At 43.4% G+C, this 126319-nt stretch overlaps 5 protein-coding genes and 2 long non-coding RNA genes across 7 annotated transcripts; 6 read left to right on the forward strand and 1 right to left on the reverse strand.

The window, feature by feature from the left end:
* Positions 1-24706: 24706 nt before the first annotated feature.
* LOC136993252 (uncharacterized) lies at positions 24707-26498 on the forward strand. Its single transcript, XR_010885488.1, has 3 exons — positions 24707-24789; positions 25726-25858; positions 26387-26498. It is a non-coding gene; the product is annotated as an uncharacterized lncRNA (long non-coding RNA).
* Positions 26499-30334: 3836 nt separating this feature from the next.
* On the forward strand, positions 30335-44519 carry ADGRG4 (adhesion G protein-coupled receptor G4). Its single transcript, XM_067304416.1, has 11 exons — positions 30335-30466; positions 31607-31729; positions 33406-33451; positions 34316-34419; positions 35816-35937; positions 36738-37006; positions 38246-38339; positions 39479-39768; positions 40321-40422; positions 42019-42180; positions 42867-44519. The coding sequence occupies exons 1-11, from the start codon at positions 30335-30337 to the stop codon at positions 42992-42994; spliced, it is 1572 nt and encodes a 523-aa protein (XP_067160517.1). The 3' UTR covers positions 42995-44519.
* Positions 44520-53101: 8582 nt separating this feature from the next.
* BRS3 (bombesin receptor subtype 3) lies at positions 53102-57607 on the forward strand. Its single transcript, XM_013943025.2, has 3 exons — positions 53102-53532; positions 56220-56571; positions 57200-57607. The coding sequence occupies exons 1-3, from the start codon at positions 53102-53104 to the stop codon at positions 57605-57607; spliced, it is 1191 nt and encodes a 396-aa protein (XP_013798479.2).
* A 1633-nt stretch (positions 57608-59240) lies between these two features.
* LOC136993262 (uncharacterized) lies at positions 59241-64358 on the reverse strand. Its single transcript, XR_010885507.1, has 3 exons — positions 63907-64358; positions 61623-61802; positions 59241-59818 (listed from the first exon to the last, which is right to left on the reverse strand). It is a non-coding gene; the product is annotated as an uncharacterized lncRNA (long non-coding RNA).
* A 386-nt stretch (positions 64359-64744) lies between these two features.
* Positions 64745-80661, forward strand: HTATSF1 (HIV-1 Tat specific factor 1). Its single transcript, XM_067304073.1, has 9 exons — positions 64745-64970; positions 69195-69399; positions 69728-69775; positions 71060-71214; positions 72605-72768; positions 74422-74521; positions 75047-75136; positions 75653-75790; positions 76149-80661. The coding sequence occupies exons 1-9, from the start codon at positions 64803-64805 to the stop codon at positions 76431-76433; spliced, it is 1353 nt and encodes a 450-aa protein (XP_067160174.1). The 5' UTR covers positions 64745-64802; the 3' UTR covers positions 76434-80661.
* Positions 80662-82484: 1823 nt separating this feature from the next.
* VGLL1 (vestigial like family member 1) lies at positions 82485-92250 on the forward strand. The gene is made up of 6 exons (XM_013943042.2): positions 82485-82629; positions 85240-85303; positions 86077-86306; positions 86932-87348; positions 89444-89503; positions 90356-92250. Exons 3-6 carry the CDS (start codon positions 86096-86098, stop codon positions 90394-90396), a joined length of 729 nt encoding a protein of 242 aa, XP_013798496.1. The 5' UTR covers positions 82485-82629; positions 85240-85303; positions 86077-86095; the 3' UTR covers positions 90397-92250.
* Positions 92251-120044: 27794 nt separating this feature from the next.
* On the forward strand, positions 120045-125792 carry CD40LG (CD40 ligand). The gene is made up of 6 exons (XM_067304028.1): positions 120045-120252; positions 121988-122125; positions 122997-123042; positions 123201-123248; positions 123479-123541; positions 125407-125792. The coding sequence occupies exons 1-6, from the start codon at positions 120097-120099 to the stop codon at positions 125772-125774; spliced, it is 819 nt and encodes a 272-aa protein (XP_067160129.1). The 5' UTR covers positions 120045-120096; the 3' UTR covers positions 125775-125792.
* The last annotated feature ends 527 nt before the right edge of the window (positions 125793-126319 follow it).

Below are 126319 nucleotides of genomic sequence, written 5' to 3' on the forward strand. Positions count from 1 at the left end.
TAGCCAAAAAGATTTTTTCATAGTATTGAAATGAAAAAAAAAGAAAAAAAACAGTTTTGTGGTAAAAGCAATTTGTAACCTAAACGTTTGTACAGAGTAGGTGTTAACTGTCTCCAAAAAATGCTTGCAATATTTACATCCTTCAGGGTTTTTGAAAGAGAAGATTAACAAACTGCTGATCTTTTCCTGCCCCCACCCCACACTTTATTTAGTGAACTAATGCGATCTTTTACAACAGAAGTTGAAGGATTATGGTTTATGATCAAGTATGTGATTTACAGCCCGTATTTCTGCAGCTGTCAAACACTTTGAAGGTCAGCGTTCAGAGGTCAGTTCCAATCAGCCCGCTGCTCTGTGCCCAGGCCCCGATCAAGCAAGGTGCTGAGCCGCTTCTTCAAACGCACAAGCAGTCCCGTCGCCCTGAGGAGAGAGATCTTTGGTCTGGGAACGAACGCTGCCTGCAGCTGAACTGTTTCAGTCCTGGGGGTTATCGATCACCCCTGCTGGAAGACACAAGTTTCCTGCAAAATGAGTATTGCATAGCTCTTGGAGTCAGGGTTTCCGACCTGTGGGAATGCCCGGAGTGGAGGAAGTCTGGGTTCAGAGCGACTGTTGACTCTGCATATATGTAAGTTGTGGGAGGAACTTGAGCTCTGACTCATCTGAGCTGGGCCCTTCTCATTTTGTTAGGCATTGACTGGAGCAGCTCATCAGCGAAGGATCTGAACTGGTATCGGAAGTGAGCAAAACACCTGGCGTGCAAGGAGTCTTCTGAGCCGGAGGTGGAGGGTGAGTGAGAGTACGGGGTCACGGAGCTCTCTAGGTCCTTGTATGTGCCCATACAAGCTCTTCTGATGCTTCTCCTCTGAAGAAAAACAGTATTAACAACAACTGTTGAAACTTCACACCAAATCCCCTTTCTGTTAATATTCTCTTGTGTTTATTTGAATGACAATGGTCTGAATGTTTCTGATTTAAGGGATATATATTTTCTGCTTTAACTTTTGTTTAATGACACATTTTCTCAGGGGAACGGTGTATAACTGCGTAGGTCAGTTGACTAGACAATATAGAATATTTGCACAGCCTCTGTGCTTTCAGCATTCAATCAGTGACAATTGAAGTAAATAACAAAAGAGGAGGAAATGTGAAAATACCTCTCCTGTCATTATGCACATTTTAGTTTAGGAATCAAATGTAAATGTTCAGTGGTATAAAGAAAACTCAGTCCAATTGGGAGCTAAACATCCTCTGAATAACCGTAGCTGATGCATAATGCAGAATCAAGGTGTTCTGAAAGGGGAACCTTTTAGTTAAAAATCATTTAAGAAGGTCTTGGGAAGGTGACAGCCAATGAGGCCAGGAGGTCTAATAGGAACTGTAAGCAGCTGTTAAGGGCACAAGCATATGATTTTTTTTATTTTTTGTTTTAATAAAAATGGCTGGCTGAAAAACATCCTGAAGAGTTAGCCACCCACATTCTTCATCCAAAGAATCAAAGATTCCCAGCTCACAGACTTTAAGATGTAATTACAGTACACAGAGGTTTGGAAGAACTGAAAAGTCACCATAGCAACCTCCTGGCAAAAATCTTTGCACATCCAAAGAAAAGCAAAATTCCTTTTTATCTGAGCAGCCCCAGTGAGTCTGAACGTGTTTGTGCTCATGGCCATTTTCTCTTCATTTCACTGTATGCTTTAATTACCAAGCTTTTTTCTCCCCTGAGTCTTAAGTGTCCTCTTCTACAACTTCCATGAAATTTTCAGCCAGAAAGCTTAAGGTTTTGCCTGTGACTTAACATTAAAAGAGGGTGCCCTCACTTGGCATTCAAGGCCCTCTGCAACAATCTCTAGCAAAGTCAATAAACCACTCAGGCAGGATATTTTAAAAAGCTAAACTAAACTAGAGACAGGAAAACAGAGTAAGACAGAGGAAGCAGAGAAAGGGAACAGCTAGGTATTCTCAAAAATTGCTCTGGTGTTGCAGTAAAAGCTCCTTCCATATCATGATGCCATAGTACTAGTTCGACAGGTACAAAAAATAGATGACTTCTAAAACACCCACACTTGCAAAGTCCAGTTCAGTCCCATGCTTGAAGAAAGCCAGAAACAGACTCTCCACGGAAGAAGGTATGGGAATTACTTGAAACTGTGCAGTGTGGATTTGAAGAAACAAACTGTGCATTCCTAGAAATTGCAGTGAAAATGCTCTGCCCAAGCTGGAACAGGGCAAAGCCTCCTGGCTGAGGCGGGTGGATGGGTGCTGAGGTGCGCAGCAGAAGAGGAGAGCGCTGGGCAGTGGCTGCTGGGCTGCAAATGGGTCTGTGCTGGTGCTGGTGCACAGGGAGAAGTGTGGAGTTTGGGGGTGTTTATACAGGGGTAGCCAAGAGGAGGGGACAGATGAGTCAGGAAAAAGGTGAAGACGGATGACTAGATTGTTTGGGAGAGGGGAAGAGAGAGACATTTCATTCCTGTTTAGAAACTAGTGTGTCTGTTTTGATGAACAGGATGTCTGCAGTGTTAGGCAGCCTTGTGAGGTTCAAGCTCTCTCCAGTTTCTCTTGTGTCCCTAACCAGATTCAATTAAGGAGCTGAACTGCTGGGAGCTGCTGCCAAAACATTCAGGGTTGCACAGACTCCTGCAGCAGACAGGAGCAAGCCCTCCAGGGCTCTGCACAAACCATTTCCTTCCTCCAGAACCAACTTGCAAAATTCCGGACTTAACCTCCAGATAGCCAAAGTGACAGTCACCCAGGACCATGCTTTCACGGTGCTTCTCACTCTTTGGTCTCAATACACTAAGTCTTTCTCAGCAGCTGGCAGTATTTAGTATTTTTAGAACTAGGCAATGATTAATGTAGTTGCAGGAGGGAAGAAAGATACAGGATGATCTCTCCATTACACAATTATCCACTACAAACAGAGTCTAGAGAGCTGTTGTGGGAAAATTAAAACTAATGTTCATTACTGCAGTCACTTCTGAAACAGGAACAAGGAGAGCAGTTCAGTTGTTTCTAATTTATGTTTTATAATGCTAAATGTTCTGGACTTTGCTCTGGACAAAACTTAATACAGCCCCATGACGTACCACAGGCTGCAAACATAATGATTTGTTTCTTAAATGTTATTGCAAAAGTCAACAAATCATTGCAGGAGTAATAAAGGAGAAGGTTGGGAGGAGAGATTTGTTGTCACAGCAGGTTTTCCAATAGCTGAGGAGTGAGACCTCAGAATGGAAATTCCCTGCTCTTCATTATCTGACCCACGGAAAACATTGCAACACCCCACCTGATTTTCTCTTCATCCCCGGGATGTGTTTTGCCATCTGATGGAAGGAACAGTGTGGAGCACATAGTAAAAATTTACCTCGACTTCTGTGCTACCAGGGAGGTGAGTTTTTGAGCAGCACCTTTTAGTGACTATAGTATTTTTAGAAGTAGGTATGAATCACCTGACATATATAAGAATTCCTGTTTAGGTAAGACAGCAAATGGAAATTGGATGAAGTTTCCTAAGTTTTTAATAAATTTTGTAAAGTGCAGTTTTAAAAGGAAATGGAGAAAGTCTCTATTAGCTCTTATTTTTATACTTTTGCAATGTTTATTTTGTATGTCTGGACGCAAAGGGACAATTTCCATCTTGCCATTGATCAGACTGTAGTAACCCTCAGTGGAGAGTCCCAGGCAAAGGCTGTGTTAGATGTGAAGCTGGTGGCCACCTTAGACAATATGAGGATCTAGTCTATCCCTTGCAGTCGTTCTAAATACATCGTTATTAATTGAAGACTTAATCCAGTGTGGTCGTAGGCCCAGATATGCCCATGCATTTGATTCCCAATCAAGTGAGTAGTGAAAGCCACCTCAGGGGAGTGTGCAGGACTGGAATGTATGTTTATACCCCAGAACTATCTGTTCTCCACTTAAGTGCATGGACCCAGGACTTAATTAAACTGATGAAAGTTTGTATGTAGACAAAGCCCAACAGTGAGAAAAAATGTTTTGTTTGACTGTGTTGTCTGTGAGCTGTGGGACTGAGGCAGCCCTGCTTCTCCATATGCCTCTTGCCCTGTCTGCTGCCCTGCCGTCTTCCATCCCGTAGAGTGTCTGTGGCATAAAACAGTGGGTGAGCACATTAGGCTTTATCTCCTCAGCAGGGTTTTCTCTTTCTGGCTACTTGTTTTCCCACATTTGTAGGAACTTCACTGATTCAGACATTGACTCCTTTGTCAAAGTTGGTTGAAATTTGCTGACAGGTTTGAAGTTTGGTGACAGACAAACATGCCCAGTGTCATCACATAAGCCTCATCTCTTTCAGAGACAACACCAAAAACCCCTCAAAAAGATTGTTTATTTTTTACCTTTGTAGAGACTGGTGATCTAGTGACTCAGCTCAGAGAGCGAGGACTCCTGGGTTCCTGTGCTGTGAATGCTGTTTCAGTAATCTCTGCCTCATTTTTTCCAAAGTGAATGGAAGGCATCCATTCCTCCCCCAGCAAAAACTCAGTTTAAATTTTTCAGCTGAGTGTGTGGTAAATGGGTGACTGTCATCATGTCTCTCTCTTTCCCTCTCTCTCTCTCTTTTATTTTTTAGAACATGCCTAGAGAATGAAGAGGTCCATGTGGGGCCCAGAACAGCACTCTCCTGACAAGGCTCTTTGCATCTTGATGGCTGCTGCTGGCCTTTTCCTCCTTGCAGGTACAGTAGTTCCCCTCAGGAATAACCACAGGGATGGTGCTGTCAGGTGCCCCTGGCTGCCAGTGGGCTCTGGGCATACCCTGCAGCCCAGAGGATAGCTGCTGGTTTCCTGGTTTGTGCATGCATAGCACATCTAGGAGCCCATTCTCCTCCTGCTCTGCCACAGTGTGGATATTCCTCTTGCTCTGGACCTTGTCCTTCTCGCTGTAACTGATGCTGGGCTCCTTGTGTATCACCCTTGAGTGTATGTTGGCCTGCAGTCCTACAGGTCTGGGCACAGTGTAGACCCTTTTCTGGGATGCTGGTTAAGTCTGGTATGCAGATGGGTGAGCACAAATGAGAAAACACGGCAAGGAGTAAAATGTCAGGTTTCTGTTGCATCACAGCTGTTGTCCAGGTTTGGAGATAAAAAGCCTCTGGGTTTTGTCATTACTCATTTTTTTCCTTCTGGGTGTCTCTCTGCACTTCTGTATAATTTTTTTTTCTATTTTTTTTTTGTTCACTGTAAAACACTGCATTTACTTGCTTCATGGTGTTCTGGGAAAAACACTAAGCTACTGGAAGAAACAAATTCCCCAGTAATAACTGAGGTGCTGAATCAACTGCAATAGACTGTGTTATGTGAACACACTCGGCACCCTTTCCCTCCACCCTAGATGCTGGCAGAACAATAATTAGTGCTATGTTTTTTAATCGTATTTCCTTCTTTTGACTTCTCCTAGACCAATTCAGGGCACAGGAATAATCCACGTTTCTAAAATGCATCCAATTGCACTGGGGTCACTTCCAGCATACAATACTGTAGAAGAAGAAATGATCTTCTCTTTCCAAGTAAAACCATAATAAAAAGACTGCATTCATGTCTAGGTCTTGCCAGATTTACCCACTATCTCTCAGGTTTGATCAGGGGTTTCTGATGTACCTGTTACAAGTCACTGGAAGGCCTGACCCCTGAAATGGTGTTTTGTCAGCTTGTCTTTGCCAGAGAGCAATTATCATCTGGTTGTTTGTGGGATGGTGCCAGTTCTGCTAGTCATACATCCCCTGGGGATTCCCCTCTCTTGGAAAAAACCCTGGAAACTGCTTCTTAGCCCTTCTGAGCCCTGGATGCCCTGGAAAGCATGGTTTAAGACGGCTGCTGCATTTTATTGTGTTGTAATGAATTACTCACTACTTGAGCTGGAAATGAGTGCCTACACCCACCTCTCTGTGTCCCCTAAAACTCCACCACAGATCCCTTCCTATAGCCCTGGCAAAATGCCTTGTGACTTCATTTGCAAAGGTTTGTTCCCACCAGGGCAGAAGCTGGTGTGGTGGTGGAGGGGGGTTAAACGCCCATCCCATCCAAAGGCTTCCACTGAATGGATGTTATATCCTGCTGTTCTGATTCCCACACACTCCCACTCAAGGTGAAAATAATTACCTTGGGTGCAAACCAAGTGGCCAAGCACTGGTCTCAGTGGATTTGGAGTGGCAGAAGTGAGACCAGTATGTGGGTGCCTGCTCCATGACATACTCTTGTGATCAGTGGAGCTGACTTTGGAGCTCACAGACGGACATGAAAGCTGAATGTTATTATGTGTAATAGAAATATTCTGTTTATGCTGTGAGTGCACAAAGTTACACTAGGACAACAATATACCACTTTTAATCACCAATAGAGAATTAGACTCTGTAGATGGATTATTTCCTACTTGCCACTGATTTGAAGTATACGAAGCAGCTGGGAAAAGTGTCTGATACTTTTGCAGTCCATGACATGCATAACCTTTATTAGAAGTGTAAGTAGTCACTGGAGACTTATAGGTCAGGTTGGACTTGAGGGATTCATAATATCTGAATTGCATGGCTAGCAATCAGGTTTTGAAATAACTTGCTTCATTTGAGGAAAATGCTGTAAAAACATCCCCAAGATATGGTTATAAAGGACTCAACATAATGGCAGTTCTTATCTAGAAGAAATACATCCTGAATTAGAGAAGCACATGCAAACATGTGACCTCAATGGAAAGTTTAAAAATGCAAATCTCCTGTACAAGAGCAGCCCGGGTTACGCTTTGAGTCCGACTAAATCTCACCATTCTGATGGTGTGTGTGGGGCCATCCCAACCCAGAGAGAAACATTTTGCGGGGGGGCGGATGGAGTGAGCGGAAAGCTTGACTCCTGCCTTCTCTTGGGAGAGATGAGACAGAAAATAGCGGCTGTGCTGCTGTCAGAACATGTTGCCTATGGACTGGTTCTGTGGTGTGGATTTGTGCAGATTCACAGAGGTTCATGCCTGGTGAAAGGACTTTGTTGTGGCTGCCTGTGACTGCAGTGGGACTCTCTGGGCACGTCACCATGGTGAATTCAGAGGGCCAGAATGGAGATATGTGTCTTAGCAGTATACGAGGCTGCGTCCTGGCCGTATGTACAGCAGACACTTAATGTGGCAGGCCATACCCAGAGAAGCAGAGTGAAAGACCCTGCACCAAGCTCCCTGGTGCGTCCTCCAGCCTGCTTCAGGGATGGAGGTTAGCTGGTTTATAGCCATAGCAGCTACTGCTCTGCTACTCTGCAGTCAGAACTGCATTGCTTAAGCTGCAGCGTGGCCACACGTGGGCAAGTTACTCACTGCGAATGCAGGTCTGTGGTTAGTATTACTCAGCGAGGTTCTGGCCTCTGTCAGCAAAACCTGTGTGAGTAAAGATAAAATGAGATTATTAAAAATAATGAAGAAAAAAAGATGCCTAAAAAAGCTCTCCAGAGCACTGAGAAAGGGACAGTCCTTATAATATTTATTATCAGCAGAAACCTTGACTTATACACTGAAGGCAAGGGTGGGGGTGATATGTCACCCAGGAGCCAAACCGGCAAACAGCTCTTGTCTCTGAGTGGGCTGAACCAAGACCTTTGCAGTGATCACCCATAGTGATATTGAGCCATGTGGACTCCAGACCTGAGTTCTGTAAGGTTTCCCATTTGGCAGGTCTTCAGGCCTTCAAGTTTTCCTTTGCACAATGAAACTTATCTGGTCTTTAATGGTAGTGTAGGAGGTCTCAGCACTAAACTTTGAAGGCAGCGGAAGCCAGAAATAGAAGAAACTTTTAATTTTTTTAATCCTCTTGTGATATTATTGAAAAGAATGATCTGAAAAATAAGCTACTCTCTCACGATAGGTATATTTTAGTTATTCACAGCAATTACTGTGATACAAAAGTACCTGAATGAGGTCATATTGCAGCTATCTCTTTGAAAAGTGACACTTTATTTCCCTTCTTCACTCCCTTTCCTAATACTTTTTTCTTACAGAAACACATTATCTGCAGGGAGAAAGACTGGATTTACTGGGAAGGAATGATAAGTATGTGTCTCTGGCCAACTGCAGCATCCCTCAGCTATGTCAGTTCACTGTATGCATTGATCTAAACCGGACCGCCAACATAAGTTCTTGGGCAGCATTTTCCTATGACACTAACACCACCTCCACTGACATAAATGACATAGAGCTTGGACTCTCTGGAGAAAACAAGCAGCTGAGACTGTATCTTTTTGGGACCAGAAGAGACATTGAGATTGATTTAGCCGTTTTTGTCTGGTATAGTGTGTGCTGCCTTTGGGACACCAGAACACAACTGCTGCAGGTCTACTGTAATGGCAACCTACTGCATAACGAAACCATTGACCGTGCTGAGTGCCTGAAACCCAATGGAAGCCTGGTGCTGGGGCATCTGCATAAAAATCAGGATGGCCTTATAGTGCGGGTAAGCAACAGCTTCATTGGCAGCTTGTACTATTTTCAAATGTGGGACCACACCATGGATCAGGAAGAGTTACTGGAGTGTGCCATGGGCAATACTGTTAGCTGGAAGGAAGAGTACTGGGACTTTAGCAGCATAATTCCAGTCGCTGACCGTCACCTGCGCTGTGGTGAGTCTCTGCAATGTTTTCTCTCCTTGGGGCTTCTGTGTCTCTGGGAATTGCATGTCCACAGAATGGGGAATCCTCTGCTACTCAAGCAGGGAGTGTCTAATAGGCTCAGAGTCCCCACTACTGTGTGTGGAAACCAGGAATGTGCAGAGCTGTAGCCACACACCCGGCATTGCCTGCTCACTCTGTACGGGCTCTCGTTGAAGCAGACGTAGAGGCTGTGGATGGGGGAAAGCTGGCAGAGCCAGGCTCTGGCAATTCCTGTTGCCACCAAAGCCCTTGGAGGCTGCTGGCCTCCTAGATAAGCCTTCCTCCGAGGATTTGGATAAACCTTCTACTGGCTGCAAACCCTGCTGGGGAACTAACCTGCTGCTTGGCTGGCCTGGCACTGAGGGAGGTAAAATGGACTCAGAAACTCCTTTTCCAACGTGTTTAACAACATTTAACTACTGCCATTAGTTAAATGAGAGTAATCACTTTTCCATAGGACTCCTGTCTATTCTGTGCCCTGGATGGACTACGCTTCATTGAAAAGCACTGTTAGCAGTGTTTTGTGTTATCTCATCATTCAAGCCTCAGCCTATACATACTACATGGTATTCAAACTCTGCTGTGAGGACTGAGATTATAATTTACTTAAAGCTAATGACACACTGCGATATTTAGGGGCTTCATAACAATAGGGAATGAACCTTTACCAGTCCTCTGTAAGATGATGGTGTGTTTCTGCTCCCATTTTTCACAGCAAAGCAGAGGCATAGTCAGAAGTAATTGCACATTTTTGGTGTCCAGTTTGAGAATCCAAGGAGCTTTCATCAGACAGCACTTCTCTGTCAAGAAGTGCCTGCTGTCAGGGGCAGCACCTGCTGACTTCAGCTCAGTCTGTAGTGCACTTTCATATCTCCTGCTCTGGGTTTCATCAAACTGGGGCCCAAGGGAACGAGAAGAGCAACAGGAAATAAACGGCTGCTTCCGAAACATTTGGTCCGAGGGATTTCCCCCGCCTCTCTCATTACACTCCCCCTCGCTCTGCAACAAAGACAACAGGGACTAATAACAAATGCTGTATATCACAACCTTCCCGTCTGTCTCTTGGCTCCTTGCCCCATTGCATTTATCCAGGCAGTCCTGCTTCTGCACTGCCTGCTGCCTGAGCTATTTCCCCTCTCATGTCACGGACCGGGAAGGGTGGTCGTGATCTGATGAGGATGGAGGGGGAAGGCTCAGTCCATTTCCCTTTTCCAATGAACACTGTTGCTTCCTCTGCCCTTGTGCCCGTTCACACTGTGGGAAAGGTGTGTGCTTGTTTTGGCAAGGAGTTGTGAGAAGCTCAGTCACGTTCACTGATGGAAGCTTCGGGGAGTTTAGCACCTAAAATCTAAACCTCCACTCAGCGTTCTTGAACTTTGATTTTTCAACAATGATAACTTGGATGAATTCGAGAAGATTTTTAGTGAGACAAATCAAATCATTGAGTCCAAGGTACCTGTTCAGAAGTATGCAAAAGCTAGATCTGTCAAAAAAAAAAAGGCATACCAGAGAGGCTTTCAGTGTGGACAAAGTATTTTTTTTTCCTTTAAAATGGTCCCTGGGAACAGGTGATTTGCTCTAGTAACAATTCTCCAATACAGCCTGAATTGGACATTCAGTCTGGAAAATGTTGGCCCAAATATTCAAAGGTTATCAGCAAGGGGAAATAGCAGCTTGTCTCAGAAGTGATGGGCTGCATTAACAGGCAGTGAGGCTAGTCTGGCCCATGGGGCTAGGAACCTCTGGCTGGGTTGTTCCACGCTGGGGCAAGGGTTGTGGAATCTGACTTTCCCAAGAGCCGTTAGCAGGATGACTGTTGTGAAGTCCTAGTTACAGGCATGTTCATAAAATTTAATCACGTTTGAGAACCTGTCACGTGTCATATCTTGGCAAGACCTTTCCTTCCACTATAAATCTCCTGCCTACTTTAATTAACTGAAATTTATGAGCTAGCTGGAGATACAGACGAGAAACTAAATGTAGATAGGAGTGCGTGGTATAAATATCTGTGAGTGGCATAAACATACTGAGATTTCTGTTCTATTTGTCAGAAAAGGGAGGCTGTACTTGGCACTCATTTATATTCATTGTGCATATGTGGTCATAGACACTCGGTGAAAATGTCTGAAGCATATGTATAAAAATAATTGTGCAGAAGTGTTGCTACATAAAGAAATGTCATGTTGCAGTGCCATTTTAATGCTAATGACATAACTGAAATTGTCACTTATGCCCCATGACAATTACTGGCTTCAAATTTGTTTTTTTTTCCTGTTTATATATGTTGTTTACATACCTGGGCATTGCTTCAGTTCGCAGTGCTTGCTTCACCCTAACAGTAGAGAGTTTAGGCAACTGTGCAGGGAAGCTGTGCAGCATTTTCTGTTTTGGAAATCTATGTTAATTTTGAAAAGCCAGCGTTCATTTATGTATAGTGAGTGAAATTTTTCATATGAATATAGCAGGAAGCAGCTTTAAAAAGGCGTGTTGACTTTTTATGAGTCATTATGATAGCAATTGCACTGACTGTGCTTGATAGGACAAGTAAAGTTATTGTTTTGCTTTTTCCTCACAGTTCTTGAAGGTGATCCCTTACTTTTCCAATTTAACTGGGCCTTTGCTAAAAGTGTAAAAGTAGAAGTGTGTGTTCTTATCCTCTCAGTGAGTCACAGTTTCATCTTCTCCTCCCTTCATCTTGCCCACACACTGATTTCTGATTTTCTTCTTAATTTTAAATAATCTGGGAGAGGGAATGTAAAGTATCTGGAGATGACTATTAAAAACATAAAATGTATTTATTACAATTCTATTATTAGTTGGTCATTTCTCTTGTTCTTCTGTTGGAAATCATGCATATTTGCAGAATGCCAAATAAACCATCTATTAAATTATCATATCAAAACCCATTGCCAGGCCTTTTAGAATGTCAGTGGTACACTATTTTTCTAGCTTCAGATCTCATCTGTCATCACTCTTTAGCCCACATTTCTTGAATGGAATTACATGCATGTTAATTAAAGCAAATGAAGTTACAGGATGCAGGTGGCTAGGCCTACACCTGCTTGCTGGTAATGATCCTTGACATGTGAGAATAAACAGAATTTTTTTTTTTCCTTCAGGTGATAATGAGAAAGAGAGAAAGAAAGAGATTAGAATCTGTGAAGCTGTAATTATGCTTGATTTGTCAAGAGATAAAAACTGCATTGTGAGTTACATTCCTAATTAGAATAGGGTTGGTTTTTGTTTGTCCACTTCTGTTTTTTTTCCCCTAGCAGATTTTTCTGATTCATCCTGCTTGACACTGGGTGATATCATACATCACCCCCAAGGCAATGCTTTTTGAAACATTGCACTGTTAACAATGAGAACAGAACAGAGCCCGTAATCACCCAGCTATATGCAGACTCCTCCTGTTTGGAGAAAATCTGCAGCACTGACAATCAAGAGAACAAGTTAAACCCTCGATTTACAAATGGTTTGGCTTATGACTTGATAAATCTTAGCCTAAAATCATGTCTGTATTTCTAAAAGGAAAGAAAAAAATATTCTAATAGTAGGGCATGTCGGCACAGCGCTTGCCCTTCTGTGTTCTCTTCACGCTTCCTGTACGACAGTAACCGCCGGAGGTGGCTTAAGGTAAATGAAGGCTTGCGCTCCCTAATATGAAGGAATTGTGCATTTCCTGATCTCTCTTGGTTGTGTCCTTCAAAGAGATATGTCCTTCCTGCCCCAACGCTGCCTGCTGTTGCCCATCTCCTGTTTGACCTTGCGTCCTTAGATGTGTGTGGGAAACTTGTATTGATGCAGTGAGCTGAAGAGACCAGTGACAGCTTGTTATGAAATAAGTGCTAGGTTCTTGGATCAGCCCATTGCTGTTTAGAGAAGGGTCTTTCTTACACCGAAAAATCACTAGTGAACTTTAAAAATATTGGTTATTTTGGAGACCAAAAAACAGCTCCTGTGGGAGGGTCAGTTACCACTGCCTGTGGTTACCCTTACAGACTCAGGGTAAAATTCCACAGTAAATTATGCTGCCATTCTTAACTTGAAATCATCCAGTGATTTCAATTTTGACATTATTATTAGTGAAACCAGTGGAATTACTTTGGATTTACACAACTGAAGATAACAGCAGAATTTGGCTTATCCCCATGAGGTTTTATAGGCCAGTGGACTCCAGAAGAAACTTACAATGAGACGTTCACTTTCTTCCATGGTTTTTGTCAGTCTGAAACCAGGGAATAATTATTTGTGTTATCAGTTGGTGATAATACTGGAAAATATGTGGGTTCCCCCTAGAACATTAGCCTGGGGTGTTTAAAAAAAGTCACTAGGGAGGCTGAAATGTCTGGTTCTCCCCAGCACTGGGGGAGAGATTCTGTGTGTGTGTGTGTGTGTGTGTGTGTGTGTGTGTGTGTGTGTGTGAGAGAGAGAGAGAGAGAGAGAGAGGAAGGAGAGGGTTTGGTCTGCATGGGTGCTGGAGGAAGAAGCACAGCCCAATAGCTTCATCTATTTGTGTTGTTTAGTGGAACTGTTTTCCTCTATCTCTAGGGTTTTGTTTTTAATTTGGTGGGCATTTCTGGCTTCCTGGCTTCTGCATATTATATCCATGTGTATGTCAAACAGTGTTAGTGGCTATCAGTGGGAGGTTTGTATACTGAATGTCTGGGTCTGTCTTGCAGCTAGATGATTCAAGCTTGCGGCTCGTTTCCAAATAAAGAATCAGCAAATAACCATTATGTCTGGTCATGTTTCTGACCTATTGCAGGCAACTGATTTGAAACGGCAATGTGACATTGCCTGGAGTTGCTACATTTTAGTGGAAGAGAAGAGTGAGGCAGAGTAAATTAGTCCTCTTATTTGCAACAGTTCAGTGCTACCTCAGAAGCAAAAGGCCTGAGTAAAGAGAAGAACTACCCAAACTATCCAACCTATCCTACTACCCAAACCTAAGATTCATCAAGCATCATGGGAAAAAATGGCTTGCTATTTTTACAGCTTTGTGGACAGCCTGGGAGAAAGAGGGACTGTGCTACAAGAACACTGCTCTACAAAAGCACAGCAGATCCCTCTGATATCTCACAGGCACAGGGACAAGAGCGTCAACTTACTAGCAGACTATGCTGGACAGTTTGGTCTTTGGAACAGCCTGTACATCTTTCCCACTTCTCTTCCCACTGTCCGACTGTCCTCTGGTGGGCAGGGATGTCCTGGCTCAGCTCGCTGCCAGTTCTGAACGTGTTGCCTGTGCTGCTGATAGTACTGGTGCTGAAACTGTGCTGTTCCCCAGATCATACAATGACAGCAAAACAGACTGGCACCTCTGAGGAGCATATGGAGGCTTAGGAAGTAGACTGAAAGGTCTGAGCTTAGTCTGCAATAGCCAACCTTGGAGACACAGCTTGGGACTGGAGTTCAGATAGCTTTCTTGTTCACTTACTTGTTCATGAAGTGAGAACTTGGAAATTGCTCCAGTTCAACTTTATGCTGAGTGCACAACCTGTGACTTAATGCAGTTGGTAAAATTGCCTGTTCATCCAGGAAGCAGAAAGATTATGTATCATAATGTGCCTGTTCAGAAGGGTCTTTTGACTTCAGGTGTCCTTTCTGCCTCACAAAGTAATTTGAAGCTATTTAGGATAAAAATAGGAGACTATTGCTTCAAATTGTTAACAGATCCTGTTTCTGTTCTTGTCCATAGATGTGCTGCCATTGATTTGAATGGGTCAGAGATGGGCCATTATATTTTCAGCAAGGGTGATTCCTCTTACCTTGAACTACAGTAGAGAAAACCAGGTTTTATGAAGTATGGCAATACCCTACTTCTGACCACACTCCTTATTCACAGACATTTGGCTTTGTATGTGGAAAATGCATTTTTCATGTGTTAAATTTATTTCTCTTAGGCAGAGCTAGATTGTCAAGTCTCTGACATTCATGTGAGTGAAGAGAAACACAAATTACCAGCATAGCAAGAAAACTGCACCTCAAGAGCAAAATGTTGTGATCGTGCTCTTCTTTCATCACTGAGGCCTGTAATGTTATACAGTGATTCGGTTCATTGCAATTTTCTGTAGTACATGTGAGCAAGCATCACCCATTTTGTCCCTGTCTGCCTGACGATGTGGCAGATTGCATGTGAAATGCAAAAATCATATCTGGCTTGACAAGGTGATTCATTTCAAGGAAAATTAGCTAAGAACTAATTCTCAGAATTCTTTACTTGGAAGATGACAGGAAGGATGGCTGGACGTTTATAATGGGAATCCTTATGCCAGGTTATCATTAAACCAAAGACCATGAATATCAATGTGTATTTCACAACCATTACTGCCTGTTAACCCGTTAGCATTATGTGTCTGACAAATGCCTTTTCCTGAAAACTGGCACAGATTACACAAGCAAGAAGATAACAGCTCTTTACCATAAGCAACATGAAAGATAATGTTGCATAGACTCTGATCTTCACTGTGATCTAAACTCTGCAAATCCTGTTTTCTTGCTTGTTAGACTCCAGTTGCCCCTGGAGAAATCCATAAAACCCATGCACAGATCTGTTCCCCTCCTTTGCCTTCACTCTGCAGAAGTCCTTGGAACAAGAACTGTTCTTTGTTACAATGACCTTTGCTGAAGGACTGTCTCGCTCATATGAACTATGTTCTTGCTAACATTTTTTGCCACTGTCAATTTTTAGGCCTTTTAATATTCTTTTCAGCAGGCTCAAATGAAGCATTGTCAACAGCCGCTCCTACACTGCCTCCATTATCTCCGACGAGTGATACCAACATTACCACTCCATGTAAGTGCCTTTCTAGAGGAGACTGTTTTAAATGCTGACATGATCATCACTGACACTGATTGATGCCATACCCATGAAAGTTTAAGGCTCAGTCACATGCCTAAGCTATTACTGCTTAGCAAACTATTGTATGTCAGCAGGTCCTCCTGTCTGTCCCTATGCATTCTTAGCACACAGTAAAAGCAAAGTCAGTGCACCCACAACTATTAACCATAGTTCAGCTGATACACCTTTGCTTGTTAAGCTGTGATAACTTGACCATGTGTTTGGGCCATTAGACTCTTTAAATTTCCATATATTTTAGTTTTATTTTAAAAGCCTTACAGTCCTAGATATGACAAAAAGGAAAAATAGAAACATTGACGCTGTGTGTGTACAGTGCTACAAAATTAGAGTAATATGGTGGTCTTTTGGGTTGTTTGCCTTGAACCAGTAGGTGTTACAGATGGTTACAAGACTGCCAGGTAACTTTTTGCCTTCAAATGAATCTTCTGTATCCTTGAATGGAAGGTGACAAGAGTGTATTCCACAAGTCCTAGGAAAATTCTCAAAGTATATGCTGAAAGACCCTGCCAAAAATACTGAGCCAGACTCAGTTGTTCCCATTTTGTTGCGTCCATCACCCTTAGAGCATGTGAATCTCATTCGGCATGGATTATTCCAACATTATACCATTATAATTTCTTTTAAAGCAGTTGAATTATACAGAGGGAGGACTGGACTGATGCAGTCCCAGAAGAGCAAGTAGATCAGAATTAGTATATCAGATTAGAGAAGTATTAATAAGATACTCAACACAACAACTGTATTGATTTTGGCCAAATGGGGTGAACAGTACACTGGTAGACATGTGGTACAGATAACAGCAATGGTTTCCTGTGATTCTTGAAAAGCAGGCCTTAAGCACTCAATATTCTTCAGGAGACCAAATGTTAGTCAGGATTAGTTTGTCCTGTTAAGATTTGTTAGTTACTGAGGCCTGTTCCTGCAAGCAGTAACTACTCTCTGGAGCTGACTGCAGTGTGTCAAGGTGCTCAGTTCCAAGTAGGATGAAAAGGCAGAGCTCCTTCTGACAGCTGAGCTATAGCTGCATTTGAACATTGCTAGAACTGGAGCAAGGTGTATTTCAACATGTTGAGTTTTGACAATTTGCACTGAAGACTGAATTACTGGAGAAAAGGCCTTGCTTCTCCCTAGGTCCTCTATGGATGTGACAGCATCTGATTTCTTTGAGATGATGGCTGGACAGTCTGAGCACAAGGCACACTAGCCAGCCCGGGGACACAGCACAGCCCTGTTCTCCCCCTGCTCTCTGCCATGTGCCAGACAGAGCTAGTTGCACAAACTTGGTGCGTGAGGCTGCAGAGTAAGAGAGTTCACACAACTACACAGTGACTGTGTGAACCACAAGCCTCCTGCCAAGCAGGAGAAGGGTAATGTGTGAAGCTGATGTTCAGTGTGAACCTTGCCCTGACTGAGGCAGAAGAGTGATAAGTCCTCTCCCAAATACTCCTATCCTGAGGAGTTTAAGGCTCCTTTCCCACAGAGCTGGCAGCCCTTGGTGCTTGCACGAAGCCCAGGTGTTGTCATGTGCGACACTCAGAGGTCTCCAGGAGAACAGGTGATAGTTTTCCTCGGTAGTAATCTAGAGTTAAACACTTCAAGTGCGGGGTTGCCCGAAGAGCCCCAGTGGCTATGGGAATGGGAAGCACAACTGTGGCTAACCTGGGGGGGTGATAAGAAGGCAAGGGGTGCAAGTAGCCTTCTGTGCAAACTACAGGATGCGTCTCCCTTTTGTTCTCTTACTACAGTTGGCTTCTATAACGTCGACATGAACTTTTCTCTTTTCTACGAAACTAAGAGAACTCCTGATTACTATGATGCAAGGAGGCTTGTTAAAAGCTGGGTGAGTTTCTTTTCTCATCCTTATTTATTTTTGAAAAGTATGAGATGATGAAGACAGCTGGTATAAAATGCAAGCTTATAGGACAACACAGAAATAGGTGACCATGTAATAATACCATGGCATTTCATAGTTATGTTATCCAGCACATTTTTAATAAGATGAAATTAAATTCATAAGGAAGGGGAAAGTGTAGACTTTTGCAAATATTTCTAGCCTTTTTCAGTGAGATTTAGAATTTTGATGACAATTTCAGATTTACAAGCAGCTCTAGTTAACATATCAATACACCAAGTTAATAAAAATGTTACTGTTTTCCTTCCAGTTTAATATCATATTTTCTGGAGATGAATTTGTCGTGACAAATTTTAAAGTCAGGTAAGCCTCTGGCTGTATTGTGATATTACCTGAACACTGTCCTTTGAGAGGAATTGCAGTCAGGTTCCATATCCTCGTTTGGCAAATGACCAGTCCGGTGACAAGGTGCAAACCAAACCCCCAGATCTATACAAATGTGATCAGTTGGAACATCTATTGGGTTCATTTCACTTGAAAATATGTAACCTCCCTAATACGAGGCAAGTACCTGCTGCCAAGCTGTGAACTCATCTCTGCCCACAGAATTTGGTTTATACAGAAAAGTTCAGGATGATGAGGATGAAAACCTTTGCCACTTCTGTGGATGTGTGAGCAAGGAGTCACGTGGGCTGATGTATTCTGATATGCCATCCTGGCAATTCAGAAAGTGCATCACTTGTCATTTGCAGGAGAGGAAAAGTAGAGCAGAGCAATGGTACCTGCAGCATTCACGTTAATACTGCTGAACGCCTATTTCAACCATTGAACGTGAATGTAGAGGAAGTTAGGGGTCACGTGCTCACAGAGTGAAGGTCATAGATCCCTGTGGGCTGTCTAGTTTGTCTAAGTAAGTAAACATTGGCTCTTATCATGACAGTATCTAAGGAAAGAATATTATAGTCCCAAATCCCTTTTCAGAAGCAATGGTATTTTGCACAAAACTCCCATGTTGTACCTTTCAGCCCAACCCACCTATATATGTATCTGATCTGAGAGGGATATTTAGCAATTGTTGGACTGATAAAAGTGCCACTTGTACAGACTTTGAGAGACAGTTGTATCATTTTTTGCATATTTTGACTTCCTACTCTGACTTCCCAAGTTACTGCTTGCTTTACAAATGACAACAATACAATAAAATATTGTACTATTTACATGAAGTGAATCAGATTCTGAAAACTTTAAGAGAAGGAGTAGAATGGGAAATAAAGATTGGCTCAAAATGATTCACTCTTGAATCTTCACAGAATCACAGAATCACAGAATTGCTGAGGTTGGAAGGGACCTCTGGAGATCATCTAGTCCAACCCCCCTGCTCAAGCAGGGTCACCTAGAGCACATTGCACAGGATTGCATCCAGGCGCGTTTTGAATATCTCCAGAGAAGGAGACTCCACCACCTCTCTGGGCAACCTGTTCCAGTGCTCTGTCACCCTCACAGTGAAAAAGTTTTTCCTCATGTTCAGATGGAAGTGTCTGTGTTTCAGTTTGTGCCCGTTGCCTCGCGTCCTGTCGCTCGGCACCGCTGAAAAGAGTCTGGTCCCATCCTCTCGACACCCTCCCTTCAGATACTTGTACACGTTGATAAGATCTCCTCTCAGCCTTCTCTTCTCCAAGCTAAACAGGCCAAGCTCTCTCAGCCTTTCCTCATAAGAGAGATGCTCCAGTCCCCTAATCATCTTTGTGGCCCTTCACTGGACTTGCTCCAGTAGTGCCACATCCCTCTTGTACTGGGGAGCCCAGAACTGGACGCAGTACTCCAGATGTGGCCTCACCAGGGCTGAGTAGAGGGGGAGGATCACCTCCCTCGACCTGCTGGCAACACTCTTCCTGATGCACCCCAGCATACCATTGGCCTTCTTGGCCACAAGGGCACATTGCTGCCTCATGCTTAACTTGGTGTCCACCAGCACTCCCAGGTCCTTCTCCGCAGAGCTGCTTTCCAGCAGGTCAACCCCCAACCTGTACTGGTGCATGGGGTTATTCCTCCCCAGGTGCAGGACCCTGCCCTTCCCTTTGTTGAACTTCATGAGGTTCCTCTCTGCCCACCTCTCCAGCCTGTCCAGGTCCCTCTGACTGGCAGCACAGCCCTCTGGCGTATCAGCCACTCCTCCCAGTTTTGTATCATCAGCAAACTTGCTGAGGGTGCACTCTGTGCCTTCATCCAGGTCATTGATGAAGAAGTTGAACAAGACTGGACCCAGGACTGACCCCTGGGGGACACCGCTAGCTACAGGCCTCCAACTAGACTCTGCACCACTGATCACAACTCTCTGAGCTCTGCCATTCAGCCAGTTCTCAATCCACCTCACTGTCCACTCATCTAACCCACACTTCCTGAGCTTGTCTATGAGGATGCTATGGGAGACAGTGTCAAAAGCCTTGCTGAAGTCTAGGTAGACAACATCCACTGCTCTCCCCTCATCTACCCAGCCAGTCATTCCATCATAGAAGGCTATCAGATTGGTTAGGCATGATTTCCCCTTGGTGAAGCCATGCTGACTACTCCTGATCACCTTCTTTTCCTCCACATGCATGGAGATGGCTTCCAGGATGAGCTGCTCCATCACCTTTCCAGGGATGGAGGTGAGGCTGACTGGCCTGTAGTTCCCTGGGTCCTCCTTCTTGCCCTTTTTGAAGACTGGGGTGACATTGGCTTTCTTCCAGTCCTCGGGCACCTCTCCTGTCCTCCATGACCTTTCAAAGATGATGGAGAGTGGCTTAGCAATAATGTCCGCCAGCTCCCTCAGCACTCATGGGTGCATCCCATCAGGGCCCATGGATTTGTGGGTGTCAAGTTTGCTTAAATGATCTCTAACCCACTCCTCCTCCACCAAGGGAAAGTCTTCCTCTCTCCAGACTTTCTCTCTTGCCTCCAGGATCTGGGGTTCCTGAGGGCTGGCCTGAGCAGTAAAGACTGAAGCAAAGAAGGCATTCAGTAACTCTGCCTTCTCTGCATCCTTCGTCACCAGGGCACCCACCCCATTCAGCAAAGGGCCCACATTTTCCCTAGTCTTCCTCTTACTGCTGATGTATTTGAAGAAGCCCTTCTTGCTGTCCTTGACATCTCTAGCCAGATTTAATTCCAAACGGGCCTTAGCCTTCCTCGGCCCATCCCTGCATACTCGGACGACATTCCTATATTCCTCCCAAGCGGCCTGTCCCCCCTGTCCACTTTCTGTATACTTCCTTCTTCTGGTTGAGTTTTGCCAGGAGCTCCTTGCTCATCCATGCAGGTCTCCTGCCTCCTTTGCTTGACTTCCTACTCATAGGGATGCACCGCTCTTGAGCCTGGAGGAAGTGATGTTTGAATATTAACCAGCTCTCTTGAACACTCCTTACTTCTAGGGCCCTCACCCATGGGATTCCTCCAAGTAGGTCCCTGAAGAGGCCAAAGTTTGCTCTCCTGAAGTCCAGGGTTGCGATCCTACTTGGTGCCCTGCTGCCTCCTCGCAGGATCCTGAACTCCACCATCTCATGGTCACTGCAGCCAAGGCAGCCCCCAACCTTCACATCTTCCACCAGTCCTTCTTTGTTTGTTAGTACGAGGTCCAGCAGCACACCTCTCCTTGTTGGCTCCTCCACCACCTGTGTCAAGACGTTGTCACCAATGCTCTGCAGGAACCTCCAGGACTGTTTGTGCCTAGCTGTGTTGTCTTTCCAGCAGATATCGGGGTGGTTGAAGTCCCCCATGAGAACCAGGGCCTGGGATCGTGAGGCTACTTCCAGCTGTCTGTAGAAGGCCTCATCGACTTCCTCATCCTGATCAGGTGGCCTGTAGTAAACACCCACAACAGTGTCACCCATGCTACCCTGCCCTTTGATCCTTATCCATAAGCTCTCGACTCGCTCTTCATCCACCCCTAGGCACAGCTCAATACATTCCAGTTGCTCTCTCACATAAAGAGCAACTCCACCACCTCGCTTTCCTGGCCTGTCTTTCCTAAAAAGCACGTAGCCATCCATGACAGCACTCCAGTCATGCAAGCTATCCCACCATGTCTCTGTAATGGCAATGAGATCATGGCCCTGCGACCGCACACATATCTCTAGTTCTTCCTGTTTGTTCCCCAAGCTGCGTGCATTGGTGTACAGGCCCCATATAAAAATTATAATACTTAAGTATATCCAAGCAGTTAACAGATGAAGCATTTTTAAAGTGTGAGGAAGTGTAGCTCACCTGAAGAATAGGAAACATCATACAGACAATTCATACACTGATACAATCTTTTATTGTTGAGTAATTGATCTTTTAATGTAAGATGTCGTAGGGAGATGGAGTATGCTTAGAATGTGCTTTCAAAGCTACTTTGCATCCCTCCTGCCTCTGCTGGGCAGGTTCGGACTGGCTGGACTGTGTCAGAGATACCATGGTCCTGTGGCAAGGGGAGCAGGATGGGAGTTGTAACTAACTCCACTGTCATGGATCCACAGATCTGTTACAGCACTTGTTCTTGGAGATTTATGTAAATATATGTGCTGTATTCAAGATGACTTCTCTGTTGCAAGGTCCGCCCCATTATGATCTATTCTGTTTTTCTTGCAGGGGTAATTCTCCACAAAGGACTGTCCATAAGAGGGCTTGTGTATGTAATTTATTATTTTCCGATTTTAAAACTTACTTTTTCTTATCTTTGCATGGAGGATATAGTAGTTGCATGCTGCAAGACAGGAACTCTGAGATGGTGTAGTTTTGAGTCATTTTATGATCAAGGAATGAAACCAAGTTTTACTGTAGCCAACTCAACTGGCTGGTCTGGTAATTTGTGGAGCAAGGCTGATTCTCATACCAAATTAACTCATAAATGGATTCAAAGTGTCTGGAGAGAGCCTTTTGGATCTCATGCTCATGGCTTTTGGTTTTCATTTGAAAATAAAGGCTCTGTGTGCTTACAGAGGAGTTGATGGGGGGGGCTGGAGAAATTAGGTCTGTAGCCAGGTTCTCCAGATACATTCTTTGGAGGCACAGGCAGAAGACCAGAGAACAGAGCAGTTTAGCTGTCCAGCATTGCTGAATTATTTGCCTGCCAAAGAACAGGGCTGACAGAGGCCCATCAGCTGCAAATGCTTCACAAACAAAGCTGTGCAAGTTACTGATTTTTCACTTTGGTATCTGAATTGGAAAGCACATGCCCACACAAGGAAAGACGTCCCTCCACACAACAATCCCCCAGCTGACCTTTGGTGTCTATCAGATCGAATGATGATATTCCGAGGTAGTAGTGGGAGGGTTTCTCCTTAAAATAGAAAAACAAAAACTATTTTTCATTAGATGTGCCATATTCTACTTGACTGAACAGTGATTTTTTTTTTAAGATACTCAAGTAAAGCAAAGGAAAAGAAGGAAGAGATTTGTAAAACTGCTGCAGTAGAATACTGCTTTTAGCTGGTATTTTTTGGTTGGAGCACTCAGCTATGTGGGAGACTGGAGTTTAGTTCTTCTCTCTGCCTGGATGTACTTCCATCCCTTAATCTGCTCAATGCCATGAGGTGGTCTAAATGCTGATGTTACTGTGTTCTGTAGAAATTATTAAATATTGACCTTCAATCTGGTGGGTCAACCCCCATGTAAGTAATTGGGCTAGAGAGTCACTGTGTCTCAATAGATACTGAAATGTTCTGTGTAAGACAGAGGAATGCCAGATGTGCCAGGCACTATTTGTAAAAAGTCTACTTTGAAATAACATGCTGGTGAACATACTCACGGAGCAACGTTAGGTCTACTCTGCTCTCTGCATGATTCAGCATCAATGTGCTGTTTTATCTTGACTTAATTTACCTCTGGAAGTACTGTGAAACAAAGGCTACTCTAGGTAGTCAAGTCCTAATACCATTTAAAGCAATAAGCTGTATTTTAATGAGCATATTGAGCTTCTGTTGTTGCTTTCCTTAAAATCCAATTATCTTTGAGACATTTGATTCTAACCAGCTTCTAACTTTTTGTGTCCTGTTACATGAACTGAAGATGAAGAAAAAGCAGCAGTCACAAAGGTGGGACCCATGGTTATGAACTGGGTTTTCATAGTTCATACTGATTTCATCAAAAAATCCTGCTCCCTGCTAGCAGCCTGCTCATAAATCAGCTGAAGGGGGATTATCTCTCTCCTTGATTGGTTTTGTTTTGGGGTAATTACGGGGTCTTTAGTTGTCTAAAACAGAAAAAGCACATGTGGAATCAGACCTACAGAAATGACTCACTCAAGGGAACTTATTTGAGTATCTGAGGTTTCCCATTTGCACCCCATCTCTCAGGAGCCGCAAAGTGTTTCCATGACAAGCCATGAGGCTTTGTGCTGTCCCGTAAGAGCTGGCTGTGAGGAATGTCCTTCACTGGGGCCAGAACAGGGAGTGGGAGACTGTGTTGCTGGACAGTGACCAAGCAGTCTGCCAGGACGAATCCTGCACCTCTTCTTCAGAAAATCCTGATAGACTTCTGACTGTGCAATCCTCTGAGCCAGAAAAGAAAGGGGAGCTGGGTTCCCATCACCTTCAAAGGGATGTTAATGCTTTACCCCAAAAGCCATACTGAGTGGGGAACAACTATGTAAAAACATGAGGGAGCTGGAACTACTTGAAACATTCCAGTCCTAAGAAAGTCTCCTACATCAGCCCTCAGTTAAATTAGAGGTCCATTAAGGTGATCCACCCACAACTGAGAGGGGGTTTCTTGCTTGTTCTGTCTACCATGTCTGAAGCTACTCAAAGAGAGATAAAGCCTTTCCAAACCTCCTTAAATCAATAAACATAGCTGTCCAGGAGATTAGCTCTTTTGAGGAGAAAAATCTGGAAGCCAGTGGAGACACTGAAAGGCAGTTAGTTAAATCTCTGTTTTCCAGAGAGCCTTGGAGTCTGCCACCTCTCTTTGGACACAGAGGTACTCTAAGTACCTCATCATTTTATGAATAGCTCACTCCAAAATTTAAAACGGGGTTGAAAAGAGGCTTACTTGTGACAAAGGTATTCCTTTGCCAAGACAACATGATTAGGAAACCTTTTGAAGCATTTACCATGAAACTGTAAATAGACTCTTGTACTTGTATTCCCAATAAATTGTACTTCATTAAGCATTTCCAGTGGTAAGGTACTAGTGCATGTAAGAAGTGACATCTGCCATAGGATCATGCTTATGGTGAAAAAAATATATACTTAAATTATGCCTTAATTTTCTAGTCACACTTGAAGTGTTACTAATACTGTGGTCTTGTTTATGTGTATATTACACTTGTAGCTATGTCTGTAAGGCCATTATAAAGGCCACATCACTTGAAACACAAGAACAGCAGAGTCTCAAGATAAAACAGCTGTTGAACGGCACTTATGAAGAAGGACCGTTATCATTATATGTGAAACCTGAAAATGTGGCTGTCAAGCCAATAGGTAATACTTGATTAAAACCTCATTGGAAATTACATGCTTTGTAACTCTGGCTGCAAGTGTTTTATCACATTCAAACTTTGTAGAGAGATTAGGGCTAGAAAACATCCCTACAAGTATCTAGGCTGACCTCATCTGGTGCACAAGCTATAGAATGTCATACAACAACATCAAGGTCAAAAACTTGAGTTCTAGACAAATGGTGGTAGGCTTAAACTTGAATCCAGTACAGAGGCAGGTCTGAGCACCTTTGCAATGCCAGGAAGGTCAGGCTGATACAGCTGCAAGTTCATGAGCCCCTGCTCATTGCCAGTGCCCCAGATCCTGGCTATTGAGAGAGACCTGAGCCAAACACTCCATTCAAACCCGTTGCAGGCATTCTCTTAACTGGATCAAGCCTCAGATTGTAAATAATCTCCTTGTTGGTTTGGATACAATCCTTATTACTCCTTAAAATACAGAAGTAAGCCAGAGATAAGAGAGGACAGACTGCACCTGAAATTCAAAAGCACACTTGATGCCAAAGACTTACAGAAGATCAGCTACAGAGAACAAAGCTACAAGCCTGGGGGAAAAGACATTGACTGGATAATGAAGGGCAGTCTGAGAGCATGTTCAGATAGATTAGAGAAGCCAACCAGATCTACAGTCATTAAATACAGTTTGTGTTGCTGGGAAAACAGCACTTTTCCTGAAAGCTGACCTTGTCAAACAAAAGGGAAACAGGTCTTAGAATAGCAGGCAAAATATTTAGGCAAAATATTTTCTTCCAGCCAGTAAGCTTGTGAGATACTCCTATCCAGCCTGCAAAAGAGGTACAGATTACAGCTCAGTCTCAGCTGGAAGAGACATTCGGAACATAGCTGGGTCCCTGGATGTCAAGAAAGTCTCCTTTTTGCCTAATAAATCTTTAAAAGGTTTTGTGTATCTTGTCCTCAGCTCTGATGGATTGCCCAGAAAGCTTTTCACAAACAGTGTACAAGGGGAATTATTCTTGGCCACTGACAAATCCAGCTACCAAAGCTGAGGTCAGCTGCAGCAAAAACCCTCTGCAGTCTGCTGTAAGGAGTTGGTGAGTTAAGAGATCATCTCCTTTTGGTCCCTGTATGGGAAACAGTAGGGAGTGCAAGGTTTTGTGTGATGGAAATCCAAATGGTAAAATCTGCATTGGCACACAACAGTGCCATGCCAAGAAAGATGAAAAATATATAGGGCCAAACCACCATGGTCTGCAGGAAAAGGGAGTATTGCATCATTTCCATCACCTGCGACAAGTGCAAGCCAGGTTACTAGGAAGTTGGCTTTCTGCTCGGGAAGAGAGGGGAAGCAAATACACTGTAGCATGTTGTGCCATCCATCTATGGCTCTGCCCTGTGATGGCAGAATGTCACTGCTTTTAGATGTATCTCCAATTGCCCTGGTATCTCTGCTCTGCTCCCACTTTGCTAAATGGGTGCTACATCAGATCTGACTTTCAAGTCAGTTTTCAAAATTGGGCTAATTAATTACAATTTTAGCTACTTAAATGGGAAATACAGGGAACAACAATTAATAGATACTTTTTAATGTACCAATGCACACACTGCTTTCATTTTTTCAGTGCAATTGATATAGAGCTTGAACAAGCTTTTTGGAAAAAACCAAATCTGACTGAATGTAAATTACTGGAAGAACTTCCAAATAATATTTTAGATCTTCAGGATGTCATCATAACAGACGGTAAGGTACCAGAAACTTCAGTAACGCAGTAAATATGAATCAAAGTAAAATTAGTTACGCTCAGATAATGTACATGTTAGACATCTGAAGAACTGAAGTGATGAGGTTGTGTTTGTGCATCCTACTCACTTGGTCATCTTAAATGGTTTTAATATAAGTGAATTTTACAATTGCTTCAGAATTCTCTAACTATCATTTTGAAGACTTAGTGTTTCAAATCCTACACTTAGATTTAGAACTAAGTAAATAACTGATGAATAATGCGACAATTTTTGCCTGTCCATACTCTGTGGTTTGTCTGTTACCACATCAAAATAATTCTTGGTCTGTAGATCTTGTACAAAGCAGCACAAATTAGTATATGTAATTTAAAAGTTCATGATCTGATTCATGTAACTTATGACAGTTATTACCTTATTATATCTTTTTTTAAAACTATGCTGAATAGTGCAAGTTGTTTGAATGGTAAATAAAAACCATATTGCTCTTTATCTACCTACTCAGCAATGGCATTAATTATAGATCATTAAAAGATATCTGCTCTTACATACAGTCTCTTTGACTCCCAGGGTGTAAAACTCTGCTTTTATGAAGAATTTTTAAAAAGATCATGAGATGATGAATGGCAAATACCAAATTTTTGAACTATAACATTCATAATTTGCTTTTGCTGATATACCAGTTAAGCAGCATTTGGGGAGAAAGGGGGCTTGTGTAATTGTGAACACTGAGATACTCATACAAGTGCCTGTGAAAATGATCAAAGTTAAAATTGAGTAAGGATTCACAGATAATCTTTAGAATACAAAGGCAGGTGTTAATAGTCTTATGAAAACTTCATTGTTTTCTTCCTTTAAAATACAAATGGAGATATCCAAATTTTGCTGTGAAGTTTTTGCGATTTACATTGTCTTGTTGAGGGCTTACTGATTCTTTTTTAAGGTAATAATTTTGTAATAGATCAAAAGCATTATGACCATATGGAAAGAGAAGAGAAGCAAACTCCGATTTACTGCTCTAACAGAGACATGTAGCTATATATAGCTAGACATGTAGCTATGCCACCTAAATCATGTGTTTTTTTTTTTCAGAGAATGCAGAAGATGTTGTACAGCATATTTTATATCTTTTGCCAGATGCAAAACTTGATATGGAAGAAACAGAAATCATTGCAAATAAAATTTCTGATACAGCAAGGATTGCAGACATAAGTGTGACACTTGCAGAGGCTATATTAAATGTACTCAACTATATTTTGCTGCAAGAAACAGACAATCAGAGCTTTAGAAAAATGACCAATAGGTAAGTGCAGAAGTGGCTTCCTAATCTAAAATGGCACCATGGAGTAATTCATGCTTTTTGGCTGTTACACAGACATTGCAAGAGTTAGTAATTTTCCTACTTGTATCTTAAACATTTTTTTTGTGTTCTTAGAAATAGAAATTGGTTACTGTGTTGTTAAAGGTGCTTTCACCAGAATCAATTCTGTAGAGGTTGCCTTCACAAAGGTTGTTCTCTATGGTGATCTCAGCCTGGAGGCAGATCAGGGAGACTGAGCTAGCTACCATCTCATGTTAGAGGTGTTCTTTCCAGCTCAGCAATGAGGTCTGTTGGCAGGTCAGCCTGGAGGCACACATCTGTTCTACCAGCACACCTGATTGGAGTGCTGTACCTGTGCTGATAAACTCCAAATGTCAGACTCCAAAGTCCCATGTTAGACTCCAAAGTCTGCATTTAGGATACTAAGGCCATTATGTGTTTCTCATACATACTAAAATCAAGGTTACTGGGCACCTTTAAAAAACCTCTCTCTCATTTGAGATCTTAAAGGTGACACAACTTCAGCTACCTGCTTTTGAGAAGTCTGGCTTCTGTTGATGAGCAGAGCACTGCTCAGAAAACTAGTTTCAACCTTTACAAAGGCAAATGCATGTAAACAGAGTTTACCCATTTCTAATTTGGGCAAGGCAGCTTACCCACTTCTCACTGCACAGCTTTAAACTCCAAATAGGGGAGATTACCCTCCTTTGCACTGGCCAACCCAACACTTTCCCACAGGATTAGAGATGCTGTGTTCATCATTTTAAAAAGTCTTTCAACACCTTCTGCTCTCTCTAATTTTAAAGACTGTGCCTATCTGCAGTTTGCTCAGTTTCAGTTAACATAAAACAATATTTTAATAAAAATATTAAAAGCAAGAAAAATGAACTTTCCACTCAGTTCTAGGTGGGGGATTGAATATGCAACAACCCAGCTATTTGTACTGGACAAGTATGCATTATGTTTTCAAACCTGGGAGCCTGCAAGGAAGAGAAGCCAAAAATAGCTCATAAAATCTGCCAGAGAAAAAGCATTGAGTAGCATCGTGATCCTTTTGGCTGTATTCTCTCTCTTCAAAGTCTACCGCACTGCAGTGTGTGGAGTGGGGGCTGTGATGGATGCCAGCACTCAACACCTCTGCCTTCTCAAGCAGGCTATAGGTTGTTTTTTTCTTTTTAAGTGAAATACCCATCTGGGATGAGGATGATATTCCAATTGCAAATATAGACTCTGGATTCCTGATCCTTAATGGAGATGCAGTTGCTACCTACAAATTGTAATAAAAATGACTTTAAAATTTTTATGAACAGGAGGATCATGGGCATTTTAATTTTTCCACAAACCAGACTTTATTAAAAAAAATCCAACAGCATGAGCAAGTACTGTGATGATACCTGACACGTGTTAGCATGATACCCTGACAACAGCTATGACCCTGCTTCTCTCAGGCCTCAGTAGAAATTTTAGATTCCCAGATAATTTGGGGAAGTTGGACTTGAGACTTGCAGCTCTAGGGCAATTGTGGCTGAAAGGATCCTAGGGGAGTCCCCATCCATCTGGGACTGACAATGCAGGAAGCTAACACCATAAGTTAACACTAGACCAAAGAAGGACAAGAAGGTTTTTCTTTAGACTGTCAGGACCAGCTGTCTCTTACACATTTTCCACAGAGTATTTTCCCTTCTTACATAGCACTGAATAGCCTTGAGGGCTGTCAAACAAGAAGTGAATCTGTCTCTTAGTCTTAATACCCATGAGGATTAAACAACCCTAATTTGCTGTTTCCTTTGGATTCCAGCCTCTGCTCTCTACTTAGGAAAAAACTACTGACAGAAGTGCCCAGAAAGGCTGTGAAATCTCTGTCCTTGGAGATATTCAGAGCTTGATGGGACAAGGACCTGAGCAACCTGACCTATCTTTAAAGTATGCCCTCCCGGGAGGAGTGTGTGGGGTGGCAGAGCTGGACTACAGCTCTCCAGAGGAGGTCTTTTCCAGTCTAAATTACTCTATGACTCTGATGTTTTATCAGAGGGTACAATTAGATGATTGCAAATAATCAAATTAGCATGTTCTACAAGTTACTTCCTTTCAGATGGAATGTGGTGTTTGCATGTGAATTTTGACTCAAGTCTTCCTAGAACTACCTCATGTTGCCCCCAAAATGCTCCAGAGATGATTCAGTCTAGCCTGTTTTACTTTGACTTGCAATGGACCAGGACTGGCTCTCAACCAGACGGAGGGTATCTTCCACCTGACAGAGTTTTAACTTACTGAGACATGTTAACTCAATCACTTGTGATCATTTAACCCTATGCCAAACAGAAAGCTATCTAGCCCAAATTGGGCCCATTCTGCTCTAGTGAATGCTCTTTGTGATCATAAATTAGAGCAGAAAATTTTAGCTGATTGCACATTATGAAGCTAGGAGAACATTTCAAGAGATTTATCTTTTTCTTGCTGTTACTCTTGGTAAAGTATCCTGAAGACAACTGAGGAGACAGGCTATAAGATGACTTACACAGAAAGAAATGCATCAGTTGTAACCACTTCCCTGGCTTTGGTGGTGATGCGTCCAGATCCCAGTGTATTTGAAGGATTGGCTTTTGGTGTTACCTCATATGAGAGGGGCCTGAATCTCAAGGTGAGAGCAAAGTATTACCTCAGGTACCATTGACTAAAACAGACAATGCCTGCAGCAGTTGTGTACTGCTGTGTATTTAACCTTAGGAAGACAGTTCTGAGCATGTCATCTCTTTCCTGCAGATCAATATTCAAGAAAACCCTTTCAAAACAGCCTTGGCCTCTGTGTTTTTGCCAAAATCACTGAAGAAATTCTTAGGGATCGAGCACTCTGACCCAGAAAAGCATTCAAAGATCCAGTTTAATTTTTTTGGCACAACTTCACTCTTTGCGGTAACTATGATTCTTAACAAATGCTAACGTAGTAGCAATTGGTTCAGCTGTTCTTCTTAATGTGTACATAAGAAAGATCCCAATAGCCTAATCTATTCTGGGCACATTTAACATCAGACTGATGGAGCACTAAGAAATCTGCAGGGAAAATGTACTCAAGCAGCGAAACCTTCTCTGTAGTAGTGATGCTCTGAGAGGTGTCTATAGACCTAAGACTTGTTTTCATTTTCTGTAGCTGGTGTTATTCCACTACTTCTGTTCTGTAGGAAAATAGCACACCCTAATCTTCCTCTGTTAGAAAGCTCTTGCTTCAGGAACATGCATTGTACATGTCAAATATCATGAAACAAATTGCAAGACTAACTGCTCCATTAAAATACTAGCAACACTGATATGCAGCATTTAGGTCTATTCCAGGATTTGCTAGGGCCTCTTACTGTGGCGTGGGTTAATGTAATTTAAAAAGGGAGACATTTCTTCTTCTCCGTGGTCGGATGAACATATAGTATGTTGAGCAACGCTTTTTCACACAGAAGATGTGTTCACAATTGCATCTACTGTCTTATGAGCTAAATGAGATACAACTGCATGTTTGATGTACTGAAATGGTTATATAGCTTTCACAATCCAGCTGATGCACCTGCAAGTGAGTTCTGCTTTAGCTGATGTGAAGACTGTCCATGAATTTGCTGCTAACTACACTTTCTAATGAAGTAGCAAATAGCTAAATTACACTAGACATCCCATGGTGTTTAGCTGATCTCCATTTCCAAGAAATACAATTTAAAAAATGAAACAGCAAAGAGCTGGATTGCTGGTAACTTAAATGTCTTGGAATATTTTGCATGTGTGTATTTTTCCATTACAGGATGATAGTTTAAAGATGAAGAGGTTGAATACTTATGTTGTGAGTGCCAGTATTGAAAATGCATCTATTCAGAACCTCAGTGAGCCTGTGAATATTATTCTTCAGCACATAGACCAAAATACGGTAGGATATGTTCATTTAATCAGGGACTTGTTGTCACTTAGCCTTAAAATAAACTGGCAACAGGACAGATAAGCTTAAGACATTTTACTGACTGACCTCTCCAACATATACGAACCAAAAGATTGACAGGCCACTCAGATCTTTGTGGTCTGTTTAATTCCTGCAAGTTCGTAAAGTTTGTGTCTAAAGCCATGTTTAGAAAACAGGGGACATTTTCATTGTTTCCTTGATGATCTGGGCAGTTTTTTCTAGGAATAGTTTATTTGCTGAAAATGGCAGTTTGAGTTTGACTGAAATGATTTACAATTGCTCTAACAGGAGTAAATTTCAGAAAAATTCAAAACATTGCATAAGTGTTTTCAAAATTATATTTGTTTTGTTTTGTTTCAAAACAGTGTTTCAGGACTAAAATCTATCTCAAATTATTTTTAAATGGGCATGGGCCCAACTTGTTGACTGGGTTCTGCCTTAACATTTTTGTGTGGCAAATGTTTATGATGCAGTCTCCACACAAATACATTGCAAACGTAGGGCAGAACAAAATTATTTAATAAGGTGAATTTGATTAGATCTCAAGTTAATGAGAGCTTGAAAATTCTGCTTTTATAGCAATATGCTCTTTCCACTCCATGCTAGCAAATGATACATGCCCTGAAATTTTGTCTAGATAGTCCTCTCTCTTCCGTCATTCTTACTCCACCAGACCATCTGGCACTTCTCAGATTTATTCCTCAACCTTTTAAAACATCCTAATTAAATATTTAATGAGATATCTTCCTAACCTGCATCTTCGGCTTTCTGCCTAATTATATTCGCCAGTCTACAGATCACAGGTCTTAACAGCGTATCTGTTATGGTCATTTCCTGTAAACTCTGCCTTCTCAGACTTCATTAAATAATAAAAGAAAATGAATCTGCGCCTTGGGAAAGTTTGCTGTAGCAATATGAGTAATAAACTAGAACATCCCCAATAGCAAACATTGCAAAGAATACCCCCTAAATCTATTCTGTTGTTTGAAACATACAGGCAAGCTTTATCTTCTACATTTCTTCCCTGCTTGGTTTCAGAATGGTAGTTAGCAGAAATACTGAAATTCTGAAATAAAGGTTGAGGTTTTTTTTTTAATTGTGTAAAATCTCAGGTTGTTGCTCTAAGTCCTAGTGATAATTTTTGAATTACACAATAATTAGGTATGACATCTCAGGTACCACATGAAGCCAATGAGATCAGATACAGGAATCAATCTAGGCTGGACAACTTGTCAGGTCTTCTGCATTAACAGATAATAAATGAAGTATAGAAATACTGGTAAAAATGGAAAAATCACTGGCCCCCAGGATATCCCTTGGGAAGGGGTAGGCAAAAATTGGGACCCTCTGCAAATTTTCAGAGCTGTGGATGAGATTGCTGGTATTCGAGTAGGTTCTCAAAGACCAAGTGTCCAACTGCCTCTACACTGCTCCATCTTCAGTAACCTACAGACCCTCTGCAGCACCACCAAGCAAACAGTCGCAGAGGTCAGGCTCCCCTGGTTCCTTGGTGGGCTGTCTTGTCAAGCAATGCAGAGGAAGTTAACTCCAACTGCCTTTGTTATAAATCCTGATTAGATTTGAAGTGCAGACAGTGTACAGCCATACTGAATAAATGTCACAGTCTCCTTTTTCTTTGCTTTCAGGGTAACAGAGCAGTGTACTGCGTCTTTTGGGACTTTCTGAAGAACAGTAAGTGTTATTTACAGAGCTGCCATACTTGCTCTGTCATCAGCTTCACAGAGCCTTTGGCTCCTTGACATATAGTTTGAAACTCTGAGTCTCTCCTGTTCAGACTGGGCTGTTCTGTCTTGCTGATTTCTGTTGATATCAGTACTCAGTAATCAGTATTATTACAAGGAGATGCTTGTCTGGCATTATGTATAATGCTGCATCAACATGAATACAGAAGATTCAGTCTAAGAAAAAAGCAATGAAACATCAGATGACTTCTCACAGTTACTTCAGAGAAGCCAGTGAGGACTTTTGCTGTCATAAAGCCTTGAATAGGGCCCAGATAGTGAAGAGATACACGAAGACAACTGTGTATTAGGTTAACTTGGCTCATGTGGGAAAGGTTTTCTCTGCAATTATCAGTGTTAGAAAGTTATTTTAAAAAAACAGTTTAGCTTCTGAATATGCCATTCAGGCCACGTAAATAGGGTCATAAATTTAATCTCACTAGGGAAGATCTGGATTCTTCCATGTTGGATTCTGCCTGTCCTATGTGCTGTAAACATTTCTTGTCCTCTGTGCAGTTTCTACATCCTGCAGTGTAATCAAGCATACTTCTGCTTACCTTCTTGCTTTCTGTGTGCAGGCATGTAAACCACTTTAAATATTTCTTCATTCCCCCAAAGGCTTTCATCCAAGTTTTGAGGTTCTCAGGCAACTAAGAAAGATGTGTTCCTATGTGAAATCTCACTTGTGTGCTGCTAAATGACCCTGCAATCTGTACTAACTTGAGCTCGTATTCACACTTTCTGCATGCTGCAGAACTATAAATGACTGAGCATGACTAACTCTGCTTAAAAACCCTTTTTCTATATTACACAGATGGACTGGGTGGTTGGAATACATCAGGGTGTGAAATGAAATATACAGATATGAATTACACAATCTGTTTTTGTAACCATCTTACCCATTTTGGAGTCCTACTGGTAAGTACTCCATGAATCATCTTCAAAAAAGTCCCTCGGCACTAGACAAAGTCATCACTAATTTTGGGGAGAGATGGGAGATTCATATCCATGCTGTTAGATATCTGTGATTTTGTTAAAAACAGTAACAACAAGCAAAGCAATTATAATAATTTTAAAGGTATAAAGTCCTCTAAATGTCACTGGCTTTAATGCAAATTCATTTTACAGATATAGTTTGTACCTCTTTGCAATATAACTTAATCAACATTAACATGTTATTTGCTGTATTGGAAATACTCTGATACATTTAATTACCTGCCAGTACCAACTACTGATATTACATCTCTCTGAAAGTTTTATCAACACTCCATCAGAAATGGACTTTTAAAAGAAAAGCAGCAAGTATTTTAATACACAGAAACCTGACTCTAAAAGTTTATGTCAAAAAAAGAGAGTGCAGAGAACTGCTTGGAACTGCTTGGGAATGGGTTGCAACAAAAGCAAAGTGACAGGTAAATTCAAAGTAAACTGAGGAGCAGATAGTTGAAAATTGCCTAATCCCAGTAGTATACAATGTATATGGGGGATAAGGCAGTCCCTTTGCCTTGAGACATATGCCCAGCTTCCCCTAGAGGTCAGCATTACTCTGCTCAAACAGAGGCACAAAAGCCTTCTCTGGTAGTAAAAATGTGACTTCTACAGGAAAGAATTGAGATGTTACAGGTTTTAAACAACTTACTAAATTTTCAATTCAAGCAAATAGAATTCGGTCTGAGCTTAAGATCACATTTCTTTTATACCATCGCTTCAGTAATAAGCATATTTACAAATATTAAACAGCACAATGTCTACTGTATAACAAAGAGGAAGGCTTCTAGTTTGAGGTTCAAAGTCTCACAAAATAGGAGAGAAACTGTGTCAGGAAACAAAAAAATTGTATCAATAACATTCTTGGGAACAACTGTGGAGAAGCAGGGCCCAGCCTATCTGATGGTTTTTGCAGGGTGACACTTTCTGGATTTCTGACTTGGAGAATCTTCCCACGCTCCAAGACATTTAAAAAGTTTGTGCAGTCCTCAAGCTTGGCAACTGCCATTGAAACAAACTCCTGCAAAGCAAATTCCCATTTGAATAATTTTGGTTAGATACTGGAATCCTGAGTTTGTGATTTCTGGAGTGCAGCTTTTCTAACTTCACAACTAAGTACTGGGTATTTTAAATACTGCATATTTTTACTAGTTTGGATATTCTATAGGACTATATAGTAAGAAGCATATGAAAATATTAACAGAAACCCTCCAAAACTAACCATAAGCAGAACGGAAATTGATTTGTTTGCCAATGTGAAAATATGGAAAACAATTTTCTTCATCTGTTATGGCTAAAAATTGTGATTCTTTATTTCGTAACCTAGGACTTGTCCCGGACAGAGATAGATACCACGAATGATTATGTATTAACTCTGATAAGCTATGCAGGATGTGGTGCTTCTTCTCTTTTTTTGGGTATCACACTGGTGACGTATCTAGCCCTTGAGTAAGTCTGATACTCTTTCTTGTATTGTTTTTAATGTTTTAGCGGTAATGAATTTGCAGTACCTATCAGAATGTTCAGTAATACTTGGTGCTGTGATATATAGAAAGTAATAGTGATATGTGAAAGTAAAAATGTTGCTTTATTTTTACCTGTGACTATAGGAAAATAAGAGAGAGTCATATCCTCACGCTTTAAGACATGCACTGGTCAGAACTGTTCAGCAATTTCTATGTTCCTAAATTTCTGTCATTTCGTAAACTTACCTGTGGATATGGGATATGGGTAAGATATCATGTCAGGAGTCTGGAATATTCCCTGTAGGCAGGATGAAATGAACAGTAAAATAAGGATACTTTTATTCCTGTTCTGTTGCTCTTGGTCTTTCTTGTGTTTCATCCTTTTGGATAGGTTTTGTTCCATACTGTATGTACCAATAGTTCCAGGCACAACGGGGCCCTAGTCTTAGGTAACTGTAGGTGTTTGCATAATACAATAATATTGCAATAACAAATAATATTTAAAGGAGTAGTGAAAAGACGACGCTAAGTCTGTCTCCTCCGCCAAGCGTGAAAAACCTAGCAGTTCTTCCAGGTCATATGCAAGGTCCGCTTTTTCAGGACAGAAGATTTGCTTCAAAAACACACTAGTGATTTGATCTAAAACACTAATGTAGACACAGCTTACACTACAGGAAGCACATTTAAAATGTGCTGAGTACACATTCATCTTGTCTTGTGTGAGGGAATGTACCCAGTACAACTTATTCAATGACAACCTTGTTGCTTTCCATGTTTTTTTAGAAAGCTGCGGAGAGACAACCCTTCAAAAATTCTGCTAAATCTTTGTGCTGCATTGCTGATGGTGAACTTGGTCTTCCTGGTCAATTCCTGGCTGTCTTCATTCAACAAGCCTGGTCTCTGTATCACCATGGCTGTGCTCCTTCACTACTTCCTGCTTGCAGCTTTCACATGGATGTGCCTGGAGTCTGTTCACATGTACTTGGCTCTTGTCAAAGTTTTCAATGTTTACATCCCAAAGTACATCCTAAAATTCTGCATTGCTGGGTGGGGTAAGTAAGTGGATTTTCTTCTTGACTTCTGTGCTCATCACCTTCTCTAAAATAGGGTCATATCAGCAAAAGTGAGCTAGGACACTGAGCCTGCGGAAACATAGTGCATACTGCAAGCCTTAAGGATGGATTCTTCCCTCAAGCAGGTCCAGCTTAAGCTTCTTCTGCCTAGGGAGACATTAGCAGAAAGTGCATGCTGCTCCCTGGAGAGTTATGTGCAAGGAAAAGTGGGTTAAGGAACAGTTTTCTCTACCTGTCCTGGGCTTCACAGGAACAATTTATCATGGTAGTTTTCATGAACAGGTGAGCATGAGAGAGCACGAAGCTCTGACCACAGCCTTTACCCGTATATTGCTGATGCTCAGAGGGAATTCTGATCTCCCTCTCCAGGCTCAATGTCCTTAGCTGCCATACTATGCATAATTTCACTGCAGGGGGGAATTTGGCTTTCATTCATAGCTTGTCTAGGGACTTCACTGGCAGCAGACCCCATTCACCTTTCCTCTGAGCACTGGGCATCAGAGACTTATTAGGGGGAAACATAGCAAAAAGGACCCAGTATGCCGGCTCAGCTGTTAGAAAAGGTGTTATCAGAGGCAGTGACCCAGAGCAGAATTTGGCCTGTATTGTTTTGGTAGCCATTAGGTGTTTTAAAATTTTTGTTTGCTTGTTTTCAAATAGTGTACAGCAAATGATCTCTCTTCTTAGATTTAATGTTGCACATAATTGCTTTCAGGTGCAGCCATCTGCAACGGCATTGTTGGTGGCAGTCATTCTAAACAGAAAAGCCAAAACTGAAAGATATATGGCAAACAGGAACTGAGTGGAAGGGGAGGCTAATCAAACACTGGCTGGAAAATGTCTGTCTCTATCAGATCTTAATGGAAAATGCTTAATGCTGCAATCTGCTTATCTTTTGCCACCCTGCTTTTCCTAATAATCAGTTGGGTTTATTTTACCAGATTGGAGCCCTTCTGGAGATGTTTGAACACTCACAGACGTTTTGCAAACACAGATATTTTTATGCCTACTCATCTGTAATTTACATAAATAAGGAGATTAATCCTGCTATGCCACACATTTAATTACATTCATTTCAGAGGAAGCTTTAAGGGTAGAGTTTGATCCCCAAATGTATGTGACTGCTGTAATTATTTATTAGAGATCTGACAGCATTTCATATTCTCCATTTTATCTTTTTAATCTAAATATCTCCCTTTCTCATCCCTTCCATGTTAGGAATACCAGCTATTGTAATTACTGTTGTACTCATTATAAATAAAGACTTCTATGGCAATGGATCACTTTCTAAGAACAATCCATTCAGCTCTTTGTAAGTATAATATTTTAAGCTTTTTGATGGTCACTGTAGTATCTTAAAGATAGAAGAAATAACTAGAATTAATAACTTCTCTCTTGCTTTTGTCTTTTTTCCCCCATCTTAACTCTCTCCTTTCAGTGCTTCAATGGATCTTTTTGGACTATATGTCTACCACTTGGAAAAACTCTCACTTCAGAGACTGGATTTGAGGACAGAAAGGGGTTCTTCCAGTGTTATGTCCCTACATACTTTGCCACTGAGTGTGCCAACTCCACTTTTCCTTTCTGGAAAATCCCTCTTGCTTTACATGACATTAACTCAATATGATGCAACATTTGTGTATACTTCTTTATGTTCTAGATTTCCAGTAGAACCTAAAGGCAGAATAATTGTTCTAGTATTCTGCATATTTGCTTCTGTTTTTTTTTTTACCTCAATCCACATCCCTCTGTCTCTTTAATCATTAAGAAGTCTCTCATCATTTTAAATTCTTCATTTTAATCATCTCAACCTCCTCTCTTTTCCAGTGGGAAAACAATGAGTTCTTTCATCCTTTTCTTAAAGTGCTTTATAGCACAGAATGCTTCCATTTACTTTTTTTTCCTCTGCTCTTTAGCACAATATGATCCCTTGTCAATAAAGACTACCTGGAATATTTGAATTCTATACCATCAGATGGGCAACACATAGCCATGACACCTCAGAAGGAAAATTGTTATCCCTCTCTAGCAAAAAGGCAGCAAAACTCACTAATTGCTGTCTGAGGAAAAACTAACCAGTGCCTGTCTTTGTGATCTATTATTAATTAGGCTCTTAATTAGGTCATATTTAACTTGGTTTTCCTAAGGCAGTGTGTCTTTGTGTGTGTGTGTGTGTGTGTGTTATTAATTTGTGAAACAATGACCAATTTCATCTGAATTCAGCAGAAATACTGAAGTCTTGAAGATATTAAATTTCTATAACATGCATGAAAAAGGCAACCAAGTGGAGAGACTCTGAATCTCCTTATTGAGGGAAAGTAATGGGCATTAAGGGAATGTCCCTTACTAGGTATCACTGAACGATATACAAGAGTTATTTTGCAAACCAGGCTTCAACAGTTTCAGTGCTCACAGAGCTCCTTATTAAATGCAAACTTCCCTTTCTTGCAGTTGTTGGATTCAAGAGAACATGGTGTTTTACATCTCCGTTGTGGCCTATTTCTTCTTAATGTTTTTGACAAATACAGTCATGTTCATCACTGTTCTTCTCCAAATCCACTCCATGAAATCAAAGACACAAAAGACATCCAGATTCTGGAAACGGGGTTTTCTCCATGACCTCAAAAGTGCTTTCAGCTTGATGTTCCTTCTGGGATTAACTTGGGGCTTTGTGTTTTTTGCCTGGGGAGCAGTGAGGATATTTTTCTTGTATCTCTTCAGCATTTTTAACACCTTGCAAGGTAATTTCTGAATAGAGTACTGCTATAAATACAACAGCCTAGGACTGTGGAATAGAAATACATTTGTAATGCCATGTAATTAAGCATTAGGGAAGAGGAGAGCTCATACAACTTTTGCATTATACTGTTTAGCTATTTTAGTAGGAAAGCTCCATTGAAGTGGGATGACAGTGGTGTTAATTAGCATTGCTGTGATAGATATTACCATTAAAGACATGAATTCATGCCTTTGAAACATGGGTCCCAATAAACGCATCTTTCCAGGAGCTGGGACAATTATTTTCATTTGGGCATAAAAATGATTGCTGAGAATCTACAGTGATTTGCAGATTATTCTTACACCAAATCTGGAAAAAGCTCTTTCCATTACCTTTTCATATGCACAAATAACTCTCAGTGCAATTCTGGGCCAACATGATACTGGCTCAGGGACCATTTCTCTGCCCCTACATAACGTACTGGTGACTGAGTGGCATACAAGGAATTTAGAAAAGGGGCAACAGTTTGGAGAATCAATCTCAAAACATGTGAATTTCTCTTCTTACTTCTTAGGGTTCTTTATCTTTGTGTTTCACTGCCTAATGAAGGAAGATGTAGTGAAGCAGTGCCGATTACACTTTTGCTGGGGGAGATTTCGTCTGAATAATTATTCTGGTAAGCATTACAGGGTTTTGTTTAGCTTTACTCATAAGTCCTGGCCTGCTACTGATGTTGCTTTCTTTCTACATGGAAAGGTACGGGGCTCCCCTCAATATTTTTCTACTGTTTCTACCGTGCGCTGGAAAAATGTTAAGCCTTTATACTCTTCCATTAACTGCCTATATGATATGAAGGGATGACCGTGCACACTAAAAAAAATGTAGATTTCTCAAAGAGATTTCAGTCTGCTCTCTAAATCTGTATATGCTATTCAGTGTTCCCTTATGTGAGTTACGCTTTTGGTGGTCTTCCAGTCTTAATAGACATACATAAAGCTGAGATTTAGAAACTTGTGCCTGCTCTCTGACATGATTTTAGCTGTTTCTTCTGTGTGAGGGAGCTGGGTTTGCTCAGCCTGGGGAAGAGAAGGCTAAGAGGGATTTAACTGTTGTCTTCAGCTACCTACAGGATGGTTATAGAGAAGAGACAGACTCTTCTCAGAGGTGCACAGCAAGAAGACAAGAGGCAGCGGACATAAGTTGCAGCTAGGGAAATTCCCATTACATACAAGGAAAAAAATGTTCAAATGACGGTAGTTAAATACTGTGACAGGGACCCAGAGAGGCTGTGGAGAGAGCCTTTCTCCTTAGAGAGAGTCAAAACTCAGCTGGACAAGTGCCTGAGCAACCTGATCAAACTCTGAGCTGGAGGCTGGACCAGAGACTTCCAAAGGACCCTTCCAACCTAAATTATTCTAAGATTCTCCTATCTACTGGCTGAGCAAGAAGCAACATGTGCTGTGGCTCATTCTGGGCTATCCCTGTGATGACTGGCCAATGCCAGGGAAAATGAAAGGTATAATTGGTAAGCTCATACTGAAGCCTTCCACAAGAGCAAGTCCATATTTGAGTCTCTCCTGTAATCAAATGTTGATTTTTTACAGAAATGTGGAAAAACTGAATGAATTCAGGACCTTTATGCCTCTATCAAGATTAGTCGAAATAAAAAGTGGGTCTCACAAAGGAGAAGCTAGCCCAGTTGGCTGAGTCTTCAGGAAACCAGACTAAAAATTCTGCATTAACACATATGTGCTATACATAGCAATCCTGTGCATTGTGTGCTGCTGAGAAATACATAGTTTTCCATTTGCACTAGGAGAATTCAACAAGAGTGATCTAAGTAGCACACAGAGTATTCTCCCCTGGGCATTAGCCAGCTCTATGCCATATGATGCAAAAAGGGAAAGGCTGAGATTCCTCTCCCTTCTGTACCTCCTGTCTTCTTTGGTGTGACCTTATAGAAAACAATATTACTGGACTTGGTCCCTAAGGGCAAAGAGAGGACAGAATTGCTAGTAATCCAGCCCACCTGCACAAGTGTGACAGAGCTAGTGTAAAAATTAACAGCAGGAATTGTGCTAAGGTTCACCTGGGCAGTATGCTGTGCAGAGACCCACTGCTTCAGGGCAGGTACAATGATGGCACAAGAAGCAAGCGCAAAACTTTCTCCTCCCTGGTCTCTACTAGATTGAAATGTGAATTCTTCCTGACACACCAAGAAGAATTTCCTGTACAGAGTTCTGTTTCTAAGCCTCCCACTCTCTGATTTCAGATTGGAGTGCATCAGGTGCAACAGTTAGATCTACACCAAGGCATTTAGACCGTAGATTACCATCCCAGCCTTTGAAGTACCTAAATTCTAATGGAACAAGCTCAACTTCCAATGGTTCAGACTTCCTCCCCGGGACTTCTCTGGACAGGAATTTTAGAATGGGTAAGAAAAATAGTGTGCACTGGATAGAGTAAAATGCAATAGGTTCCATATGGTGACTGTCAAATTCCAAACAATAGAAATAAGTTGGAAACCTTTTACCACTTTTTCCATGCCAGGCTTCAGCTGGGGGTTAATGTCCGTGTTACAGATGGTTTTTGCTGTACTGAAGAAAATAAGAAAGCCCTTAAGATACCAGTATGGCTTTTTCCAGAAGGAAGGGAAATCTCTGCTTAACTTTTATATTAGGCATCTAAGAGATACCCCACCCTGTGCCAGCTGGCTGTCACTCTCACAGGACCTACTTCCAACTAGGGAGCACTACAGTGCATTCTCTCTCCTGCATTCCCAAAAGAGCAAAGATATTGGTGGTTATAAAAAACTGAATGGGACCAGCTGTGAGCGTATTTATTCCAGAATAATTCCAGCAGGAAATTTTGCCTTCCAAGATGGAAAAACTGTTGCAGGCCCATATTCTGAAAAAGGGATTCCTTTGTAGGAATTCTGACCTGAGCATCCAAAGTTCCTAGTTGTTTTTGGAAACATGCTGATTTTTATTATTTCTGCAAGGAAGATAAAGCATAGCTGTATTCACTGAGATGGTCTGAGTTGTGCAAAGACAGGTTTCTTTCCAAGTAAGTAAAACCAAATTATAATCACTGAAAACTTTCCCTAATTATTTTCCTTAGCTGAAGTTCATTACAACCCGAGTCCTGTAACTCCAGCAGATGATGAGGCCAAACATCCTCGTTCACGAAGAACACTACCCATGGATACAGAGCTGCACTATCCACAGAAAGCTGGATTTTTCCATTGATATCAAATTTGTTAACCTCTGCTTATCTAATGGTGGTTCTCTTTTGTGGCATGTAGAAATAAACATTCATCTAAATAATTACTTTTAATGTACAATTATCACTCTGAAGACAATTACAGTGTTCAAGCCTCCTGTGATTCAACTCTAGGCCTCAGTGGAGTGGCACTACTCACCACATAAGAACTTACTTGGTCCCCTGTAAGGGTTTCCAAGATCAGCCCTCCTGTTAAGCAGAAGGAAACATGCTCTTCTTCATCATTAGTCCTTTTTGTAGTGTATCCTCTTTTTTTTTCTTTCTTTTTACCCTTCTGCCATCCTTCTGCTTCATTTTTCCTCTGATACTTATATTCAGAACCCCTTTTCCCTTTTTAAAATGTGCGACAAAGTTTCAAGTTATAATTTTGAGCCCGTTAGCTGACCATACAGGCATGGGTGTCTAGATTTCTCAGTCAGTATCTTTATTTCTTTAAGATGGACTTTGATCAACTTATGTATTAAGAAATTGGTCTCAGCTTTTCAGGAAATTCCTTTTAGTTGTATGCTTTTATTTTCAGATGTGCTGGTGCTTCTGACCTGGTTTTAGAATTCTAAAGAGAGATGTAGATGCCTATTCAAATGTTTGAAACTGTTGCTCAGTACCTTCAAATGGAATGTGGAATCAAGAAAAGTGGAAATTCCCATCTCTAATGGGTATCCATGTGGACAGTAAAGGTTTTAGATTACCTCTCCTTCAAAAACCCAGAACAAACCCACCAAACCAAGTCCCACCATCTGTGGAAGGGGCAATTAAAAAATTTGCCCTTTAGCAGCACTTTGCTGTGAACACAGCACTAGGTAAACTCCATTTCGTAAGATCACAAATCTACAGCACTACAGGTTGGAATAGTACTGCTTGGCATATGCTGGCTGGTGTATTAAACCTCTTCCTCGTTTTGTTTGTGACCTGATCACAGCTCACAGGCAATATCAGCAGGAGTCTTTTGAGTCACAACAGTGCGAGTTGGATAAGTTTCATAGTTGTGAAGGATGGATTTTGATCACAGTCAAAAGAAACGCACCATCCTGAGGAATGGGAGACTTAACTTTCCTCTCTTACTGAAGAGGGACTTTTTTTCAACAAATGTGTTTGAATCAGTAACTTGCCTGCTCAACGAATCCTAGTTTCACTTTTGAATGCCTTTCTCTGTATCGTTCAAGTAAAGATTTTTGATTATTGCTAATATAGTAAAATACTAACCCGTACCAATGACAGAGAAGTAAAAAAATATAATGGAACAATGTTTTAGGGCTGGTTTGTACAATAAAAGGTTCTTTCATTCTGTGAATGACTCCCACACAATAATTAGTAGAAGATGAATATTTCTGTATTTCTGTACTGTAGCTACAGCCAGCCTACCTGAAATTAGACAGATAGCCTTCAGGTCCTTGGCTTTATGGGAGAAATATTAGCATTAAAAACAGGCAAATGAGTTTCACCTAGTATGCACTGGTTTGTAACTTGAAATTGCTTTTAATAAAGAAAAAAATTTAGTATGAAATGTGGTTCAACGTGTCAGATTCTTGACCTATCATCCTCTGCTTGAGTATTTTATTTTCAGTAGCACTGAGAACACTGATCCTTTGCTCCACAGTCTGCTACTGAGTACAAGTTTTTGCTGCTTTGACATAAGAAGCAGGACATGCTGTGTCATGGTGCCGGAGTGCCCATGCCCGTGTGAGAGGCTCAGCAGCACAGTGCTGCCACATAGTACTGTGTGCTAAAGCTTCACCTGACTCCCCTTGCATGTCTAACCTGGCTGCTACACATCCCGGTGGTGTGCTGTGAGGGTAAGGAAGAGGGCTACACTGGGAGGCCTTTGGAAGAACTGGTTCCTTTTACATCAGTTTGTCTCTGATACGATGTCATAAGCCTCTGTGGACTGACAGTCTCACGCAGTTTCTTTCTGTACTTTCCTGGTTTGACCCTCACTGCTTTCCTCCTTTGTGCAGTTGGACAAAAGGTAATATGCTTAAACTGTGCAAATGAGATTTGTATTAGACATTAGGCAACAACTTCTAATTTTAAGGACAAATAACACTGGAATAAGTGGTCTAGGGAGCACATGGAATTGCCATCAAGGCAGGTCCTAAAGAACACTTTGGCAAATATCTGCCAGAATTGGTTTAGGTAGAGTTGATTTTGCCTTTGGGCAAAGGATGGACTGGAAGACCCGCTGAAGGTCCTTCCAACTCTATTTTCTAAGACTCTAATTTAAAATAAAATGACAGCAAAGTAGAATCAATATGAGAACAACATGAGACTGGCCTAGTCGACTGCATACTGTAACTGTTTTATTTCACTCCCGATAAAACATAAAGTATACTTTGGTTTTCTAAAGTTTTTGCTAAACACCTTCATAACATGCCTAAATGATTCGGAGGAACAAAGATTTGGACAAAATCTGGACAAGGAGGAAGAAAGGTGCCGGAATATTTATGACATGTCAGGCTTCTGAGAAATGATTGGAGGTGCTGGAAGATCAGTCAGTCCGTTTCCCATCTTGGAGATATAACAGTGAGAAGAAGAGCAAGCTGCATGGCATGTAGATATGTCAATTTTCAATTGTTGCTATTGATTTTTTTTCTATTTGAAAAGCAGAATCTGGAAGTAAATTTTTAAAAACCTGTCAACTTGCTTATGCAAAACGCAAAGCACTATTTGTTCCAGGAAGGCAGTTAGCTCACTTCCACTATCCATCATATGTCTAATGGCTTTTCCAGCTAAACAGTGTATCATTTATGTTTCAACCATGGCATTGTTTAGGTTGTCAGCCGGAATGAAGATGTGTAATTTTCTTTGGGCTGAAATAATATCTCCTGCGCTGGCACCATTACATTTGCTCTCCTCCAACATATCTATGCTGACATTCTGTCACAGAATTGTGCATTGATGTTTTTCACAGGGTGAGGACATTCACAAAGACAAATCTAATAAAAAATTGCTCTGCACTTGTGATTCACATCCTAACAATTTTAAGTGACAGGAGTAGCTTCACTGTTCTGGCTTAGAACTTGACCTGAAGGCTTGTGGTGTTTTACCAATACAATTGAAACCTCTTTACTGTGTTTTTGGTTGTATCAGTTGACTTTTGTTCGCTCTCTGAGAAACAGCAATCTAAAAGCTCCTTTGATTTCTAGGTCATTCTCAGTTACTCCTAAATTGCTTATTTATAGCAATACATATACCAGAAAACACTTGCTCTATTTTGAACTGATGAAAGAAGAATTTCTGAAAATGTATATATCTATGAAGACAATTATTTGATGTCAAATCTCAGTGGGTTGTTAACAATAGCTTAGACAATGCTTACAGGCAAAAGAAATAAAAGATGATAGTAAAATTGCATCACTGCAGCAGCTGTGGCGAATCAAGAGGGACAGAGCCCTCCCCACTCCTGTCTTGTTATTTAGACCAGCACAAAACTCTACTACCCTTTGTGGCAGGTAAGTCAGTGCATGCAGATCCAAGGTCGAGGCAGCTCACACAAGGGTCTAGAGAGGCTTCTTACTCCATGCACAGACAAATGGCCTAGAGCTGCATTCTAGCTCAGTATTTACAGCACTTTAATAACCATGTGATAGATAAATATTGCATTGGATGACAGTTAAAGATCAGTAAAGCTTGTTTAAATTTTCTTCTCAGAGTTTATGAATATACAGTAATGGTTACCCATACAGGTAGATAGTTATGCCCAAGATGTAAAATTCTTTCTAAATTTAGAAGGTTATTATTGAGACACTGAAAGAAATGTCATTCTGGGAAACTATTTGAGATTAAAAATCAAAATACTGGGGAAGATAATTACGTATTGCGTAAGATGATTGTTAAGTCTTAATGCATAATACTCTGTGCTTTTAAGTATCAGAAAGTATTTAGCATATAACGGCAATCTAATGGTTCTAAATTAAATGTATCATTGAGAGTTTCAAGGATGCCCAGAAGAATTATTCTTGCTCTATTATTTCATTCCCTTATCATTCCTATAACAGGAGAAATTCAAGGATAAGTTTTAATACTCATTTTTCTCTCTTTTCTGAGAAATGACACCAGTATTTCATTCACCATTCTCATACTGAAACTGGCACAAGAAACTCTTGGAAAAGGAGGCTGGAATGGGATGCAAGAATGGAGAAACAGGATAAAAGGTATTTGCAGCCAGTGATTAGTGAACACATTTGAGGTCCTGTCACATATTGCACTAAGTAATACTAACTCCTTTGAATAATCTGGATTTAGACTTGTAACAAAATCGGAGGTTTTTTCTCAGGCTTTAACCAACAAGATAGCAGCCTTGTTGCTGCATCACTAATTGCTGCATCTGACAGCTCATCAGAACTGGCCTTCTTCCATCTCATCTTCATAACACTGAAGGAGTAGAATAGCATTATTTTTGCTCCTAGACATGCTGGTGAGTCTTGTGGTATTTGAAAGTGTAGCTGGATAACTCATCTTCAGGTCCAAATACAGGGATGCAGTTCTAATCAAACATTACTGCAGGATATTATATCCTCAGTCTCAGGGTCTGTACAGTTTCATCTGCCATCGGTTTAAAATCAAGCTCTACACAGGTGAGAGTGAGATAAATTCAACAGTAATACAATGTATTTTTCTCATAACAGGTAGTCTTTTTAAGTGGTTAGACTCTGCTATGAATGTCACACAGCCAAGTAAATCATTGCTAGAGTGTCCTCTCCTATTTAATAGCTTAATAGCTTTTGTCTCCAAGTGCAGAGGACACTGGCTAATGGTAAAATAAATCAAAATACAGGATAGAAAAGATATTCCCATTTATTTTTAGTGGTGAATAACATCAGATTGGCAGCCACCAAAACCAAGATGTTGTGTTCACAACTGAAGAAACACAGCATAGGGCAGTGCCTTATGCAACCTTCCTCATTGTTTCCTGATACTCTGCAGCTTGGAAATGAATGCCTCAAGAGATGGGGAAATAACCTTATCTCTGTTTAGAGAGGGACTCAGATGTAGCACATGGAAATGACTCATTTCAGTTCATGCAGTAAGACAGTAGCAGAACTGGAAACAGCTCTAGATTTTAGAGTAATTTGCTCTAAACATGGACTGCTGTCTCTGACAGCAGAGCTCACACTGGATGTGCATTCAGTTTTGGGCCTTTCCCATTTAATACTAGCCTATCTGAATACTAGAAAATGGATTGGAAACAGCTACATAAGTCACACAGCCCACCAAACAACTATCAGATAGTGTTTCATTCTCACTATTGTCCTGAGTTATAATACGCTCTGTCCTCTCATCTTGCCATTATTTGTTATGCTATTAGCATTGTCCATTTAAACAGAAGATACTCAAACTGCAACTCAGGTGGCCAATGAAAGTCACAGACAATGCAATTATATGGTGCCACTCCTGACAGACTGTCTCTATAGCGTGTATTCCTTTGCCCAGCACAAAGGTGAAGTGTTCAGAATGAGAGAAGCAAAAGTTAAGGTCATCAAAGTATTGCTAATGCTCTTCAGTTAGGTGAGACATAATTCTCCCAGGAAAGGAATAGCAGGAAATACTGCATACTTGTAAAGAGAATAAAGAAATTAAAATTCAGAGTTTTGATCTAAGTATAACAGAGACTAACAGAAAAGGAGGAATTGGCAGGGAAAAAGGACAAAAATGCATGTCCTCCTACCTCTGTTATTTTTATGCCAATAGCAAAGCCAGTTCAGAAAACACTAGCAGGAAAAAGGCAGTTTAGGTAACATAATAATGGTTATAGCTGCAGACCCTAGCTTAATACCTGGAGTTGTTAGAGGACTCCAGGTTAGAATTTCCTGATGGAGAAGGAGAAAACCCTCCTTCACCTTTATGTCAAAAGAAGACAACCTGAAAGAAAGGCTATTCAGTTTCGTTGGATTCTTTTGTCCTGGAAGGGAAGGATTTACATTGACCTAGGCAGACTACTAAATTTCAAATAAATTTTCTAGCTCAAGGAGTGAGAGGAATGTGCCTGTGGCAACCCAACTGCAGTGTCCTGCTCTATGATGAAATCTAAAATGCTGATGAATGCCGATCTCCGGCATTCCGGGAAATGCAGTATGAAAAGCTTTGCTCTGCCTGAGCTTCTGGGGCACTAGTGCCATCAGCTCGCCATTTACCATGGTGCTTGCGTGGTCTCTATCTCCTGGCTCAGGGCATTCTCTTAACCCTCTTCACAATCTGATGTACTGCATCAGTACGTAAGTTCCATTCTTTCAGCACTGCGCTTAGGACTGACATCTCTTTGATGGTGTATGCACAAGGCATCCAAGGACTCTGCCATCGTTTACACTGATTGTCAGGGCTTCTCTGGAGTTTTCATTGTGGGCAAATGGATAGCAACCAGAGTCAACTGTAAAGGAGGTCTTAATCTTTTGAAGAGGGGATGTGGCAACAGAGAGCCTACCAAAATCCAAGACTGGCTCCATGTATTAGGATAGACAAGCTGTTCAGTATCTCTCTGCTGTTAGCACCCTAAGAACATAAATGTCAGTTCCCTCAGTGGAGAGGAAGAAAGATATATCAACCAGCAACAAACAGATGGCAAAATTGCTAAGAGAGACAGTTAAAGCAATGGTCGAAAATGAGTTTGAGACATAAAAGACAACTAAATAGATTTATGTATAAACAATGCCAATAATGACTGAAGAAAGTGAGTTAAAATAATCCTAAAAAAGAACAGGCTGGCTAATATAACTGTAGTTTATTGAATATCAATTCTGTATTCCTACCACCTGGGCTATTAAGCATTTTGACATATTTGTATAAATAATAATAAACTCTGCATGACCACTGCATATTGAAATAAAGAAAATGTGCTACACAAAGGAGTCACCATTTTGGCAAATTAATTTCTTTAATAGGAGTTAAAATTCTGGCTGTTTTCTCCATGTTTTGGTTTGGTGCAGAGCAAATGGTTCTGTAAGAAATTTTTCTGAGTGGGTGACACTACACAGAACATGGAAATGACTTAAGACAGCAATCACACTGCATTAAAACAGCACATTTGCATTAAAAAATACAACTAAATGATATACTCCTGAGTGTTCTGTTCGTATTTTTGTGCAATATGGAGTTCAAAAGGAACATTCATTTTTGGTAAAGCATAGTACTTTAAACAATAGTCAGAATTACCCAAATTGCTTTTCTCATAACACTAGAAGAGAGAGTTCTAAAATAACTCCTTAGAGTTGTTTACTGTTTAGAATAATGACGCCATTTTCTTCCTTTTCAGCTGGATTTTCACAACTGAAAGCCATTGGAATCTATGTTAAAAATGTGGTGTATTTTCTCATGCCTGATTTTGGCAATCTACTCCATGAAACCAAAGAACAGCATACAAGAACTGATGAACAGAGAAACTGAAATTCTACCAGCATAAACAAATTGCATATTTGATATTTACTGTCTGTCCTTTAATTTTCCTGGATTTCCTTGAGTCTAGAGTGTTATTTTGTGTGCTTTTTCAAAATAATATTTTTCTCCTCTTAACGATAGACTAAGACAATATCTTATGCTCTATAAAGAGAGAACCTGGCTGGCTTGCTGAAGCCTTCAGTATTACAAGCATTGCACGACGAATCTGTGAGAAATGAAGGAGCTTCTCTCTGCCAGATTCCACCAAAGAGGCAGAAAGCTGGGAAAAATATAAACTTTTAGTAGAAAGAGAAAAATAAGTAGAATTTCATACTAATGTCAACTGAGTTAGAAATATGTACCGTGCCATATTAGAGAGCGAGAACAGTAGAAATGTGTCCGCGTTTCCAGGTAATGCAAGTTTCTAAAGTGTGAAGTGTCAGACTGAGTATTCAGGTTCAGATGTTTAGATTCAGGTCCAGTCTGAAGAAACAGCACACAAACTATCAGGAGTAAACAAAGTTTTAAACCCTTGCCCTTTCCTGGGCTGTTTTCATCTGATGTTACCTTTTCCTTCATATCTAGATATCCCCCTAAATCAAGTGTTGGGAGCATCTCACAGGCCAAAAGTCTCCACTTCTCTGGATTATCTCTTTCACAGAGGGATAGCAGTTCGGCTCATGTATTCTGTCACACAAAATGATCAAGTGGCAGAATGACTGAATCTCAGATTTCATGTTGGTAGCCCAAATCTCTCAGATGGGTCTGAAAGCTCTGGGACTGTGGGATGTGAGATCTATGCTGCTAACTGAACTTTGCTGCATCAACCAACCTCTAATGCAATTCAAGGCAAGTAACAAGTTTATTTCAGCTAAATTCCAGTTTTAGCTAAACATATACCTCATGTTTCATTCAGTATGCTACCCTTGAGTATTCAACACTTGGTGGATAGCAATTAGTTCCTAATGTTTGGTGATATCCTACTCCTCCTTTACAGGAAATCTAAACATTTTATGTAACTATCTGACATTAAGCTGTCACAATCTGATACATCTGCAGAACTCTATATTGAATATAATGAACAGTACTATGCCAGTGTGGGTGGACAACATAATCGGGCATCCTCAAAGGCACCTAAATCTGTGAGCAACCTACACACCGTGCCTGTATGAAAGGATATATTATGGTTGATCGTGACAAGAACTTCTCTTCTAAAGGAACCTAATAAAAAATGTAATCAGAATTTTTAACCCGTGCATCTTTTTTGAATCAGTGACTCCGTCTCCTACCAGGCACAGTGTAAGTCTACTTTGTATCACCATCTGATAACTATAGCATACTTGTGCTTGCAAGGATTTGGATTGGGAGACAGTAGATTAGACTTTTCATGCATAGTACTTAGAAGAGAATTTTTGACTAAATGAAACAAGCTTGATTTCTGTGTGTGTGTGTATGTGTGTGTGTGTGCATATAGGTGAAGATAAAGGAACTTGGCTATAAGATTACTTTCATAATTTGAGCAGACTACATTCTCCACTCTAAAGTCACAGCTGAAGAACAACCTGGAGAAAAAAATACTCCAGCTACTGATCTTCATTTTCAAGGCACAAAACTCAGTCCTTTGACATCCCTCCCTCTTCCATTATTTAGAAATGAGATCTTAGCTTCCTTAATTTCAGGAGGTTTAACCAAGAAGTCATATTCCTCATACCTTGGCTTACAATAATGTTAATCATGGGTTCATCACACAGCAGACTTTCAGATTTCACTGTAGACTAATCTAAAGATAAGAAAACCCATAGTACTAATGTGTGATTGAGATAGATAGCATCACAAAAGGTTACTTTCCCCTCAAAAGATTTAGTTCATCAATTTTACCATTCAAAGCCAATAAATAATGTGGCTTATTGCAAGATAATAGGTTTCTGTACTGCAACTATCTACAGACCTGTTTGAACTTCAGTATAAGTTGTGGCTCTGATGTCAATGGGACTGTTTCAAGGGACAAGCCTAAACATTAATGTAAGTGTTTGTTAGCAGGATTATGGCCATAAATTTCCATCTTAAATTGCCTTTTGAAAGCTCGCTGCATTACTGTGACAGAAATCATAGCAAAGACAAGCACAGACTGTCTCTATGGCTTTTTCAGCAAATACTATCTATATTTTGAGATATTTTTATCTAACATTAAGGTATATTGGAGAGTTTTATATTAAATTAGCAGATTCTATGTTTATCTGTATTACAGATAAAACTATTTCAGGTTTTCATTTTGTTTCTTTTTAGAATATTTTGGAAAATATTAAGGAACATTTGCTAGGTAATATACAAACCCTAACAGTATAGTAATTATAATACAGTATTTATTCACAAGATACCTCTATGAAAGAAAAGATCATTTCAGCTAATATCCTTAAAGAAATCCCTTTTCTCTTTTTTCCTCCTCCCTCTCTTCTCCAGTAGCTGAAAAGCCAATAAAAAAATTCTCCACCTCCCACACAGTTCAGAACTAGATCTGTGTGCATTTATTCCAAGCATGTTTTGAGACCCAGAAGGGGATGAAAGTAGTTAATGTGCAACAAGAATCTTAATTTCAGACACAAATCTGTACCTTAATATTGACTTTGCTGATATGCTGCAAGCTACGTATTAAACAAATTTTGATCGATTTAAGTTCAGCCTGGGGAGAAGAAACAGTTAAAGAAATGTCTCAAGTATACTTGCATTCATCTAATCAGACTTCGTGTGCATCTACAAATGGTATAGAACTGAAATCAATCACTGATAATGAAACCACAAGTGAAAAATGGACTGAAGACTCCTTTCCAGGATTAGAAATACTGTGCACAATTTATGTTACATATGCTGTGATCATTTCAGTGGGTCTCCTTGGAAATGCTATACTCATCAAAGTCTTTTTCAAGATTAAATCAATGCAGACGGTTCCAAATATCTTCATCACCAGCCTGGCATTTGGAGACCTACTGCTTTTACTAACTTGTGTGCCTGTAGATGCAACACGTTATATTGTGGATACCTGGCTCTTCGGAAGAATTGGGTGCAAGCTGCTGTCTTTTATCCAGTTAACCTCAGTTGGAGTATCAGTGTTTACACTGACTGTTCTCAGTGCTGACAGGTGGGTCCAATGCAACTGATTTGTCAGGAAATACCTCAGGTGTGAAGTCAGAAATGAATAAAAGAGCAGAAATTATCATTTTGCATAATAATAAATGGCACATTGAAATAGACTAACCCCCTTCTTCCATTTAATTTAATAATGTATGTTCTTGTAAAAATTGGAGCAGTTCTTTTTAATGAAGTGAGAAAGACTCTGTAAGTATTTATTTTGACCTTTTATTAGTTTGAAGTGCAATATAATTTTTTTCTCTGTTGCACAGAAAAGGTAAATTGCTTAACGCAGGGAAAAGACAGTATATTGGTGCTATCTAGTGGTGCACTAAAGCAGTCAATGAAGATGAAAAATAGAACTGTGAAAATGACTGGGGAGAGTGGAAATCCTTCCTCTTACTCTAATGCGCTTCAGTCAGGGTCTAAAATCTTAGAACTAAAATGACTGACGGGGTAAAAAGCCAACAGTAAACACATAAGAGACTGTGGGACAAACTACTTTCAAGACTTTTGCAATTTGATGGTTACTGGAATACTCTAATTTTCAGCTTGACAAGTACTTAGTGTGACATAGATTTAATGTGGCACAATTTGAATATTTTCTCTGCTTTGTATTTACAGTTCTTATATCTTTCCCAGAGCAATGTTAACTCAAATGCTGTGAAATTAAACTCAGGCTACAATGAAAGCACTGTTAGTTGGGATCAGAGCTCCAATCTGACTGTTTTCAGGAGGAGTTGCTGAATAATCAGTTTTCAGTGTGTCTCCCTTCTGAATGAACAACACTAATATGAGATTTCAGTCCAATCAGCATGAGCGTATGAAGAAGCAGAAAGAACCAAAATGAATTTTAGTGTTAAGAAAGAAAAAGATTCTCATCTCATATGCCAGCAATCATGGATTCTATGTAATAACAAATAGGTCATGTATCCAGACTTTAAATCTCAAGCAATGCTACTGTTACTGTAAAGTGAAAAATCAACCAATGTAGGAATGGCCATACTGGGTCAGACCAAGGGTCCATCTACGCCAATATCCAGCCTCCAGTAAGGAAAGACATGTAGAGAAGAATAAGAACACAGCAACTATACAACACCACACCTCCTGTCCCCTAAGCCTTCAGATGACTACCGGAGCTGATGTTTGTCTACCTAATAAACTCAGTGTATTTCTCTTCTAGATCCTTGCCCAGCCTCTTCTTGAACTTGTTTAGCAATGACTTGCATGGGTCTAATGCCTGTTGCATAAAGAACTGCTTCTTATTGCTTGCTTTGAACCTGGCTTCATTTGATGGCCCTGCCTCTTGTACCGGAAGAGATAGTGATCCCTATCCATCCTCTTCAGGTTGTTCAAGTCATATTCCCTCCTTAGTATATTTTTTTGAGATGAGGTGCCCAGAACAGCACGTGGTATTCATGAATTGCATGAAGAAGAGATACAGAAAATTGCACAATATTCTCTCTTTCGCTCTCCATTGCTTTCCTAATAATTCCTAATGTTTTATTTGCTTTTTTTTTTTTGACTGTTACTGAATATTAAGCTGATGTTTTCATCGAACTATCTATTACAGCTCCAAGATCCCGTTCCTGCAGGAGGTCAGTTAAGAATCCATCATTTAGACACTTGCTTCTGTATTTGATTCTTCATGGTAGCTGTTATATAATCATTCTCTTCAACATTTTCACAGGGTTACTATATGGTAAAATTACTTAAGAAGTTCAGAACATCAGTCATTAGCACAATTCCAGACTACCATGTTCCTATGTATGCTAAAAAAGCTTGAGGTGAGGAAAAATGGTATTTATTTAATAAATAATACTCCAGCTGGCAGCTTTCCATTTAAATTTGCCTAGAGGAGAAAGAGAAGACCAGATCCTCAGCTGGTGCAAAATGGTACAGCTCTACTGTCTTATTCCACTCTGGCTCCTTTTTCACTGCATTTCCTCTCATGCCAGTCCCATGCCCCCCCGGCGGGATATCATCTGTCTGTTTAAACAAGGGTCCCGGCTATTTTGAGAGCATGGTATGTTGTTTACTGTGCTTAGTCTACCTTTGTGGCAGTTTGTCCTTTTTCCATGCCCCCTTTCCACATGCTTTTTCACACATCTACAAATTTACCCAGATTGTTTCTCATATATCTAACGCACTTCACATGCTGCAGCATCAGAGCTTGAATCAACAATAGTGTTATCTCATGCTTTGTAAATATGAATGAATACCTGAGTATTATTTTGAATGAGATCATTGCACCATTGCACTCAGCTGGGATCTTAAGAACATGGAAGAAAGGGAGAGTGTGTATACTTGAATTTCATGTATTTATAAACTAGTTAACCAGTTTCATCCCTTTACAAGTTTTGCATACTGATTTCCTCATTTACCTTTCTATGTAGGATAGATGATCCCTTTACTGATTCTATTCCAAACAGTAGAAGGCACCTTTACTTAGGAGGGCTTCCATGAAGAGTCCTGCCAGCCAATTCATCATTTTCATAGAATTTAAATACATGCTTACAATTAATTTTTGTATTTCAATCTTAATTATAAAGAGCTTATATCAGAATTAATTTCCAAGACGATTCTACCAACTTTAGTTTAGAGAGAACAGGGATGGTTTTATCCTCAAGAAGTTTACATTATCAGAGCTTGTATTGTTACTGCCTTCACTGACACTCTGATGTTGGTTGTTTTTAGGTACAGAGCCATCGTTAAGCCCTTGGAACTGCAGACTTCGGATGCACTCCTGAAGACCTGCTGTAAAGCTGGCTGTGTTTGGATTGTCTCCATGATATTTGCTATCCCAGAAGCTGTTTTTTCAGATTTGTATTCTTTCAGTAATCCTGAGAAAAATGTAACGTTTGAGGCATGTGCCCCCTATCCTGTATCTGAGAAGATACTGCAGGAAGCTCACTCCCTGGTTTGCTTCTTAGTGTTCTATATTGTACCACTAGCTGTCATTTCTGTCTATTATTTTCTTATTGCGAGAACACTATACAAAAGTACATTCAACATGCCAGCGGAAGAACATGGTCATGCCCGTAAGCAGGTAAGCTATGATCAAGCACTAAAGTGTCCAGTTTTCCAAAATGTGTCATGCTGATTGAAATCTTAATTCTTGAGTGCAAAACCTTTACTTCATAGTATGCATAAACAGACAGGTAAAAAACTCCATAAACTCAGCCCATATTAGCAATACAAATTCAGCTATGCACTTAAGCACATGCTTATGACTCACTAGCTTAATTGTGGGTGTACATGCTTTCCTGAGGGATGTGTTTGTTTTTTTTTTTACTTTATTATGACCCTAGTAAACTCAGAAGTTATAACATTGAATTCTAAACATAAAGACCTCATTGGCATTAGGATTAAAAGGTGTGACATTAACAAACATTAGCTGACACATTAACCATTGTACTGTCAAATGCTAGTCTAAATGAGGTTCCCATGTGATTTAAAAGGGAAAGGGAATGTGCTCTGCAAATAGTTTGTTGAAAGGAAAAAAAAAAAGAAACTGATTTATTTTTCTGTTTTGTAGCTATTTTGCTTTTTTGGTCACTAATGCATTTAGATTGATTAATGTTAACACTCTTAGAGCCCTTTAGAAATCAGCACCAATCACATAAACATGTGTTACTAATTGCTATTAATACCAGATATGCCTTATTTTCTCCTAGATTGAATCCCGCAAGAGAGTTGCAAAAACAGTGCTGGTGCTAGTTGCTTTATTTGCCTTTTGCTGGTTGCCTAACCACATCCTCTACCTATATCGCTCTTTTACATACCATTCTTCTGTAGATGCTTCTGCCTTTCATCTGATAGCTACTATTTTTTCCCGTGCCTTGGCCTTCAGCAATTCCTGCATCAACCCTTTCGCTCTTTATTGGCTGAGTAAAAGTTTCCGGCAACACTTTAAAAAGCAAGTCTCATGCTGCAAGGCAAAACTTCGTACAAAACCTCCCAGTGCTACCCACAGTAATACACCTACCAGAGCTCTGTCAGTCACAGGGAGCACACATGGCTCAGAAATCAGTGTTACACTGCTAACAGATTATAGTATCACAAAAGAAGAGGAAAGTGTTTAGATCATCTGTGATGAAGAAGGACAGAAACTGAGTGTTTCTAATCAAGTTGCTACTATCTGGAACCTGGAATGAGCTGCCATGCCTTGCACTGTCTGTGAAAGAATTTTCAGTAGGACTTCCTAATTTTTATAATTATACAACAAAAAAAAATCAAACTGTGTGGGAGAAGAAGCTAAAACAGCTGAACATTTCAGTGTAAGCTCAGACAAAGGAAATATTCAAGTTCCAGAGCATGAACATGCATCCTTAGCTGAAATTCCTGTACTGAGCAGGACAGGAGTCAGCAGAGTTGCAAGAGAATTTCTGCACTGGCTGAGAGAATTGTTGTTTTGTTCTTGGTGACTTGTTCTTTGACTTGTGACTGAGAGCTCTCTTTTGTCAAGTATTTGCATCTAAAGCAAGCAAGTGAAAACATATATCTTCATAACATAGTAAACTAGGCAGGTCTTTAATTTCTTTTCTTGTCCCAAATGTTAAAACTTGGTAAACACATTGGAAAGCAAGCTAAAATGAAACAAAGCTAAAGTCTGTAGTACGGTGTAGGAAAAAAGAAAAAGCATTATGGGCCAGATCTGCACTACCCCTTGCTCTGTCAATGGCTTGCTTTGAAATTCCAGGTAACAACCAACTGCTGTTAAAAGGGATGCCCTTCTCAGTTCCTAAGGAAGTCAAGGGAATGAGCAGGTGATCACATCTCTTAAATAGGGTAAGCATGTTTAGCCACATTTGTAAACATTTTTTGAGATCTATGGATAAAACATCTCAACAGAGCAGTATTCTTTATTGTTATATGATTTAACATCAAGAAATCAGTGTGGATTTTGACTGTTTTAGTTTGGATTAACAGTGCACTTTTGAAGCAAACTGCTCAAATATCCCCACTTGCCTTACTTTGGTTTGGTTCCAAGAGGGGTCTTTGGCACACAACCTGGATTCCTTTCAGATGAAACTGTGCGTTTGGTCCATGAAACCAGTTTAGAGCTAGTCTGAAGTAAAGCCTCCCAAAGCGTACAGAGTGGATGTTAGACTAAGTATTTCACTCTACAGATCGAATCCTAGTGTAGCGTATTGCTTGGTAACGTGGTCATATTTAAGTGGTCTGCAAATTTTCAAGCATGCTAGGAGAGTTGGATTTCTATATTGTACTAGTCTTCTGTTTTTCAAGTTATTAAACTAGTATCCCTTTTTAATATGATGTTAGACTGTCTTTACGAGGTGGACCTTCTAATCTCAAATCCACTGACTTTGATGAAGCATGCAGATGCAAGTCAGTGATAGCCTATGATGGGCAGCCTGTATATCCCTAAAAAGCTCAGCAGCACTGCTGGCAGGGCCTGCCTTTCCATCAGGAAATACAGGAAGCGCGTATTCCTACCCCATATCACAAAAGTCTTGAATGACAGATAGTTTTATGAAGCCTGTGTACCCTGAATCAAAATTTTTTTCTGTGGGAGCTGGTGATAGAAAATGCAATAGATTTTCCATTGCTTAAAATATGGAACTTCTATCTCACAAAAGAAGTTGTGGGTTAAATCATAGAAGAGAGATCGCAACATATGAATTATACAAAATAGTGTTGTCAGTAACAAATCTGAATTTTATTTCCTATTTAAAAGGCAAATTAACCCTTGAAGATACAACCACCTCCTCCAGTTGCACAGAGCTCCTAGCAATACATGGATGGAAATCCATCCATCCATCCTTGCACCATCATTTGAGTTCATTATAAGATGTAGAAAATGTATTTGCAGTCTCTCTCTCTTTTGACTGCCCTAATCAGAACAATAAAACCAAACTATAAATCCCAAGGACATTGAATACAACTTCTGTAGCCATCTTAAACCAGTATAATCAGGCTTGGCTTTATTTTATTAGATTCTTATTTACATGATGCAAGATTTTAAGCACTAATTCTCAATGGAGTCCTGATTCTGCATTTTATTGTACCAGTTATACACCAGGATAGGACCATTGAAATAAATGAAAATATAACAGCACAGAAATGCAATTTTATTGCAAAGCTGTGTCCAGAGATCTGTTTTTACTCTGTGTTCACATAACACATTCACTGGTATTGAGCTCCATACAAATATAACAAACATACTGCACCAGTAGTCTCCCTTCTCTTTTTCCTTAATGGGACTGCAGGGTGAGATTAGATAAATAAGCCTACTCACCTAGGAGAGTACTTTTATCTTCCTGGATCTTACACTACAGGGAATTTCAAACAGAAGAAAAATCAACAAACATTACAGCTCCTTACATCACTCATCTTTTATATTCTACTTTATTAAAGCCTTTGAAAAATATATCTGCCACATGTTTCTGAATTTCACAATTTGTCTCTGTTGGAGGCCAGACTTCTTACAAATGCCCAGCAAAATGCTTTGGCTTTACCTCATAGTAGTCCTCAAAAATCACTGTTTCCAAATTCACCATTTTCCTTGCTTTGCATGCAGCTACTTTTTGCTTGTGTACCCACATTTCTAACTGGATAGTTTACCTTTTTGCTATTACATGCTTTTACAAAATTGATGTTTTTGCTATACACTGCGCATGTTTTGGTTAAAGACTGGCAATACCAGGCCATATTTTAACCATTCCATGTACTTTATGCTTTTATAGTTACATCTTTTCAAATTGTCATGATGTTGTATTAGAGTGATATATTGGTCAATGTTTATTTTTATCTAAACAGTCTGAAGATATTCATTCCATCTATTCGCCCAATATAACTATCCATAAAATGCTTCCACATTACCATAATTGGATTTAGGGGAAAAGGTTTATTTCCTTTCCAATCTTTTCTCAACGTTTTGAAGAAAAAAAAAAAGCTCTTTCAGGCCTAGGTAATACAAATATAACTTTATAAAAATATATGGGAATAATATCTATTTACAGAAATGCTGAGTGTGATTTAGAAAAGAATTGACATGAGAAATTAGGGTTTTACTATTTATATCCACCCTGAAAGAAAATGTGGAAGAAAGGCACAAAATATAGAAAGGAAGACTCCATCAAAGGACTTGTTCCTATGGAGTCTTCCTGGGTGAGCAAATACTATTTTTAGGATGTATCCTTTTTATAATTTATTTTGTGAACAAGATGTGCACATTAACAGCTTTAATGCATACAAGTGTAAGAATTAATGTTCTTGTTAGCAACCAGTTTAGTAGTAATACTCTAATTTGTCTCACACTATAAGATATCAGCTTAGTTTGGAAAAAATATTTTCCACGTATATAAACAAAATCATGTCAAAGCATGCATATACTGTAACAAACTGCATCTCTAGCAAATGGCACAGAATATTAAAGTTAGTCCATGAAACGATAGCCATTTTGAAGCTCAGCTTTCTGTTTTCATAGAAGGTACTGTTTTACATTATGTAGTTATATATGGGCTGCCTGCTGGCAGTCATGTGTTTCTGCTAAGAATACTACAATTAAAGAATAACCTAAGTTACACACAGCTGCAGCAGTGGTAGATTTCATCAGTGGTACTGGCTCTGCCACTGTTGATCTCAGTGAAAGGTCAACCGTTTTGTGGAATTTCCTTTGTCAACAAAGGAAATAATAGTATTTAATTTTTAGCTCATTTGGATCTGGTCCTGTCATTTTTCACACAGTTAAGACTTTTTCATTCTCACCAGAGGCTCTATATAACAGCTACAGGCTCCAGCCCCATGGAAAACACAAACAGGAGTAATCTCCGTGTAATTCATCAACATTTACTGCCTCCTTGCTTCAATATCCTAAAGCATTTTCAGAAAGAAAAAAACTGTGAACCCTTTATCTAATTAAGTATTAGCTAGTGAATTCCTGATCCTACTTCAATAGATATCAAAACATCACTTCCTTCCTAAGATCAAGATTTCAATACATTTAGTAGGTGATATCTTTAGAACAACAGTCAACTCTGATGAGTCAAGAGTTCCTTTTATCACGGAGAAAAGTCAGACATAGACACAAAACTATCATTATGTAACATGCTAATACTTCCTTCTACTACATACCTTGAGATATTTTGTCAGGATTTAAAATGTCGTCTCCTGGCAGGTTAGCCTGATCTGAGCTGTGGTTTTCCAGCTCTTACCCCCATCCCTGGAACATGCAGGTCATCCTTCCCTTGGTGCAGCAGCAGTGCTTGTGCAACCGTGAATTATATTGTTTCACAGATGCAATCAAGATGAAAGCTGTCATGACAAAAAAAAAAAAGAAAAATTCGTTTTCAGCTGAATCAGCTCCCTGAGCTGGCTCACTGTGCAGTTTTTACTGAAGAGGAAGAGAACAGATGGTGGCGACAAGGTAAGAAGCTACAGATGTGAGCTGCTCTGCAGTAACTGCCCTCATGCATGCTGTTACCTGTGGGGAGCGTGAGGGAATTTGAGGTAGTTTGTCCTCATAACTACAGAATGGTAAAAGTGTGCAGATCAGATTTACCATGCAGAAGCTGAAGTGCAGTAGATTGTTATCCCTGTTGCATGCAAGCACGCTTTCACCTCTGTCAGATCGAGGGAAATAAGCTTGGATCTCCTACTTCCTGGGACTGTGCCCTAATGACTTGTTTTAGCCAGGTCTGTGGTGGAAGCACTCTCTATGCTTCCTGTTACAGCTATGTCACTTTGCAAAACATTTGTGGCAGTAGGGAGAGAAAGAAGGAACTGGAGTTTTTAAGTTTATTATTATTTTTAAGAAAAAATAAAATAAAGAGACCTGTACTCTGATCATTTGTCCAAGGACATCACATCCAATGTTCGCTTAATATAAAATGCAGAACACTGGGGAAATCCGTCCTGTGCAGACATAGAGCTCACTACATTTACTCAGGGCATGAATGTAAAAAATTCTGTCAAAATGAAATAAGCAGTTTAAGATGTAATTGTATTTCTCTTACAATATTTAAGGCTATGATTATCTCACTTCCAAAACACATATCCAGTTCAAACCCTGTAAATGCTTAGAACAGTTGAATTTAGTCCATCTTCATTTTCCCCAGTTAAGAATGGAAACTAGGGCAGTGAGCATTAAATCTCAACAACTAACTCACTACAGCTTTTCCTCAAACATCTAATTTAGGCTACCCCCATCTTTCCGGTGTCAGCAACATGTCATGGAAAATACTTTATCTGACCTATACTTAGCTATATTTTATTTCTTTAAATAAACACAGTTTATGTTAAGCCTCCAATGCACCCCACTGAAATCTGATGTTTGTTTGAGAGGCAATATGAATGCCTCTTAAGCTGTCAGTTTATAAGTGATTATAAAACAATCTTTGGACAACTATTGTAATAGCCCTGCCAAGAGAAAATTCTTGAAGCATGAAAGATGTCATTAACTAGGTTGGATGTTCTCTGTATAACAGCCAAAGGCTACTAAAAGTCTATATTTATATCCTTAGCAATTTTATCTGACAGTCTGTTGACTAGCCAGTTAACTTATGTTGGTCTCGCCTTCCTGAGCTTCATAAGCTCAGGATTGTATCCTTGATTGTATCCTTGATTTTATTATCATTCCAGTGTGTATGACAGGAAAGATATATTTGTTCCTGGAATATTTATTTTCAGAAAACTTCTGTACTGAATATCATTTTCACTTCAGAGTAGAAAGACTGCTTTACCACTAAAGTCATCTAGCAACCAGCCACTCCCAGTTTTGATGGAACTGTTCAGCTAAATCTTCATTTAAGAAACCTGCATTGATTCAATACCTAGATTCTACGGATCTATGTTAAACTTCACATAACAAAAAAATGTATGTTCACTTATACTGTAAATAAAATTAAGTATTTTTAACTACACGCTTTAGCAAATAAATTTGCTTTTAATGTAAAGCTATCTAGATTACACTCTGAAAACCACTAGATGGCACCAAATGTTTATTTCTATTGGTATTTAAATGTATTTGCATTAGTATTTAAAAATAACTGATTCAAGTAAGAAAATTTTATTAAAGTACCTAGGATACAGTACTACACTGATGGATAACTATTCAGCAAATTTCATTAATTCAAACATTTAAAGCTTTGAGGACAAGTTTGATCCACTTCATAGTACAAATGTTACCAACCCTTTCAGGAGTGAGCTTAAGAAGCCACAGTTGAAGGCAGACTGTTGCACCACTTGCCTCCAGAAAGCAGATACTTTCATCTGCTCAAATAGCTAATACCTCTGAGCAGTGGCCATTTCTCACTGAAAGGTATAACTGGTCAAAGCACCTCTACCAGCACCTGCACCAGTGGAGGAGCAAGAACCAATGTAATTTTGACATTTAGCACGCCATTTTAGTGTAATCTACCTCTTATTTTTTGTCTTTGCTTCTAGTATGATGAAAGCGAACTTTCAGTCTCAGTGAAAGATGACTGCCAAGTAGCTGCAAAGCATCTCGACTGACAGCAGCAGTGCGACTTTTCAGTGTTTTCCGAGGTTCAGCAGTGAAGCATGTTACTGCAGCAAGTACTTTCAGTGCTTCACACCCCTTAGCGAGCTTTTATTGTAACATGTAAGTAAGGCTGCACAAGTCTCCACACAAGGGCCACCTCGGCAAGGCACTCCACTGACAGCAAGCCCAGCAGCACACCCCTCCTCAGGGAGAGCCGTCCTCATGCCAAGGCACTGTCTGGGGGGGAGCCAGAGCTGCAGCCTGAGAGGAAGGGGCGAGGCCGCCCTGGGGCAGCGAGGACAGCCGCTACCTTCGCCCGCCAATGCAGGCCGGGCCGGCGACAAAAGAAGCTGCGCCACCACCGCAGGCCTCGGCCCGCCCCAGAGGCGGGAAAACAAGCCCCGCCCCCCGCGCGTGCGCGCCCGCCTAGCATCAACGGCGCAACGCTCTCCCAGAAGGACCCGTTCACCGCCTCGTCCTCCTTCCCATTGGCTCCGCCGCCCCCCACGTGACAGCTCAGCCCGCAGCTCAGTGGCTGAGGGCGGGAAGGGAGGGGCAAACCCTCCTGGGGGTGGGGGAGGGCTCGCTTCCGCTCTTGCGCGCTGTGGGGGTGGCGGACGGTCACCGGCTCGCGTGAGGCGCCGAGGGTCCGCGCGGGCGCCCCGCCGCTCCCGGGTGCGCGTGCCCGCGCGCGGCCGCTGCGCGCGGCCGAGGGGGCGGGGCGAGCGGGCGGCCGAGGCGGCGGCGGCGCGGGTGCCTAGGCCCGGGGCGGACGTCTCCCCCGCCCCGCCGGGGCCCGCGCGCGGGCCACCATGAGCGGCGAGGACGGGAACGAGGAGTTCTACCGGCAGCTGCAGCTCCAGCAGCTCTACGAGGCCGAGCGCGGCGGCGAGGGCGAGCCCGACCCCTTCACCTACGTGGACCCGGCCGACGGGGCCGCCTACGAGTGGGACCGGGAGAAGAAGGCCTGGTTCCCCAAGGTGGGCGCGCGGCGTCCGCGGCGGTTACCTCACGGGGCGGGGGGAGGGGGGGCGGCAGCCGCGCCCACCGGCGGGCCCAGTCCGGGCCCCCGCGAGGCCCCCGCGGTGCGGAGCGGCCTCCTCGCCTCGCTCGCGGCCCGTGAGGGGTCTCCGGGGAGCCTTGTGGTGCGCCTCTGCCTCCCCGCCCCTGTGGCGTAGGCGCTTCTATCCCCGGACAAGAAAAGAGAAAAAAAAATGGGGCAGATCGTCTCATTTCTCTTCACCCCTTCGTGGTTTTCGTCCCCTAGTCTGCAGCGATGTTGGTACGAGGGTCGCAGAACCTCGTGGTTGCACGCCCGTGTTTGGTTCGTTCTCTCCCTGTGGTCTGCTTAAGCTTTCCTGAAGAAGGGTGAGAAGGAAGAACGGTTCAGGAAGGACGGTTCGTTTTAGGTCCCTGCACCATGCAGTTGTCCTGGTTGTCTGGATTCAGCCAAATAGGTGACTAGTGCAAAACATCTGTAGCACTGAAACACTCATGTAGCAGGAAAAAACAAAGCAGCTGGTGTTGTCTCTCTATCTATAACCTTACAGGCAGCCTTCTGCTCTTTTGTTGTGAAGCTTGGCTTTCCTCCTTGGCTGCGAAGCCTTAGAATTGCTTAATTCCCTCTCCCAGGCTTGGCATGAAGTCACAACTATATTTGTGGCTCTTAAAGAGTCAGTACTGCCTTTGACATTTTAAAATTTCTTTATAATAGTAACTGTGGTGATATTTGCTTTTCTGTTGTGACTGAAGTATTGAACTACTTTGTAAACAGGTCTAAATAAAAATGGAACAATACATTCTTTTTCTGTTTCGTTAGTATCTGAAAATTGCATGTGTAAAGATTTCTTGTTCCCTCTCCTTAAGTCTTGGAAATACACTTGAAAATTAAGTGTATTTAATTTAGAAGTATTCCACAGAATGGAAAAAATGTTACAGTTTTTCTTAATTTTTTTTCAAATACTTTAGGTATAAAATAGCCCCATGACTTTACTGTTTTTCAAGATGAGAGGAGACACCAATTTAGTGTGCTGTTATTTCAGGTTTATATATGCGTAAGCCTAGTAAGCTGTCTATGCACCTGATGGCTTACAGAGGGGCAAAAACTTGAAAAATCCAAAGCCACAAAGTGGATCTGTGGAGAATTGAGCATCCCTGGCTCCCTGTGGTGTGCTGTATCCAGTAAAACAGTAGCTTCTAAAAGTTTTCTTTTTTTCTCTTCCCTTGCCTCTTTCTCACCTTTCAACTTTTTTTTTTTAATCTCTGTTTTCTCAGGAGCATTGGTCTTCCCTAAACATCTTTCTTATCTCAAATCTTCATCCTGGAGAAGAGGTTTTGGGTTTTTTTTTGTTTTGTTTTCTTTAACTTGATACAACTGGTGGGAATAAATAGCAAATTTAACAACTAATTCCAAGTATAAAGGGATATACCTGTTCCTGATTTGAGAGATATTTTAGCTGATCAGCTCCTCCTCCCCTCTCTCTCCGCCCTCCCGAATCTGGACAAATTATAACAAATTATGTAGGAACAGCAAAGTTCATTACTAAATAAAATGAATTGATAAATAATCGTTGTGAAGTACTGTGTGTAGTATATAGATCATTGAACTAGATATTAGAATATCTCAGGTTACTTCACTTGGCAGACTGATTATATGGCGGAATGTTTTTATGACAATAAATTTAAGAGACTGCAGGATTCAGAAGTTGCTGTTACTTTTCTTTTTCTACTTTGTGGACAACTAAAATTCCTTTTCTCTGGTCTCTGACAAATGATTAAAATATTCTGACTGTTCTAAGTAATCATGATCTACAGACTAGTATTGTGACTGTTAGTCTACTTTGGGAACAGAGTGACTGCTCAACTTCTGCTGATGCGTATTTCAAAGCAATGCAAAAAGTTAATGTGTAGTTAACTGTCAGCATTCATCAGAAAATTTTGAAGACAGTCAAATATTTAATAAAAGTGTTTGCAACTTGTGTACGATATAATGATTTTTCTTTCAATGGTGCTATACTGGTGGACACAAACCACCTTTTAATAGTCCTTCAGACAGTACAAAATCACATGCTGAATTTGTCTGCTTTTGTGGTTAGTTGTGAAAGCAGACCTTGGATGTCTTTTGTAAGCCTAGACTATCTGTTCTTTGTTTGGTTAATTGATTCCTTTCCACTTCAGTGTGACCAGTACTTAATTATATGCTCGTGTGTCCTTTAGTATTATGTTTCTTTTCCTATAAGCTTAATTGCCCCAAACTGTATAGCTGTATGGTATGAAGATAGAACTGATCTCTGTCCCTGAGTTCTCCACCGCAGCTGGGTTGCAGCCCCTAAGAAATGCTGTGAGTTCTTGTTTTGCTTGCTGTCATGGAAGGATGTTAAGTTCCAATAAAATCCTTTATACTTGCATATTACTTTTGCAAAAATACATTTAAAAATAAAGTAGCTGCAATTATATTCATGGTAGTATTATAGTATATTATGAAAAAGTAATTTCTTTGATATTTATAAAATTTGACAGTTCACTCAGGTCTTTTTCTCCTATATATCATCTTGGTTTAAAACAGTGTATGTTGGTTGGCCTAGGAGAGAAGTAATACCAGTTATATTAATGTTCCAGATCAGATCAGTTTGTTTAGAAATAGCCATTTTAAATCATTAGCCTACTAAAAAGCCAGAAACTATAAAATAAAGTACATTATATGCTGAGAATATGTTTAACTTTACATTAGAATGTGGTTCCCCTTGAAGTTGAAAATAATATTGCTGCAGAAAGGTGGCTACTTTTAAGAGATTAAGACACTGATTTATCTTTAAGATTTCTGATGAAAACTAATAATGTTGTTAATCAGAAAGATTAGAAGCTTATTAATTCTCTGGATTTCATCAGTTGGGAGACTAAGGATTCTCTAGGATTGCCAGTGCCAAATATAACGAACATTATTGGAACACTTTTTTTTTTTCCTCCCCCGAAGATCATTGTACCTTTGCTGCCTCTTGATACTGTGTTATGCCAAATTCTGTCCATAAGAGCAGCTACTTATGTTTCTGATACAGAGAGCAGCTACAAATCTTGTTTAGTGTAGAAGCTATTTCATATGAAACTGTAAAGGAATATGAGGCTGCACAGCATTTTGCATTATTCATGAGAAGCCTGTTGCTGTGTATTTAGCTTGTCAAAATAAAAGCTTATAATTGAAACCTCGAGCTTCAAACCAGTACAGGAGGTAAGAGATTGCGTTATCAATGACATTTATTACTGTCCATTGTGTCACTTTCTCTTACAATAGCTTACTGTTGAAATTAAGTTTTGTTCTCTCTTGTGTAGAGATGAAGTAAGCAGAGTTATGTACTACATAATTATATGTGGATCAGAGTCAGATAAATTTTTCAAAGTTTAAGGCTCAATTTTGGAGAAAAAATCATTTTAGAGTATGGAATTTCAGAAAGTACTTTATAGTGCAGTGATGTTTGCAAAATCAACTGCAATGCCTTTTTTCTTTGGTTTATTGCTAGTGGCTGGCGCTGAAATTGTTGTGTGTAATTTGTAGTCTGTTTATTTTTGGTCTCAATAAATGTTATCCAGTCTTTTTTCCAGTCAAGACTATACTGGGATGAGTGATATAATTATTCATTTATTAGTATTACATAAAGTATAATGTGTAGCCTTACAAACAGTATGTTAATATATTGCTCAGTTTAAGTACAATATTTATTGTCTATCAATGCAGATATATTTCATCTCTGAAAATGTTTCTATGAAAAGGCAGATGCCTACAAATGTCAGTGAAATTAATCATCTGCAGATAAATTGTTGGCTTACCTCCAGTGTCACTTTATCTCTTCAACATGGTCAGGAGAGCTCGGTTTCCACCCTCACGCAAATCCAATTTAAGTTGTAATCAGAAAGCTTTGCCTGAAAAAGGTCAGAACTTGTGAAATGTTTGTTTAAAAACTTCATATGCTGTATAGAATTAGTATGTTAGTCTAGCTCAGGTAACTCCTGAATAGATTATTTTTGCTGTCGGTATAGCTTTACAAAGGTAATCTAAAATACTTTACAATACTGTGTTTTTCTGTGATTCTGGATTAGCAAATGGCTGTGATCAATGAAAGCTATTTCCAAAACACTACCATTAAAACACTTGTAATGCTGAATTCGTAGGTCTTTAAAATTTTGGATTAATTTTCTTAAATTCTTTTCAGATAACGGAAGATTTCCTGGCAACGTATCATGCTAACTATGGCTTCAATGCAGATGATACAGACAGTTCATCCGCTTCTGGCACAGCAACTGAAAGTAAGCTACCAGTAAGTTCTAAGACATTGGGAACGCAACCATCAGCAAATGAGAAGGGACCACAGCAAACTGATCCAAAACAAAAAGCAGAAAAACGGAAGCTTGAAGCAGGTAGGAGACTAAGGGTTTCTTTTTATATAGCCTACAAACTAAATAGTACTAAGAGAAAACTGCTGGTTGTTCACTGTTATGTACAGCAAAGATATTGTGTGTTCTGAAAATTCTCCAAATGATTTTTGAAATTGTATAGCACTTCATAGGTATCCTTCCAACCTCATGTATGATTTGGAAAATAAGCAAGTTAAGGAGTATTCTGAGTTTTTCCTGTGGATAATTAAAAACTCAGAAAATTGATGGAATGAGAACGTCAGAAATACATGAGTGTGTGCTCTCATGCTTAATATATTAGTATAACTGGATTAAAATTCTGTGTTTTTAGGATGGTTTCATGTTGAAGAAGACAGAAACACAAATGTTTATGTGACTGGTAAGTAGTAGCATTTATTTATATATTTTGAGCTAATGTGGTGAGAGAGACTCATATTTGCCATACTGATTTCTAATATTCCCTATTCAGCCTGCATTTGCAGGCTACTTAGCATTCTGTACTTGATTGCGTAATGTCTTTACAATTGCATATGTAGAAAAGTAATATGTGTGCTTTTAAATAATGTATTCTATGAGCTGTACCAGCCAAGTCCGTGAACCATTGTTCACCAATTTCTTAAATCAAGCTACTGCAAGTAAAAAACACAAAAAATTCCTGAGAACTCCTAAGGAATAGGACAATGAAAACAAGTTTATAACGAGATGTTGTGTTGAAGCTACATGTCACGTAATATGTTTTCATCTTCAATTTTTTTCTGATTTTATAAACACATAATTAAAGTATTTTGATAAGAACAAGGAAGGAGTAAGTACAAGATAAGCTGAAGTTAGGATGAGCAAGTAAAGGGAGAGCTCAAAGGAAATGATCTGTGTGTTTATTACAGTATTTCTCTGCTTGTTTTGGATGTCAGGGGTGCTGGCTTTAGGTGTATACTTACAAGTAGTAGTGAAGGTTCCTGAAAATCATGACCAATCTTTTTTCACTCTTGTTCTCAACACAAAGGTACATTTTGTTGTCTGAGTGGTCACAAAAATGCGCGCCCTGGAGGTCTCAAACATCATCATTCAGGCTAAACTAATACGGAAAATTTTTGTAACTTTTCTCCTCCATTTCTGTTTTTCCTTGTCCTCAGTTCAAAGTTCAGACTTTGAAAATTCCATACATTATCAGTGAGAATTGCAATTTTGGTTAGTTTGTGGGTAGGGGAAAAAAAGTCTTCTGTTTATAAGGTGTTTTTGTCTCAAATCCCTTAAAAAAGGGGTACAGTGGAACTTTCAGTTTTGGGCAGGATACATTCACATAGATCATAGTGTGCACTGCAACATTAGTGTCATCTTATCTGCTATGTATAACACTAAAGCTCTAGGTGTGCATATTAGGTAGCACAGAAATGTCGCTGTTGAAGTTGCAATATAAGAAGCTATACCTATTTAGAAGTAAAAAGATTCTCAAAATATTGGCATGAGGTACTGTATAAAAGGTAGTAGTGAAAATAGTGCTCCCAAGAGCAGTGGTTTATTATTGCGTATGTAAAACTTCATCGTTAAGCTTCATATCTTTCATTTAGTGAAACACTTTTGGGTTTTTTATGCTCTAGTGATACAGAAGAAAAACTGAACCATCTAAACATATTCAACACTTCCGTTTTAACTTATTTTGTAGGTTTACCTCCAGACATTACAAAGGATGAATTTATACAAGTCATGTCAAAATGTGGTATCATTATGCGAGATCCTCAGACAGAGGAACACAAAATCAAACTTTATAAAGATAAGGAAGGAAATCTTAAAGGAGATGGCCTCTGTTGCTATCTAAAGGTCAGTGGTGCACTGAAATGCAGTATTGCTTTCTGGTGAGGATATTTGTGGCCGCTGTTTCAGAATAACATCCAGAAGAGTTCTGAAATTCCTAAAATACAACTTAGAATTTAGGTGTCTGTCTTAGTGATCCCAGAAACCCCCCAATATCTGCTTGTACACCTTGTTTGCTTCCCCTTATCCAGACCTCACTGAAAACGCCTTTAGGACCTGCTGGACATGTTGAAAAGCATTCCTGTCTTTTGGTGCCAGTGCTCAGCTTGGGCATTTTCTGCTGAAGGACATTTGGGTTTTCAGACTAGACATGCTGTGTCTGGCTGTAGGTGTGCCAAAGGGGCATCTCACAAACAGGGGTAATATGTTCATTGGTTACAGCTATAGCTGTTATTTTTCAGAGTTGACAATGATGATACTGTTTGCATGGCAATCCAGTGGTCCATTTTCTGAAGCCTTGACTTCTAAGTTCTATGCTTGAGCAGGTTTGAATCATAGCTCCTACAGCCAATGAGTATGCTAACACTTGGGTTCATTGATGTTGTGGGGTTTGGAGTGGAATGCCTTCACCTTTTACTTTGAAACTATGCCGCTGTGTGGCCAAGAATACAGGAATAATGAGATGGAAAGGAACTTACTGTAACTCTGTAGTTAGGGCCCTTAGTTGAGAAGAATAGTGTTTAAACTTAGACCCGATTCCAGAACTGTTCTTGCATTCTATATTAATCTCTAACAGTTTAGGTTGTGCTAGTACATCCTGTACATGCTTCACTCGCAGATTATTTGGAAAGTTAGTGCATGCTAGTGCAGACTGCTGTAACTCTGCAAGAAGTACCAGGTAATACTAACACAACCGCCTTAACATTATAAAGCTAGTATAGATGACAATAGTTAAATCTGTTTAGTATACAGAGATAAAGACAGTTTCCAGTCTAAAGAACTTCTAGGAAAAATTTTTAAAAATGACTTAAGATCCTAAGTGTCTGCAGCTCTAGGAAGTGATGAAAGCTTTACAGAAAACTAGCCCTCTGTAATTTTTTTTATTCTCCCTTTTAAGTTCATCAGCTTGACTGAACATTGCAGATTAGTTTTTATGAAATATTTGGATGAAGTGTAAGCCATTGCTTTTGGGAACATTAATCTGCTATAACAATAGTGAAGCAGTAGTGTTTTTTACTTTGGCATAAAAAGCATTTTGAGCTCAGTGCATTTTAATGGTGCTTTTTTGTTTGTTTTTAGTGTTTTTTTTAGTCAAGAGACTTGGAACAGATCTGATATTATGGTTTTCAGTGTCAGGGAACTGATTCTTATCACAGTATTCTTAATTAAACGTTATTGGAATAATTTGACTATGCTGCATGCTTCAAAGCTTGTACTCTGTTTTATCTTCAAATAGAGAGAATCGGTTCAACTTGCATTGAGACTTCTGGATGAGGCAGAAATTAGAGGCTATAAATTGCATGTTGAAGTTGCAAAGTTTCAGCTGAAGGGGGAGTATGATGCAAGCAAGAAGAAGAAGAAATGTAAAGACTACAAGAAGAAGTTGTCCCAACAGCAAAAGTTTGTATTTTTTTTTTCTTTCAGTAACATGTTACTTGAATTCTTTAAGTGTTGTCAATAAAATGCTGCTTTCGGATGCAATGCTAAGAGCTATGCCAACATTGCCATCACTTATCAAAATGAAATAGCTTAAAAATATACATTTGGAAGGAAGAACTCATAAATTAAATGCTGATAAAATGAACTTCCTCATAATTGCCAAATTAAATTAATATTTAAGGAACTAACGTTCTTTCAGTTCTCTCAACTCTGGGGCGCTAAAAGACATTTTTTTTTTTCCCCCCCAGTATATGAGAGCGCAAGTCCTGTCACTAAATCTAAGCCTACTTCTATAAGAAAATACTCTAGCTCTCCTCATACTGTTCATATCATGCTTACTAGCTGCAAATGGCAAGAGATGCTAGTTTCCATAGAAACAAGTGTTAAAACATTTTTTGTAGATTCCCCCAGACATCTGCTTTGGTATAAGATATATTATTACTTTTTAATTGTATATAGATGCTTTATTTTTATCTTTAAATTTTTTTCTGCTTTTCGGAGCCAAAAAAGTTCAGATTAAAAAAAAAAAAAAAAAGTATGAGTATATAAGACTTCATTATTTTAATGAAAGCAGCAGTCCACTAAACATTTTAAATAGTACTGCAAATATATTTTGCCGTAGTTAAAGGGAACAAGTTGTAGTAGACATCATATCAGTTAAAAGTAGCTTGAAATGTATCTGCCTCAGAGAGATTGCCAATTCTTGTTTTAAGAAGTCTCCAGTGGAGAGAGGAATAGTATAAAATGAAGTTGCATTTGACAGCAATTTGTGTGAATAAATAAACAAATTATGTTTTTCTTTTAGTCACTTAACTGTTTTGATCTTATCTTATACAAATTGACTTCAGTTGGTGTTCCTTTTGAGTTGAAGAGCGTAATTTACTTGCAAAACAACCTTCACTGGAAATCCAAGTTATCTTCAGCTGAAGTAGCAGATACAAGAAGGAACTTAAACAAGATCTTTTTTTCCTAAAGATAAGATTTTGAGATTTAGAAGTGTTAAGTGAAACTGTGTCCATTTTTTGCAATAGGATATGAAATAGGTATTTCTACGAGGATAATACTTGTCATGAGAAAGCAAAGTCATAGAAGAGATGCCCTGAAGTACATTGCTGGTTTGTGCAGCTAGCTAGCTTGCAGTAATTTCTGGTAAGCCTGCAGGTGTTCTTGCATGTTTGTTTAAATGCAAGCAGTAAAATTTTCCTGAAAGGAATAATGGATCTCATTTTTTATGTAATGAGTCTTCATTTATAAAGGATGTTAAAATACTGATAGTTTTATTATACTTGGCAGCAGCTAGTCCCGTGTCTGAACTAATATTAGAGAGGAATTAAAACCTGAGTTTTCAAGAAATTGCTTTGGTGTTTAAAATGAAATGCTCACAAAGAATTCTGAATTTTAGTACCATAAAACCCCAGCTGCTTTGTAAGAGGAGAATTGGTAAAATCGGACTTCTGTTGTATTTTTAGAAGAGTAACTCTTTTTGCATCAAAATACTTGTTTTGGTTGATATATTACAGGACATACCAAATTAATGATTTTTTTTCAACAAATACTTGTAGAAACTGAAGAGAGCCGCAACAATATCTTCTTACTGTTGCTTCATTTCATTAGACAGCTGGATTGGAGGCCTGAGAAGAAAGATGGCGCAAGTCGAATGCGACATGAACGCATCATTATTATCAGGAATATGTTTCACCCAAAGGACTTTGAGGTAGGGAGATACAATTTGTTGACATAAATAATGCTGTTACAATTAATATTGTCTGAACTTTCTACCATAAGGAACTTGGCAAAATTGTGAGCGGATGAGAATGAACATTAAGCTTACTTTCTAGGCAGGTTTTTTTCTCATGCCAAGCATTTGCTTAAAGTTGATTCATCTGTTCATTCTATTTTGATTCATAAAAAATGAGAGGAAAATGTTGGCAACAGTATAGTTTTTTCAAGTCAGTTTTTTCATCAAGTGTCTCCAGACAATATTCCTTTTGGGGATGGAAAGAAGAGTAGATAGTAACTATGCTGAAATGGAGAAGCCAGCACAAAGTAGGTTTGCTAATAAGTAGCCCTTATTAACTCAAATAAGAGCTGTCATCTCCAAATGGTTTTGAAAATATACAGTAACATGTTTTAATTTATAAACTTGTAAAAATTTGGCATGTGCATTCCAATTAGTGCCTAAGTGAAAATAAAGCTGATAATTGTTTTATGTTTATTGATCTGTGTGATTGCATTGCAGGAGGATCCCTTAGTGCTAAATGAGATCAGAGAAGATCTACGGACAGAGTGTGAAAAGTTTGGACAAGTAAAGAAGGTTCTCATATTCGATGTACGTATTTTTACAAGTTGGGTTGCATAATTGTTAAAATGTGTAAAATGCAAAATATTTAGGTTTCTTTAACTATGAACGAACCATTTATTTCTTTTCATGGGTTTATTTAATGCAAACTTGACATAATTTTTCAGTATTTTAAAGTTAGATATTTTGGAATTTTTTAAGCACTTACCCACTTTAACCTATGTAAAGGTAAAATCTGACTCTTCCCACTAACTTGGATGCACAGCACAAGTTCAAAAGTTTATAAATTCAACTGTTTATTAGCTAAACTAGCTAAAGCACTTGTCTTTGTTGTTGTTTTTTCTCTCTCCAAAAACTCTGCTGTGTATCAAAACATTAAGGTAATCTTAGCCAGTAGAACAAAATGTGAAAACTTGTAACTTGTGCTTTTCAAACAAGATTGTGCATGTTCAGCATGAAGCTATATCTTTGTCTTTTATAAGACATTCCAAAAGATGTTGGAATATAGGTACTATTCAGAAAACTAAAAGTTGTCTCTCCTTACAGCGACACCCTGATGGTGTGGCTTCTGTGTCATTTAAAGAAGCAACAGAAGCTGATCTGTGCAAACTAACCCTAAATGGAAGGTGGTTTGGTGGCCGTCAGCTCAGTGCTGAAACATGGGATGGTGTAACAGATTATCAGGTAGTCTTTCATGGTCCTACTTGATCAAACTGCAAGTCTGTGTGGTTTTTTTGTTATTTTTTCTCCCCATCTTGTTTATCTGCAAAAACTGCAAGGATGCCTCCAAAAGATCATACTTAATTGTTCATTTTAACAAAAATTTAAAGGACCTGTTTCACTTTAAAAATTTTATATTAGAGATGTAAACTTAATAGAGGATTAATCACTGGTTAAATGGATTATTAGCTCACAGCAAACAGGTCCTATTGAAATCTTGAGGTATTACTGCAATATAAATGTCATGTAAGTTTATCCATGTAAATGTATTCACTCTTGTGCGTGGCTTTTTTAATGATGTTTATAAACATATTTTTAATAGGTGGAGGAGACTGCAAGAGAAAGGGAAGAAAGGCTCAAGGTGTGGGGATCGTTTTTAGAGGATCCTGATGCAAAGGAGCAGAAAACTACATCTGATTCGGATTCTGCCACAAGTAGTGTTAAACTGCCTGAAGGCAGACAACCTTCAAAAGTTAATGACACATCTAAAGAGGATGTAAATGATGAAGCCCCTAAGAGAGAGAATAATGGTGAGGGCATTAATGAAGATGGTGCTCCATCTACAGACAGCAGTCTTGCAGGCAGTGATGATGAAGCAGATACATAACACCTTTAATGCTTTATGAAAGCATGATTTTTAGGGTGATGTTTGAGTTTATCCCTTGCTTCAGGGTGACTACAGACAATGTTCATATGAATATATGCATATTAGGATGTCATCAGCTGTGTGCTTTGAAATTTTCATTAAAAGCAGTATTTAATGAGGCTCTAAAAGTTTATATTAATTGGCTGTTCGGGTAAAGTAATTCAAGTTGCCAAGAATGCATCAAAACTGATCAGGCTTCTTTTGTTCTATCTTTGCTTGTCAGTGTTTCATTATGTAAGTGTGAAATACATTCAGACACTTAAGTTTATGTAACTGTATGAAGCTTTAGTAATGCAAAGCTATTACAAGATTTGTGGGTTTTACTGTTATTTTTACCTGTACCCTTTGGAACTTGGTGTCTTATTCTTAAAAGCTACTGTTGTCCTGAGCTCTTTGGATTGTTTTGCAGAACAAATGCTGTGATACGTATAGGGTGAATGCATAGGAAATGTTGTTGCACCTTACACAGCAAATGATGGAGTAGTACAAAGTTGCACACTTCATGGATGTGGAAAGCAAACGAGGTTGCCATAGCCAACATTAAGCAAACTGAGTGAAGAAAGATGATTAAATCACACCGTTGAGTATATAAGTCTCTCTTCATTCTGCTTAGATCTTCTGTTGATGCAAAGAGGCTGGAATTATGACAATGAGACTAGAAATGCATTAGCACATTCTAGGCCATAATGTAAATAAGACATCGTAAATTCTCATGGTTTGTATGCTGTAGGCATGCAAAATGGGCTTTTGAGTTATGGATTTGATTTGTTTTGTTTTTTGCCTTAATATTAGGGTAAGGGTTTTCATTTAACTTTGTTAGGATGATGAGTATGAGTTCTCTTCAGTACAACTTTCTGGTTTAGCCTTACATGTTTTTCATGCATGGGACCTCTCATATTTCATAAAATTTAGAGAGTTTTGACAACTTGATCTCCAATTTGTTGTGTAAATGTTAGAGTACTGGAGAACAGGCTTTCAAAGGATATTACTCTTTTATATGGAAAAGGCAAATGCTAGACATAAAATGCTAACCCCATTCTTAGAAATATTTCCAAAAGCAAGGATTTAGGAGACATTCTAGGTTTAGATACATTAATAAGTAGCAGGCTTTCAAAAATAATTTTGGGGGAGCTGTTTTGGGCATGATATTCTTTATTTAGAACCAATTATTTTGATTTCTAAGGATATAAGAGTACAGATCTAGGCACTGAACATTTAAAATACTGATGCTAATTCCATAACACATTGTTTATATGGATGGCTATTAGTGCACGTTTATAAGGAGGATTTTTAAAATTTTTTTAATTCATATTGGATTGCGAGAAATCGTAGATGCTAATTCTTACATTTATTTCCATCCTGAAGTATTCAGAGTACTCTGAAAATTGATTTTTCATAGTTCATGCTCTGGGGTTACTACCTATATTTTTCCAGAAGTCTGTAGGGTAGATAATTTCTATTATAAATAATTGAGATGAATGGGTAGGTTGTGACAACAAAAGCATCCAAGTTAATATTTGCATTGTGGTTATAAATGATACCTGTTCATGACAAAATTTCTGGTCTTACAACAGAGAAGATGGTTGAATTCAGGGTTTAAAAGTTTAATATGAACTGGCATGACAAATTTTTAGTTTTAATCAGTTGTATAGTAAAGGAGAACTGTAGCTCTTGCCATCTAAGAAAGACCATTTTCTCATCTTTACAAGTGTGTGAGTTGTACATTTAAGCAAAACAAATGTTTGAACACTTCAGGGAATCTGAAATACTGGCTGGTTTGTAGCTGCACATAGTGGCATATTCAGATTACATCTCTGGATTGCGTTTGTTCTACCTAAAATACTTTTATTGGTAGTAAAAACCACAAATCTTTGAGGGCTTAAAGTTTTAGTATATTAAGTGTGTAATTTAGTGTGGTGGATATTGCTTTCAGTGCTCCTTTTTTCTTCCAGCTTCTAAACTCCAGGTTTTAGATCTGTTAGACTGTGCTTTGTTAGCTTTTTTCTTTTTTGAGAGCCTAATCATATATAACACTAGGCAGTTTAGTCACCTGTTTTACAGTGGAATTGCAACTGATATAAGAAAATTGACAAATGTATAAATATTGTACAGTTCTATAAAGCCTTATCATGGTATCAGATATAAAAATAAGGTTAGTATTAGTGTTTTAAAAAAACTTTGAAAAATAAAGAATCAGTATATGTGCAGTAACCTTCCTCTCTCCAACTGATGTGCAAATTTGGCCTGATTCATAAGTCAAATGTGATGTTAGCCTTTTCCCCTTTTCCCCTAGACTTTACACTGCAGCAGAGCACCAACAAAAATTGAGACCAAATGCTTTACTGGCTTCCCTACTAACAGGATTCTTAAGAAAATAAAAGCTGTTTTCCACCAATATATGTTGTTCTGAAATGCGACATTACACTTAAACTGGTATTTTCCTTTGTCTACCTCTTTTATTCTCCTAGTAAGATTTAAAAATATATTTTTATAAACTACCCATTGAGGTATTGAAGCATTTAATAGTTTATGAAGAGGTTAATGCAGCTGTGATTTCCTTTTCAGTAGTTTTTCATGGAGACTGAATTCTTTTTATTGAGACTGCATTCCTTTTTAAATGATACAAATTTTTATAAATTAGTCTGAACATAAATTACGATTTCTCATAAAATTTTATTTCGAATTATAAAAATGAAATTCTAGCAGTGCAGAGCAGTAAGGTTTAATATCAAACTGTAACTAATCTGAAGCTGAACAAACTTGAGTTCCTTTCTAAACTTGTGGGGGGGTTTTCTGGCTGAGTATCATCGTAAATAGATTAGTAAGAGGTTAAAATCCCAGTGCGGTTTTCACTATACTTGTTCTTAAATTAAATGCTTTCTAATGACTTCACTAAAGTAGTAATCTTTCTTGAGAATACAGGACTGGCTTCATAATCTTCCTTGCTCATTAGAAGTGACAAAATCAAGCTTTTTGTTTGGTTCCTAACTTTCCTTAAGTTTCAGTCCTGTGTACTGTGTTCTTCTTTATCTCTTCTGATGTTTTTTTTCTTTTTCCTCCTGCCTTTCGGTAAGAGGGGTTCACTTCAAGAAAAATTGTCTCCTTCTCCCAGTATTTTACGAAAACACTATCCAGCAGCAAGCTGAAAGACTTGGTGGATAATCATTGTAGGTCAGTTTCAAACTAAAGAAATTGCTATTTCTACTCATTGTCACAGTGAAAAATGGATATAAAGCCACTTAAATATAACAGCAGGGGAAAGAACAATAACTAATTGTAAAGAATATTGACTAATTGGTACTTCTGCGTAATTCAGCACAGATAATGACTTTTTTAACCATGCAATACAAAATCAGTTGCTTAGCTTGAAGGTACATTGGTAGTTTGCTTTACAATCAAAGTGATTTGCTGGCAAGGTGACTGTACGGAGTTATAAGCATTCATCCAAGATTAGGTGGTTTGAGGAGCATGGCCAAGGTAGACATCTGGAAACAAAAAGCCCCAAAAGAACAGATGCGTAAGTTGTATCAGGTACTTGAATGTTCATATAACAGCTGTAAAGAGAGAATTTAGTTTCATTTTGCATCAAAATGTTTATCTGTTTCTCCTGCTGACTCTTTTTAATTACTTTAACTGAATTTCAGTCCCTCATGCAACTTTCGCCATGTATAAGGATTGCAATTCACTTAAAATCATTAGTATGTTAAATGCAGTGCATTTTAGCTAAAACATGTCCTAGACATTATTCAGTTAAGGCTAATCTATTTACAATGTTGAGTATTTAGTTTACTTAAGAAAACTTAAAGGTATTGGATGCTTCATAGAAACCCAAACTTGCCTTTAAATTTTCTAATAAAATCAGTATCTACACTCTGAATTCTTGAACTGTAACTGAATTCTAAAAGAGACACGTACCTGTAGATTTTAATTGGATTTTAAATTTTTATTTCTGAATTTGAGGAAACATACTGCAGTATGATAAATGAATTATGTAAGTTGTGTACTTGTGTTGATTTGACTTGTGTGTATTTTAGTGCTCATTATACAGGGCTTGAAATCTTACTGTGAAGAAACTCTGAAAGTTCTGTAAAATATTTATAGAAGTATGAAATCTTTTGCAGCAAATTGTTTTTTTGCTCATTATGTAATATCAAAGTATATTGTTAGATTAAACTTTTCAGTAAGTTGACTTGGAATTTTTCTGACAGGTTATTTTCTTCTGAGGCATTCAGTTGATTGTTTTCAGTTCTCATCTTTTAGGAAACAAACACTTGGAAAAATCATATTTGAATAATAATTTATAACCCTGCGACAGCATCTGAGAATCTCTTGATTTGTCTTGAATTTTGTTTCTTAAAGGGGTTGTGTTTTATACTACCTTTTTAATAAACAAACTCGTGAACAAAATGTCTTTCTGATTAGTTTTGAGAGAATGCATTTGCTTTACTTTTTTCCTCAGTAAGTTACAAAATATAAAAATACCCTATAGCGTTTGCTGCACAGTGACTTCAGTTCACAAAGCATATGTGTTAACATGCGAGTGTTTAGGACTGCAGTTCACTATACACATCACTAGCACTGTAATTGCTTACACTGGGACACGTTTCCTCTTGGTGGGTTTTGCCTCAGATTTTGTTCTGGCTTGGTATATTATGTAACTTGCATAAAGATAAAGGGAGCGGGAGGAATGACTGCAGAAACCATGGAGTTATGGTTGAGACTGAGAGATAGATCATTCAAATCATTATGTACCAATATTGGTATTGGTTCAGGACAAGCAGGATTTCAATTTTTATTCTCACAAATGATTATGATTTTGTGCAGTCTATTATCTTGAATGCTTTAAAAAAGGGGGGGGGGGAAATTAATTGCCTCAATTCATAAACTGCAAAGGAACAGAGATGATAATCCCGTTTTACCTAGTAGTTTTTTGGAGCATTCAACTAGGGGTTTTGAACTGATGCTGTCTACCAACGATATGAGTGCTTTAACTGCCAGCCTAATAAGAAATTCTTGAACAAAGTCTTCCTTGAAAAGCTTTAGCAGAATAAATCTCTGCAGTTAAAAAAACAAAAAAAAAGGGGGGGAGGGGAAAGAGTTTAGAAAGGAGAATCAAAGAACAAGTGATTCTAATCTGATGTTTATGACACTTGCCTTGCAGATTCCAGTCCATCACTCAAAATTTATTTATACAAAGAATATTCATTATGTGTCAAAAGACTGAGCACTCTCCTGGAAAATCTTATAGCCTGGTAGTTAAGTTGCTTTTCTGGGAAGTGACAGAGAACAGATTCATACATATTTAGGCAGAGGGAATTGAATTCTGCTCTTCTGCTTTTTGACTGTGTGAGTAAACAAACTCTTAAGCTGCTGAATAAGAGATGTAAGAAAAAGTCACTGCCAGTTTGGTGAATCTAGTTCACCAGTGTATTTTCCAGCTGAAACTGGTGAATCTGACTGATTTGGTGTTTCTGGAATGACTACAATTGCATTTTGGTAAACTTAACCAGAAAAACAAAACAAAACAAAGTGTTTCTTGCTACAGCCTGTATAGAACAAGAGAATTTTTTTTTCCTCCTTCTCTGAAGATGTCTGTAGTCATTACAACAGATGTAGAAAAGAAGAGACAGAATAGGTTATCCAGTTTATCTGGGATGGAGGCAGATGACCTTTTCCCTCTTACAGGCATTTGTAGTTACTCACTTAATGCTGAATATAATATAACTTGCCATAGAAAAGTTCTTTTTGACCTTGGCTAAGTTACTGTTTTGGTTCTTTGGCATAATTTGTTTATCATTTTATGGTAAGCTCCTCTGAAGTCCAGACATTGTCTCCTTGATTGTGTACACATTGTCATAAAAAAACCCTACTTAAAATCTTATTTTCCTCATTCCTGAAACCTCCCAACCTGGTTGACTTGTTGGAGTGCATTTCATGCATTCTTAGTAGCTAGGCTGAAGGAAACGCCTAGTTCAGTCACAGCTAGAGGCTAGAAAGCATGTAGGGAGTTCATGAACGTTGCTCGTCTCTTCCTGTAGTCACTGCAGAGTGCGTATATCCATCCAGGGGAAGGATCGCAAACTGCTGGACACAGTAATGACCATCCAGCATGTGGAAGATATTACCAGTGTGACACAGCTCTTGACAGTGAGTTAAGGTAAGAGAATTCAATGAGAAATTCAAAGTGTGTTCAGTGACTTTCTCAAATACTCCCTTATCTGAAAGATACTTAATGAAGGGGAAGGTCTACCCGTGGAGTTCTGCATAATACTTTGGAAAGGGGACTTTTTTTAATAGAAGAAGGGTTGGACGTGTGAAAAATACAGAGTTATCCTTCATGGTGAGCAGTTGACCACCATGTCTCTTAAGCCTGTGTTGACCATGCGTTCTTGCCCACTGAAAGACACTTAACTTGTGCTATTCTGCCATAATTGCCCTATTCTGAGAGTAATTTAAGGGTAGCTGAGTGTTTCATCGTGAACTGTTCCACTTCTAAATATATTTTGGCAACAGTTTGTAGCAGGCACAAACTGGTAAGACTTCTGCCTTTTTTTGTAGACTTCCTGCTGGAAAATGGGAAGTTCAGGTAATGAAAACTACAGTGTTCCAAATCTACGTCCTGACTCCTGTGACATTGATTGGCATGTGGTTCACCTGAGAGAACTGAGATATAACCTAGGTTATATCCAGCTATCTTATAACTACTTGTTGGAAGGCACAAGAGGTTTTTAAAAAGCTGGAATGAATAGATAAATCACCATTCTTGCTTTAGAATGCATTATTTTTCTAGCATTGCCACTATACAGTTGTCACAACTCGCATAAGGAGAGGAGTGTAACAACTAATACACACCAATGAACAGTGGTAAAGGAGCTTACCATTAATGTTGAGCAAGTTAAGCACTTTAATAAAGTGATATAAAGACATAGTGGCTGGCTTGCAATGAGTGAGGAACAAGAGAAATGGTCCTTTGGGCCAGAGCTAATGCTTTTTAACTGTATATTGATTTGCAGTGGTGAAGCAGTGTCAGAGCTGTTTCGCTGCTTTCTGTTGAGATCACCTGATGTTTTCCATTCTCACCATATGGTTGGTGAAAGTCTGGCAAAGTTGTCAGCACTCGGGTTGGAATTTTCCATGGCAAGCGTCTGCTTCCAACTGAGCAATCAAAAAGTTTCCCAACGTAAACAGTGTATTGCTTTCTAAAACAAGACTGCGGGGGAAAAAAATCATGTCTGTTCCTGTGCTTAAAGTTCTTCCAGTTGTTTGGCTGGGATGTGTTAGTTCCCACTCTTCCCATATCCTTTGGAAGGTACTTGTAAATCGTGAGCAAGGTTTTCTGCTTAATTTTGCTGCTTTTGTGAAAGTTCAGGCACTGTAGCAGTTCTGAAAGACTATCTTCCCAAACAGAAGACTGTTGCAAAGCAGCCCCTCCCTTTTCCTAACTGGTGACCAGCTAGCATGTGTCCCATCCACCACTGTGTTCAGATGGACAGGAGGTTGTAACTGGGAAAAGGATGCAGGACGGGCAAAGCAATAAAGTCTAAGATGGGGACTGAGGAACTCTGGAGTCTGAACATGAATCGGTTGTTGATGAGAGGGGATTAGAATTGAACACAGTATGTGGGGGAAGTAGAGTATATGGATGGAAGTAAATGATAAAAGCAGATGAGAAGTTTGTAGATGGAAGGATTGCAGGAGATGGGGAAGTGTGAGTTTAGATGACTGGATGGTGGACAGTAGGGGAAAAAAAATAAGAGGAAGAAGGGAAGAGAGACTCTAACCCAGCTTTGGGGGTTCAGTGAGTAGAAGTAAATGATATAATCAAGGATTGGATCATAAAGCTTAGTCATGAAAAGGTGGATGGACTGTGGTTCGATAACCCTAATCCTCCTATTTCCTAACATCTGAATATTTGAATTTGCAGCCTGAACACTCTTTTCATGCTTAAGAAACACTGAGAGACAATCTGGAGGCAACCTTTGCAGATGCTTCAAAAAACCCTTCAGAGGCAAACATGAGTGTAATGTTTATTGGGAAGTGCCTGAGGGTAGGGGTTTTATGATTAAAAAAACAAACAACAAAAAAACCTGAGAAATACAGGGGAATGGGTTAAGCATCTCTGTCCATCACAGGGTTGGATGGGTTGAAATACAAGCCTAATGACTCATTAGGCTTTGCATGATAAAACTGGCCATAGACCAAAGGCTTCCCTAGTCCAGGAAAAATAACAGCTTTCTTTTGATTACCAAGGTAAATCAGTTGCACTATGTGGTGCACTGACAGTGGCACTGAACAGCTGAGTAGAAACAGCAGGCACTCGTAGCATGAGCATTGCTAAAGGTGATTTTGGTTAAGGTAGAACATACGAGGTCTGGTTGCAGAACTAGCATCCCTGCAGCCAGAAACGGCACGAATGCATAAAAAGGATGCTTCTCCAGTGCAAGCACTAATGTTCCTTGTCCTACTCTTAACCAAACCTGGCAGCGGAGATTTTAAGGAGAACAAAAAGTCTTACTGTCTTCTACTGACTTTCCTGCACAGCAGACTACTTTAGAGTAATTCCTGCCTCAAACCCATAACTTCTGGTTGAGCTACAGCATATGTTTTAGCAGTCTTGCTACCAAAGTTTTAACTGACTGGCAAGCACATCATGTTCCCAGGTAAGTCCTTTTTTTTTTTTTTTTTTTAAGCCTTTTTATTTACCTGAATTTGCCATAGTTTGAATTTCCAGTGATTTAATCTTGGAATATCTTTTTCTTTCTAATAGGTGAAGCAGCTAACTACTCTCAGAAGTCTTTTCCTTGTGGAGGTGTGTGTTAACAGTGATCAAGGTACTTCAGACTTTCCCTTGTCCAAAGTTTATTCATTCTTTCATTACAATAGAAGGGTTATTTTTAGCTCCAGTTATTCTTTTTTCTCCTTTAAGCTTTTTTCACTTTGTCAATATTTTTTCAACAACACAGAAGCCAGAATTAGACAATGTATTTTGATAAGTTCACCCTGAACTTTATCCAGAGCTAATAACACTACCTCTGTGTTGCCCATGTTAGCTGTCTAAGTGCCTTAGTTCTTTTTGCACAGTTTCATCCTGAGGGCAGGTTTTGTACAGTACCAGGTCCTAAGCCCAGGGTTACAAAGATGGAGGAAGGTAGGGGTAAGAAATGGCAGCTGGTGGACAGATGTGCCCAATTTATTCTTCAATAGAGCCCATGCTATGGCTTTGACAGGTAACTTGTGCAAGGTGGATACCCATCACGACCCCAGCATCTCTGAGTCATTCGCTGCTTTGAAGATGCAGTATCCTTTACTAATGCTGCACATGGTACAATGATATCAAACTTGCAGCTAACTAGCAAAAGATAGTGTTTTGCATGGGTTAAATTGAAAGGTTTTTCATTTTGTTTTATACTTATTTCGTATTAGAAGTATGTAATAGGGAAATCTTTAAAGAAAAGGTGAGTGGAAGAAGTAAAACACAGATGAAGAATCTAATCTTACTAATAACAGTTCTTCTGGTCCTGCCAGTTTCAGGAAGAAGATAGGCGCACCACTATGCAATTGAAGTTGAACAGCACTTCTCTTATGAGTTTGTTTTTTTTGGCAGGGGCTGGTGGTTATTGAAAATGGAAGAAACAAGGAAGCTCTCTCCAAAGCCATGTAAAAGCAAAGAACCTGTGAAAACGGAATGGGGGTCTCAAAGTGTTGTGTTTACATATTTCCAAGGGGATATTAACAGTGTGGTGGATGAACATTTTTCTAGAGCTCTAAGCAATGCCAAAAACCCCCAAGATCTGAGCATGAAGCACAAGAGCGAGGCTGTTGTCCTGAAGAACGGTGAGCTGCTTTCTGAGGGAGGATTGTGTCAGAATGGGAGTTACTAGATTTCACTGAGGAATTTAAGACAGTGTGCTGCATTTTCTCATGTACACCTGTGCAGCCTTGCTGAAGAACAGAGTTTGAAACTGTGTGAACAGCAAGCAACAAAATCATGCTTGCAAAGCCCTGGGTTATATAGCTGGGACTTCCTGGATAAATCATGATGTTTGCTGGGGTGCTTCCCAAATCCCTGCATGGGCCTGCCAGCAGGGCCAGGCTCTCATTTTCCAGCCAAGAGCCTCTATCACTCTCAGATGCATTAAGTGCATTATGACTTCAGTATTTTTGTCGTCTTTGCAAGAAGATATTTGTCTAAGCTTGCGATTATTAAAACTCTGCCTATGTCAGCGGCCTGTAAGAAAAAATGTAATTTATTTGAAAGTATTGATAGTGGTGATTTAGTCTGCTTTTAGTATGGATTTGTTGTTGTTTTTTTAAGATAAACAGTGCTAAAGTGAATACACACTTTCAAATGAATATGCAATCTTGTAGATTTCCCTTAGAAGTCCATTGGAATTTGCGTTGGAAAAAAGTAAGAATTAATGGGACTTCAAATGCTTTTCTCTTTCTTTTTTTAAACTAGATAGCACGTCTCCCCATCAGTGGAATTTCTCTTCACATTGCTCCAAACCATACTCGTCACCGTCTGCTACAAGCATGTCAAATTCTGGTCTGAATTTTTCTGCTGCTGGTATGGCAGACCAATATCAGCCATCAGCTCTGCGGAGTCATCCAACTCAATCTGCGGATTTATGGCCCTTCCCTTCAATTGGTTCTCCCAGTCTTTCCAGCTCGGTGTATCATCATGCCTTGCCTGACCTGCATGTGGCAGATGAACCGATCTCTGACAGGAAATATGGTTCTCTTCTTGGTCTTCTGCAACAGGAAAGGTGCCTAACATCCATGCAGGAATGTGCCATGAAGCAACACTCTAGTTCTGCTTGTGTTACTGGGCCTGCTAGGTTACAAAATATAAGTCAAAGTTTAACTCCTGGGGGAGGTAAGGAAATATTTACTATCACTTTATTCTTTGATGACATCTTATGTAAAGAGACAAAATAATACTGTGTGTTCTGAAGGTGTTAAAAACAGTGTCATCTTCAGCCTAGCTCACAGAAAGGTTTTTTTTCAGTAGATGATCAATGCTTGTACTGTGGTACTTGGAATTCATTGGCTATATAGTATAGCTTAAGAAAAAAACATGCATTGCCAGTTTGTACAATTCTTTCTTTTCTGGCTTACATTATGGAGCTATTTTAAGCAAATATAAAATTATTCAGTGCTGACAGAATTTATAGCTTGTACGTAGCTCCTTTCAGCAGCAGTTATGATGGCACTGTGTACACTGAATGCTTCCAAATTGTGGCTAGAAAGGGGCATCCAGGTAAGGGACCTGAGCAACCTAACTTATTCTGTAGGGCATTAATAATACTCGGAGTACCAGACATGAAACTGCACCCTTTATCAAGCCTTGCCTTGTCTCCCAGCTAATTGCTGCATTCCATGAAGTGTCGCTGCCCTGTGTGTCCGACACTGTGATTGCTCTATGCGGCAGACTTGCCAGGAATAATGCAATTCATACAGGAGTTCTGATGATTTTTGTTTATTTTTTAACAATTACTTGGCATCACAATGGTAGGTGCTGCCAGCACATAGAAAAGAGATGGCTGGTGACTGTATTGAGTCAGTTTTCCCACCAAAATATTCCAGTACTGACATGTGCTACTGGACTGAAGTCTAGTTCCCAAGAGCTTACATCTCTGAAGCAGCTAGGACCAGTGGATAAAACTGCTCCTTTACGAGTAATTTCTGCACTGGGGAAGTTCTCTGGGATCAGGCTTCCAGGCCAGAGCCCTGGTGCACTTTTAGGGGATGCCTGCATTGCTGTTTTTGGGTGTTACCCAGATAATCAACTTGGCAATGGTCTCCAAGAAAAAGGGTTGTGAAATTGTTTAGGGAGTCTGCTGGAAAAATATAGCACGTCCTAACTGGTGCTTCTAGATAAAAAGGACAAGGTGTGTGAAGAAGCAATCCTGAGTCTTGAGTTCTGAAAAATAACCAGCTGTGAAATACCTACTGGTCACCCAGTTTCTAATCTGCCTTAGTAGGAATTTGGCAGAATATGGGCTAAAATATCTACATGCGTTTTTACCCATAGTTTCCCTTGTAAGGCTATACTGAAGCTATGTTGTTACGAGGAGCCCAACAGTAGATATGTTGCTAACCTACCCCTACTATAGTTTCCAGTGCCTGTCTGTGCCCATGCATGGAAAGGGGAGAGCGCATCTTCAGCTGGAATATATTTTTTTCTGCTTGTGGTAGATGGATTTAGCTGAGAGTGTGTGTGTTGCACAGCTATGCACCCTCAACTGTTTCCAGTTATTAAATGACAGTCTGATTACTTTAAGGACACCATCTGGAATTCTAGGATTTGATTAGAAAGGTTAAGTGCCCTCTTACCCCAGGCGAGACAACGGGAGCCTATCAGGCTTGGGAGCCCTGGAACTGACTCCTCCCAGAAAGGAGGTATTTCATAAAACCAGTCTTGGAATCAAGTAAAGGGAAACAGTACGAATAGCAGTGGACTTTTATTCAAAATTTCAGGAAGAAGTTGAGTGCAAAAAACTTTAAAGAAAGAAAACAAAGTTTGGCGTTCCTCAACCATCTCTGCATAAAATCTTTTCTTTCAGGATATTTACAAGGCCCTTCTGAATATCTGAAGAGCTTCATAACACTACATGTGTAACGCTGTACATGTGCTTATCAGGCAACCCAAGAAGAATAGATAAGCGACTGGCCCATGTTCACAGGGAGCCTTCGGCAAATCCCTAGGATGTATGCATCTAGTCTGGCTGTTGGAGTCCCTGTTTCTTGCCTGTAACTGTTAAATATACTTCCCATTGCGCTGTGTCATGTTTAAGAACAGCTGATATTTATACTTACGGAAGCATATACTGCCATGCCAGACAGCACAGAGCTCCCCAGCACCTGTGCTATAGGCTGGGCTGCAAAAGCACAAGGTTTCTTTAGGAACTACTGTCTGATTTTAGCTCTATGTTGAATCTCTGCTCATCTCCAGTATTTTATTTTTTAAGAGAGGAAAGCAAGCTCTTACCAAGGCTCAGAAAATCCCAGTGCAAGCCATGCCACCGCAGGTGAGTTATGGAACTAGCAGGTTTGGACAAATTAAGTCTCAACTGTAAAGGATAGCTGCCTTTCCTGTACAGAATTAAATCTTCTTTCTTGCTTGCTTTGGGACTGTATTTCAAAAGCTTGCTTTTCCCGTGGGCATACACATTGCCTCCTGTATTTATATTTACAGGGAAGAGAGAAAACATTCTATTAAAATGAGATATATTTTCTAACTCCTTCTGTCTTAGTTTCTGTAGTGGTGCCACTGCCTACCACTTCACAATGTGCCTATTTTGCACTGTCTGTCCGAGTTTCAGATCCCAGAGAGATACCAAATGCAGGATGGCAGATTTTATTGTAATCTTAACTAAAGAAACTTGTTGGCTCCACTGCCAATGAAATCCTAATGTACTGCTACATCTTTCTGCAGGTTCTGTGTTTGTCACATGTCCCCAGGAGTGGTCAGGTGTGTGTTTGGTAGAGTTCATGGCTTTGCAGCCATATTATGACACCCCTCACTTTTTCTGAAGTGTCCATCTAAAGGCTGAGCTCCCTGTTTGGTCTAGTGTTACTCCACTTTTCCCTGACAAATCCACCACACTGTTAGAGTTGTTCTTTTAAGAAATTATTCCTGGAGCATTCAGGCTTCCATTATTTTTATTTGTCTCTTGAGGCTGTATCCAGTGTTTGTTACACTGACATTGGTTCTTTGGTGTGTGATATTTTGGGGAGACTGGATGGGTCATTCTGGTTATTCTGGTTAGGGCCTTGTTGCATCAGAGAAGACCAAAAGGTGCAATTCTGTTTGCACAACATCTTAAAGAGATTGCGTAGAATATGCTGTTTGACAGTCCTGATACTGCTGTATCTTTCAGGTATACAGACTCAAGACAGAAGACGAGATTTGTACTTTTAGCAACTGGATGTTTCTACTTTATTCCTAAAGAGAGAGCTCTTCCTGTGAACTTTGATCATTTGCAACTGTGAATCAAGAAGAAATGGACTGCAGCTATTCTGTGCTTTTTCTCTCAGTTGGAAGAATGTGTGTACTATTCACTATTTTAGGAATGAAAATAATCTTCCTCTATTCAGTAAATAATTCCTCATAGTTGCATTAAACCTGACAGAGTATATTTGGTATGAAGATGCACCATCTACTGAAGGATTTTCACTTAGTCCTCCCTGAAAGGACTCTTAGCACTTCTTAATCTTTCTGTGCTTGTTCATTTACCATCTTTTGGTAAGAAACACAACTCTATTGCAGAGGCAAATTGTGCATTTGGCACAAATTCAGTGCTACAGCTTCATATCCTGATTTGACAACTCCATGTTGTTGTTTAAAATAGCCTAAGACAATGACTCTGCTTGCAAGAGACTTCAAGGCAACCACAGACCAGAAAAACACATTATCATATTCATATTTTGGAAGTACAGTAATTTGTAACCATATTTGCAGTTCACAGGGGCATTCTTCAGAAATGCATATGCCTTAAGGCCCTGTTTTGGCCTCTCATAATCATCTTCTAGAAATTACAGTGAATTAACACTAGATCTGGGAAGAAATTGGGGTCCTCACTGGACACGAGAAAAATACTGCTATGAGCAAAAAGCTAGAGCTGGGAATGGTCCATTTTTCCAGCCTCTCTGCAGATATAAGGTTCTCTTTCTAAATAAACCATATGTGGTTGAATTTTAAATAATTGAACTTGGAGAGCTTGGCCACCTGAACAAGCAATAATCGCTTTGTTCATAGTAGCTGAGTCTCAGAACAAGTGAATGAAGTAGTCTTCTCAATGCTCCTCTGGCCAGCAAAAGTGGCAGCTATAAAATGTACATTGATTGTGTGGTTTCAGATCTTCCCCTTCACGTCACCACTCACCCTTGGCAAATATGTTTGCTGAAGTTACTGTGAGTAAAACATCATGTGAATGGTATTTAGGTTTGCCTACGTAATCATGCAGTAAGAGGAATACTGCTTTATACTGCCTTTATAGTAAATCCTAAGGATAAAAAAGGATTTGGTTTTATTTTAACCTCCTTCATTAGCTATATATTCATTTAATATACAGGAGCACTCTTAGTTTTGTGTGGCAACTCTGTGCAGTTTTTTAAGGAAATTTGATCCCTGAAATCTACAGCTTATGGTTTATAGGATGAATCCATAGCTGATGTAAGTGCTCAGGGCCCTGTTTACATCAGCTGTCTACACTGGTTTACCCCAATCATAGCACTTTAAGTGTGATTTTTATAACTAATCTGACTTTACATGTTTGTGGCACTCTGATAAATAATCCCAGTTTGTATCAGAGGAACTTGCTCCACTAAGTACACAAGTTAGACCGACACATCTGAGATCACATGCAGGGTAACCACTTTAACTAGGCTGATAAAATGTCGACTAGCATCCTTCCTCCTTGTGGACAAGGACTGAAAAATCACTCATCTCGCTTTTAGTATTTCCTCAAAATTGCATTTCTTCTCTTGTAACTTCAGGCTTGCCTTTCCAATTAGTTTTCCTTTGTTATTGCATTCACAAATCTCTTCATTCCCTGATTTTTTATTTTATTTTATTTTTTAAGGCTATGTGGTAATAGTCTGATTTCCTCTATGAGCTGAAGCACAGATTTCCATGCTGTACATTGTACATCAGTCTTAATAGCTTGTGTTGTAATTCCAGTGAAGTTACTGCTTTAACGTAGTATAAATTTATTTTTTCTCCCTCTGCCATCTCTCACATCTCTCACAATATAAAATGCTTAAATGATTTATCGTTAAGGTCTGAAAAATAACAGTATAGTTAAATACTTTAAAAATATAATGTTCCCTGGAACAACTCGGTCCTGTGCGTGTCACAGCTGGAAGCATTCAAGGTGAGATATAAATGTGTGCCTCTTATTTAAAGGACACACGGCACCGGTGATTCTGCCTCGACACGGGGACATTGCAGCTGTTGCTGCAAGGTTTGGCAGCGTCCTGTCCTTGTTGTCATGCCGGGTAGCAGACCCGGCAGAAGGGAGCGTGCGCCCGGGCAGGCGCCACGAGGGAGCTGTGCTCTTCCCCTGGCTCCTAGAGCAGGGACCTCGGGGCGGAGGGCTGGGGGAAAGAGGCAGGATCGCTCGGGTGCTTCGTCGTACGCCCCTGCAGCGAGATGCGCAAGCGAGTGCCTGTCAGAGCCCTCGACTGGTGCCGCGTTTGTAGCCGTATCACCTTTCTTCTGCAATAAGCACAGTGAACCCATCAGCGCGGGTTTGCCTTTAATGATTTAGCATGGCTAGGGGTTTGAACGCTTTGCAGCAGTTCCCTGGATCAGGCAGGTTTATATTTCTTTCCTCGACAATATTGTTCATCCCGAGCCAGGTGTTTCTGGCTTTTCCGCTCAGTTTTGCACTGCGTCCCTGACGCTGCCATCCTGCCATGATACTCTGATGCATCTTCGTTCCCATTCAGCACATGTGTTCTTGTGCTCGAGGGGACTTGGCAAACAGCGCGCTGCATTCAGCAGCCGCCATCTGGTACTTCCCACGTCTATTTTCGGTTGCCACTTTGAGTGCAGCAATCGCTGTGGTGACGAGAACCAACGCGCGGTCCGTGCCCGTTTCCCTGTCCCTCAACAACTTTCGACTGCCCTGAACGCCAGCGCAGCCCCTGCAGACCCACTCGAAAGCACGGGAAGGAGAGCGGGGCCTGGGCGTTATACTCTGGTCATTTACTGAGCAATTTTCTCACCCTGCAGAAAACAACTATTTGTCTTCATTTGAGTGGAGGCTCTAAAGCTCAGAGGATGCTGCTTTAGTCCAGAAATAATTTCTTTGCACTGATGGCTTTTCTCTCTCTCTCTCTCTTTTTTTTTTTTTCTCCTGATGGGCAGCTGAGATTCAAACAACTTGCTCTGTGAGCCCTGTTCAGAGATTAATAGGGAGAAAAATATGTCTCTTACAAATGTTTGACATGCATATCTTGTGAGGAGTCTGGGGATTTTTAAAAAGCTACAGTAACTGTGTGTTTTAAACCATACTTGTCCCAGGACCCAGAAGTAGACGTTTTCTCGTGCTTGTTTCGTAGTTGCAGGCAGGCTCTCTTCCTTCTCCGAGTGGATGGCCACATTCCTGCTTTTGCTCTGATGGTCAGATAAACTTTGTGGGTGGCTGGGAGCTGCATAACTGGCTTGGCTACCCCACCCCATTTGCAAGTTATTCGTCAGCAGTGTTAAAAATAGTTTCTTACTGCAGGGATGAACAGGAGAGATTTTTTTTCGCTATTAAAGTAAAATGTAAAGGTTAAAAAAATAAAGGCAGGAATGCTACTGGGTAACTCGGTCATGGTCTTTGTGGGCTGTGCTGGGCTGCAGATTATATGGTCTGTTCTTTACATTTATTGCCTTCCCCCCGCCCCCCCGTCAGCCTCTAGTGTTCTAGTTGAAGTCAGTCTAGTGCTGAAATATCGCAGAAATGTGACTGAGACATGACAATATATGGGCATTTATGTTGCTGCTAATTTTGGACGAGCACGTGGAAGAAACGCAGATGCTCCCGTGCGCGCTGAGGCCAGAGGCAGCGGCGCTTCCTGGGGAGCTGGGCTGTCTCCGGAGCCACCGCGAGAGGGCTGGCTGTCCTCAGCGAAGGGGACCGCGAGCTGGCAGCGATGCTGACGCCGCTGTCAGCCTGGGGAGGAGGTCATAGCCGTGGCCCTCACCCAGGAACTGATGTCCCATTCCTCCCGTTCAAAGAAGGGAACCTGACTTCCTATTGCTCTCAGTTTTGTTCAAGTGTCAAATAACCTGCCCCCGATGGCAGGCTAAAAAGCACTGTTCTGGAGACACCTCCTGCAGCACACGGCCTTTGTTAAACACTTGCTCCTCGCGGGCATTTCGGACCGTCTTGCAGCCTTCTAACCCTCCCTGCTGCCAAGCAGGACAGCCCTGCTCCTCCTGCTGCGGGGAGCTGCTAAAGCATCTTGGAGCATCGCAGGAAGGCTGGGATGCGGCTGGAGCGCGGCAGCACCGGTGAGTTTGTGGCTGTCTGAACTAAAGGTGCACGAGGTGGAAAGTGTTCTGCACCCTATGCAATATGGAAAGGTCCAGAAACAGGAATCCAAGCAACTTCCAATTTATAGAGGAAAAATAATGTCAAAAGTGGTTCATGCAGGAAGTTCTCAGCATTGTTGGGGTGTGTGTGGGGAGAAAGCAGTTGTCGGAAGAGAACGCTGAACTCGTGGCATCCTTCCTCCCAGCACAGAGAGCCACAGCAAGGGTAGCAAGGAGCTTGTAATTTTAACACAGCAGCTTTTATCTTCATTTGTAAATTGACAGCTTCTCATCCCTAGGAAGGTGAGCTCCTATGCCCAAATGCAACCAGGAAAATGGCAATCAAATCGTGCCAGGTCCTTTACATGACTTCCCAAAAGGCTGGCTCTACTTGCGTCATCTCTGTGCGGCCTGGAGAGCAGCAGACACTGCCCTGCTCTGTTGTCTGCTGTTACGGGGGATAGAGAACGTGCTGTAGAAGTAGCGAGCCTTGAAGGCTGGTGTTTGAGGACTGACTCGTCCTGCCTCCTGCAGCCTCGTTAGCCAGGGCTGAAATAAGGAGGGGAAAGAGAGTCAAACCTGCCAAAGCCATTAGCACCTTTGCTCAGAAAGCAGGTTGCTGTGCCAGCCTTTTTCTAAGCTGTTGACAGTAATAATGTCCCTTACACTTTTTTTTCTCTCTTGTGCAGATTTGTTTCTAAATGACCATGTCGCTTTGATACAAATGAAGGCAAACCATGAGCCAGTAGCTGGAAGAGGAGAGTTCCTAGGAAGGGTAAAATCCTGGCTGCACTTTGTTCTGCTCTTTGTGAGAGGACCCTGTCTTTCCATAAGGTCTGGTTTAAAATACAGTATGCTTTGGTCTCAAGGCTTTAATCCAATTAGTTGATGATTCCTTGAGACTTTGATACTCTCCTCCAACTGCCAGGTATCGTTATGCTTAGAGGATATCAGCATAAAACTAGAGCAAGCTGGTGGTTTTGGTGCTTGGTGGCTGGTTGCTGGGAGGAGGAGGAGGTTTTCCTTGTTTCAGTATCGCACGCAGTGTTAAAGGGCCGCGTGTTACCGCGCTGGCAATATCGCTGTGCAAGCACCTCGGCTGTGGTCGCAGCATCCAGATCACGATTTCCTTGCTGCAGAGCTGCAGGGGGGGCTGAGGGGTGGGAAGCCAGCGGCTGGGCTGCAGCGCCGGGGCCGCGCTGCTCTCTCGGCCTCAGCTCGGCTCAGCGACGGGCAGTCGCTTTTGGGCGGCCAGAGCCAGACCTGGCCGACCTCGCTGAGCCGAGCTGGCCGTCCGAGAGCGAGCTCAAAGGTGGCATTCCCCGAAGCGTGGCCCAGGTCCCCACAGAGCTGCCGTGAACCCAGCTGAGCTTGTCAGCACCAGCCCGGCTCCTTGGCGCTGCCCCTGCAGCCCTGCCCCAGTGCCCCCCCTTCTCGGAGGGGGTTAAGCTCCCCTCCCAGGCAGCCTGCGCCGCAGAGCGGTACCTTCCCCCGGGGGCCGAGCCCAGCGGGTGCTGCAGGGAGCCCCGGTCCTTCCCCGGCTCCAGCCCCTGCCCTGCAGCCCCCCCCCCCCGCTCCTGCCCTCCCCTTGCCGCTCCTCTGCCAAAGGGGGGGCAAAAGGAAAGCCGTCATTTGGGCTCAGTCCCCGCGTGCTCGCTACAGCAAAGCAGAGCCAGCGTCCTGCCTGGGCTCAGCAGCTGGAGCCGGCAGGACGGGGACCCGCGCGGCTGGATCCCGGGGACTGTGCGTCCCCCCGTCTGCCCGCATCTCCCCATGATCTCACTGCAACCTCTGGCCTGAGCGGGCTGACTCATCTCCGTGCACGCACGCAAGGCCTGGTACCTCGAAGGGGAATGCAAATGACCCAGCCAGGCTTTGCAGGCTCTGCCTTTGAGTCTGAGCAAAGCAATTTGCATTTGCCCCATCTCTCTTTCTCCGTCTGACAGGTGCTATGTATGGCAGAGGGCTGTATAAATACTAACAGACATCACCTCCATACATCTCTTATTACCTTTCTACCTGAGACAGGGGTAAAGTAACAGCCCTCTCCAACACAGCACCATTAAAATAAAATGTTTCTATGCTCAGCATTATGAATTGCTTAGATTAGCTCGCGATGCTGTATATTTACCGAAGAGAAGCGTCATATTAGGTAAATCACTGCCAAATGGAAAAACAAATTGAGCGGATGGAAGGAAACTGAATGTACTGAACATCCAAAGTATATCTCCTGTAACAGCACAGTCTAAAATAATCCTGCATTGGCTGGCTATCGCAAACTGCCTTCCAGTGCTTGGATCGCTGCAAGTGCCTGTATTAGCAGGGTAGAGGCACCCCCGCATGCACATACTTCATCTGTTACACTGTGTTCATTTTCTCATGATTACCAAAATGCAGTCATTATATTTAAAATTGACACTGAATACGCACAATTGTACATTATGTACCGTGTCACTGTTCAGCACAGAGACTCCACCACAGGAGCCGAGTGCTGTGCTACAAAAGATTTTTCTATCAAAGAGTTTAAATGGCTTTTTTCCTTTTCTTTATTTTTCTATTATTCTTTATTCAGTCTTTTTGTCTTTGCTGCTTGCCTGTCTCATATCCTTGTCACAGCTGACTTTGTTGTTGCAGATACCACCAAAGCATGCTGTCAAGGAACAAAGCTTTATTTTGACTTTCCTCCTTTTATTCCTCTTGATCATTTCTCCACATGTATCTGTCTATATAGACATAGACAATTGTAATGGGCAATTATATAATCTTAATCTAAGATCCCTTTACTGTCAACAGAGACAAAAAAGAACTTGTAGGGCAGAGTCATCCCACCCTAAATTATAAAACAGATTAGGTAAATCACATCCTACAAGCACTTTCTCCTCTGCGCTGACTATGAAGAGACCCTGCGCAGGGTTTCTAACCTGGATGGGGACATCTGTGCTGTCGGGGAGTGGCGTTAGGTGAGGCCAAGTGAGAGCCAGTTTGACGCGACATTTGCAGAGCGAGTCTGTGGGTGCCTCAGAGCTCCATGGACCCTGTCGAGCTCTGGCCCCATAGAGCAGCTGCCACGTCTGGGAGGGTCTTGGAAACCAGAGCCTGTATTGGTACAATTCTGCATGTGTTGTATAGCGCTATGGACTAATCCAGAAAAGTCAGGTCTGGCTGTTCTCAGGAGGGCAGGGAGGACAGATATTGCTTCTTATGAACTACCTAAATATTGCCAAGTCTCAGATGTGTGCTGGACAAATGAAGTTTTACAAAAGTCACCAGGTACAGCTTAGCCAGGGTGAAGAACATTGTGTGCAATCTGGGTACTGTCCTCAAATCACTCCTGAGAATAATACAAGGGCTACTGAAAAACGATGGGTAGGGACAACTGGGATAATCCTCCAGTTGGACTTTTCAGTGCATAGAGCCTTTTTTTAAAGGTGGAAAAATAAGATTTTAAAGGAAGGTTCCTGGTTTAGTCAAGTTACCGCATAACTAAGATATTTTAGACATACGATACTATCATAGTTCCACCTACTACGCATTGTTTATTGATGCTGGATTAGTTCCACGTTTTAATAAAAGATTAGCATCAAAATAGTCCTTTCCCTTGCCTAAGGTCTCAACAATAACTGCTGATTGTATTTATGCAAAGAGCAGTCGGGCACAATTTTGCTTGTGAATCATAAAGGTGCTTGATACAGCAACAGACTCAAGGACCGCGCTGCGTTATGGGCATGCAGTATTCGAGGGCTATTGAGTAGCACAGAGGTGAGAGATTTATTTCTGCGTAGAAAGGGCCCGGTTAGTCGGGGCAGGGGGTTTTCTAGTCTGCTCTGTGCAAACTCGAAGCACCTCTCGTTGACCTGTGTGTTTGCCAGCAGGGCATAAAATAATTGCCTGACACCTGCCCCGGGTGGTCTAGATTGTCTTTCTGGGTTTGTCCAGACATGGACTGTAGAAACAGGATCAAAACGTCACTGCTTGACCTGTTTCTTGCAAAACAAGTATGACTGAGGGGTGCAAACCCTTAAACTTGGGCACCAGTTTATATTGTATGGCTTTTAAGTTGTAAAATCTGTATGCATCATCTATAATGCTGCGTGCTGAGCAAAACCAGTCAGTCCGTGGGGAAAGCAGGACCTCCCCGTCAGCGATGAGCTGGTGTGAGGCAGAGCCAGGCGTGGGCAATGTAGTCTGGAGCAGGGCTGCTGAAACAGGAGGGGCAGGTACTGCCTTTGCTTCCCCAAATGCACCCCTGAGGAGTGCGCTGTGGGTGCCTCAGCTGCCCCCACGAAGCCTATCTGCCCTTTCAGCAACGTGCCCTTGCTCCTTCGCCCCCGGAGCCGGGGCAGAGCGGCCGACAGCGCGTGACCACCGCCTGTCCGTGCCCAGGCAGGGCTGGAGCCCGGGCGGCTTAGCCGGGTCTCGCTGGGAGACTTCCCCGCCTGTCACTCAGGGCTTCTTTCCAAACATGCTGTTACGTATCATCTGCCTTGCAGAAACACCCACAAAACGGTGCAGTGATGGACGCCTTCCAAACCCGGGAAGATAAGGAGACAACGCCGCACCGAAGCTTGCAGCCTGGCAGCCAGACAGCTCGTCACGGTGCTCACGTTGCGCGCCTGCCTTCCTGCAAGACGTCCCCGCACCGCCTCCCTCTCTGCCCGGCCGGGGACTCAGGCGGTGATCCTGTGAGTCACTGCGAGATTTCTCAGCTTGAAGTTAATGTATCTTACCTCATTCCACTTTTTTGACACGGTTCATGCTGGGTAGCTTTTTGCATTTTTCTTCCAGGGCAAGGAAAATGGGCTGAATCACCATCACTTTGCTTCTGGGCCCCTCTCCAGGGCGGCTGGCTGACGGTGCAGCCAGCTCCCGGGGTGATTCCTGGACACTACAGCAGCCCGCAGAGCCCGTCCGTCCGCGGTGCCTTTCCCCTTGGGGCGCTCGCCTTCCCCCAGCCTGGGAAGGCAGACGTGGCCCGGAATGGCCTCCCCAAAAGCCGGCTGAGGGGCCATCCTGCACCCGCTCCTGCCCATCCCTCCTTCGAGGGAGCGAAATCCTGCTGGGTGCCAGCAGGGCTCAGAGCAGACCTCCCAGGGTCCGAGCCCGGTGGCTAGTGTCCCCGGCGGGATGCTTTGCTGGCTGCGGGGCGCGGGAGGAGGCACCCCAGGCTTGCCTGCCGGGTGGGCAGGATCAGGATCCCAGCGGCTCCGGCTTGTCCGCCCTGCATCCCTCGGGCAGCCGGGACTGCCAGCGGCCGCTGCTCAGGCGATGCCTGTCGCCAGCTGTCCCGAATCTGGGCCTCTGTCTTGTTTTGCATGGGGATTTTGCCGTCTCAGGCCTCCCGCAGAGTCCAGGTAAGCGCCACGCGCCCATCGCCGCTGGGGTGCAGCAGTGGCTGCGTAAAAAAACGGTGTTTGCCCACAGGCTGCACAGCAGCCGGAGCAAGTAGGATTTTTTCCCTCAATTCTTGCTCACACAAGAAAGCTGGAAATACTGGTGAGAAGTAACTGTCTGGGAACCAGCTCTGGAGTAATCCAGCAGGGAGCTCTCGTGTTGCCTTTTCTGAAATAGACTCTCAGACCGCTCTTTTTCTGGCAGTTTTCCCACACTGACAGGCCTTAGGCACAAAACAACCATGTAACAGTGAGTAATGAGAGCTGCTGCATGTCTCTGTGCAAAAACACTTGGGAAGGGGTTTCATGGAAACAGATGAGCCTTCTCTGCGTCTCCTCCTTGCCTAGGAAGATGCTTTTTGTAGGTTTGCAAAATAGGGGAGCGCAGGAACCTAAAAGTTTATTCCACCATATGTATCCATTCCCCAGCCCCTATGTTCACAGCTGCGGCAAACACTGAAATCTGCTTTAACATAGGTTAAAAATTCAAGTATCTTCCAGCTTGCTTCCAGCTTTCATGCTTATGAAGACAGATACAAACTTCATAGCGTCCAGCAGTGCATCATCAGCTTAAGTAAAGTCAGTGTTGCCATTGCCCTTGCATCTGACTTTGTTTATGTCAATAAGAGCATAATTTTTACACATCTCTACAGACAAGACCAAAGGAAAAATTAGTGCAGCTAGTCAATACAGCTCAACTTGAAAGCTTCGGGGATTGTGTTCTGATGCTGCTTTAGCAGTCTTGAAAGGAGGGAGAGAAATCTGTAATTAAATCAATCCATATGTAAACGAGTATCTGCCACAGGACCAGTTTAAACTCTTTGTGTTAAATGCATATTTTTGTTGATGTATGATTTGTGACATACTCTTTGTACATAAGGGTGTTATTAAATGGGAATTTGGCTTGATTTAAGCAATTAAATAAGTAAAATTGCACAGCTTCCCTTGCCTATGCTTTTGCAGGATTTTTTAAGCTATAATGTTGACTTTTGGTGGGTGTTTTAGAGAGTGTCTCTTGGTTGATGTAGCTAGTTTTATGATTTATTATTATTTGGAAGTAGATCTGGGTAAATTGTGCAGCTGATAATCTGTCAGTGTTCAGATTTTCACTGACCAAATGTGGTTGTATGTGAAACTAGTGGCCCTTCTTGCAAGACTGCATTTGGATTTTGTTTGTTTCTATGCTTCTCTAAGAGCCTTTCTTCTAAAACCTCAATCACAGCAATGGTTTCAGTACTTTAAGTCTAATTCTTTGATGGCTATAAACTTAAATAGCTCTTTTGCAAGCTTCTGGCATGCCGTGAAAATACCGAAAGCATGAAGTCTTTATGGCATGAAAGAAGATATTGTTACTTCTCGTGGAGCAAATGAGACTGTTCTTGCATTTCCTGAATGCTCAACACTGCTATTTACTTCATGGATAAACCTGATTCATTATTCCTTGTTTCTTTTATGGGCTTTATTCAGACCTTGGACCCGCACACATCTCTCTTCAAAAAAAAAAAAAAAAAAAAAAGACATATACCTAGCTGTTCTTTTTGAAAAAATCATAATGGTGATTTCACTGTCTGTGATCACTTCCTCTGCAGTGACCACAAGACACTCCACAGGTGCCCATTGCTTCTACATGGTACTTGCACGTTGCTGGCCTATGAGATCAGCCACCACCCGGGAGGAGCAGTTGGCCCTGTCCTGAGAACTGCTGCAGCAGGACCAGGGATCCCGCAGCTTTGAGACCAGTCCTGCAATTTCTGTCACTTGCAAATGCTTAGAATCTCACAGCAAACATGCAGCAACAGTGCAGAGAGTTTGTCCATGAGCTGGGCTGGGGTCACAAGCATCTGCCGCCTGCAATCGCAGGGGTCTGGTGGCAGGAAGGGAACCGTTCTGCCACGGTGCCGCATGGGCACCTGGTGCTGCTGTCACCGCAGGTCTCTGCTGCTCCTTCCCAAAGGCACCAACTGTTGTTACCGCTGGTGTCTCAGCTGCCTCATCCCGCTGTCGGCTCCAGTAAGGAATCAACTGGTCTGGGGAGGGAGGACAGGGCTGGTGCAAGAGGTTAGTGGCAGGATCAGAGGATGAGCATCTTCGTAAGTTGTACACTTGTTTCTTCTGAAGCTGGGAAATCCAACTGTGTCAGTAGGGCTTGGTCAGGAAGGATGCTTGGTTTGGCCTCATTAGAAGTGTATTTCTGAGAGCAGCAGGCTTTTACCGCATGTGCACAGTCCCCTGTGTATTTGGAGCACTCAGATGCTGTGCGTCTCCCTTCCTTTCTGCAAGCTATTTCTCTTCAGGTCCTGCTCTGTGTTGCTTTTCCCACTGCAGAGGAAGGATAGCAGGAGCAGTCAAAATAGCAAGGGTCACCTCTGGCTGCTTTTGCATTTCACAGCACTTTCTGATAGTATTAGTGCTATTAGCAGTACTTGCATGCCCGAGGCTGTGCAATGTGTTTGCCCATACGCAACTACATTTGACACCGGTTTGTGGGTGGATTCACTGAGCTGCTGTTGACTATGATGGGCAAATGATGTAGCTCCTGGGTGACAAATACAATTTAGGATGCTAGTGTGGTAATTCCAGGAGGCTACATCAGGACAAGGCTTGTCTGCTCTGTCAATATCCATAATGAAACGATGCTTTCTGGTCCAAAAGAGTTTAACGTTTGTCACGCTGTGTCTGCTGCTGTTGCAGTCTTTGAGAATTACATTTGCTGTATAGACAGCAAAAGACCCAACAGTAAGAAATGGATTAAGGCGAGGAATGCAAATACTGCCCTTCTGTCTGATAATGAAACAATATATTTGGGAAAACAACCTACAAGCCTCAGTGGAAGAGAGAAAATGTACAGGTTGTGCATGCTCCACCTGCAGTTTTTTGCACTTATTCCTCAAAAGAAGTCAAAACAAACTGCATGCAGGCAAGCCCTTCTTCCAAAGGTCCTGGCTCCCATACCTATTGCTGCTTCCTAGGGAGCCGTGCTGCGTCCCAGAGCTGCCGTCAAGCAGCGGAGCGTGGGAAGCAAACTTCCCAACAGATTTAGCCCGAAGAAATGCTGCATGACTGTATTGCCTCAGTAATAGTAGTGAATTCCTACTGCTCAGGAAATGAAAACTGTACAAAAGCTCTGCAAGGATCAGATAGCAGGGTGAGAAAAGGAAAAGGAAGTGTTTCTTTTACAGCACATAACTAAACTATGGTGCTCCCAGCCCAGGGATGCCGTAGAGAGCAGCAGTACTCACAGGTCACTTCTAAATGCAGCTGTCCGGATGCAATTTCCAGTTCAGGAAGTTATAAACTATTGACTGGCACAAGCTGGGAGCTTAATTTCCTTAATTATCAACTACTGTTGGACACGGGTACGGGACCTTTGGTCTTAGTGTAGGATGGTTTTGTGCTTGCTGCATGGTGTCTCCTGAGCTCTGGCTGGGCTGGCACGGCTCGGTGCTGTTAGGACTGCATTATAATCCATCCCTCAGCCTGTTTAATGATGCCGTATGCGATCCTTCATCCTGTACTTTGACCCTCATTCCCTGACCCATGGACTTTAGTGAAAGCCCAGCTGCCCCAGGTCAGTGCCCATAGCACCAGGGGGCCAGGCTGCCTTCTGTGAAAGAACTGTAAGTTTAGGGGGATTCTTCTTACTCTTCTATATGTCTCTGCTGCAAGGTATGTACAGCACACAACAGCCAGGGCTGCATGTCTCTGCTGCTCTAAAAGAGTCATTTGTCCCTTCTGAGCCTGCACTGACTTCTCTGGAGCGAGACAAGGGGAATTTGGCTTTCATTGCTCCTTGGTTCACATCTCCCAAGCACCAGGGTAAAAAAGAACTCTGTGAGATGGTGTTGTCCATCTCCATGTTTAACCTGATGCCCTGCCCAGCATGTCCTGGCAGAAGCTGCATGGTGGGAATAGCCTTTGTGCAATGGCTTTAGTGTCTGGCCAGAGATTAATTGGGCAAATACGCTAGTTAGGCAAATGAGTTGCTGTGCTGGAGCATGTTCCTATTTTATTGAAAGATTTTGGTTACTTGGTGTACAGTGAAGATTTCGCAGTAGGAAAAGTTGTGGTGTCTTGCTGCCTCAAGGTGCTGGGCTGACTCCCTGCCCCACAGCAGGCAGCACCCCAAGCCTTTTCTTCCCGACACGCTCCAGGATGCTGTAATATGGTGGCAACTTGTGTCCTGCCGCTAGAACAGGACGCTCCACTCCCCATGGGAGCCTTTTGCCTGGAAGGAAACTGCAATAGTGGTCTCATTAAAACCAGCAGCTGCAGTTTTGCTGAAGTGAATAACATAGGATGTGCCCCATCGCCCATCTGCTGACTGTGGGGATTCAGGAGATCTTTCAGGGATGTGCTGCGCTGTAGCAGGGCTTAGCATCAGAGGGTGAGCAAGACCGGCCAGATGGAGGTGCAGATCCCTTGCTGCGCGTGCCGAGCAGCACCATGCTACCCCATCCTGCTCCCACTAATGCTGCACGTGAACTGAAACCACCTGCCAATGCAGCACCAGTCTAGGTGAGATTTTCTGCACTGCCACCATTCAAGCGGGATGAAACCCTGTAGATACATAGCAGTTCGGGTACAGAGTCTGCTAAGTGCTTCCTCTATTTTAATCACATCTCAGAGTTGCTGATCTACCTTTGTGAACGCTTCAGGGGCTGCCAGTTGATATTTACTGAGGCATTATGCTGAGCAGATGTATGAAATGCTCAAGGACTCTTCATTAATTTTGCATGTTAACATCCCCAGGAAAATTACGTAACTTCAGAAGTGTTTCATTTCACATGCAGAGCCTTGGCCTTTTTCCTACCTGAGGCATAATTTTATGAATGAATCACTGAAGCTTTTTCATCAGCAGGAGTTGGGACGTTGCAAACAATTCTAGCGGCAGGCTCTTATGGGGGAAAGTTCCTTTGGCACCCAGGAAGGAGGAGAAAACTGCCATGTCCTGTGAACACCAACAACCAACCTGAGGAGGAGCTATGGATGCCCTGAAATCCTCCAGCCCGGGTCGCCTGTTCCTGTGCCGTGTGTGAGTGACGGGCTTCAGTGGTGTGCTCTGCGAGGGGGTCTGCAAGAAGAGGTGTGCAAGACCCCATCCTTGGGAAGCGGGTTGTAAGCAGTGCTTTCTGCAGCCAGAGAAGCATCCTAAATCACGCTTATTTGCGACTCCCTCCTACCGTTTAATTCTGACTGTGGCTGGGGCTGGCCGAGTGCGCAATGAAAGCATGCAGGTCCCTGCAGCGTGCCGAAGCAGTGCCCGCTGGCCACAGGGCCTGCGCCCTTCGCAAGGTGCTCTGCACTGACTTCAGCCACTTTTGGGGACCGCTTAGATTTTTTTCCAAATCTGTTCAGAGTAGGGAATTGGTTGCTTCAGCCCTGTTTGGCCTTGTCCCTCTTCTGGTTTGGGAAAGTGTCACTGCACTGAGGACTGCACAGTGTTCAGAGCTAGCAGTGGTCCCTGCGCCATGTGCATACCGGGCAGGATTTCGGCTTGTGCACCTCAGTGTGTGCACAGCCTCGGCCTCCGCTTTCCCTTGCGTTTAGAGCCTGTTTCACAGAATCACAGAATCACAGGATCGCTGAGGTTGGAAGGGACCTCTGGAGATCATCTAGTCCAACCCCCCTGCTCAAGCAGGGTCACCTAGAGCACATTGCACAGGATTGCATCCGGGCGCGTTTTGAATATCTCCAGAGAAGGAGACTCCACCACCTCTCGGGGCAACCTGTTCCAGTGCTCTGTCACCCTCACAGTGAAAAAGTTTTTCCTCATGTTCAGATGGAAGTGTCTGTGTTTCAGTTTGTGCCCGTTGCCTCGCGTCCTGTCGCTCGGCACCGCTGAAAAGAGTCTGGCCCCATCCTCTCGACACCCTCCCTTCAGATACTTGTACACGTTGTTTCATCTCCGGATCCCTCGGCGTGGCTGAGACTGCTCTCACGCCTGCCTGTCTGGATGGGCTTAGAAAACTTGGTGCTTTCTCAAGGGAGCACTGAAACTTGCTTCTTACCTGGACTGTATTTGAATGGAGTTTTTAATAAAAACAACTTGTTGTTTCAGCAGGTCTGTAGAAGAGGGAACATCACATACTCTTTGTGGTGATCTCCATGGTTACCCACGCTCTCCTCTGCTGGATGTCATATGCCATAGTGTCTTTGGCTGCGACACTTTGGAGAACCTGGTTTGGATTTTGGCATAGACAGGGTTTGGTAGCTCCTGAAATGGGCTAAGAGGACATAGCCGGGTCTAGGAAACTCCCATGGTCTGACATTAATTTAGATATGGCCTTTCTGTTCTGCTCTTTGCAGGCACCTGTGACCTCAAGCTCTTCCCCCGTCTGTCCTGGGCGATGCTGCCTGTCCTGGCCGTGCAGAAGGGAGAACGTGTTTCACATCTTCCCCCTTTGAGCGCAGGGGTGTGGGAGAAGGAGATGTGAGAGCTGCTAGGTTTTTACTGAAAGCATTTGCTGAACTCCCAGAGCTCGCAGGATTATTTGAAGACCAGGTCTCTGTATTGGAGGCCTGAACTCTGTGTTTCTACCCTTCAGGGTAAGTTCAGAGGCTTTTTCTGGCAATAGCAGGCCAAGAGGTCATTTCTACCCCTAAACACTTCTGAGTGTGTTTTCAGCAGCAGCAGCCAGTGCTCGGAAGAGGAGTCTGGTAAGCGTTAGAAGATTGTGTAATTGCCTGGTTTTGTGGTTCGTCATAGTTTTGCATGGGTGGGCACTGTGGTGTGAACCTACTTTCAGTTCCATTGATATTCTTGCTTTGCAAAACTAAAGAAAAAGAAAAAAAAAAACCTAAGAGGCCCCTTCTCAAAGATCCTGACGACCACCTCAGAGAGGTCTCTGCTAATATTTCATGCACTGTGGGAGGGAATCAAGGAAAATACGCCTTCCTGTGTCAAATTCGGGCTGTCATTTAGAATTTGTTGCGTTGCGTGCAGACGCCTTTGCAGTCCTGGGTGCTGGCTAATAGCGACTTGAGCATTTCAGGAGCAGTTATGAGGAGCTGTGTCTGTGAAAGCACTGAGACTAGCTATGGCATTCTGTAATGGTTAGCTTCAGTGATTCAGCTCGGTTCTTCAGGAATTACGGTGAATTTGTTGGCCAGGAACCCTGAAAGGACACTAGCACTCTTCAGCAACTCCATTTAAGAGTCGGAAGCAAGTGGGGTTCTGGGGAGGGCTGAGACCTGCAAGGAGATGAGCTAAACATATTGGAAGAATCATTCCTTGTTTGTCAACAGTCTCCCCACATGCTGATGGAGGCCATCACGCTACCGAGTGATTCTGCTCTTGGAAGACATAGTGTGTGAAGATGCAGACTCTGCACACCCTAGATCCTCTCCTGGAAAAGCACTTGACTCGCAGCATGTTTCCAGCAGGTTTTCATTAGAGAATCTCCTGAAGCGAGAGGAAGTGAGGGGTAAATGCATCATAATGTCTAACTCCCCATAGGCTGCTTCTGCCATTTGAATTGAAGCTGAGCAGATAGGAATTGCTCTGCTTTGTGGAGCAATTCTTGCACTTTGGGTGTGTTTCACTAAGGTTTGTCCCATCCATTATTTGGTACATTTGTAGATCTGCTAGTCCTGCAGCCTTGTTTCTAGATACAATCCATCCTGAAATAATAATACTCTTAAGATTAGAACTGGCATAGTGATTTTTTTCTAAATGCATTGAATATGTTTGGCTGTTTCCATCTCTGCACCTTTAATCTTTCCAGCACTAACATCCCTAATATGGAGATGTCCCATTTTACCTGTGATGAAATTGAGACCAGTTGACTTACTTATCCAAAGTCACGTGAGCAACCAGACACAGACAGTAAGGGAAAGCCAACGTCCTTGCTTTCCAGATCTGCTTGTCAGTCACTCGGATCCTTTTTTCTTCTAGGCACAGCAATGATCCAGACAAAAAATACCCAGTCTTTCTATAAACCATCAAGAAGCTGCCAGCTGCTAGTCTAATGTGGGCTGTGTTTGCCTCCTCAGTGTGTCGTCTCTCCACCTGGAGCCTGTATGTCCGGGTGGTGAAGGTTCAACGGGATCCGTGTCCCAGCTGGGCTCCTGGTGGTGCAGGAAGGGTGAGGCTGAGAAAATGAACTGGGATATGCTTTGGGTTTGTTTTCCTTTCTCTCACGTAGCCCTGTTTCCTGTACAGTTCCCCCAACTTACAGTCATAAGGCTGACAACACTCAATACTTTTGTGGGTAGATTTTCTTATGGCTCAGCAAAATGATACTTTCTTGAGCACTGCACGTTCTTCTTCCCCTCCCTGAACACTAGTGGGAAAAAGTCCTTTTTTTTCCTTATGGTTAGTGCCATTTGGGTGTTTTCCTTGAACAGGGTGTACGGGTTTTTTTCGGTTGTGTTTTGCAGCAGATAGCCAGTTCTTCTTGCAAGCCTCTCTCACTGTGTCACGTATGTGTAATAGTTCCCTCCAGGTGGGCAGGTTTTTTAGGCCAAAGATTTTCTACCGTAGAATAAACGTCACTTTTCTTCTAAAAAGGAATTACAACCTCTGTGTTTTGATGACCCATTCAAATGAGTGAGGATGAGTATGGCTCCTAGCCTGGGTTTATGAGGAGTTGCTCTGGAAAGAAAAAGTTTTTTAAAAATCTCAGCATACCCTGATGGGCATTTGCATGTCTGCAAGCCCGCTTTCTTCAGCTGACATGGGTAGCGCAGAGGGGTCCGAGGGGAAGTGGGATATGCTGCCTGGTGTTCCAGCTGATCTGGGACATTACCTGGGGAGCTGAAATCCTCTGCAATTTCAGCTAAGGATCTGTTCCCCGAACGCGGGCCCATAAATGGCACCCACCTGTGAGGCACATAGTTCTGGGTCTGATTTGTTATGCATGACATGAAGCTCGGAGCAATGCTTTTTAGATGAAGTTTGCTCCTCTAGTGTGACTTGACTCTGGAGGAGCTGATCATGGATAGAGGTTATCATCTTCTTCATTTAAGGTTTTTGGCCCCATCTTCTCTTAAATTGGACCGTTATAACAAACCAAGTTTTTTCTGTAGTTCCACAGGGGCCTTGTTGTTCCAATAAAATGTGGATGATGCCCTTGGAAGAATGAACCCACTCTGGCTTCATGGCATAGCCAGGGCAGTGAGGAGGTAGGTGGGGGTGGAGATCAGTTGTCAGCCAAAGAACAGGGCAAAAGTGTTCCTGAAAGCTCTTTAAAAAGAACTATGAAGTTGGGTGGTTCAACTGCAAAGCCTTAATGGATAAGGTGCTTCTGTTGTTTTCTGTCCATCCACTCACCTACCCTCAGGAAAGGAGAAGGCAAGTGAAGTATTCGGGGCACTTCCCGAGGACCACGAGGCTCCCCGCTGCCAGCTCATCGTAGCCTGAGCGCGTCAAGAAGGGGGCCCATGACCAGAGCTTCAGCGCCACGAACAAGCCCGTGTGAGATGGGCCAGCTCGGGGCTCCCAGCACCGCAGCTGCTGTGCAGGACTTGCCTGGGTGCATGCCCAGCCCCTGTGGTAAATGTGAGATGAGCTGAGGTATCTCAGCCCTGTGTGAATAAGGTGCAAGCAACCACAGATAGAGCCCCGGGAAGTCGCACTTCGTTTACACCATCTTGCTCCGGTTTGTGTAGCCGTACCCGAAGACCAACAGCAGTGTAACATGTGACAGCAAGAAGGGTTTCATGCTCTGCATGTCTGCCCTAGAGCTGGGACTCCTGGGAAGATCGTATTTCTGCAAGCTCCGAGAAGCACTGTGCATCTGCCAGGAAAACTGACTTCTACTTAGAAGCAGCAGCAAATTTTGTTCACAAGTTCAGAGGCTGTAGTATTTTATGTATATGATGTTCCTGGAAGGACAGGAGGTGTCCTGGTCACACACCAGGGCTGTGATTCACTGCGGCTGGAGCCATCCTTCTTGGAAATGCCTCTTCTCAGGCACTGTGGCATGGGGGGGTAAGGACGAGCCCTGTGCTGCATAAAGTCTCTGCTCTGTCCCTTTGGCACCTTGGAGAAGTCTGGTGCAGGGATTGCAATGTTCACAGTGATCAGCTTCACTAGAAACACAAACTGCCATTTATTCACCAGGTGGCTGTTCACGAGGCTCTGCCTCCTCGGGACACCCAGGCCTGCATGTGTGGGAGCACTGGACAGAGGCAGATGCTCTCAGACCTGTGTCATGATGTGGTTCGAGTGGCAAAGAGAGAACTGAGTGTTAAAATTATCCAGACTCTGCCTGGGAGAGGCTGTGTTGTGATCTTCTGCAGATTCCCTGCATCAAGATCCTTTTGGTCCTAAAATGCAGGTGATGGAGAAGACTAGCTTCACCCAGCACTTCTTACAGCTGCTTGCAGGCAGGGAAGGGAGCACATGCCAAGGCATCTGCCAGGCCTGTCAGATGCAGCTGGCGAGCCTGGCTGCAAGCGGTGGTTTCCTGTTGAAATGCCCCCTCACTCAGCCGCGCTTCGCTTTGGCAGTGGCATGAGTATGGGAATAATCAGTGCGGGACCAGGCTCTTCAGGCACTGGTCTGGACAGTTAGGTGGCTACTGAAGTACGTCAGACTCCCACATCACCGCAGGAGTGAAGATGCTGGGGACATCCTTGCGAAGCCAGCTTGGTCCAGGCTCTTGAGCCACCCAGACCCACCCCACTGCCCTCTCCTAGCCCAGCCAGAAACCTGGCTTTGGAGCAAGGGTCCTTCTGACCACCTGTAACTCAGGCCAACTTCTTTATCACTGAACTTGTAGTGGGAGTAAGCTCGAGCCGTTGCACAGGCATTTCAAAGGTTTTTCCTTGAGGCTTGTGCCACCAGAGAATTGGAAAACTCTTACAGCTGAAGGCAGATGCTGAAGGAGAAGCAATCTGCCCGGCCTGCCAGCACACTGAGGAGAGGGTGGGCTTGGCTGGAGGTGAGAGCAGAAGTCCAGAAACTGCAGCAGCCTGTGTAGTCAGGAGCATGGGGCAGACTCACAGGCATCTCTGGAGGGTTTATGTACCCTTCAGTGTGGGACTAGCTGGAAATGGCAGAGAGGAACGATGAAGCGGAAATGCCCAAAGCTGTGTGATAGCAATGCATTATGTGTGGCCACATCTACTGACCTCATTGCTTGTTTCCAAGGGTGAAACGCACTTTGCAGAAAGGATGCATAACATAGACAACTCTGCAGGGTGCTCTGAGCCCTGCGTATCTCCAGGCAGTGAAAAAAAAATTCAAACCAGGACTTCTTTCTTGGTGAAAAATGTGTCTGGCTCTAATGGAAATGCTGTGCCAGTACGCAGGAGAGCTGGAACTGCAACAGTCTTTTGTCATCGATACCCGTGGTGAAAAGAAAATATCTCTCTGGAAAATAATGAATTTGTGAAACAGCCCCTCTGCACAGCTACCATGATTTTAGCTTTCTCACCCTGTCCCCTGCTCATGCCCTCGCAGGGGAGAGAGCAAACCCTCCCGCTGCCAGTGGGAAGGCTGCCGCGGTGCAGAGCCTGAGGCACAGCCGCCGTCGCTCTGCTTCCTGGTGAGAGCCCCAAGGCTGTGCCATGGCTCCTCTATCCGCTCCCGTTTGGAAAGAGGAACATCTTGGAGTCCCTCACCTTGATACTTTTGGTAACAGTGCCCTGCCGCAGTACCGGTGCGGGAAGTCTCTGTCCTCCTCTGGTTCCTCCCCAGGGGGCTGTGTGGAGGGGCAGTCCTCGGCCTCTAAGGTTAAGTTATTTGTCGTTGTGCTGCCACCATTTTCCTCTGCAGAAGCCCCCGAGCTTTGGGGATTGCGGGCTCGGGGGCTGGAGGCTGAGGTTTGAGGCTGTGGCTCTCTCTGGAGTGAGGCATTGGAGCGGAACGGCCCACGAGCCATCTCCAGCTAGCCTGGTGCAGCCATCATCCTGCATGCCTGGTGCACACCGAAACGACAGGGAAAAGAGAGGAAATGAATTCCTGATGTGTTCGAACACTTAAAGCTTAAAGCAGGACTGGCCCAGGTGCTACAAGCATCATTCTGTCGGCAGCAGCTTTTGCTGGAGCGCAGCTTTATTTTGTTCTTCTCACCACAAAGCCCTTTGCTTTGCAGCCTGAAGACCAGCCTGAGCTGGCCCGCGGGTGCCTGGAGTGCCCTGGGGGAGCGGGTCTCCCCGTGTGCTCTGCTGCGGGGTTTCTCCAGCATCGCCTGCTGCGTTGCATCTCTGCACTGAGGCACTTTCTTTTTGGCATCAACTTGCCTTGCTGAGCAGAGGTGAGTCTGGGTGGCCGTGCGCGGGACGGCTGGATACAGGGAGGGAGGAAGGGGAGCCTGAGGAGTCAGTAGATGGCAGAGTTGTTTTAGCATCTGTTCTCTGCAATGTCTCTGGCAAACTAACAGGGTTTTTATGACGGATTTGTTAGCAGAATCACTTTTCAGAGCTCGGGCCATTGCAGTGTGGCCCGGGAGCAAGCTGTGGCTGAGTCCGCTGCAAACCAGCTGAGCTGGGGCAAGCACTCAGGCATTAGGGTGCCAGCAAGGAGAGGGCTCCTGGCAAGAGCAGAAATGCCTACGTGCCTGGCTCAAAGCATTACTGCTTAGAGCGCTAAGATGAAAAGGCTGCGGGTTTCCATTGCCGTCTCTATTGCATGCAAAGGAAGGAGACGCTGGTCTGCCTTTGCGTTGCCTTGCCAGCAATCTGATATCGTTTTTGTTGGCTCTGACCAAGCGTGCATCATCCTGTTGTTTTGGATCTCAGACTGAGCGTTTACTAGAAAGTATGGCAGTAAGTGGATTTCCACTCGAGTGCAGAGCCCACCTGCCCACGGGTGCTGCCTTCTCCACAGTAATGCTTGGTCCCAGAGAAGGGCTGAGGAGCTTGCAGAGCAAATCTGCCAAGGGCCACCTCAGTGCTCACCTCGGGCTGTGCAAGTGGTTGCAATGACCATGAGAGGACGTGCGTTTGGAGCTGACCTTGTGCTTTCCCCCTCCTTTGAGAGGGTGGCTGTGTTTGCACGGAGCCGGAGGTGCCCCAGCCCAGCCTGTCTCATCTACTTGGTCTGCAAGCAGAGACAGTCTCTCCCATCGCCCGCTGCTTCTGCACCTCAGTCTCACCCATAGCATCCAAATTCCACCTTAATGCATGTGGAAATATTAGTAACAAGATTTGGAAACCAGTCCTTTTAGTCCCTGCTGCCACCACTCCAGTGCAGCCAGGTCTCACGCTGAGTGGAAGGGAACAAAGTACGCCGCAAGGTGCCTTTACTTTCCATCTTGTGCGGTGGTACAAACCAGGTAGCACAGGCTGAAAACCAGCCCCGACTCCAGAAGCAGCCTGGCAATTGCGCTCGCCTTGCCGGGCAGTGCAGCATCGATCCCCGCTTGGCCGAAGCCACTGACGGCGTGAGCAGCACGGCTGGGCTGAGCGCACCCTCCCAGGGCTTTCACAGGGCAACGAGGGAGAGGCCACGGGGTGGGAGGGGAGAAAGGACTGGAAGCTCGAATGGGGCAGTGAGAACCGCAGAGGTGACTCTAGTACTGGTGAAAAAAGCCCTGTGACGAGAGCCTTGCGGAGCTCGGTGTGTGTAAGTTATTGAAAAAGATGAGAGAAGAGTGATTTGCATGAATATTGCTTGCAGAGGGGGAGTGCGGTACTAGAGGATCACTTAATGCAGGCGAGAAAGGCTGAAGATTAAATCTGTGGCTGCCAGTTTAACCATGGTAGAGTCTCCAGCTCTTGATTGATAGTTTCGAATCCATGTTCCAGGCATGCAGCCCTGGTTGTGAACTCGTGCAAGGGACTCGCCTCCATGCCCAGGGGCCGGGGGGACAGGGGAGAGGGGAAAGGCCGAGCTAATTCTTTGCTGGCTTCTGGTTTTAAGCTGAGCAAAGCTCTGAAATTGCAAAGGGCATTTAAAGACCCTCCTCTGCCAGCCAGGGATTTGTTTCATAGACATCAGACTGGGGAAAATAGTTCTTGCTTTCGTGTGCGCAGGCACCTCACTGCCTTCTTCCGTCACTGTCGCCCTGGGGGCAAAGGCTCTCCCCCCCTTCAGCTCTGCGGCGGCTCCAGCGTCTGCTGACCCAAGGCTTTGCTGGAGAAGAGGAGTCGTCTGCCAAAGCCTAAGGGCCAAATCCTGCAAACGGCTCCCAGCGACAGTCGGGCAGAGCGGTCTCACACGCGAGGCGGGAGCATTTCCAGCGGAGGGGCCGGCCGGGCTGCAGGCACGCCACCTCCCTGCTTTCAGGCCCGCACCCGGCAAAACGACGGGGCTGCGGAGCAGGCGGCGGAGGCAGCCGGGTGGGAGGCGCGGGGCGCCCGGCGAAATGCAGCTTCACTGCGTGGCGTCTCGCCCGCCTCCTGCAGGAGGTTCTGCCCCCATCCTGGGGGTCCCGTCCCGCCCGGCGCTGCACCGAGCATCGTCCCTGAACCTCACCCAGCGGCTGCGACACCCTCCTTAGGGAAAAACAGGACCTGCTGGCGTTCCTCACCCACGCGGCCAGGAGGCGAGGGGCAGGCGGCCCGGCCGCGGGGAGACGGCTCCGGTCCACGCCGTGCCAGCCTCCGGGCGCCCCCGGGGCAGCCGCGGGCATGTCGCCCCTCCGGAGGCTCTTGTTTTGTTTGCGAGTCCCACGCGGACGCCGAGGGCAGAGTCATGCCTGCGTTTCGGTCCCGTAGCGCCGGGGCGGGAGGGGGAGGAAGAGGCGACGCACCGGCGCTGCCGGGACCCTCCCCACCCACCGCGGCGCGGTGCACCGTAGGAGGCGGCCGCCGGCCCCACGGCCTCCCGCGCCTTCTGCTCTTCGCCGCTCCTTTGGCGACATGAAAGGGCAGAGCCTCGCCGGTGCCTCCGCGGCCGGCTGGCGGGCGCGCGCGGCGCTCCTGCCTCCCGCTCTCTTCCGCTCTGACTCACGCGGCAGGGGCTTGTTTGGCCGCGCCGCGGGGCTCCCCGCGCCGGGAGCTATTTTTAGGAAGCCGGGAGCGGTAGGCGCAGCCGGCGCAGCAAGAAGTTTCTAGTGCGATTTGTGGTTTCGCAGGTTCGGTAAGGTTCAGCGTGAGCAGCGAGAGGCGAAGAGCTCTCCCGCGGCGCGGCCAAGCTGGCGGCGCAGTCCAGATGTGCGGCCCAGATGTGGCGCAAGAGCCCGGCGCCCTTTGGGGCCCCCCGAGGCATCCCTAGGGGCCTGTTTCTCCACTCTTCATCCGGCTGGATCCCGCTGGGAAGGGCTGGCTCAGGGGCATCCGTGGGTGGTGTGGCAGGGCTGGGGCATGAGGAAGGATGGAGGGAAGGAGACAGGGTGGGCGGCAGCCCTGGAGGAAGAACAACCATGGACAGCCCCAGAGGGGCAGCAGCATCCCAGCGCCATCTCCATCACCCTTCTCCTATCGCTGTTTGCTGCTCCGTGGGGTGGCGGGGAAGGGGGAGATGTCTCTCTCCGCTCCCCGGCCCGACCTGCCTGTTCACCCCCCCAGGTCCGGCCAAAATAGCAGGGGCCACCTCGGAGCCGGGGGATGGCGTGGAGCCACCAGGCACGGCATGCCGGGAGTGCCGGGACCACGGCCCGGCTCTGCTGCCCGCAGGCGCTCCCAGCAGCAGGGTTTGCGGCTGGCGAGCCCAAGCCCTGGCATGGGAGGGCTTGCTTCGTGTCTGCTGGAGACCGAGACTTTTGGTAACCTCCACGCAGGTGTTTCCATGGGTAAGGGACCATTTGTAAAAAGAGTGAGTGGGCTGCAGCCACTACGACAGTGGCTGCTACCACTATTCCCTGGGCTTTTCTTCCAAAAAGAGGTGTGATCATCCCAAGTAGTGACACTTTCTCCTATTCTTGAGGCTGTTTCTTGCCACTCTAGAATCTGAAAGCTTTCTCTAATTAATACCAAGCTAAAAAATGAACAGAAACTGCAATATAACCTTTCTCCGGATGCTGGTGATGTTTGCTGTGGGTTTCTGGCTATATCTGTTCTCTCCTTCTGTCTATTGACAAGGTTAATCCTGGAGACATTAGATCTCTGGGGATACAGGAGAGGGGAAAAAAAACTAAAGAAATTACAAAACAAACATGGAAAAGCTCAAATTTCCTTTCTGACCATAGCCCTGTGTTGATGGGACTAATTTAGATCTCATAGGTTCCCTTCTGAATCCCTCCCACGGCATTGTAGGCAAATGCCTTTTGTGACTCAGAATAAAATCTTCTTTCTGAATGTATTGTTCTCAATACCCAACTTTTATTAATTGTAAAGAATATGTGGGATAAGCACATTTTAAATAGCCAGTTACAAAACCGCAGAGAGTACCCAGAAAAATCACTCTCTTTTCATCAGCTTTCACCTTACTGCATTCAGAAATGCTACCGGCGTTTGACAGATCACTGGAGCAGGCAACCGGATATTTTCTTGGTAAACAAAACTCTGAGCGCCGAGTGCAGTGGAGACAATTTGCTGATCAGCGGAAATACCGCAACTAGGTCAATAGGAATGCAAGCGATGGATCACATTTTCCCATCGTCTCACCCGGCGGTTATCTGGCTGTAGGAACCATGCCACTTTCGGTTCACAAGCGGCTGGTACAGCTATGTTTAGAGGACTGAACCCTCTGAACATAGCTGTAACCCTGCTGCTTTCTCAGTGGTGGGCTCATGCTGAGCAGACTTCACCTTCCCTGGGAAACGTCATGCAGGCAGGCTCTTTGCTCCAGCATCAGGCCCACTTTCCATTCCCTGGCATCTCTCTGGACCATGCCCCTCTTTCCCCAAGGATGTGTCCCCTCTGCTATGCTCCCTCTGGTGTCTACGGCAGCCAAGCGGCCAAGGAGGAGCAATCACAGTGCTGCCTGGACCTGGCATAGGCTAACACAGGTTTTGGCCTTATTAAAGACCTTGAGGACACAGGGTGTCTCTCCCCATTCCCACCATCCCCCACGTGAAACAGTGAGACAGGTATCAGAGCACATCCCCAGGGCCACGCGATACCCCCAAGGTCCAACAACGCAGCAAACCCTGCTCTGTCCTCCCAGGCTCTCCAGCATCGGACAGCCAAGGTGACAGGACGGACCGAAGGCTCCTGCCTTCCCCTGCAGCCAGCACCTCTTTGGCGATGTGACACTGTCGGCTCCACTCCTGCTGTGCCCGGCATGGATGAAACCGCTGGAGCGGACACCCAAGGGGTTGCTCCTACGCCAGCTTGCCAGGTCTGTGACAGCCACGAGAGCCAAGGTGCGGGGTGGCGGTGGGCTGGATTGCCAATATGAAGCAACAGTTTCCCGAAGAGGAGCTGTCAGCCGGTCCTCCCGGAGAGGTGCACTGACGTAGCTCTGCCAGGATCCCCCGTGTCATATTTTCCACCCATTTCTCTTCGTCAGGGCGCTAGTGACTAGCAAGTCTCGATTTCCTCATTTTCAGAACAAGCTTGCCAGCCCTCCTGCGAAGTTTTGCATCTGGTATCCAAAATCGGAGCCTTTCCCCATCGAATTCGCCGGCCCCTCCGAGCGGGAGCCCCCAGCTCCGGCCTCCCCGGCAAGGTGCGTGCTATCCAGATAGTGATATGCTAGGGGTTTCCGGTGTTACTTGCAGGTTCTTCTCATTTCAGTGAAACGGAGACGGGTAGCTATCCAGAAGCTGCTTGAAACAAGTTTCATCTGCAGGTGACAGCCAGGGCTTAGGAATATTTGTGCAAAATCTCACTTGCAGTTCTCTACACGACTCATTGCTGTGGTTTCACACATTTCAAGACTACCTTGATACTCAGGATTCGGGGAAGGTACAAAGTAATGACTTCACATGTCATTTTGTTTCTCGTTTAAAGATTTTTCCCTAAATATGACTGTTAAATTTGGAGGAAATGCTGAAGAGCCTTGGAAAATGTTGATGATTGCCATCTGGTTAAGCCAGAAGGGCTCAACCAGTCCACTATGGCTTGGAGACCAGGAGATGATGGTGATCTGTGGTGGGGACCCAGGCCCTGCACATCAGCCTTTGCCGTGTGCGCTGGCTTCGGAGGTGGCCACCACGAACTGGCTTTTTGCCCATGAAGGTGGCAAACTCCCCATGGGAGGGGCAGTGGCTTGACACCAGGTTTCAGCTCAGATCCGCGTGAGGTGGCCAGGCTTGGTGTTCCCAAAGATGATGCCAGCTGCAGGGTAAAAGGGAACAAAGCCACTGGCTTGGCAGTGCCCTCAGGTGGCTCGTTGGCTCATCCCTTGCACGGCGGGTCTGTGAGCTCTGGCCAAGGACCAGGTCCAAAGCCCCGCTGAAACCAAAGGGAGCCCCTTTTGCCACCCAGCACGGGGTGTCTGCAGCACCGTCTGGGACGATGCTCCTGCACGGCTGTGAATCCAGTCCTGTCCTAGAGATCTGGCAGAACCAGGCAGCCCTGGGATAGGGAGACGTGTGGGCTGCGGGCTGTCGCTGGCAGGGCCCTCGGTGGCCACGCCGTCCTCTAGAAAGCCAATGCAACGCTGGGGAGCGCAGCTGTATTCTCCCTGGCCCCGGCGCTGTCAGCCGTGCTCCAAAGCTGCCCCCGGTGCTGGGGAGGCGATGGCCCCAGGGACGGTGAGGGGTGCATGGCCCTGGGGCGCCAGGCAAGGTCTCGGCCTGGGGCCGACCGCTGCCCAGCCACCGAATTGCTGCCAGTGAAGCCCCGGCACTGTCACATGCTTATGGCTTGGGTGCTATATTTAGGAACATGGTGACCTGCCAGGGTCAAATGCTGGCTTGGTTGCAGAGCTGTTTGTGCTTTGCTATCTGCATCTGCAGCTAACAGCGCCCTAACCACACAGGACAGGATGCGAGCGAGTGGGTAGGCAGCAGCAGCAGATGCTAGATTCAATCCTGCAAGGCGCCAAGCAGCCTGACAAAGTGCTGAGTCCCCTCCACTCCCCGGGCTGCCAGCAAGCAGCACCCTGCTCAGTGCCCTGCTACTTCTAGCAGGATCCGACCCTTTATTTGCTTTATGCACATCTGATAAGAGCATTGCCTTTAGCATATCACTTTCAAAACAACTTTACATGACGATTTGATCACTGCCTTTAACACAGAGCCCCGGCCCCCCTTGCAGGCAGCCGGCCTCACGCTGCAGCCGTGCAGCCCTCATCCTCTGCTCCGCAGCAGATGCCCAGATTTGTTCTCTTTCCAGTAGCCTGGAGGATGGGAGATCTGCCCCTTGTTGCAAGCAGTGAGGACCTCTCTGCAGGTACCCAAAATTATTGCATGAGTGCTGCAGGGCCAGACAAGTGTCAGATGCCCTGAGGAGCTCTGCATCTGGGCAGACAAGGCATGCGGTGGCAGGATGTTACCTGCCTGGTGCTGGCTGGAGAAGCAGAGGCTCAGTGTCACCATGGGACACAGGGCTGAGGTTGCCCAAAGTTGCATGGAGGTTACTGAGGAGATCAGCAGCTGGCAGGAGTGCCCAGCAGCCCCAAGAGCCCTTTCCATGCCCGTATAAATAGATATAGTTATACATGTATAAGCAAGGACATGGTCTGAGCATATATGTGCTCTTGCATGCAGGAGCACCTCACTGGGGTACTGGGAAAGCTGCTGAAAATTTATATCTCCAAACAGAGGGCCAGGAGGCAGCCTCGAGACCCAAAGTCCTGCTGTTTGTCGAGGAGCATGGAGGCTGGGCCCACGCTGGGCTCCCAGGGTCCGTAGAGATGGCCCTTGCTCCAGGAGCATCCCATCTAACCAGGCAGAAACCTCCTGCGCCCTTCACCCATGTAGAGCATGAGGCAAGGCCAGAAGCCAGCACAGCCCACCTGCCTTAGCCAGGCAGCTTAGTTGCAGACTCTTCCTCCTCAGTGAAGGAACTAGAGAGCAAAAAGACTTTCCTCCCCTCTTGAGAAACGACCAGCTTTCCGCATACTTCCTAAGCCCTGGCAGCCCACACTGTGCTTCAGCAGCTCTGCCCGTAGAGTCACGGTCTTCATTTCTTTGAAGACAGTCAGCCGTGAAACATTCATCCACAATAGGAAAAAAAAACACTGGGGTACAGTCTGGAGTGTTTCGAAGGCAAATATGAATATATGGAATAAGAATCTCTAACTGCTTCTGGTAGGACGGTAGGAAAAAGCATGGAAGTGCACAAGAGAAGAAAGTCTAAGCAACCTTTTTTTGTTGTGGGAGACGGTCGTGAACAAACGTACCCACTACGAAGGGTTTTTTCCAGGAAGTGTAGGTTGCTGCAACCTGTATCCCTTGAGTAGCAAGCGCTCACACAACAGTTCTCATGCTACTTGCAAGCAGCACATTTGAAGAGGGAGCCCCAGCAGCCTGCCCGGAGGATGAATGAACCCTACAGCCCCACAGCGCCCAGACCCATGAGCAGCACCTCGCCCAGCACCATGAAAATGTTCATGTGCTTCCTCACAGTATTTATTGTAGCACAGACGATTGGGACTGTACTGTTCTGTTTATATCTTCACATGAAGATGGACAAGGTAAGTGCCGCAGTAGAGCTGGGGCTGCTGGATTGCTAACCCGATTTGCCTTCAGCGCGGAGAGAGCTGCTAAGCAGAAAGATGAAAATGGTGCAAGGCGATGCTGGCCCTGGACTGACACAGGACTGGCACTTACTGCAGCCGTGGTCTTGTTCCTGCTGTAACTTGCTGCTAAGTAAGCTGTGCGCTGATGACGAGAGATTTGTTCCCTCCCTTAACAAAACGGGAATGGATCAATAACGAAGAGCCATTAATAGCAAACCGAGCAGTTGATCTGGCCAGACGCAAGGCAAGGAGAGCATGGCTTAAACACACGTGTGGTTATTTATTTTAGGCTTTTGGGGAACTACATGGTGGTTTTTCTGGTCCTATAGAACTTGGCAGCTCTGTGACACTAAGGGGAAAGGGGTCCAGAAGTGACTTCTTTTAGTGTTTTCACGTAATAGTGTTACAGACAACTCACTTCAGATGTTGTCTTTATGCTCCGAGAAGAAAAGAGCAGATCTTGATGCTTCGTCTTTTTTAAAGAGACACTTTATCAGTGATCTTGTTTCACACCTGGGAGAATAATTACCAAAAAATTTAAAACTGAAAAGCTGTTTTAAAGGTTGCCATGACTCCCACTGCACCATGCGACGCTTTTAAGTGTTTACCAAAAACTATTTTCCTCCAAAAAAAAGAAAAGGCTACCACTTAAAGAAACTAAATGTGTATAAAGCCCAGAATGATTTCTCCCTACCGGCTACAAAGATAAAAGGTCTTTAGTACTGTTTTTTAAATGGGGTGTCTCAATTCACACATTGAAATTCAAGTGGGTGACTGCTGAGCTTCAAGGGTGGGCAGCAAACCTGAGCCGGAGCTGCTTAAAGGCAAGCGGAGGGGGCGGAAGGGGGCGCGGAGGGCTGCAGTGTCGGGGTGACAGCGGGGAGCAGAGGAGCCAAACGGGGCTGTGTCGTGCCGCGACAGCTGCCCTTCGGAGCGGCGGGAGATGAGAAGTGGAGCCCTGGGCAGCAGCAGGATTTCGGAGCGTGGAGGGCTGCCAGACCCGGCCCTCGGTGCCCAGCGCTGCCCGGGTCCAGCTCTCGGCCAGCCCGGGGCTCTGGGTCCTCGCATCCCCCTGCATTGCTTCTTATTGCTCAGATAAATGTTAGGTTTTTTTAAAAAACACGAGTGTCATTTCAAAAATCAGACCTTTTTAAAAAAATTTCAATTCTTTTTTCAGCATTCTGATTTTTTTTCTAATCCTTTTTTGTTTTTTTTTAATTTGAAACTCTTGGCAGGGTTCAGCCCCAAGTCCTTGGTCAGTTTGGCCTCTTAGAAACTTTTTGCTGTCAATAAACTCACTACCAAAAAGCAGCGCAGGTCTGGCCAGGACAGCCATGAGGGCTCCCCAGTGCCCCATCCGTAAAAACTGCCGGGCAAACTTTTTCCACCTGCCCTTTGGAGACAGTCGAGGGGAAAATTTGATGAAGGAGGTGATAGAAAACGGGTCTGGCCGGTATCCGGAGGGATCCTCTTGCGCGCTGTGCCACGCCGGGACCGGCCCTGGGGGCGCAGCTCCCGCGGTGCCGCTCGCGCCCCCGGCGCGCCTGGCGCTGGCGCTGGCGAGCTGGCGCTGAGCTCTGCCGGCTGCTTTTTGCCGCTGGAGGGAATACAGCCCGGCTGCGACCCCGGCTCTGCGCCCTCCCCCGTAACACCCCGCTTACCTACCCGCTCTCCTTTCCCTCGCTGGCAGATGGAAGAGGCGTTGAGCTTAAACGAAGATTACGTCTTCCTGCGGAAAGTACAGAAATGTCAGACGGCAGAAGGTCAGAAATCGACCTTGTTGGACTGTGATAAGATTTTAAGAGGCTTCCAGGATCTCCAGTGCAAGGTAGAGGCTCTTGGAGGGCTGAAGACCCTGCTGGCGGTGGAGGGGGGCTCCCGGCACACTCCCCCCCCGCCGCCCAAAGCTTTATTTAACACCACGGGTGTCCTTTTTTCGTTTTTCTCCTCAAAACACTCTCGGCAAGAGCGTGCACGGGCAGTGCCCGTCCAGGGGCCGTGCACCCGGAGGGACGGTGCCGCAGCCCGGGGCAGCAGCTCCCGGGGAGAGCGGGCAGCGCAGGCAGCTGCCGGCAGACCTCGGCTCTGCCCCGGTCCCGGCTGGGAAACGTCGCTATTCTGCCATCCGGCGCCCTGCTCGGAGCCTCTGCCGGGCGGGCGCAAGGACGCGTGACGTCCGTGCATGCTAACAGCGCCTGGCGCTAAGCCCCGGCGGGGCCGTTGGTGCTGGGTTGGCAGCGGCACCCGGCCGGCAGCGGCAGATTTTGGGACGGGCCCATCGCGGCCGTCCCGAACGGCGCCGGGCTGCGCGGCAGGGCCGGGCGCAGCTCGCCGGGGAGCACGTGCGGCCTCGCGGCGTCGCTCCCAGGTGTGGCGTTTAAATGGCCTGAAAAGGGGGTTCCTCTTCGTGGGTTTTCAAAGAACCTTTCCCCGTCACAGTGTTTGAGTTGCATAAAACCGAAGAGCAGAAGCCCTTCAAGGGCGCTGCCGGGGGCTCGGCAGGCCAGGCCGCGCCGCGTGCGGTGCTGCGGGAGCTGCCGGAGGGGCTCGGAGGGCTCAGGTACCCGCTGCCACCCGCCGGCAGGGCTGCGGGGGCCAGAGCATCCTTTGCGCAGAGGCTTTGAAACCTCTTGATCTGTATATCTTAAATCTTAAAAAAATAATAACAATTTTTTTGCTTTCTTTTGCTGCCGTCGCAGGACGGGGGAGCGAGCAAGGAGCGCCCCAAGTTCGAGATGCAGAAAGGTGAGCTTCCCGCGGCGCTCGCGGACGGGCAGGGCGCGGGGCCGGCAGAGCCGGGCGCTGGGCACGGCGCTCCGGGGGCTGGCTGCTCCCGGTGCCGCTCTGCCCAAAGCCGGCGAAAACGAATCCAAGACTAAATCCCCGGCCTTTTCCCGTTGCAGGCCATGAGCACTCCCACTCGAAGGGCAAGAACGAGACGGCGGTGGCAGGTGAGGCGCGGGGCCGGCGCGGCTGCTCCCGCGGCGGGGACGATGCTGCACGCTCTCCTCCGCCGGGGAATCCCGCTCCCGGGCGGATTGGGTGTTGGGGCTGAGCAGAGCCAGATCCTGCCTCGCTTGGGGGGGGCTTGGAGACTGTCTGAGCTGGATTTGGCGCATAGGGAAGCAGCAAGGCTGGGGGACGGCACGGCACGACTAACAGCGGCTTTTTCCCCTTGCAGCGGAGAGGAGGCAGCCGATCGCAGCCCACCTGGCGGGGGCCAAGAGCAGCAAGGCCGTCTCAGGTACGATGCGCCCGCTCGGCGCTGCGGCCAGGCCGGTCGGTACGGTGAAAAACGCTTCTGTTTGGAGTTAAGGGAGCCAAGCTCTCGTTTTTCTCTTGGATTCAGAACAAACCACCTTTGCTCGCCCGGCCGCGTCACGCCAGCGCGGCTGCTGCCGGAGGGCTCTGGGGGCCTTCGGACAGCCCTCGCCTGGACCGTCCCCCGCGCGGCCGGTGCACGAGCCGGGAGGGCCAGCTGTCTCACGGCTGGTTTTGGACAACATTTTAACCAGAAAAATTGTGCAGGTGCAGAGTGGTGGAAGACTCTTGCTGTCAGCTGGGACAGGCCAGGTTCAGGGCTGAAAGAGTCCAGGCTAATTTGTCAGGGAAAAATACTTCCTAGGAGGAAAACACAGAGCGCGGCTGGTCCTCTGGGCCCTCCCTGCTCTGACCCTCTGGCCTGCAATGGTTCTGGTAGCGATACGGGCTCCTGGCGAGTTCACAGCCATTGCGGTGCCCGCAGAGATAGCTCCAAGCTGATTCTGGCAAGTTGCACTTGTGGTCTGGGTAGGTTTGCGAAAAGCGTGCAGGTCTTGCCCGCCTTTGCACGCGTGCAACTCGCTGCGCAGCCGAGCTTGCGCTGGTGGATCCGTCCCCCGGTGCAGCCTCCACCAGCCCGCAAGAGCCAGGATTGCCAAAGAGAGTGAGAGTTTGCAGGGCCGGGCGCTCAATCTGCTAAGGATTTCTCAATCTGAGCACGTTCGATTTAGTTCTGGAGTAACTGCCAGTAATTCGCAACTGCTCTTTCCATCTCTGACGCAGCAATTCACCCAGAGCTCAGTCTACCTGTGGAAAGCTTAGTCTTAGATAAGATCAAAGCGAGAAACTCGCTGCATTTTAAAACTCCCTGCTTAAGCATTTGTTGAGGTTATAAAGCAGAGACCAAAAGGCTGCCTGGAGCGCGAGGCTCGGCGGCCGGGGCCGGAGGAAACGTCACGGTGGGACGCGGCTGCGTTAGCGGCCCCAGGGCAGGGAATGTGGCTCAGCCCTGCGTCCTGTCGGCACGGGCTTCGCCGTGGCTTTCCTCGCCCTTGCTGCTCTCGGACGGGTCTCTCCGGACTGGGGCAGGCGGAGGTGCAAAATCCTTCAAGGTCTTGGCCAAGCTCAGCCCCAGGGCCACGGTTTTTGGCTTCTGTACCTGACCGATCCGTAGTGCCTCCAGCGGGCGTTGCGGTTCATGAGTGGCTCTGATGGCACAGCTAGCGCCCCGGAGCTACGGCAGGAGGTCGGGACGCACACGGGGCACCGGCTTCGCGTAGGCGGTGCTCCCGGCGGCCGCCTTTGCCATGCAAAACCCCTCGCGGGCTGCACGCTGCCAGGGACCGTGGCGGCGCCGCACCGAAACCGTGGGATGCTTGTTTTCGTGCTTCCTCCGTGAAGTCTCACCTTCTCCAGGAGCTGGCGGGGGCCGAGTGGAGGAGGGACTGCAGAGGAAGTGCGGCACCCGGCCTGGAAACAACCGCGTGCCCTGGGATGGGTGCATGGGAATACAGGGACCGGCGGGTGTTTTGGGAGGGCTCAGAGGCCGCGCCACCGAAAGCCATGGGCAGGGCAGCCCGGGGGGCAGGTCTGGGGCGTTCGGCCCCCGGTGGCGACTGCTTGCGGTCCTCCGCCCTGAGCATTTCCAGCGAAGAAACCCCAGCGCTCCCCTGCTCCCTCAACCAGGGCAGCGGCGTGCGCCAGGCCAGCAGCCAGAAACGCCGGGTTAAAACGGTCCTGGCCTCGGGCAGGGGGACGGAGGCTGCGATGCCGAGCGTGGGGCGAGCGGTCCCTGCCGGGCTGGTTTTCTGCTTCTCCCGGCTCACCGGCGATGTTTTCCCTCCGCAGTTTTAGAGTGGAGGACAACGGGATACGCGCCCATGAACAGCCTGATCTCCTACCAGGACGGGAAACTGAAGGTGGAAAAAGCAGGGCTCTACTACATCTACTCACAAGTCAGCTTCTGCACCAACGCGAAGGCTTCGGCACCGTTCACCCTCTATATTTATTTGTACCTCCCCATGGAAGACGACCGGCTCCTGCTGAAGGGCCTGGACACGCACAGCACGTCGAGGGCTGTCTGCGACTTCCAGTCCATCCGGGAGGGCGGCGTGTTCGAACTGCGGGAGGGCGACATGGTCTTTGTTAACGTGACAGACTCAACGCTAGTGAACTACAGCCCCGGCAGCACCTACTTCGGCATCTTCAAGCTGTAGCGGGGAGGCCCGCCCTGGCTTTGCGGAGCAAAGGGCCTTTCCCTCTTTCCCCTATTTATGTTCCTCTGCATCTTTATTGTCTCGTTTCTTAATTTGTATATTTTGTTATTTATTAATGAGGGCCTGGGGGCCCCCAGAACACAAATGGAACAAAGTTTGAAGGTGTCGTTGTTTGCACTTTGCTTTTTCCGTTGCCCATGGTTTTGTATGTGCTGGTGTCAGGGTGCCTGAATCCTCCACGCCATGGGTGGCCCCACGTGCCGGGCAGGGTGGATGTCCTGATTGCATCACATGAGCTTTATTTAGCAAACGAACCCCACAAGGGTTTCTTTCCTCATAACGTAGGACGTCTCAGGGCACTCCAGATAAGCTAGATTCAAGCTATACATATCTTCTGTATCAATCTGCTTGCTAAACTACAACGGAAAAACATTAAAAGGCTTAGGAACGTCTCCTCTAAAGGAATCAATCAGCAAAATGCTGTCCTTACGTGGTAACTGCTGGTGATGCATCGTTGCCATCCCAACTGTCTACTCGACCTTGAG

This window comes from Apteryx mantelli, chromosome 13 (assembly GCF_036417845.1).
Source record: "Apteryx mantelli isolate bAptMan1 chromosome 13, bAptMan1.hap1, whole genome shotgun sequence".
Classification (NCBI taxonomy): domain Eukaryota; kingdom Metazoa; phylum Chordata; class Aves; order Apterygiformes; family Apterygidae; genus Apteryx; species Apteryx mantelli.

Coding starts and splice junctions, on each gene's coding strand:
- ADGRG4 (XM_067304416.1), top strand. CDS start 30,335: ATGACTTACACAGAAAGAAATGCATCAGTTGTAACCACTTCCCTGGCT. Junction 37,007..38,245: donor ATTCTGCATTGCTGGGTGGG/GTAAGTAAGTGG, acceptor CTTCCATGTTAG/GAATACCAGCTATTGTAATT. Junction 39,769..40,320: donor CATTTTTAACACCTTGCAAG/GTAATTTCTGAA, acceptor CTTACTTCTTAG/GGTTCTTTATCTTTGTGTTT.
- BRS3 (XM_013943025.2), top strand. CDS start 53,102: ATGTCTCAAGTATACTTGCATTCATCTAATCAGACTTCGTGTGCATCT. Junction 53,533..56,219: donor ACTGTTCTCAGTGCTGACAG/GTGGGTCCAATG, acceptor GGTTGTTTTTAG/GTACAGAGCCATCGTTAAGC. Junction 56,572..57,199: donor ATGGTCATGCCCGTAAGCAG/GTAAGCTATGAT, acceptor ATTTTCTCCTAG/ATTGAATCCCGCAAGAGAGT.
- HTATSF1 (XM_067304073.1), top strand. CDS start 64,803: ATGAGCGGCGAGGACGGGAACGAGGAGTTCTACCGGCAGCTGCAGCTC. Junction 72,769..74,421: donor AAGTTGTCCCAACAGCAAAA/GTTTGTATTTTT, acceptor TCATTTCATTAG/ACAGCTGGATTGGAGGCCTG. Junction 75,137..75,652: donor AGAAGGTTCTCATATTCGAT/GTACGTATTTTT, acceptor CTCTCCTTACAG/CGACACCCTGATGGTGTGGC.
- VGLL1 (XM_013943042.2), top strand. CDS start 86,096: ATGGAAGAAACAAGGAAGCTCTCTCCAAAGCCATGTAAAAGCAAAGAA. Junction 87,349..89,443: donor AAGTTTAACTCCTGGGGGAG/GTAAGGAAATAT, acceptor TTATTTTTTAAG/AGAGGAAAGCAAGCTCTTAC. Junction 89,504..90,355: donor TGCAAGCCATGCCACCGCAG/GTGAGTTATGGA, acceptor TGTATCTTTCAG/GTATACAGACTCAAGACAGA.
- CD40LG (XM_067304028.1), top strand. CDS start 120,097: ATGAATGAACCCTACAGCCCCACAGCGCCCAGACCCATGAGCAGCACC. Junction 120,253..121,987: donor TTCACATGAAGATGGACAAG/GTAAGTGCCGCA, acceptor CCTCGCTGGCAG/ATGGAAGAGGCGTTGAGCTT. Junction 123,043..123,200: donor CAAGTTCGAGATGCAGAAAG/GTGAGCTTCCCG, acceptor TTCCCGTTGCAG/GCCATGAGCACTCCCACTCG.